A 144179-nucleotide genomic window follows, 5' to 3' on the forward strand; every position below is an offset into this window, starting at 1 on the left:
CTCTCCCCACTACTACAAAGGGAATATATCTATGGCAATAAACTCTTTTCAGAGATTTGACCTGGGGCTCCATACAACTCTACCTTGAGCCTTAACTGGAGGGAAGGTATATCACATGCTATAGACATATATAACCCCCTCAGGCAACAAGGGGTAAAAATCCGAATCTCTGCTTGTGCTCCTCTTCAGAAAAAGGCGATCGGGTGATCCATCGTGCGGCGCTCGATTTCTCCTCCCTGCCTTCCTTATAAGAGATAGCCAGTGAGGAGAAATTGAGTGCCGCACAATGGATTGTCGCTCAGTCTGTCGCCTTTTCTGAAGAGGAGCGCAAGCAGAGATTCGGTAAGTTATTTCTAAATAAAGACTTTGCGATTTTAAAAATGTTACAATTTTACAAATTTTTTTTTGATGTTACTGGTCCTTTAAGTAAGGGTTTATAATCCTGAGCATGCTTTTGTTTTCATGTTATTCTTTATTTTCTGCATTCCCTTTACAAAATGACTTTGTGAAATTGTTTTTTTGTTACTGGCCTTTAAGAAAAGCTGCAATGTATGGAAACAAACCTGTTGAAATCAAATACATTTTAAGTTACAAATATATATATATACTTAATCAAATATAAACACTGCAGTGATAGAGAACATTTAGGGGCAGATTTATCAAGGGTCGAATTTCGAAGTGGAAAATACTTCGAAATTCGACCATCGAATAGAATCCTCCGATATTTAAATTCGAAGTCGGAGGATTTTATTCATCGTTCGATCGTATTCCAATCGTACTCTGATCGTACTTCGAATCGTATGATTCGAACGATTTTATCGTACGATTTTCCTTCGAAACAAAAAAACTTAGAAAATTGCTCTGCAAGGTCCCCATAGGCTAACATAGCACTTTGGCAGGTTTAAGTTGGCGAATTTTTGAAGTCAAAGTTTTTTTAAAGAGACAGTACTTCGATTATCGAATAGTCGAACGATTTTTACTTCGAATCGAAGTCGAAGGTCGTAATAGCCTATTCGATGGTAGAAGTACCCAAAAAATTACTTCGAAATTCAAACTTTTTTAACCTTGAAAATTCACTCGAGCTTAGTAAATCTGCCCCTTTAATATGCAAGCCATTAACACCCTTCATGGTACAACAATAGGTACTTGTGGGTAATAAACTTGGCTGAAACAAGAAGTTGCAAGGACTGGCATGGAAAAGTCCTGTATTGAAAGGGATATAGATTCACAAGAAGGAGAGTCGGTTTATCTCTTTACAAAGCACTTGTAAGGCCCCATCTAAAATAGTCAGTGCACTTTTGGTCTCCAGTGTCTGAAACTGAATATTATTGAATCAGAAAGAGTTCAAAAAGGGAAAATAAGTTGAGTAAGGGTATGGGTAGCCTCAGTTATGAGGAAGCTGGTCCATTTGGAAAATATGACAATAAAATAATAATATATTAGGGGACCATAAACTCTCTGATGCTGTACTGACAAGTAGGTCTTCTAGCAGACACAAGGGCCTTCATTCATATTAGAAGAAAGGGGGTTTTGTTACATTTGAAGCTTTGAATTTGTAGAATTCCCTCCCTTCTTAGACTGTAAGCTCTATGGGACAGAGACCTCCTTCCCACTGTGTCCACATAGCACTTAAGCTCAATATCCTTATAAAAGCTCTGTGTACTGTGTATATTTATTGTATCTATTATGTGACTTGTCCTGTGTACTTTTTATATATTGTACTTTCAGATATTGCACTTTTATGCATTGTATGGCACGGTGGCTATGTTTCTAGAGTTCCCACATGTTTATACTAGATTTGATTTATAATCTTGTACATGAATTATACATAGTGCCCTGAGAAGTGCAGAACAATGGCTGTCATTAACACTGGGCATTCTGCTCTCATGTCAAGTTGGCGCTTTGTGTTTGGAGGCAATAAATAGAAGTCTTACGGATCCCGAATATTCCGATTTGTCGTTTGTGTGAAAGGGATGATCATGTGGTGCCAGGTTCCCTTCATCGCTCTCCTGCTTTTGTCTTTGGTACAGGAAGGTAAGAAAAGGTGTCGGGGACTTGAGACTTGAAGACTAAATCTTTGGATGATCTTTCAGATAGATTAAAAACCCTAACCCACTTCTCAGAATCATTTTAAAAACAAATGTAATAGAACTTTTGTTTTATGTTTTTCTCCCTAATTAATGATCAGTGCAACCCTGTTTACTCCAGATATGCCAATAGCATTAGACTTAAACGAGAATTCAACCATATAGCCAAAAAAACCCTACCCCGACTTCACCGCAGCCATCTTCGGGGTCTTTGTGTCTTCTGCAATTTCCGTCTATTTTGGAGCATGCAAAGTTGTTGCAAACTGGTAAATTGCTCCAACTGTGCATGCTCCGTTTCACCGGTCTCCCACTCAGCTTACTGAAGACCCGGAAGATGGCTGTGGTGAAGTCCGATGCCTGAATCTGCACCGAGGGGTAAGTATAAAGTTAGGGGCATTTGCCTGGGGGGGGCAGATAGCCTGGGGGAGGAGGGTGGGGGGTCTACATTGGGGTAGGGTTTGTCTGGCTAAATAGTTGAATTCTCTTTCAAAGAAAAATACTGTAGAGCCCATTATCGTGCCCTTTTTATGAAGTACTGAATTAGTTCATTGACTGACCAGTTACTGCTGGTATCTGCACTTGGGCAATTTAGCACCTGTTTTTTTATATCAGCCCTTCTATGCACAAAGCACCAAGGTAGGTGTACAACAAGGATGAAGTACTACATAGGTACACGACAATACATGTTGGGTCCTTACCTACACTATTCAACTCCACAGATAGCAGTTACACATGTGAAATTGATGAAGTGGGTCGTGAAATTCTGGTTTGGATTGATGAATTGGCAGCAGCTGTAAATGCCCTGCTTGATACTCCTGAACATAAGATCAAAGCTGAAGCACTGAGCCAAATGTTACGAAATATGGTCTGTGCTGGTAAAATCTCCCACAGCCTGTTTGACTCAATAAAAAAGATGTATGAGCAAATTATATATAATATACATGAGGGAACCTTGACCAAGGAGGACATCACTGAATTTCTAGACCATCATGACATCCAACAGATAGAGCAGTTCCTAGAGGAGCAAGAATAAACATTAAGCTACAGGTAAGAACATTGCAAATGATAAAACAGGCTCCCATTTTTGAATTTTCTTGCTTTTGCTTCTGATATATATATATTTTTTTACATCGCAAATAACAAGCTTGCCAGGTTTTAAATGCCAAGCTTTTTATTCTTTCCAAGAAAAATACACAAAAAAACTATGTGAAACAAATGCGAGGCAAAACAAAATAAGAAATAGAACTCATATTTGTTTTACCCAATCCCAACCCAATTAATCAGGAAAAGTCTCTTCTTTTGCACCATGCTTTTTAATTAGCATTTTCCCCTTTCTCCTTCTATATAATATTTTGCAATAACACCTTCATGTTTTATTTCTCACTTTTAGTTTGGAACTGTCATTCATCATCCTATAGGACCTTGATCCCCACCCAGTGGCTCTGGAGTAACATGTTACTCACCAACCCCTTGGATGTTGCTCCCAGTGGCCTCAAAGCAGGAGCTTATTTTTAAATCCCAGGCAAGTTTTGGTTGCATAAAAACCAGGTGTACTGCCAAACAGAGTCTACTGTAGTTTGCAAGCCCATATAGGGGCTAACAAATAGCCAATTAAAGCCCCCCAGGAACACATTTCATGCTTGTGTTACTCCCCAACCCTGTTTACATTTGAATGTAGCTCTTGGGTAAAAAAAGGTTGGGGACCCCTGCTATAGGGAGTGGTAGAACAGTCTGTGCCATTAAAATTGATTGAAAATTGCTACAGAGCACTTTTTGCTCCTCTTCTGGGAAGCAGCACTTGGTACTGGAAACATCCTTTCAGACAAACTTTTTTAACCAAATACAATTATTTTTGCAGCAACTTTATTGAACATGTGACTGAAAAAAATATATATATATATTCAGATTGATAAGTAGGGTCTTAAATTTGGAATAGAATTAAATGATAATTGAATTCAATAACTGCTTCTCGCTGTATTGTATCTGCTTCTTGATTTAAATACATAAATATTGGGGCCAATTAATGAAAGTTCATAGAAGTACGGCAAATAAAAGCTGTTGTAGAAGTCAGTAGAAGTTCCCTTTCTTTCCTTGCAAAGATCAGCCTTTCGTTCATGGTTTTAGAGGTGTTCGCTGATCAAAATGTACATTGTCGACCATTTAAAAAAAATTCTGGCTTTACAAATTTTTTCGACAGATATTTTTTTTTATTCGGATCTTTAAATAACTTTCATGGCATTCCTGATTTTAGAAAAATAGAAAAAAGAATGGTTGTGGGTGCACACCTGAGGCCAATTTCAAAAAGTCTAATTCCCTGTCTCAATGATTCAAGTAAAAATGCAAGTGCATATAGTTTTGAAACAGGGTTTTTTAGTTAAAAAGTTATGATCATAAAATTGATAAGCCACCATACCACGTCAAGGTAAACCCCATACGGTGGTCCCTAACTTGTGTACCTTTAATCATAGTAAAATAGGTATCTTACCTCTCTTCTTAATAGCCTTGACGTGGTATGGTGGCTTATCAATTTTATGATCATAACTTTGTAACTAAAAAACCCTGTTTCAAAACTATATGCACTAGCATTTTTACTTGAATCATTGAGACAGGGAATTAGACTTTTTGAAATTGGCCTCAGGTGTGCACCCACAACCATTCTTTTTTGTTTTAGAAAAATAGAGTTTAATTGTGGGTTCAAAAAGCTCTAATACCAATAAAAATTAGTTAATATGCCTCCCCATGTTAAGCTCAAGAGGCTGCAAGAGCAAAATGAAGACCCAAGAGTAGTGATGGGCGAATTTGTCCAGTTTCGCCGACAAATTTGTGAAATGCGAATTTTGATGCCGGCGTCAAAATATACACGCATTAAAGTCAATGGGCGTGCGTTTAATTGTTGCTGGCGTCGGAAATTGTCGCTGGCATCAGTATTGTAGCCAGTGTCAAAACGCCGGCGTCAAAACGCGGGAAGACTGTTGTTCACCAACTTGCACCTCAACCCACAATAATATCATAAGGTTAATATAATATCAACCAATCAAAGTTCCTCCATTTCTCACAATCTACAGCGTCACAATCCAAAGCGTCAAAATAGACGCGCATTAAAGTCAATGGGCGTGCGTTTAATTGTCGCTGGCGTCGGAAATTGTCGCTGGCATCAGTATTGTAGCTGGCGTAAAAAAAAACCCTTGACTTTTGATTTTCGCTGCAAATTCGCAAATTTATTAGCTGGCGGCAAAACGCGGAAAGACTGTTGTTCACCAGCTTGCACCTCAACCCACAATAATATTATACGGTTAATATAATATCAACCAATCAAAGTTTCCTCCAGTTCTCACAATCCACAGCGTCACAATCTACAGCGTCAAAATAGACGAGCATTAAAGTCAATGGGCGTGCGTTTAATTGTTGCTGGCGTCGGAAATTGTCGCTGGCATCAGTATTGTAGCCAGTGTCAAAACGCCGGCGGCAAAACGCGGGAAGACTGTTGTTCACCAACTTGCACCTCAACCCACAATAATATCATAAGGTTAATATAATATCAACCAATCAAAGTTCCTCCATTTCTCACAATCTACAGCGTCACAATCCAAAGCGTCAAAATAGACGCGCATTAAAGTCAATGGGCGTGCGTTTAATTGTCGCTGGCGTCGGAAATTGTCGCTGGCATCAGTATTGTAGCTGGCGTAAAAAAAAACCCTTGACTTTTGATTTTCGCTGCAAATTCGCAAATTTATTAGCTGGCGGCAAAACGCAGAAAGACTGTTGTTCACCAGCTTGCACCTCAACCCACAATAATATTATACGGTTAATATAATATCAACCAATCAAAGTTTCCTCCAGTTCTCACAATCCACAGCGTCACAATCTACAGCGTCAAAATAGACGCGCATTAAAGTCAATGGGCGTGCGTTTAATTGTCGCTGGCGTGGGAAATTGTCGCTGGCGGCAAAAAAAAATTTGACTTTTGATTTTCGCTGCAAATTCGCAAATTTATTCACTGGCGGCAAAACGCGGGAAGATCAAACAATCAAAGTTTCCTCCAGTTCTAACAATCCACAGCTAACAACCAGCAGGTAGCATTTCACTCTCTGCTATGTGTTTTTTTCTGTTTTATTAAGCAAATGTGTGCCTTGCATTACAGGCAATATAACAGATTTATATTTTTCTTTTTCAGCTCTGAATGGGAAAGGTACCTGGAAGATAGAAAGTAAATTCTATAAGACACAAATCAATAGCCAACAAATGACTACAGAGAAATATAAAGAGACAAAAACATAAACCAGGCAACCTCCCATGCCACCTGCAATCTGAATATGTCTGAACAGTGATGAAAATAAAAATACATTTCTGATGTTGAAAAAAGTTATTTTAATTTTTTATTAAACTTGTAACTATTTGTTGTTTCTTTGTTGGACCACAGGACCATCTAAAGTTTCTTGTTGTGTAATAGGTCTGGTATGGGACCTGTTATCCAGAATGTTTGGGACCTGGGGTTTTCCCGATAAGGCGTCTTTCTGTAATTTGGTTTCCAATTGGTTTACATACCTAACATTAATTAAACCCAGTAGGATTGTTTTGCTTTGCATAAGGATTAATTATAACTTAGTTGGGATCAAGTACAAGGTACTGTTTTATTATTACACAGAAAAAGGGAATATTTATTAAAAATAGAAATCTATGGGAGATGACCTTCTCCAGACAATGGTACCCATATCTGTACTATTTTTAAAGACTTCAAGCAGACATTTAGGGGCCGATTCACTATGGGTCGAATATCGAGGGTTAATTAACCCTCGATATTCGACTAGGAATTAAAATCCTTCGACTTCGAATATCGAAGCATTTAGGGCAGATAGTTTGGTCGAACGATCGAAGGATTTAAATCCAACGATCGAAGGAATATCCTTCGATCAAAAATAACTTAAACTTAAAAGTGAAAGTTACTGTTGTGTAATGCCTGCATGACTCTGCTAATAAAGCACTGTTATACGCTACTCATCCTCTGATACCCAAAAAACATAACAAGTTACACTCGGATTGAGCTCAAATTTAGGTCATGGAGCACCCTGCAAAGAAAGAGCCATTCAAATGAAATCATACCGTGGATAAAAGGGGGTCTTGGCTTGATAATAAAAGTGATGCCATGCTTACATATGAGAGGCAAGAATTACCATTATTCATAGGAGATCATGACAATTAGGGGCAAATTTACTTATGGTCGAATATCGAGGGTTAATTAACCCTCGATATCCGACTGTCGAAGTTAAATACTTTGAATATTGTTCGATTCGAAGGATTTCTGGGGTTTTCCCGATAAGGCGTCTTTCTGTAATTTGGTTTCCAATTGGTTTACATACCTAACATTAATTAAACCCAGTAGGATTGTTTTGCTTTGCATAAGGATTAATTATAACTTAGTTGGAATCAAGTACAAGGTACTGTTTTATTATTACACAGAAAAAGGGAATATTTATTAAAAATAGAAATCTATGGGAGATGACCTTCTCCAGATAATGGTACCCATATCTGTACTATTTTTAAAGACTTCAAGCAGACATTTAGGGGCCGATTCACTATGGGTCGAATATCGAGGGTTAATTAACCCTCGATATTCGACTAGGAATTAAAATCCTTCGACTTCGAATATCGAAGTCGAAGGATTTAGCGCAGATAGTTCGGTCGAACGATCGAAGGATAATTCCTTCGATCGAACGATAAAATCCTTCGAATCGAACGATTCGAAGGATTTAAATCCAACGATCGAAGGAATATCCTTCGATCAAAAAAAGTTAGCCAAACCTATGGGGACCTTCCCCATAGGCTAACATTGACTTCGGTAGCTTTTAGATGGCGAACTAGGGGGTCGAAGAGACAGTACTTCGACTATCGAATGGTCGAATTGTCGAACGATTTTTACTTCGAATCCTTCGATTCGAAGTCGTAGTCGAAGGTCGAAGTAGCCCATTCGATGGTCGAAGTAGCCCAAAAAAACTTCGAAATTCGAAGTTTTTTACCTTCGAATCCTTCACTCGAACTTAGTGAATCGGCCCCTAAGGGTTAAATTGAAAATGAATCTTTTTTTCATAGTCAAAACTCTCAAATTCAAAATTGTGAATAATCGATTTGAGTTTTAATTCAAATTTCGATATTTATCAAACCCTGGCCCTTTATAGATTCAGATTTTGATTATTCGCCACCTAAAACCTGCTGAGTTCATGTATAAGTCAATGAAAGAGGTCCAGGGACCAGTTTGAACATGTTACTAGCCTCCCTGCCATTCAAGGTTTTTTTCAGGGAGAAAAGACTCGATTCGAATTTAGTGAATTTAATGTGAGTTTTGGGTTGGTAATATTCGTTCGAGTTTTAGATATTTGATTAATTTATTAAATAACCCTCCAATCAAATTTCGAGTATATTGAAATTTAAAAAAAAAATTTGCATGTATTCGAAATCCGACTTTTTATAAATGTGCCTCTTATAGTCAGTTCAAGCATTCTGGTAGAAGGTCAAGAAATGTCGCAGTTTAATTTTGATACAACACAGCGCTGATTTGATTTGTTAGGGTAACAACCTACCATAATACAAGTAAACCACTCTTCTTCCAATATCCTAGGCTAAAATGCTGAGTTATGTGGTGTTTATACAAATGGCCTGTAGATGTCACTGTGCTCAAGACATACTGTGCATTCTTCTTGGACAGCTTAAAAGTGAAAGTTACTGTTGTGTAATGCCTGCATGACTCTGCTAATAAAGCACTGTTATACGCTACTCATCCTCTGCTACCCAAAAAACATAACAAGTTACACTCGGATTGAGCTCAAATTGAGGTCATGGAGCACCCTGCAAAGAAAGAGCCATTCAAATGAAATCATACCGTGGATAAAAGGGGGTCTTGGCTTGATAATAAAAGTGATGCCATGCTTACATATGAGAGGCAAGAATTACTATTATTCATAGGAGATCATGACAATTAGGGGCAAATTTACTTATGGTCGAATATCGAGGGTTAATTAACCCTCGATATCCGACTGTCGAAGTTAAATATTTTGAATATTGTTCGATTCGAAGGATTTTAATCCATCGATCAAACGATTATTCTCCAACCAAAAAAAGATAGCAAAGCCTATGGGGACCTTCCCCATAGGCTAACATTGACTTCGGTAGGTTTTAGGTGGCGATCTAGGGGGTTGAAGTTTTTTTTAAAGAGACAGTACTTCCACTATCGAATGGTCGGATAGTCGAACGATTCTTAGTTCGAATTGTTCGATTCAAAGTCGAAGTCGTAGTCGAAGGTTGAAGTAGCCCATTCGATGGTCGAAGTAGCCAAAAAAAATTCGAAATTCGAAGTTTTTTTTATTCTATTCCTTCACTCGAGCTAAGTAAATGGGCCCCTTGGTGTCATGGCAGGGATAGTGATAGTTCAACATTAGTTCTCATCTCAACTGATATTTATTTGCAACAAAAGTACGTAGAACAGAGAGCATGAATTTGCTGTTAAAGTTCCCTTGTTCATATGAGCAGCTCAAGACACAATAGGGACACTATTGATTCCTCTTGTCCCCATACAGAATTCTCTCTTTTTGGAACCACAGAGCAGGCCATAGAATAGGGCTCCTTTATAGTCTGTCCTAGCCTGAGCTCCCAAACTTATATGTCTAAATGTTAAGCAAGTTGAGGGACAGAGAAGGGGTGTGGGGGTACACCCAAGTGCCTCAATAGGAACAGTGCTGCACCCTGCTCCATAAGTGATTAAGGATCCCACTGATGCCTGATATTTGTTTAACAATAACTTTATATCCTTAGGCAAAAATCTGATGGGGTGGAGAGTAAATATATTTCTTCTATTGCGTTTGGCACTGCTATGTTCAATTATGACCTTATTTGTGACCTTTAGAATAATTCTGGATTCTCAGCCCAGTTAAATCAACAGTTTACATCTTGGTACGAGGAAGTGATAAAGATTTGTTTCCAAAATCATAAACTTTCAAAGTTCTCCCTTGCTGTTTTAAAAAGGTAAAAGACACAATGTTTTTAGTTGCATTGCTGTGGCCCCATGTTTGGTACAGGAAGGTAAGACTGCAGGGGCGTAACTACAGAGGAAGCAGACCCTGCGGCTGCAGGGGGGCCCAGGAGGTATAGGGGGCCTATGAGGCCCTAATTAATGAGAAATGTCAATATATATTGGTAAAACAGGACAACCTCTGGAAATGTTGGGGGGCCCTAAAATTAATTTGCTGTGGGGCCCAGTAGCATCTAGTTACTCCACTGTAAGACTGCTTAGTAATCTATAGAGCAACATATAATGAGTCATTCTCTTAATTATGGATCCACCAATGATCAATAATTGGATTCACCAATTGATGTTGGAGAAGGAAACGCTTCGTGCACTTGGGGGTGCCAAATGTTAGGCACCCCCAAGTGATTGTATTTACTTACCTGAAACCCTGGGCCGGTGCTCCTATCAGCAGAAAACTGCACTGGCCCGGGGATTATACCAGTGAGCACCACGGAGCAATCCTCTTGCGGCTTCTTCTTTCTTCAAATCTCCCAGGGGAGACGCATACGAAGTTGAACAAAATAGCCAACTTTTTAGTTAAAGTTCAGCTTTTCGTTCTAATGCGCAGGTGCAGCCATGCATAGAAAGAGGGTCGATCCTCGCTGGAATAACCCCAGGCCAGTGTAGTTTTCTGCTGATAGGAGCACCAGCCCGGGGTTTCAGGTAAGTAAAAACAATCAATCTGGGATGCCTAACATTTTGCACCCCAAGTGTACGAAGCGTTTCATTCTCCTTTAAATCTACTGCATGCAGTGGATAGTAATTATAATTTATTTCTTGTAGATTTATGAGATACAGAATGCATTATGCTTCCAAAAATATACAGAAGCTTTATGCTCCAGATGATGGAAGTAGCAACTGACTGCAATATGTTAGGCCCAAACAAACCATTTCTAAAAAAAAATCGTGTAAAACGATTACCCATCCGCTACAATTTGACTGTCTCTTCATTGCTATGACTGTTCCCTTTAAGCTTTTTACCTGCTATGAGGTTGAAATGACAATGGAATTAAAATAACACTCATGATTATGGGTGGTTTTTTTTAAGTACAGGTATGGGACCTGTTATCCAGATGCTCGGGACGTGGGGCTCTCCAGGTAATGGATCTTTCTATAATTTAGATCTTCATACATTAAGTCTACTAAAAAATCATGTAAATATTAAATAAATATTTGCTTCCAATAAGGATTAATTATATCTTAGTTGGGATCAAGTACAAGCTACTGTTTTATTATTACAAAGAAAAAGGAAACCAATTTTAAAAATCTGGATTATTTGTATAAAAAAGAGTCTATGGGAGATGACCTTTCCGTAATTCAAAGCTCTCTGGATAAAGGGTTTCCAGAATCAGATCCCATACCATTATAAGGCAAGTTCTAGCTAAAACAGATAGCAATAACAATATATGTGTGTAGCTTTAGGGTCTGGCCACACGAGCAGATTCGGGGGGAGATTAGTCGCTCAAGCGACAAATCTCCTCTTCTTTGGGCCGACAATCTCCTGGAACTGTCTTCCCCTGCCCTCTGCCTCACGAGGAAACTTCGGGCGACTTCGGAAAACGAATCGCCAAATGTGCCTTCCCCCATGCGATTTTCATTTTAGCTAGCAGACGCCAGGGGGAAGGCAGTTTGGGGAGATTGTCGCCCCAAAGAAGAGGAGATTTGTCACTGGGGCAACTAATCTCGCCAAATCTGCTCATGTGGCCAGACCCTAACAGAGCATTGGTCTTTAGATGGAGTCAGTGACCCCCATTTGAAAGCTGGAAAAAGTCAGAAGATTAAAGCAAATAATTCAAAAACTATAAAAAATAAATAATGAGTCATTCTATAACGTAAAGGTGAACTACTCCTTTATTTTTCAACAAAGATATTTCTTGCCATAATATGAGCAAATCCAGGAATAATATAACTGGCTGATACACAGAGGCAAAGAGAGCTAAAGGGTAATTGTATAAATTTCTTGCAGTTTGGCACAGCTGTGTATAATTATCCACTGAATGGTGCCCTTTAGAACAATTCTCTGCTCTAATTCGGATTGAATTATCTGAATATTCTACAGATCAGTGATAAATAGTTGTTCCGAAGAGCTTAGATTATCTAATTCTGTTGCAGAAGCGGAAAAAGCATGTTGCCCCGAGTTGCATTTTTCATTCTCATGGCCCTGTGTTTGGGGCAGGAAGGTAATTCAGTTACAATTTTTTAAAGGATTTTCCACTTCTCTGTCTCTGCCTTTTAAAGACCTATGGGAACTTAAAATAAACTGAAACAAAAACATTGATGGGTTTATATAATACTGAATTTTCCTGTGTGTTGAATAAAATGTTTGAGTAACTGAACCTTCATGTTGTACAGCAACTTTTCCTGGCCCCAGTCTTGGTTCCCAGGGTCAGTTGAATAAAAGGGATTTTCATTAAATACATAAAATACAAAATAAATGTAAAACTAAAAAAGTACCAATGTTCTTAAACAAGATGGTAATGATGTTCTCTCCGGTTTGTATTAGGGATGCACTGAATCTACTATTTTGGATTCAGCCGAACCCCCGAATCCTTTGTGAAAGATTCGGCCGAATGCCGTAGCGAATCAGAATTTGCATATGCAAATTAGGGGTGGGAAGGGGGAAACATTTTTTACTTCTGTAACCTATTTTTGGCCACTACCCTGGTGCCAAGGTGGTACATCACATAATTCTTACCGATGCAGGTCCTGAGTCCCCTTTGCTAAGTGAAAGGTACTGGGAAACTCCTCTCTGGCTGTGCCTCCACCTAATGGGGTCCCCGAATACACCTGAGGATAGTCCCATTAGGAAACAAATCAATCACACACTTTATTATATAAAAATATAAACTTTATACAAAGAAGTGCAATTTTAAAGGGGAAGTAAACTGTAACATTATACACATAAATGAATGACCCACTACCCTAGGAACCTGTAGCAGTCCAGTCCTGGTAATTCCCTGCCAGGACAAGTCCCACAACTCCATTTTGGCAGCCTAAGAGTCTCCATCCCTTGTCCCCAAAAAAGTACCAGTCCTAGGTAGCGCTACCTGCCAAAATACCTTACCCGATGGAAAGTATTTGCTGCCACGTGGCAGGCACACAAACAGACTGTTTCTCCAAACAGGAGATCGCTGGATCATTATCCTTTCCTACCCTTTCCCTCAGGTAACACTCACCCCAAAGAAGTCTCACACAGAGCTGACAGGCATCCACAGCGATGATCTCTTTATAGGCTCCAGACTCTCCCAGTTGTGCACATAACAAGGCTTGAATCCTTCGGGTATTTGCTCCCAACACTGTCTATAGCGTGAGCTCTCCCGACATCCATTGCTGAACTGAAGCTCTCAACACTCTCCATAGTGTGAACATGAAAATCCGGCAACCTAAACTCCAAATCCTCCTTGGTTGAGCTTTCAGGCACTGGAGGATCCTGCCCAGCCTTGGCAGGCCTATCGAACTCCCTTTTGCCTACATTTTGCCGAATAGGATTCACTATCACCACAGTAAACAAGGTTCAGCAGCAAAACTTTAAAACTGTTATCTGTAATAACTGACTGAGCACATAGCATCTCCTTTTATATTGTTGCACAGCGACACCTTATGGCTGCATTTGGAATCAGCCATGCTGCACCAATCACAAGGGCTCTGCTCCTTAGGAAACCCTGTATCTCACCACGAGGCTTCAACTAAAGGGGAAATTAACCCTTAGAGTCCGTACACTTCCTTGTTTTGTGATAAAAAGTAACGTGATTTTCCTCCTCATCCTTAATTTGCATATGCAAATTAGGATTCAGTTAGGCTGGGTAGAAGGATTCGGCTGAATCCATCCTACTGAAAAAGACAGAATCCTGGTCAAATCCCGAACCAAATCCTGGATTCGGTGCATCCCTAGTTTGTTCTCTTCCTTTGCTCACACAGAGAGCTGCTTTCTGTGCCCCAACAGTGAAAATCTACTGGATGAGCTAAAAGAGCTCCTGCCACTGACAGGTTCTCACTAAAGCAAAGGATCTTGAAAAGCTAAAAGAATTTATGGAGCATATTCAGAACCAGATTTGTAAGCAAATTCTGGATCATTCCCCTATTCAAGGTGACTTCTGAGGATCTGCTAATTCTGTCTAATACCAGGAACTGTGACAAAGGAAGACATAGTCGAGTATTTACAAGCTAATCCAGAGTTGTTGAAGTTATTGGAAACTGACGATGTTGATGACAATGATGACAATACAGAGAAAGAACAATAGGAATTCTCCTGCAAGTGAGGATGCAGCTGGCCATTAGGTTCTTCAATCAGTTGGGCATATCCTAATGCACACAGCACAGCAAGATCATGTATGTAACAGTTACACCTACAATCAGTGAGACAGGCAGTTCCTTTATTTATACACTCAATAATACATTGTTTTCTTACATTGTTCTTCAGACACTTGTGAGTTTATCACCTCTTAGGTTGGACTGGCTAGAAAATCCATGTGCATGATATGAATTGTATTTTTATATGAGCAATGTCCAATTAGCTTTAGAGCTGTCAGAGCTAAGGGGTGTGAGCAAGGCCAATAGACCAGCGGTGACAGGGAAAGTCCATGGAAAAGTTTTATTCCTTTGATTGTATATAGTTGGGCAAGTTGGTCTCAGGTCAAACGCCATCTCCAGTCTTACTGAACTACTCCTCAGTCATTTACCAGTGGGTTTATCTTGGGACTTGGGACTCAGTAACAGCTTGTGAATATCATGTTGGAGAATAAACACCAGAGCTCTGCAGAGGATATTTTGATCTATTTTCTATATTCTGGATCTTTCATTTGGATTTTACATTTCCTGCAGATGTGCAGAAAAAACATTTAGTAGCCTTCAGGCTTAAGTATTTGGCTCCTAAAACCAGGCAAGATATCCTAAACTCTTTTCTTCATTTGAGTACCTTGGCTTCCTGACAATCATTTTTTTTCGTCCGACAAAAAAATAAAAAGTTTTAGGTTTTAAACCTGCCAAGCTTTTTATGTTTATGAAAAATCCACTCAGAGGGGAAAAACATTTGTATGCCTTAATTTCTTCCCTCTCCTCCTTTTTCCACATTTAGCAATACTTTTCCTTTTCCTTCATTGGCTCATTTGTTTTCCATTTTTCTTCTTCTAACCTTTTGCTTTTCCCTTTGTTTTACCTCTTTGTTGTTGTTCACCCCATCTCTTCTTCTCTTCTTTCTGTAATTTGGAAATTGCTAAAAAATATCATTTTCACAAAAATTAAACCCAATGAGATTGTTTTGCCTCCAATAAGGATTTATGATATCTTAGCTGGGATCAAGTACAAGGTTCTCTTTTTTTAGTTTATTTAAATCGAATTGGGAGCAGAAGTAGTAAATACTATTCGTAAGCATGTTGGAGACCTCTAGTGACCAAAAAGAGGCAAAACCACAATCTCAATAATTTCTCCAAAACATGCTATTCAATAAAAAAATATTTTATTCACATCAGTAGTTAAAAAACATGTATAGTAATCCCTGTAACGCCTAGAGGGATTACTATACATGTTTTTTAACTACTGATGTGAATAAAATATTTTTTTATTGAATAGCATGTTTTGGAGAAATTATTGAGATTGTCTCTTTTTTTAGTGCAAGGAAAATGGAAATCGTTTTAAAAAATATTTGATTATAATGGAGTCTATGGGAGATGACCTTTCCATAATTTGGAGCTTTCTGAATAACAGCTTTCTGGATAACTGATTCCATACCTATATTCCCTTTTAGCCACCCCCTCATTTTGTATTATGCTTTCATGCTTCCTACCAGTTGTGTATCAACAAATAAAACGAACCCATTACAACCTGAGCCCACATTACATTACAGACTGCAGAAAGCAGAGGATGTTCAAAAACCCATGTAATTTCCAGTGATTCTCACAATTTCTGCAATAACTTGTCAAGAAATAAGATCAGTGTCTAGTAAAGTATCAGAAAAGAGTGTTTTGTTAGAAGCTCTATGGTCAATAATGTTTGCAGAATGAGTTGCCTTATGTGAATTATGTGAATTCCTTTGCAATTCTTTTTAAAGCATGGGCATAGCATGTTAGAGCACACAACTGAGGCTTCTCTTCCGTGTGAGAGAAATGTGTCTGTCGTTAGAACAGACAGTTTATCTCTATTCTGTCCCACAAATAATACTTGCTGCTCTTTTTCTGCCAAAATAAAGCTGATGCATGTGAAACATTTTGATCATTTTGTTCCTTCCCCCTCCTGAAAAGAAATGGTGATAAAATGCAGCCAATCACAGTGGGTTACAAAAAGAAATTGCACACAGGAACCTATGTTCCCTATACTTTCATCTGATGTTCTTCTGGTTGGGAACGATGTGTAAAAAGTTATCTGAGGTTTATAAACTTTTTCCTAACCAGAAGAAAATTAGACCACCCCTTTTTATTTCTCCAGACTAAGTCATGATCGGAAACTGCTTAAGAGAATAAAATCTGTGATTTGTGTTTTTACCAAATAATTGAAACTGTTGGCTGGTCCTGATGAGATATTGGTCCCCTAATTGCACCACTGCACAGTAATAAAACCCCCTCCAAAAATTACTGCAGAAATAGAAAAAAGCCCGGAGCGTGGAACCCAACCAGAATAAAATACGCCTAAGTCAAAATTGAAAATATATTTTTTAATATGCGAAGTTGGGTGGAGTATATGACCCTAGCATTTTATGAAGCAGTGACCTCAGCATTTTAGATGACTAGTTGACCCCAGCATTTTTAATGACATGTTGCCCCAGCATTTTTAATGACACGTTGAACCCAACATTTTTAATGACACGTTGACCCCAGCATTTTTAATGACACGTTGAACCCAGCATTTTTAATGACACGTTGACCCCAGCATTTTTAATGACACGTTGACCGCCCCATTTTTAACAACACGTTGACCCCAGCATTTTTAATGACACGTTGACCACAGCATTTTTAATGACACGTTGACCCCAGCATTTTTAATGACACGTTGACCCCAGCATTTTTAATGACACATTGACCACATCATTTTTAATGACACGTTGACCACTAGCATTTTATGAAGCAGTGACCTCAGCATTTTAGATGACTAGTTGACCCCAGCATTTTTAATGACATGTTGCCCCAGCATTTTTAATGACACGTTGAACCCAACATTTTTAATGACACGTTGACCCCAGCATTTTTAATGACACGTTGAACCCAGCATTTTTAATGACACGTTGACCCCAGCATTTTTAATGACACGTTGACCGCCCCATTTTTAACAACACGTTGACCCCAGCATTTTTAATGACACGTTGACCACAGCATTTTTAATGACACGTTGACCCCAGCATTTTTAATGACACGTTGACCCCAGCATTTTTAATGACACATTGACCACATCATTTTTAATGACACGTTGACCACAGCATTTTTAATGACACGTTGACCCCAGCATTTTTAATGACACATTGACCCCAGCATTTTTAATGACACGTTGAACCCAACATTTTTAATGACACGTTGACCCCAGCATTTTAATGACATATTGAACCCAGCATTTTTAATGACACGTTGACCCCAGCATTTTTAATGACACGTTGAACCCAGCATTTTTAATGACACGTTGACCCCAGCATTTTTAATGACACGTTGACCACAGCATTTTTAATGACACGTTGAACCCAGCATTTTTAATGACACGTTGACCCCAGCATTTTTAATGACACGTTGACCCCAGCATTTTAATGACACGTTGAACCCAGCATTTTTAATGACACGTTGACCCCAGCATTTTTAATGACACATTGACCCCAGCATTTTTAATGACACGTTGAACCCAACATTTTTAATGACACGTTGACCCCAGCATTTTAATGACACGTTGAACCCAGCATTTTTAATGACACGTTGACCCCAGCATTTTTAATGACACATTGACCCCAGCATTTTTAATGACACGTTGACCGCCCCATTTTTAACAACACGTTGAACCCAGCATTTTTAATGACACGTTGACCACAGCATTTTTAATGACACATTGACCCCAGCATTTTTAATGACATGTTGACCCCAGCATTTTTAATGACACATTGACCACAGCATTTTTAATGACACGTTGACCCCAGCATTTTTAATGACACGTTGACCCCAGCATTTTTAATGACACGTTGACCACAACATTTTTAATGACACGTTGACCACAGCATTTTTAATGACACGTTGACCCCAGCATTTTTAATGACACGTTGACCCCAGCATTTTTAATGACACGTTGACCACCGCATTTTTAATGACACATTGACCACAGAATTTTTAATGACATGTTGACCACAGCATTTTTAATGACACGTTGACCCCAGCATTTTTTTTTTAACACAAATGCTTTATTGTCACATCCACAGAAGCATCACATACAGCATATGCAAAATAACTGTGGAATGGCACATACAATGACCTGCACTGAAATATTGCTACGCATTGTGAACAATAAACAGAAAACAGTAAATCTCTCATAACTGTGTCTCCTCAATATGAAAGTCGTCTCCATAGGTTGTCTAGAATTGACTGGGTAGCCGCATTAAAAGAAAAAGAAAACCCCAGCATTTTTAATGACACGTTGAACCCAGCATTTTTAATGACACGTTGACCACCGCATTTTTAATGACACGTTGACCACAGCATTTTTAATGACACGTTGACCACAGCATTTTTAATGACACGTTGACCACAGCATTTTTAATGACATGTTGACCCCAGCATTTTTAATGACACATGACCCCAGCATTTTTAATGACACGTTGAATCCAGCATTTTTAATGACACATTGACCACAGCATTGTTAATGACACGTTGACCCCAGCATTTTTAATAACATGCTGACCCCAGCATTTTTAATGACACGTTGACCCCAGCATTTCATGATACAAGCTAGCTGATGCAGTTCTTCAGCCAGTCAAGTTCCATAACTCCATCTCAGCAAAACAATTCTATACAGACCTCACTTTGTGCATTTCTACTAATTTAGGTACATTTTAATAGCATGACGGTGACCATTTTAAATAAAATATCTGACAGTTGGGATGTATCAACTTTAGAACCCCAGTAATACTTTCAGCTACAGCCAACATCATCCCTGGCAAGACTGTTGTTATCTCAGATAATGAATGGTTCAAGTACACAGTTTTAAGTTACACAAGCTTTCTACAACATACAAGCTGAGTCCTTGATATTAATTCATCTAATACCAGGATTGCCAGAGAATATATCTTCATATGCAACGATTCTTTTAAATAGGGGACGTAAGAGTTCTGACAAACTATCACGGGAAAAACCAAGGTTTAATGTTAGTTGGCAACGTCCATAACAACACAATGAAACATTTCTTTTGCTTGCTTCTTCATATTTGTATTTCCCAGGATTAAGATATATGGCTGGATTGACAGTGAGATGGAAATAAAGATGCAACTTAAAGCAAACGACAGGGTTTCTTTTGAACTGACAAAAGAGATTATCATAGACACAAAAAAGGTAACATTAAACATCAGGAGAACGGTAAGTGTCTTGGCTGCTTTAAAATGAGCTTCAAGGCTGAAGTTCCCAACACCTTCATTATTGCTTTGTACAAGCTGAACATGTCGATACAAGGAGAGGAGGATCTGAGTCACCAGGATGAACGATATCAGGAAAGATGTTAAAGCCATTAGGGACTGAGTTAATGCTGACTTCATAAATAGTTTTTTTAAATATGCTTCTTCATGTTCTTCAAATATGCTGGTAAGCAAAGCTGATGAAGAGTTGTCTGGGAGATTGTCAAGAGGTTCAATAAGAAATATAAAAGCGGTCACAAAAGATATTGTTAGGAAGGAAAACAGCAGATATGGAAGGATTGTAGGAAATTTCACATTTAGCCATGTGTAAAAGGTTGACCGTCTGACCCCAATCTTGATGCTGTAGTAAACGTACAGTAAGGTTGAAAACCACAGGTTGGAGCATAGAAGCGTTACCGATAAGAGATCAACATATTCCAAGAGCACTGAATCATCAAACATATTATCATCTGAAGCCAGCTGGAGACATATTGCTATGAGGTTGCTGATGCTCACACTGAATGAGATGACTCTGTATGGGCAGAAGACAACTTTTCTTGACCACTCTAACACGCAGAGACCTAAAACTGCCATGTCCCCCAGACCTCCGACCATCAAGGCGATGCAGTCCAATGTCATTATGGCTATTTGCATTGCAGACCACATGGTTTCTTGCTCAGTACTAAGGGAGATTACATTTCAATTCCAACACATACCCTTTATAATTGTGCAGAAATCGGATATATTTGCATCTCTGGTGGATGCCATAGTAACAAAATACAAACAAAATACAAATCAGACTGCCCAACCGTGTGCATATTAAAGTGTGTTTTAGAAAAAGGTGCATGAGGCATTGGCTTTTAATTTACAGAAATTTGGAAGGTCAAGAAAAAGGTGCGATCATATGTGGAAAATGGGGTTCAGCACAGAAGATATTTGAAAAAAAAAAAAAAATGCTGGTTTCACTTTGGGATTGGGACCAATTATTTGCAATTGATGTCATGGGGCAGCAGCACATTTTTGTATATTTCAGTTAAGCATTATGGGGCAAATTTACTAACCTACGAAAATTCGCCAGCAACGGCTTCGCTCATAGCACAACATTTCGCCAGGCGTAGATTCGCCAGGACAACGCTAATTCACTAAAATCTGAAGTTGTGTCCAGGGTGCTGAATGCTGGTCAATTTGCTCTAGCGTTACTGCGCCAAGCAAATCGAAGTTGCGCTAGCGTTGCCTAATTTGCATACGGCGAGAAGTTAAAGTTCAATGGACGTAAATGTTGCAGCAAATACATTAAAGTTGTTATATTGCCCTACACATGAGCCCAGTGTATAGTTTATGTTCCATATGTTAGGAAATGTAGGGGAGAAGTGGGTTACCCTTCAAAAAAATGACGCTCTTTTGCAGCCTATCACCCTGAATTAAGGAAAAGACGCCAGCGTTTTTTGGGACTTAGAAAATTTTTTGAAAAAGTCCTATCTACTATATTGCACTTCGCCTGGTCTGAGGTGGTGAAGGCAAGTCTGGCGCAAGAGGTAACGTTCAGTAAAATCCGCATCTTAGTGAATTTGCGTAGTTACGTCCATTCGCCAGAGCACAAATTCGCCAGGCGTTAGGGAGAGAAGTACAGCTAGAGTCTATCTCCTTCGCTAGCGAATTAACGCCTGCAACGGAAATTACATCAGGCTGGCGAAATTTCGCCAGCGTTAGTCACTTCGCCCTTTTGTAAATTTGCCCCTATATGTTTATTCTGGTCTAATTTCTTAAAGGGTTGGTTCACCTTTCAGTATGTTTCAGAATGTTCAATTCTAGGAAACTTTTTAATTTGTCTTCGTTATTTTTTTTTAATTTAATTTCTTAATTATTTGCCTTCTTCTCTTTCCAGCTTTCAAATGGGGGTCACTGACCCCATCTAAAAAAACAAATGCTCTGTAAAGCTACAAAAGTATTGTTATTGATGTTTTATTTTGCTCATCTTTCTATTCAGGCCTCTCCTATTCATATTCCAATCTCTTATTCAAATCAATGTATGGTTGCTAGGATAAATTGGAGCCTAGCAATCAGATGGCTGAAACTGCAAACTGCAGAGCTGCTGAATAAAAAGTGAAATAAGGCAAAAACCACAATTAATAATAAAAATGGAAACCAATTGCAAATTGCCTCAGAATATCATTATGTACATACTACTAGAGGTAAACTTCAAGGTGAACAATCCCTTTAAGGAAAGTTCCTATAAAATATGGCATAAATGGACTTTGTACAAAGACTGGCAGATAACAGTGGGCTCACCTGTGCACTCTTCTATTATCCCTACAGGTATGGGATCCGTTATCCAGAAACACGTTATCCAGAAAGCTCCAAATTACACAAAGGCGTCTCCCATAGACTCCAAATAATCCAAATTTGGAAAAATTATTTCCTTTTTCTATGTAATAATTAAACTGTACTTGATCCCAACTAAGATATAATGAATCCTTATTGGAAGCAAAACCAGCCTATTGGGTTTATTTAATGTCTGCATGATTTTCTAGTAGATTTAAGGTATAATGATCCAAATTAAGGAAAGATCCTTTATCCGGAAAACCCCAGGTTCGGAGCCTTCTGGATAACAAGTCCCATATTTGTATTATTACCATTACCATCATTCTAAGGGTGATGGTCCACTGTGTTTTTCATGGCCCATGTAGAGCCAAAGCACCCGAAGGAGCACCCAGTGACTTGAACTGCAATGGCGTACAAGTGCTAGTCTACTTGGAAACGATTATGTGGAAAATTCACAGTGTATTAAAAAATGAAATTTTGAGCCATAACGATTGAGCAATAAATCATGTTAGTTCCTGGGCATGGGCTTTGTATATTTTTCTTATTCAAATGTTATGAAAATAGTCTTGTCAGTGATGTTAAATGATGCTCTGGTTTAAGGAGTCCTCTTAAAATAATAAAAGTAAATCTGGTGACCACCTCATCAATCACTGTATCGGGGACCATTCAGAACTTTGCTTATGGAAATGAAGCCGGAGGAAACTCATCTCTGGGTTTGCAAATTACTTTCGAAGCTAAACTGAAAAACATCAGGTAGAGATTTGCATCTTTCAAATGTGATCTAGATGAATTGGAATCCCATGGAAATGCCTAATACTGTGCTCAGAGACAAATAAAGACAATGTACTTCTGTCCAGCAAAGGCTGCAGAAAAACTTGAAGGTCAGGAAGAAGATCTTTCATTTTCAATTGAAAAAACATTCATCTTTGAAGACGTCTAAGAATGTGTTTTTGTGCATCTGAAAAATGTGCATTAAACACAGGAATGGTTGAGGAAGAATGTATTCATATCTAGATACGTTTCAATAAAAAGTTATAAGTGTAATGATGTAGTGAAATTATTGTTTCTATAAAGTATGTATTTTATACTAGACATTCTGGACATGTTATCAGTAATCGGCTGACATCTAGAATCCAACATGAGACCCGTAAGATCTGTGGCCCTCTAAGATTTTTATGACCCCTAGACTGCTCAAGAGCTCCATAGAGTTCCTTGTATGACATCACTGTTTTATTATAATCTGGCCGCAAACACAAAAGGGCTCATTTATTACGTACAGGGCAGTCCAAAAAAAAAGGCTTTATCAGCCACGTTTATTATACTTTACACCCTACACAATTGTTTTGGCAATAAAATGCTTTCAAATGTGTGCTGTGTCGATCTCACTAGGGCAATAGGGATCATTTATAATGATGGGTGAATTTATTCTCCAGGCATGGATTTGTGGAAAATTTCCACACTTTGTAGACTGCAAATGTTTTCGTGAAACTGCTGCGAAAATTCGGCATGGAAAAATTGTCTCACGTCACAATTGTCGCACGTAAAAATAATTTTTAAGACCATTGACTTCAATGCACTTGGACAAAAGAGTCTCACTTGTAAAAATTGGCGCTCGCGTCAAAATTGTTGTGCGTCGAAATTATTTCGATGCCCATTGACTTCACTGCTTCTTGCACGTTTTTCATAGTTTCGCAAATTTTTGCAGTTTCTCGGATTTATCTGCAAAGCAAAACAGGACAGATTTGCTCATCATTTATTACAGCCCTGGATGTATGAGCAGCACTAAAGAATAAAAAAAAATTAAAAAATATTTTTTGTACGAAAAAAACCACCAGGACACTTTTAACTTTAAATTCGCAAAGTCTTTATTGAGAAATAACTTACCGATTTTCCGATTGCGCTCCTCTTTATAAACAACGACAGGGCGACGATCCATCATGCGGCTCTCGATTTCTCCTCCCTGCCTTCTATAGGAGATAGCCAGGGAGGAGAAATCGATCGCCGCACGATGGATTGTCGCCCTGTCACCGTTTCTGAAGAGGAGCACAAGTGGAGAATCGGTAAGTTATTTCTCAATATAGACTTTGAGAATTTAAAGTTAAAAGTGTCCTGGTGGTTTTTTTCGTACAAAAAATATTTTTTAATTTTTTTTTTATGGTACTGGTCCTTTAACGCTATGGCCTTCCTATTTTTTTTTATCTTTTTTCCCTATTAATAACATTGGGATCAACCATCATTTTTACCGGCCAGGCGGGTAAAATACTGGCCAGATGGCAACCCTAATTTAGAGAGCACTTCAGTTCAGGGCAAAGCTGTGATCCGCACCTTGAGCCATCAGGCGCAAGGTGAAGTAAGACGGATTATGGGCAAAGTAGATACATTTAGATGTCTGTTACTTGTGCCCATTGCCATTCCCTAAGATGCCCATGTATCTCCCCAGCCCACTCCTCATAAGAAGCACTCTGCGCTACATTCTAGAGCCCACAGACTTGAGGCACATGTATGTCCACAAGTGCAATGAGCAAAATGAAATGATGAGCATAATCTCCATGTTCTTTCCCACAATGCAACAGTGCTCAGTTCCAAACAACTGAGCGCAACTATATGGCGGTGCAAGTAACGCATTTTGCCGCATAAAGTGCCTTTAATGAAATTGGTTTTACATGCAACTGACTGCTGGGAGATTGCACTTGTGGACCCACATGAGCCCTTAATTTCCAAAATAATGGGGGGAAATCACCCTGACGACTGTAAATGTCTTCAATATCTTACCCTTACAGAGAAACAGTGATATTGGATAATGGCATCTCGTATTGATCTTACACCAGTATTAAGTTTAATTAAAACAAGACAGAATTGGCATACATTGTGATTTTGGGCTCTTTGTCGTCTGGGCAGCCAATAGCTCTACACATGGGTGAAAAACTCAACAGTGATTTCAATAGCAGTTGACTGTACCTGTGGATAAGGTGATTATCACTCTGCTCACTTCTCATCCAACTTAATGGAACTCAACACTGACACCAATTTTCTGTAAACACATATAGCTGACATATTCAAACTGCTGCCAACTTCAAACATTGCTAGGTGGCAACTAGATGCTGATATAGAGAGAGATATTGGCAAATTACCATTGCATCACATTGGCTTATGACAAATATGGAAAGGATTGCTACAGGGAAGTTTCAGATTTGTAAACTGCTGATGAAGGAAAACAGTACATTAGGGTTATTTGCACTTGTTAGGTGAATTTGATGGAGCTTTATGTTTACTCTCTTACTGTGCAAATGTTTAAAATTCTGCAGCAGCCGAGGAGCAATGAGAGCTTTGGTTGATAGCCTCAACATCAACACATTCTGCAAAGAAGTCCATGAATAAGACTGAAACGATATTCATTATACAAGATTCCGTTAAGCTTTCTATTAAAACTCAGGACACTTTGTTTGGGATTCATCACAGGGAACATCAGATTAATTGGGAAGTCAACTGAGGGACAAAGACTATACTTCTAAAGTCGTGCACTCGTGGTGGAAAGGTCAGGTCAATAATGTTGTGGGAGTCGGCAGCAAAACTTGTCGCGCAAAGCATCTTCTTAGTTTTTGGATTGGCAGGAAACATGTTTATCCTGCTCACGAGTTTCACTGACTGGAGGAAGACTCATAACACGAATCCTTATGCTGCTATCACAATCAGTATTGGCTTCTCTAACATTCTACTCCAAGCTACTACATTTTTAAATGAGTTCTGTATTGTCCTCTCGACAAATGTTTTTATGCAGGAGACATCGATTAAGTCCTTCATAGCCATCCAGATATCTCTTTTTATAAATAGCCTGTTATTTTCCCTCTGCCTCTGCTTTTACTATTGTGTGAAGATCCTCCAAATTACCCAGCCATGTTTTCTGAAGATGAAGCAAGAAATTGCTAGAATAACCCCCTGGTTTCTCGCAGTATCCATGCTTGTATCTTTCAGCATTGGAATACCCTCCTATTGGGACCTTTACTGGACTCTTACCGGAGCAACAAACTCATCAGTAAACTGGATTCAAATGAAAGTAAAGTTCAATAGAAGATACCAGTGGGTCTTTATTTTACAGATGCTGACATCCTCAGTAGCTTTAATAGTCTTCTTCTGCCTGGCCATCACAATTCTCTCCTCCCTTTGCAGACACATGAGGAGAATGAAACACAACAACGCTGGCTTCAACAAATCGAGCTTGGATGTCCATGTTTCAGCTGCTAAAACATTGACTTTGATCTTGCTTCTCCATCTCTACTTCTTTGCGGCCATATGCATCCTCTTCAACTCTACACTCACCTGGGGAACCTGGTTTTTTAATCTCAGCTACATAATGGTCACCAGCTTCCCATCATTGAATTCTTTAATTCTCATCACTGGGAACTCACAGTTAAGGAATACCCTAAAAAATATCTGTCTACTTTGCAGGAGTTGCTCTATTATTTCTAAGGATAGGCATACAGCCCCTGATCTCTGCTCTAGTATCCATCCTACTTTGTAAAGGGTGATGAGAAAATGTGTTGTGTGTAGGCAGTGGTAGATAAAGATATATATAGTTAGCCAAAAAACGAGCATTAACTGATCCATATGAGAATAAGGAATGCAGAATTTTAACTAATGAAACTATTTTCTGCAGTAGTTTCCCTACCCACTTCAACTCTGAACAGTGCTATATTTAAAGGGTTTATATAAGTTTTGATTATGCAGCCCATCCCTAGGGCCTATATAACCTTTCACTATTTCTATAACTTGCGTATCTGATATAAAGCATATTTTTTATATACAGCAATAAGATGCAGCTACGTGCAAAATGTAACAGCTGAAAAGCGGAACCTAATAGCCAACACCTAGATCAACGGCTATTATGAAATAAAATTGTGGTCAGTAAAGTATATTGGGCTAAGGATCAGTTTTATGCCAATATAACAAGTTTTGCTTTAGCCTTGTTACGTAGTTTTAATGCAGATGTATTTTAACCAATAATGTTTAAGACAATGCTTTTGATATGATATGAAACACGATAAATATGTGTGTAAGGGTCAGCTTGGGCAGGGAGTTCTCTCCGAGCTACCGAATGCTTTTGTATTCTGTGCTTGAATAAACTTGCTTCTCTGATTGAAACGTTGAAAATGGCATTGGCTGCAATCATTGGGATAGACTTTCACCAAGGTCCAGACCCAACAGGGGAGAAGGGGATACATCTTGCCTGATGCAGCCGTATATAGGGTGCCCACGGTTCCTTAGTCTGCAGACATTTTTCATGGGTATCAGACTCTCTCCCTTCTGTATGGATAATAGTTGAAATTGTACGAAGGATGGTGCTTCAGCCTGTAGGGTATTTATCAGGAGCCTCTGTTGCCTGTTCACTCATCCAACGCCAGCACCCCCCCCCCCCACACATCTTGTACTTTGGGGGAGGGTAGAGGGGGAGCTGGTAGGAATGGAATCTGGGTCACTGGTTTTTATCCTTGTGTCCCATCGGCCCAGACAGACCCTGTTCTGAGCTGCTGTTGAGCTATGGGATCTGTTATCTGTTGTCCCAATATGCACAGTGGGCCAGTAATGCATTGCCCAATATATTCTGTTTAAATGAACATTCTGTTCATACTGACTGATCCACCACTTCTCTTTAGTAATAATACAATGGGGATGATTTATAACGATCAGATGATATGTGACATCCTTGCAGCAGGATCTTGAAAAACTGGCAATCTTGGCAGCTATATGGCAAATGAGAGTCATGCACCTGGGATGTAAACATATCCAAGCCACTTATACCCTTAATGGGACTCACTAGACAAATCCTTTATGGAAAGGGACCTTGGAGTCCTTGTAGATGATAAACTTGGCTGTAGCAAGCAATGCCAGTCAGCAGCATCAAGGGCAAATAAGGTCTTGAGCTGTATTAAAAGGGGCAGAGAGTCACGGGAGGACTGGGGGTCATTCTTCCACTGTATAGAGCACTGGTAAGGCCCCATCTAGAATATACCGTACAGTTTTGGTCTCCATCACTCAAACAGGACATTATTGTATTAGAGAGGGTACAGAGAAGGGCAACTAAGCTGGTAAAAGATATGGGAAATCTTAGCTATGAGGAAAGACTGGCCAAATTGGGGATGTTCACGCTGGAGAAGAGGCGCTTAAGGGGCGATATGATAACTATGTATAAATATATAAGGGGATCATAGAATAATGTCTGGTAAATTAGAAGTAAGGAGGTTCCGGCTAAATATTCTGAAGGGTTTTTTTTTTTTTTTACAGTGAGAGCTGTATTAGCTATTATACAAAAAGTAGGTACAGCGCAGAGCACAAATATTTCCCATATTTTGCTTGGGTAAAGCCTCTACCAAAGCGCAGAGAGTCAGAGTTATCAATCCAATCCCATATAAACGCTGTTTAGGAGAACAAGAGTAAATATAGTGGGTATAGAAATCATTGTGCCGACAATTTGCATTTGTGGAAATACAATTATTGGATACTTTGTTTTGCAAATGATTCAGCCGAGTCTCTGCAAATTGACAGAACTGAGCGATAAATCCATCCGGAACTCACAACAGAGTTTTTCAAACTTTCTGAACGGAGCTGTGTCATATCTTGGAACTGGATTAATTCGGTCAGAGAGTGGACCACTGGACACGTGCACCTCTTATAATAAGAGGTGGAAAGTGGGTGAGTGCTGGCTAGAAAACGGCTATTGCCTCAGTCTAGAGTCCGGCAACGGGTCGGGTACCCTCCGGGTTGCGGGTAGAAGTTCGTGATGCGGGTATAGACGCGGGTCGGCGGTTCTGCAGGTTTGCAGGTCCCGCTGCGGACCTTCTCAATAGCGATTTTTACTCTTTTTTTCTGATCACGTCTACTTCCGATGATGTCACTTCCGGTTTACAATCACTTCCTGATTCTTGATGGTCAGCAGGTCGCGGGTCCGGGTTGCGGATAAGGTACTTGCGGGTCGGGTAGCAGGTCCAAGCGGGAAAGAATGCAGGTTCGGATTGCAGGTTGCGGGTACGGGTCGGGTACGGGTTACAAAACATGGACCTGCGCAGGACTCTACCTCAGTCCATGTCAGGCTTAAAAAGGAGCTAAGATCAGATGAAAAAAAAATTGTTTGTGTTCAAATTGGGTTATTTTTGGGATAATTTTAAAATCGGTTTTGGCTACTTTTTGGCTATCTTTGGCTGGTTTTGAAATGTAAACCTGGCAACCCTGGTTTGGGTTAGGAAGGTGTGTGGGTGGAGGGAAACTCTAGGAGTTAATGCTCAGTGCTGCTGCTGAGCACTAACACCCCATAGGAAATAAATGTGTTTGCCCGCTCAAAGCAGTTCAATGCGTTCAAACAAAGGGAAACCTTTATCTGTTCAGAAACATTTCTTAATTCATGAAAAACTTGTGTAATACCCTGTTTAAGCCGGCCATAGATGTTGAGAATTTTAAAAGATCCGATCGTCATCGTGAGACCACGATTTTCTCAGAACGATCGTACGAATTGTCCATCAACTAAAAAGACCAATTTGCCAGGAAAACAAAGGGGAGCTGCCTGCTTGGCCCTGCAAACAATTTCCTGGCAGATGTCGGCGGAAAAATCGTAAGATGTTCGATCGATCGAATGAATCCCACTAACCGCACGATAATTTCAAAGGATTCGCTAAAATCGGTCGTTCGTTCGTTGCGTCTATGGGGAGCTTTAACCTGGGGACCCTAAATACTGCTGTACTACAGCTCCAGGAATAACCCCTTCATATGACTAAAGTGGAAGCCTATTGGAGTCCAGCAAAAATCTGGGAATAGAAGGATCTAACGTTCTAGGATCTCCAGCATCATCACATTCCCCATTTATACGAGGATACACAGGCTGTAGTTCCTACATGTCACCAGCAGATGGCAGTAACCAAGAAAAACAGCTTATGACGTCAGTCTCCCAGTGACAGGGTAAACTTTGCTCCCTTCCCACAATGCCAGTCGGCCGAGGCCAAAGAGAAAGGAGCGAATATGTCTAAGCGCAGGGTGCTGGAGTGTTTCTATGATGTGGTCTCCCCATACTCGTGGCTGGGGTTTGAGGTGAGAATGGGCTCAGTTTAGTCCGTGCATATTCCAATACTGTGTCCTTGTGCAGCGGTAAATCTTTCCGCTGACCTTAAACCGCTGCACATTGGTTCCCAGGCGGAAGGGCAGCGGGTTAAACGCGTCCCCTCTGTCAGAACTAAATTATCTTTTATGAAATTTGTACATTAGTGAAACACAGCCCTCCCCTCGGCCGTAATAGTTTAGTATGCTCTATGTAGGAGCTGCAGGGAGTAAGTTCTTTGCAGCTTGCAGCAGGGTGTATTTTCATCACCCCCATTTAAATAAATGGTTTAGTCCCTATAATAAACAGTGAATACCTGCGCTCATCATGTAAACTGTCCCCATAACCTACTATACCCAACTAGGATAAAAGGCATTTGAAGGAGAAACAAACCCTTAATAAAAAAAAACCCACCCCCCTACCCTACATAGACCTCCCTCCCTATGCTGGGGAGATACATGGGCATCTTAAGGAATGACAATGGGCACTCTTTACTTACCCCTCCATGCAGATTCTGTCCAGCGGAGCTCAGGGGTTGGGTTGCCACCTTTTCTGGAAAAAAATACAGACCTTCCTATATATTTATCTTTTTTCCCTATTAATAACATTGGGAACAACCATAATTTTTACAGGCCAGGCCGGTAAAATACCGGCCAGGTGGCAACCCTATTCACGGGTGGCATCTTCTACTCTTCGGTAATCATTGGAATTAAACCAGTGGAGCGGCGCATGCGCAGTTGGAGCCATTTTCTGTCGCATGACTGCACATGCGCCGAAAACTCACGAAAATCGCCAAAGCACCGGTCTCGTTCCGAAGATTACCGAAGCGCCTGAAGATGGCGCCCGAGAACTCTGCTGGACAGAATCTGCACGGAGGGGTAAGAAAAGCGTTAGGGGCTTTTGCCCGGTGTAAAACTTAGGCTGGGGGGACTATGTAGGCAGGGGTGTTTCAGCCATGAGGCAAGGTGAGCACCTTGCCTCAGGCAGCAGCTCTGCAGACGTTACCAGGGGCGGCAAAAAGCCACGCCTGGTAACTTAAAGAGACGAATTTCCAGTTTTTAAACGGAAAATTCGGCTATTCTAGTGCAGAGAGCACAATTTTGCTCTCTGCGCTATCAACGCGGACTCCACTGGAACCCCCGTCAGCGATTAAGATGAGGTTGACGGGCAGCAGGGGGCTGCATTGCGAACGTGCCTCAGACTGCATTACTGCCCGAAACGCCCCTGTATGTAGGGTAGGGGGGGGGTATTGCTTTTTTTTTTTTTATTAAAGGTTTGTTTCTCCTTTCAAGGGGTTTTTCACCTTTGAGTTAACTTTTAGTATGATGTAGAGAGAGATATTCTGAGACAGTTTGCAGTTGGTTTTCATTTTTTATTATTTGTGGTTTTTGAGTTAATTAGCTTTTTATTCAGCAGCTCTCCCATCTGCAACTGCAGCAATGTGGTTGCTAGGGTAATTTGCACCATACATTGATATATGAATAGGCCTGCATAGAAAGATGAGAAATAAAAAGTAGCAATAGCACATTTTTAGCCTTACAGAACATTTGTTTTTAGATGGGTTCAGTGACCCCCACATACCTCCCAACTGTCTATTTTTCGGAGGGACAGTTCCTCTTTTGACAGCTCAACCCGCAGTCCCTCATTTGTACTGGAAAGTCCCTCTTTTCTCTGCACTGAACAGCCAGAAAAAGATACAAAGTTTCTCACTTAATTGGCTTTTAGCAGAGAGCCCAGAACAGCTACAGGTGCAAATAAGATACTTTGTAACAATTTTGAGACACAAAAACACAGTTTAGATAAGGAGAAATATTTTCAAACTTTCATAACCTGCCAAATTTTGTAAACAAACATGGTAATTAGGGGGTGTGGCCACATAAAGGGGTGTGGTCAAAAAAATTGCTGTGATACGTGCGGAAAATTTTTTTTTGTCCCTCTTTTTACTTCCAAAATGTTGGGAGGTATGCCCCCATTTGATAGCTGAAAGGAGTCAAATAATTCAAAAACTATAAAAAAGAAATAATGAAGGTCAATTGAAAAGTCGTTTAGAATTAGTCATTCTATAACATACTATAACATACTAAAACTTAACCTAAAGCTGAACCACCCTTTTAAAGACTAACCAGCAGCATTTAGCAATGAGTTTGTGTTACATTATATTGATTTCCTTGATAAGCGTCACATAAGAATGTTTGGTTTGACATGTAAGGGCTCTCCAGCTCTCTATCAGGCTTCATGTCGCTCCCTTTTCTTCTGAGGCAGGTCGTGTGCCGATACAAAAACATCTGGAATGTAGACGTCCGTTTGCGCCCGGGGTTTCTTGGTGGAATCATGCAAGCGGCAGGTGCGTATGATGCTTCTGTGTGTATGTAATGCAGCATGGCAGCTCTTTTCTTTTTCTCTTTCCATTCATTTTAGTTACTTTTATCCATTTTCAACCCAATCCATAGCCTATAAATACATTCTGTTTTCTGCCACAAGCTGAATATGCAGGACAAGCAGAAGAGAAAACTTTTAGCTGAAATCCATAAAACGTACAATTTACTGTCTTGAATTTGAAACAACAGCAACCCCTGCTGGTCACCACTACCAGTGTGCCCCTTTAACATGAGCCAGCATGCATGTGTTTGGTGAAATACTCAGCAAGCCTTAGTAGGACAATACTCAGTGGCGTAACTAGATGTTACTGGGCCCCACAGAAAATTATTTTTCAGGCCCCCAAAATGTCTAGAAGTTGACTTGTTTTGCCAATATGTATTGAAGTTGTATATGAATTTGGGCTCATGGGGCCCCCCTGCGGACGCAGGGTCTGCTTCCTCTGTAGTTACGCCCCTGACAATACTATTAGTAGAAAAAGGTAACGTCACAGTAAGTAATGCGTTAACTCATTGTTCCCAGGTAACTCTCCCCCTGCGATGGTGCCAAAGAAAGGCATGTATATGGGAAAGGATATAGCCAGACTCGCTGAATTCTTCCAAGTTCCTCTCCAACAGCCCAGGGATTTCTTCCAGACTGTCATTAAGAAAGGTAAGTTCTGAACAGGGAAGCAGTTTGTCAACATCTCGAGGTTGGTTTTACCATGGCTCAGTATGATGGAGAGGTACCTTCCTTGCCACACACGGCTGATAAATGCTGCTGACTTGGCCCAATCATACAAAGGAAGCTGCTTATTGGGGACTGCTCAATTCTTTTATTTATTGGGGACTGCCTGTCTGACGGATATTTGGCCAAAAATCTGCATAATATCTATCAGGCAGGATATCAAAGCCTATCAGATGGGGATGCCTCTTGGTAATGCTATCCTCTGTTTATGGATATACATGACCTGCAGTATGATTCGAACTTTGGCCCAATTTGTGAAAGAACATTGGTTGGTAAAAATAATATTTAGTCATTAATAAATAATATCCATGATGGCCTTTCTAGGCTGTATTTTTGCTCATTTCAGCAAATGAATCATTTTTGCAGGAAGCCTCCAAGCAATGCGGTTTGTCACGGCCGTAGAGATGCATCACCCAGAATTTGTGGAGCCGGTGTCTCGGGAGCTGTGGATGCGGATCTGGTCAGAGGTACTACTAGAATGGTTTCTTCTCTAAAAAAGTATCCGACTCTGTAAGAAACACAGGGTTTTGCCTAATGGGTAAATATAATGTCCACAGCAATTGAACACAGCCTGATTCCCTTTCACTGGTTATCCCAGAGGGACTGCAGAGGATTCGGTGTGCACTCAACCATACAGAGCTCCTTACTGCATAATAGGGATGCACCGAATCCAGGATTTCGGTTCAGGATTTGGCCTTTTTAAGCAGGATTCGGCTTCAGCTGAAGCCTTGTGCCTGGCCGAACCAAATCTGAATCCTAATATGCAGATGTAAATTAGGGGCAGGTAGGGAAATCGCGTGACTTTTTGGCACAAAAGAAGAATTTTTCCTACTTTTTCCGTTGGGTCGGTATTCTTTCACCAAGGATTTGGGGATTTGCCCGAATCCCAAATAGTGGATTCGGTGCATCCCTACTGCATAATACCAAAACCAAAAGAAAATAGATAGATAGATACCTAACGCATTTCGGGAAAATTCCTTAATTATAGCCTATGAATAATGTTTTTTCAATGGTTCAATAAACAGTGGTTTTTATTTTATGATGTGGTGTGCCCTTCCCTTTTTTTCTTTTGGTAATAATAGGGATGCAACGAATCCAGGATTCAGTTCTGGATTCTGCCTTTTTCAGCAAATTTTGGATTCAGGCGAATCCTTCTGCCTAGCCGAACCGAATCCTAATTTGCAAATGCAAATTTGGGACGAGGAGGGAAATTGCCTGACTTTTTGTAACAAAACAAGGAAGTCAAAAATGTTTCCCCCTTCCCATCCATAATTTTCATGTGCAAATTAGCATTCGGTTCGGTATCCGGCCGAATCTTTTGCAAAGGATTCGAGGGTTCACCGAATCAAAAATAGTGGATTTGGTGCATCCCTAGTAACATAATAATAACATAGTAACTGCTTAAAAAGCAAACTGATGTCCGATCATGCTGAGGGGCCAAAAAAAGGGGAACCATAACACTGGGTGCATCTGGATATCTGTGCAAAACTAAACAGCGCAGCTATTGGAAGACCCACCACTAGGGGCAGTGTAGATTTTATGCTAGGATAGCTCATTGACTGTGGGGTCTGCTTGGTCTTAGTGTAATATAATTTCTGTTTTCGTTCTCATTCAGGACAAAGATATCACAGAGCCAGAGAGTATCCTAGAAGTAAGTGATCTTTGTTTCAAAGTGTCTGTGTGTAGGGTTTCCACCTTTCCATGGCCCACGATCTGGATAGGGGGCTGGGCGCAGATGTCAGAGGGTCGGGCCAGTGATGTTGTGGGTGGAGCAAGTAACAACATGGGGCTATGAGGCAGCGATTGGCTGAGCTCCATGTCAATCAAGGGGAATCCTGCCTGGTTTTCCTTATTTCCCCTTCTGAAATTGGGACTGTCCGGGTCAAATCCGGACAGGTGGCAATTCTAATAGTGTGGATGTGTATATATTGTTCCTCTGTGCAGTATGTGTGCGTTCAAAGGTTCCTGTGCCCCCCCATGTCTCACGGGGCCCAGATGAGGGGGAACCCCAGACGTGTGCTGATGTTTGGTTTATCTCCTGTAGGCGGCCAAGAAAGCCGGGATGTCAGCAGATCTGGCAAAGAAGCTGATTGAGTCTTCGGCCCTTCCAGAAGTGAAGAACAAGCTGAAGCAAAATACCGAAGAAGCATTAAAATATGGGGTGATTTCACCTGTTGCTAAATCCTGTTCATCATAAATACTACAGATGAATAGGGTCCTAGTCACTATTAGTAGAGTCGAGATCAGGCTGTGCGTTTCTCATCTGACCCTCCGCCATTATGCTTCTCATACACATTATGACACTTGTTCCCTGGTTTATCTCCTTACAGGCTTTTGGGATGCCTATTATTGTGGCTCACGTGGATGGAAAGCCTCACATGTACTTTGGATCTGATCGCTTTGAGCTTATAGCGCACCAACTGGGTCAGTATTTTAGCAAGCTTAAAGAATGGTAAATTCTTAGCAACTTTTCAATTGGTCTTCATTATTTATTTATTTTTTTATAGTTTTTGAATTATTTGACTCTTTCAATCTTTCAAATGGGGGTCACTGACCCCATCTAAAAACAAATGCTCTGCAAGGCTACAAGTTTATTGTTATTGCTTTTTTTTTCATTACTCATCTTTCTATTCAGAACTCTCCTATTCATATTCCAGACTCTTATTCAAATCGATGCATGGCTGTTAGGGCAATATGGATCCTAGCAACCAGATTGCTGGAATTGCAGACTGGAGAACTGCTGAATAAAAAGCTAAATAACTCAAAAACCACAAATAATAAAAACCAATTGCATCATACTAAAAGTTAGTTTAAAAGTAAACCCCTTTAAAGGAGAAGGAAAGCTACAGAGGCATTTTATTGCCAATAGATTAGCTGCAATAGTGAAAGCTAGAATGCTATATTTATTCTGTAGAATGTTTTACTATACCTGAGTAAAAAGAAACTCTCTGTTTGTTTAGAATAGGAGCTGCAGTATTAATGTGGTGTGACATCACTTCCTGCCTGAGTCTCTCCCTGCTCTGGGCTCAGATTACAGTAGAGAAGGGAGGGGTGGGGGGAGAGGAGCAAACTGAGCATGCTCTTGCCCAGGGCAATGAGGTTTAAGCTGAAGGCAGGAAGTCTGATACAGAAGCCCATGAGTACACAATAGAAGGAAAGAAATGCAGTGTTTCTTTTGACAGGGGACTCAGAGCAACATTACTTTGGGGGTTTACTGGTGTATTTAGATGGACCTTTCTTATAAGGCTTACTTAGTTTTAACCTTTCCTTCTCCTTTAATGTGACAGCGCCCTCAATGCAAGCACCTTTTATTCTATGTACTTTGGTTCCTATGGATATAAGGATTCATATTTCATACACTAGACGTCCACCGAAGTTTAATGATTTTAATAGTTTTGGTTGTCCTTAAATTTTAATCTAAGTATATTGAGAACTTGCTTGAGTCTTGCACTTGCTTCATACTATTTAAAAAAGGCAGCAGCTTTAAAAGTTTGCTCACTCCTGCACGCTATTTCGCTGCTGTACTTGAGGTACTAACCAACATAGTTACTGCTACAGTTTGCACAACCACACAGGGCCTTACAGCTAATTACAGGACTTACTATGCAATTGGTGGGGCAAATCTCCTTTGTCCTGTAGGAATGATCCACAGGATAGTAATGAACAACCATGCATTGTTTTTAAGGATTCTGGGGAGTTAGTAGCAGAAATATGAGGTTCTTTGAAGTCTTGCAACCAGCGTGTATTCTGAGAAGCAGAAGTAAGAAATATGGTGCTCTTTCACAACAATATGCTTTTTACTAACAGGTGAGAAATGGATGGGACCTGTGCCTCACAAGCCACGAATGTAATCTGTAGAGAAAAAGAAGACAAGATAAAAGTGCCTTTATTGTTGCCTTTTAGCAATTCCAGCTAATAAACATAGATCTGCAAAGTTCTCAAACACTTCACATATGTGCCCTTTCTTTTTATACAAATCCTCATGAGACCATAAAGCATTCTGGGCTTTGGACTCCTTTGGTATTAGGGTTTAAGGTAAGGGCTCCTCCAGAGCCATATTTCTTCCTGATGTAGACTATCAATCTTATTTTGATTGGGCAGACCTTCAAGCTGTTTCCTTCCTGGTGTAAAACTTTAGGGTCATGTTCTTGTGCCAAACCATTGCCCTTCTTGATCCTATTTCATTATAATTAACTTAAATCTCCCTGTTCATTTCATCAGCCATTCATGAGAGTAATGGTTCCAGGAGGAGTGTTAGCATGCTAAGGAGCTGAGTGGTGTATTAGGAACAAAGGGCAGCACCAGCCAATCCAATAACAATCCTGCTGCATCACTATGGCAGTGTCTCCATGCATTTGCTTATAAGGGGACACCACATTCTTGTGCAAGTCATTGCTCTCTATAAACACACACCAGCTGCCATAGTCCGTTGTTTTCAATCTTTGACCTGATTCACGTCCCACTTGTCCTGGAGCTGTTGTGTTGTGCCTTTAGCCTACTTACATTTTATGAGCCTGGGAATCTGGTTTATAGATAACAGGAGCTGTCTCTTCTTGTCCCTGGATTAACATTCCTCTGATTTTTCATTCCCAGACCTTGAAATCCTTACTACACCTCTGTGCCCATAACACAGCTCTCATACACCCAACACTATTTCTAGGTGTTGCAGAGATCATGGGCATTGCTCATTCCAAGGGGAATTATAGTACAAGCTAGGGGGTGTTCCCTACAAAGGAATTCAGGGACAAAATGGCAGAGGTAAGGGGCAAAGAGATACAGATTTTACCTGGGGCTGAACAGGGAGAGAGAGAGAGAACGATTAGTGGGACATTGCAGTAGTCTATGTGGGATAGGATAAACGCATGGGTTGGTGTTTTAGCTGGATTAGTGTATGGAGGAATTCAGGGATAGAAATCCACAGCTAAGTAATAGAGAGATACAGATTTTACCTGGGGATGAACAGGGAGAGAGAAATTGCAGTAGTCTATGTGGGATAGGATAAGGGCATGGGTTGATGTTTTAAATGGATTAGTATATGGAGGAATTCAGGGATAGAAATTGAGAGCCAGAGGTAAGCAATAATGAGACAGTAAGTATTTAAACCAAGGTGGCAGTGGGTGTTGATGGTGTGAAAAGATGGTGACTTAAGAGGAGTGGAGGCGAGGACCAGGGAAGTGCAGAGAGACAAGTAAAGATATATATAGTGAGAAGCTGAGGAGTGAAGGACTTCGCATGTTAGCAGACACATTTTGTGTTCTATCCTTTGCTTAACAGGCTGCTGATATAGAGATGTTATGTGTTGATGAACAGGTTCCCTCTTAGGAGAGAGCAGGAGGATTCTAGCAGCAGACTGGTTGGAAGGGAGAGAGGCTGGAGTCCGGTTAGCAGGAGGTTGCAATAGTCTAAGTGGGATAGGATGAGCGCATGGATAGTGATCCCCAACCAGTAGCTCGTGAGCAACATGTTGCTCTCCAACCTCTTGGATGTTGCTCCCAGTGACTTTGAAGCAGGTGCTTATTTTCGAATTCCAGCCTTGGAGACAAGTTTTGGTTGTATAAAAAACAGGTGTGCTGCCAATCAGAGTCTCCTTTATGCTGCCAGTCCACATAGGGGCTACCAAATAGCCAATCACAGCCCTTACTTGGCACCCCAAGAAAAATTTTCGTGCTAGTGTTGCTCCCCAACTCCTTTTAATTCTGAATGTTGCTCACAGGTTCAAAAGGTTGGGGATCCCTGGATTAGTGTTTTAGCAGTTATTTGTGAAAGGGGTATATGTAGGGTTGCCACCTTTATGTCTGGCTGAGACCGGGCGGGGGTCCGTGACATCAGTGGGCGTGTCTGTGACATCAGTGGGCGGACCCGTGCCATCAGTGGGTGGGGCTATGACGCGGCAATCGGCTATTGGCCGATCACCGTGTCAATCAAGGGAATCCCGCCCGGCAGGAAGTATAGACCAGGGCAGCCCCAAACCGGACAGGTGGCAACCCTAGGTATATGTTTACAAATACTACAAATAAAAACGATACCAGGTTTTGGCTTGGTACAGGCCTGTCACCAGGAACTAGAGGGGAACTCTGAATACATGAGCAATAGTCAAATAAAATATTAGTTGTTTTATGTGAGCGACTTGAATAAACATATAAATGACTTGCAGATCTTTCTCATAGACTGTGCCTTTAGGGCTGGAACTGGAAATAGGGGTCCGCAGAAGCACCTCACATGCAGCCTGTGCCCCTATTCCAGCAAGTGTAACCTCAGTCAAAAGTGGCTGCGCTCTCTGAAGTCAAAGTTCTTTGCGCACGCGCGATTGCGCACAATTACGCACGCGCGCCTTCGGTTGCGCACAGTTACGCACGCGCGTCCTCGGTTGCGCACAATTACGCACGCGCGCCCTCGGTTGCGCGCGGTTACGCACAGGCGTCCTCGGTACCGCGAGTTGCGCACTGCTGCGGCGAATGACTAAGTGGCCAGCCGAGTTGCTTGAGGCGCCCGGTCCGGTACTGTCTCTCCTTCTGTCTGTGACAAATCGGCCGCCGAGCTTTTAACCTGCTCCAAGTTCCCCTTGATCTGTGTCCGATACAGTAGTTCCTATAAGTCACCATCAGATGGCAGCACTTATCGTCTGTCTCCCAATGACAAGGGGTAAACTCTGCTCCCTTCCCACAATGCCTGGCGGCCCGTGCAGAGGAGTTTACACACGTGATGTCTAAGCGGAGAGTTCTGGAGTATTTCTGTGACGTATTCTCTCCTTATTCATGGCTGGCGTTTGAGGGGAGAAAGTGCTCAGGTCGGTGCGTATTCCAGTACCGTGTCCTTGTGCAGCGGCAGCAGGTTAATCATAAACTCTCTGCCTCCACTAATACCTCCATGACATGTACACATTAGTCTGCGCACAGACTCATATATATGTATATGTATAATTGTATATATAACTGCATCTCTTTATACATTGATGTCCCTGGTGCTGCCACACTGATTCCCTTGCTGCGGTAACTTGAAACCTTTCCATAGACTCCAGTGAAACAGAGCCCCCCAGTGGCCGGCTTGGGATTTACTGGGTCCGTTTTTAAATGCTCTTAAAGGGATAATGTCATGGGAAAAAAAAATGTTTTCAAAATGAATCAGTTAATAGTGCTGCTCCAGCAGAATTCTGCACTGAAATCCATTTCTCAAAAGAGCAAACAGATTTTTTTATAATCAATTTTGAAATCTGACATGGGGCTAGACATATTGTCAATTTCCCAGCTGCCCCAAGTCATGTGACTTGTGCTCTGATAAACTTCAATCACTCTGTACTGCAAGCAGTGGCGGGCCAAGTCGGCCGGGTGCCCTAGGCAACCCGGCGATTACACCGACCCCACCGTTTGCGCATGCGCAGCGGACGCGATGCGCAAGTTAGCATGCGCCTGGGACACGCAAGATACTGTATGTATAGGTGAGCAGGCAGAAGAAGAAAAAACTGCTGTCACTGCTTTTGGAACAAGGGGACGGCGTCGGAAGAGGTACGTGCCTGGCGCCCCTCTACCTTTGCGCCCTAGGCATGTGCCTCTTCTGCCTACCCCTAGTTCCGGCCCTGACTGCAAGTTGGAGTGATATCACCCCCCTTCTCTTTCCCCCCCCCCCAGCAGCCAAACAAAAGAACAACGGGAAGGTAACCAGATAGCAGCTCCCTAACACAAGATAACAGCTGCCTGGTAGATCTAAGAACAACACTCAATAGTAAAAACCCATGTCCTACTGAGACACATTCAGTTACATTGAGAATGAAAAACAGCAGCCTGCCAGAAAGCATTTCTCTCCTGAAGTGCAGGCACAAGTCACATGATCAGGGGCAGCTGGGAAATTGACAAAATGTCTAGCCCCATGTCAGATTTCAAAATTGAATATAAAAAAATCTGTTTGCTCTTTTGAGAAATGGATTTCAGTGCAGAATTCTGCTGGAGCAGCACTATTAAATGATTAATTTTGAAAAAAATTTTTTTCCTATGACAGTATCCCTTTAAGTGAAAGTTTTAAAGTAATAAAAATATAATACAGTGTTGCCCTGTACTGGTAAAGCTGCTGTGTTTGCTTCAGAAACTCTACTATGTGATGCAGCCATTCAAGCACAGGATACACAGTAGATAACAGATAAGTACTACTATAGTTTATATAAACAAGCTGCTGTGTAGCCATGGGGACAGCCATTCAAGCACAGGATACACAGTACATAACAGATAAGTACTACTATAGTTTATATAAACAAGCTGCTGTGTAGCCATGGGGACAGCCATTCAAGCACCGGATACACAGTACATAACAGATAAGTACTACTATAGTTTATATAAACAAGCTGCTGTGTAGCCATGGGGGCAGCCATTCAAGCACAGGATACACAGTAGATAACAGATAAGTACTACTATAGTTTATATAAACAAGCTGCTGTGTAGCCATGGGGGCAGCCATTCAAGCACAGGATACACAGTAGATAACAGATAAGTACTACTATAGTTTATATAAACAAGCTGCTGTGTAGCCATGGGGGCAGCCATTCAAAGGAGAAAATGCTCAGGATAACAGATAAGCTCATTTTGGTCCATGGGGCGACTTCCAGGCTCAGTTTACTGTAGTTTCCTGGTGTAGACATTTAGGGGCAGATTTACTAACTGACGAAAATTTGCCAGTGTCCACTTCGCACCCAGCACAACACTTCGCCATGTGAGAATTAGCTCAGATTACGCGAATTCACTAAAATGCAGAGTTTTATTGCAGGCGCCGATCGCTGGCGACTTTTCGCTACCATTACTTCGGCAATGCGAGCATTTGATAGTGAAGATGCGCTAGCGTTCATTTCTGCCTAGTGAAACTTCACTAGGGATCTTGCACTCAGGTTAATTTGCATAGGGCGGGAAATTTAAGTTGTATGGACGTCTTTATGTTAAATGTTGGTGCAAATACTTACAATTACACTTTCTAAAGCACATGCCCAGGGAACCTTAATAAAGACAATCGAGTTATTCTAATGCCCTACACATGAGCCCACTGTAAAGTTAATGTTCCAAATGTATGGGGAAAACCGGTTACCCAAAAAAAGTTTAAGTTAGGTCTTTTGGAGACAATCAGGCTGAAAAAATGAAAAGTCGCCAGTGTTTTTTGGAATTGCATTTTCTGCTCACAGAATATATATTAAAATTTACTTCGCCTGGTCTGAGGTGACAAAGGCAACTCTGGCGAAAGTGGTAACGTTCGGTAAAATCTGCACTTTAGTGAATTTGCAGAGTAACATCCATTCGCCAGAGCGAATTGTCGTCTGAATGACCGCTGCCGCCTGTCTCTTTCACTAGCGAATTGCCTCCTGTGCCCGTTAGTAAATTGGCGATGTCCCTGCGAATAGAAGCTAATGTTAGCCACTGCGCCCTGTAGTAAATCTACCCCTTAGGGTCTATTCTTTCCTGTGTGAAACCTCATGTCCCCATTTCCTCTTGGAACTTACCTTTAGGCTCATTTTCTTGTTATGCAACATGACTCTGTATACAATATTTTATGCTTTCAATAAAATAATCAGTATAATTTCCCATTAAGGAAACAGTATTTATTTTTCTATTGTCACAAAGACTTTTATGTTCCATCAGAAAGCAGCAGTGTGGCCTCCAGCACATTCATCTTTCCAGTACAATTGTTACCCCCTAGGGCCTTTCCCCCCACCAACCCAACATTTATGGCAAGAAACTTAGGCATAACGAACAGCAAAATATTTTTAAAAAATGTCTCTTCCCCATAAAGTACCCAAAAGTAATTTCTACCAACACAATACATAGTTTGTACAATTTTCAGTAACCTTTTGTATTACTATTTATATTGTGTACTTACACCTCTTATTAGTTTAGTTCATGGTAGCGATGCACCGAATCTGCTTCTGAGGAAGTGGCGTGAGGCCACGAAACGTGTTAAGCCTGGGGCTTGATACACTGTTGCCGATTATTGATTCGTTTTTATTATATAAATAAGTTGTTAATAAAATGTGATACTTTTAAAAGACCCTAACGCTGCCTGGTGTACACGCGTCAGCACGGACAGTCTGGTTGGCTTTCAGCGAGGTTTGGGCGAGTGCTCTCCTTTGTTTGCTTTCTAGGAAATAATTATTAGTATTATTAAGGAACACTTTCCATTTATCCTAAAGCAATTTAGGGTAGGACTACACAGATGTTTGCGGAGCGATCTGTCGCCCTGCGACAAAACGCATGCGACAAATCGCATGCAACGGAAATAAGGTAAAAGATAGAGAGATAGAAATGTTGGATGAAGTTGCAGCGTTGATCCTACGCGACACGACTGTTGAATGCAGGTGCTGCACGCTGCGTCTGCATCTGACAGTCGAGTCGGATCAACGCTGCAACTTCATCCAACATTTCTCTCTTACCTTATTTCCGTCGAATGCGATTTGTCACAGCGCCGAAAAAGTACGTATAGTCCTACCCTTAAACATTAGTGATGGGCGAATTTCTCGAAATATCGTGAATTTGGAAAGTTCACAAAAAAATCGAGCAATTCGAACGTTTTCACAAAAAAATCAAGCAATTCGAACATTTTCACCAAACTCGAGCAATTCGAACGTTTTCACTACAAAACCGGGCAATTCGAAAGTCTTCACGAATAAATCAGAAATTGACGCTGGCGAATTTATTCGTGGGCGGCAGAAATTTGCCGCAAATTCGTGCCAGGCGAATTTATTGGCCCATCACTATTAAACATGATTGACAGGCCTCTGCAGCAGCTATAAATAGAACTCGCCAAAAGCTGTTTATAGAATGTAGTATAATACATAGTGTGCTGAGGGATATGGCAGCTCTCTCTGGGATCTCTTACAAGGGACACGCCAAACGAGCAAATTAAAGATAATGTTTCTTTAATGGGGCATATGCCTGGGAGGGCACTATATCCTCCCCGCCCCCATATAAAAAGCCTTGCTGAGACCATTTTTAGCTCAGTAAGATCAGTGACAAGAAGACACCAAGAGAAATCGAGGATTGAGATCCCTCGAAATACCATCTGCATCCCACCCTCTCCCCTTCACACTGAACCATCTATTTGAAGGATTGGGAGAAATAAAGGGATTATAAAACATGAGTGAAGCAACAGCTGAAGAACCAAAGCCCAAAACACCAGGGGCTGAAGCAAGTGCTTCAAGTGAAGTAGAACGGAAAGTACTGGGTGAGTTGCGCATATTTAGTAGCCACTTGGCAATGTCAGAATTTGGGGACTTTATTGTATGGCTTGTGGTCTTGTTTGTTCCACTTAATTCTTTCACCTGTTGAGTAAATATGGGATTTTATGCCAAGTCTAAGTAACAAATACTCCATTCAGCCTTGTCCGTAGCTGTTGCACTGCAGAGCTTCATGCTGTTGGATACTGTGAATGCGGAAGGACCAGATGAGAAGACACATATAAGAAGTCACCATATCCCATGCTACTTAATAATAATAACATTGCAGATTTTCCAACATTGCATAGGACACAGAAAGAAGCTGGAAAGGGTAGAAAAGTCCACACACACGTGTTTGTTTTACCCTTAGAAGTTCCCAGCTCTGAGAGCCCCACAACAGCTGTCCTGTGCTCATTGCGTCTATTTTGGTCTATACACATGACTCAGTGGGGCTCATTTAACACTGGCCAGTAATTCGCCTGGGCAGAAATCCTTGGCAGCTTGTCGAAAGATGCTAATCACTGATTGGTTAATATGAGGTGCAAATTCAAATTGAATCAATAATTCATCTGGAAAGATATGTACAGAACCTGTCTCTTCTGCTGCCATAGTAATAGGGATGACTGAAGTGTTTCATTAAGTCAGTTGCTGAGGGTTTTGGATTGGATATGGGGTCCCATCCAGTTGTAATGCTGTATCCTTTCAAAATTGAAACATTTGGAACTGAAGTGGACCCCATCCCAAAGAACTAGTTAAAGCTTTCCCTGCACATCGACGGGTGTCTAAGGCAGTAGTTCCTAATCTCTTTATATCAATTTTATCACTATGAATATGAACAATGCATACAAGACACATCCAGTATCACCCCTTTAAAGGAGAACTAAAGCATAAATAAAGAAGTAGGTAGAAATGTTGTACATTATATTTTGGGCTTCTGTACCAGCCCAAGGCAACCACAGCCCTTTAACAGTAAAGATCTGCGTCTCCAAAGATGCCCCAGTAGCTCCCATCTTCTTTTCTGTTGATTCACTGCACATGCTCTGTGCTGCTGTCACTTACTGAGCTTTGGGACCCACTGACAATATACAGTACACATAGGGACAAATTTACTAAGCTTGAGTGAATGATTAGAAATAAAAAAACTTCGAATTTTGAAGGTTTTTTTTGGCTACTTCGACCATCGAATTGGCTACTTCGACCTTCGAATTGAACGATTCGAACTAAAATTCGTTCGACTATTCGATAGTCGAAGTACTGTCTCTTTAAAAAAAAACTTCGACCACCTAAAACCTACCGAGGTACAATTTTAGCCTATGGGGAAGGTCCCCATAGGCTTTCTAGGCAATTTCTGATCGAAGGAAAATCATTCGATCGATGGATTAAAATCCATCCATTTCCTACGATCGTTCGAATGAACGAATTGCGGTAAATACTTCGACTTCGATAGTCGAAGGATTTTACTTCGACGGCAGAATATCGAGGGTTAATTAACCCTTGTTATTCGACCAATAGTAAATGTGCCCCATAGAATAGAAATGTCACAATATAAGGCTGATTAGTAATTAATACGGATAATTACTACATGGCAGCACAGAAACCAGTGCAATTAGAATCAGAATTTAATAATCAGCCCTGTAGCATCAGCTTATATTACAGGGGAACCTCATTTTCTGCTGGATAATTAGTGACGAGCCCTAAGCTTAGCTTCTCAACAGCCAATCAGAGCCCACTGAGCATGTGAGTGTCACAGACACTTTCCAAGATGGTGACCCCCTGTGACAAGTTTGAAGTCCTGGATCATTGCTGCTATTGACAAGCTCAAACTTTAGCCTCGTGCAATAAATTCAGTATATAAAATATGGCATTTTTAACCATATTCATTTTTAGGCTTTAGTTCTCCTTTAACTATCACATCTTTTGCACCTTCCATCTATTCTGTTTCACCTATCCCAATAGACAAATGTACATAATGGCTGTCAAAGGTGTTTTCACAAAATATTAACTTATACCAGTGGTTTATAAACTGTGGAGCTGCCCCCTATTGGCTGGTGGACCCATCCGGAAGACTAGTTAAGTTGAGATTGTGGAGAATGTCTGTTTTCTCTCCTTGATTCTCCTGAAAAAAAACATTTTTTTGTATTACATTGTGGGTCAATAATTATTTGCCATAGATTTTCATGGAACTGTGGCCGAGTAATGTTTGTCACCTTGTTTGAACTAGGGGGAAACCTAAACAAACGTTTGTCCTTAAAAAGGGTCCAGCTGACCAGATTCAACAGTTGGTCTTGATCATGTTTCGTAGCTGTGTGACTGCTTGCCAAATACTAAACATATGTATGTAACATTTAAAGGGGAACTCCAAACCAAAATTTGATAAAGAGTCCCACATAACACAAAAACCCCTAATATACCCATCACAGTTACCTGTTTCTTCAAAAAGGATTAATAAATGCCATTTTCTAGGCTGCAATCCAGCTGTTTAAACCTGTTCATCTTTGAGATGGCTTTTAGTATGATGTAGAGAGTGATATTCTGAGACAATTTGCAATTAGTTTTCATTTTTTATTATTTAAGGTTTTTGAGTTATTAAGCTTTTTATTCAGCAGCTCTTCAATTTGCATTTTGAGCAATCTGGTAGCCAGGGTCCAAATTACCCTAGCAACCATGCACTGATTTCAACAAGAGACTGGAATATGAATAGGAGAGGTCTGAATAGAAAGATGAGTGATAAAAAGCAACAATAACAATTTTTAGCCTTACAGAGTATTTGCTTTTTAGAAGTGGTCAGCGACCCCCATTTGAAAGCTGCAAAGAGTCAGAAGAAAAAGGCAAATAACTATAAAACTTTAAAAAAAATTAATTATGAAAACCAATTGAAAAGTTGATTGGAACTGGCCATTCTATAACATACTAAAAGTTACCTTTAAGTTGAACCACCCTCTTTTTGCATCATTTGGAATCCTGGCAGGGAAGGAGGGACTAAACACTGATGTTACAAATTGTAACGACTTCTCCACAGCTTACAGACAGCATGCAGGAACTACATAACCCACAATGCATTGCACTATGATGTTCCATTTAGGGATGCACCGAATCCACTATTTTGGATTAGGCCGAATCCTTGGCGAAGGAACACAGAACCAAATCCTAATTTGCATATGTAAATTAGGGCTGGGAAGGGGAAACATTTTTTACGCAATTTTTCACGCAATTTGCATATGTAAATTAGGGTTCAGATTCGATTAGGCCGGGCAGAAGGATTCAGCCAAATCCTGCTGAAAAAGGCAGAATCCTGGAATCGGTGGATCCCTGGTTCCATTCCTTATTGAAATCACATGTGCAGGGAATTGTGGGGTTTGGAGGATGCAGGCTGAGGACAGATGGCTGTTAATACAAAGTAACAGTAGTCAGTCAGCTCAGCAAAGTAGTCAGACAGATCAGCAGAAGAGCAGGGGGCTAGGCTTAGAGAACTGTCAGAAACCATTAAAAATCATGAAAAGTCTGCATTTTTTTTAATTGATGTATATTGCAAAGTTGCTTGAAATTATGTTTACTTTTCAAAAAGCTTAAGTGATGTTTTTGTTTCCCTTTTGTAAAAAAAAAAAAATCAAACCACTGCATTTGAATAGCATTATTTTGGTGTGAAACTTAGGAACTATTTTTTCTTTTTGACCCTTTTTAGCTACTAAAGTCCAGGGAACTGTGAAATGGTTCAATGTGAGAAACGGCTATGGGTTCATTAACAGGTAGGTTCTATATATTGTTTTTTTTAAAAGATATGTTATTTGTTTTAGCTTGATTGGTTGGAGTGTTAGGTTTTTTTAAAGGTTAGCCAATGACTGGAAGACTGCATTAATGAAATAGGACATAGGTTTCCTAAAAGGGTACATAATGGATTAAGCGAAACTTGTGCTTGCAAATAGGAGGCTTAGGCTCTGAATCCCCACACACATCAGAAGTTAAAAAGCTTTGATCCATTAAAGGGGCGGTTCACCTTTAATTTAACTTTTGTTATAGTCTAAGCAACTTTTCAATTGGTCTTCATTATTTATTTTTTATAGTTTATGATTTATTTGCCTTCTTCTTGTGAATCTTTCCAGCTTTCAAAGGGCCCTATCTAAAAAAAACAAATGCTCTGTAAGGCTACACATGTATTGTCATTAGGGATGTACCGTATCCAGGATTCAGTTCGGGATTCGGCCTTTTTCAGTAGGATTCGGATTTGGTCGAATCCTTGTGCATGGCCAACCGAATTTGCATATGCAAATTAGGGTTGGTAGGGAAATCACATGACTTTTCATCACAAAAGAAGTTTTTTTTCCACCTTTTCCTTTCCTGTCCCTAATTTGCATGTGCAAATTAGAATTCAGTTCGATTCAGGGATTTGGCCGAATCCTAAATAGTGGATTTGGTGCATCCCTAATTGTTATGGCTACTATTTATTATTCCTCTATCTATTTAGGCCTCTCCCATTCGTATCACAGTCTCTTATTCAAATCAATGCATGGTTGATAGGGTCATTTGGCCCCTAGCAATCAGATTACTGAAAATGCAAACTGGAGAGCTGCCGAATGAAAAGCTAAATAACTCAAAAACCACAAACAATATAAAATGAAAACCAATCGTCTCAGAATATCACTCCCTACATCATACTAATAATTGAACACTAGCTTGGGGACCATACTGTACCTTTTATATATGAAAGAAAACAATGATTCACCTGAAAAAGCAGAAACAACCAGCTTGATGAAGCCTGTAGATCAAAGGTGTTACACCAAGGGGGTTATTTATCAAAGTCTGAATTTATCTCAATATTTTCTGCTACAAACTCCGATCAAATCCACCTGGGTTTTTTTTGCGCTTATTTATTATTACATTTCCCGGAAATTTGCTTTGCGGTGAAAAAAAGGATTTTCACGTTTTTTTCCAGATCTTTCATTCGATTTTCACAATGTTGTTGAACATTTCACCCAAAAACTCAGATTTTTGTCTGAAATTTCATGAAACCCAGCACACATCAAAAAATTATTGGGGCTTCTCCCATAGGCGGATTTTCAATAAGGCTTGGGGAGGCTAAGCCTCCCCAAACCTGTCTGGCACCCTAATAAAATTTAAAAAAAAACTTGCTCCCTTACTGACCTGCGCTGCGCTGCTATTTTAAAAGGAGTGGAAAGCTTACTGCAGTCCTTCCCGGTTCTGCTGCAACCAGCTGTGCTCTGATTGGATCATTCTCCTCATGACTCCTCCAATCAGAGCACAGCTCTCTTGACAGACAGTAAAATGTACCAATTAAGGCTACAGATGTAGGTGGGGCTGGAGAGATCTTATCTTATTGAAGGGACTGTAGAAACGATGTGTATGCTGTAACCTTTGCCAAAGCACCGCACTAGCTCATGTGCTGCAGATTTCATCCCACTCTCACAGTTCTAAGGTACTATACTGTTTACCTTCTGAAAGCTGCCTCACTTGCTGGATTTAACATTTTGTCACCTAGCATCAGTAATATTCCTATCACCCTTGCAGTAGTCCTAAATGAACTCTTTTCCCCTGAAAAATTTTTTTTTGCGTTTTTTTTGTCATTGTTTTGTTAATTTTTGGTTAGTTAAGGCAGAGTTCTCATGAAACTGCATGGATGGGCTATAACCCTATGTTTCAGCGTAGCGTGACAATGTGTGTGTGTGGGGGGGGGGATCTGAATGTCGGGCATCAGTACCCACTGTATATAATATGTCTGGGTGCCTACCTACTGCTTTTCACTGTATGCATCTCACTGCATATAAATGTATGGGGTGTCACTGTCCATTGCATCTCACTGCATATAATGTTCCTGGGGTATCTTCCTGTCAGTAAAAAAAAAATTCATTTAAGCTAACTTACCTAGGACACAATGCTAGGTGGTTCGCATTTCAATTAACTTTTAGTATGTTATAGAATGGCTAATTCTAAGCAACTTTTCAACTGGACTTCAAAATTTATTTTAAATAATTTTTTAATTATTTGCGTTCTTCTTCTGACTCTTTCCAGCTTTCCAACAGGGGTCACTGACCCCATCTAACAACAAATGCTCTAAGGCTACAAATGTATTGTTATTGCTACTTTTTATACCTCATCTTTCTATTCAGGCCTCTCCTATTCATATTCCAGTCTCTTATTCAAATCAATGCATGGTTGCTAGGGGAATTTGGACACTAGCAACCAGATGGCTGAAATAGCAAACTGGAGAGCTGCTGAATAAAAAGCTAAATAACTCAAAAAAAATGAAAACCATTGCAAATTATCTCAGAATATCCCTCTTTACATCATGTTAACAGTTAACTCAAAGGTGAACAACCCCTTTAATGTGCCAACAGTTTATACTTTTTTTTAGCCCTTAGGGTTAAAAAATATAGTAATTGTTGCAGTGTTTGATTTAGGCTGAGAACCCATACAAACAAACCAGATTTCAGTCTACAGCACATTTTCAATTTAAAAACGATTTAAATTTAATACTCCACAAAACGATGTCCCCTTTATTAGAATTAAGGGGACTAACTGTGAACAAAGACAGATGGATAACCCCTTTTATGTAACCTCAGTTGGAATCTCATGGAAGTGCACGCGTTAGTACTTTTACATCCTGAGCATTTTAGAAAAGCACTACCACTACCAAAAGCACTATCACCTGCACTTCTGCACAGTTTTCCTGAAAGTTAGTAGACACTGCTTGAAGTGATTTGGGGGAGGAACAATAATTTTTACGCCAACAGATCAATGTCTGAGATTAGCTTTAGGTCCCTCTTTAGCCTCCCCAAACAAAAAATTCACCCTCCGCCTATGGCTTCTCCCATTGACTTATATGCAATCTCGACCGGTCTGAGATGCCGGATTTTCGGATTCGGACATTTCCATCCTCGGGGTTTAATCAATTCTGAAAAAATAGTGATTTTTTTAAAAATCCGACTTTATAAAAAAAAATCTAAAAATTTTTCGTGATTTTTGCATTCAGAGTTTAATAAATAACCCCCCAATTATGTGCTTTTGACTGTCTTGTATTGACATTACAGGAATATAGTGGAGAGTCTATAGAAAATATATTCTACATAAACATTTAAACAGGTATCAATGACCTGAAAACAAGAGAGACATTGTCTACATTCAAGTAAAAAACTGTCCAAAATCATAAGTATAACCAGGGTCGGACTTGGCCTGCGGGACACCGGGAAAAAACCCAGTGGGCCCTGCGGCGCCTAGACCTGCTCCCTGATCAGCTAGCCCCAGGGGTGCTTCGCAAATGAGGCGAGTTGAGGCTGTCGCTCAGGCAGCAGCGCCCCACTAGGTACCAGGGGCAGCAAAAATGCTGCTCCTGGTACTTTAAGAGCGAATTTCCGGGGGAGGGGGGGCAGCAGCAATTGCTGCTGCCTCAGGCGGCGGAGGGGCCAGGATCGCCCCTGGCTGCCCCTTTAAAAAACTAAATGGGCGCAGCCGGGGCCCCGGACGTTTGGAAGCCGGTGGGCCCCCAATGGTCCAGTCCGACCCTGAGTATAACCTTTGAGTGAATGTGTCGGTAGGTAAGCAAGATCCTCTGTGCTGCATATTAACAGTCACTTCTGAGATCAGAATTGGATCCCAAAGTATGAACATCATGCCTATAAACTCAACCTAAGCTATTCAGCCTTGAGCTCTGGTTTCAGCAAAGCTGCTTGCTATAAATCTTATGAACAGAAATCAGTTCACATCAATAGAAGACAGAGGATATACAAGTGTCTGCAGACAGCAAAAGCTTTTTCTGATCGAAAGACACTGAGAACGGCTTTAAAAGTCAGAATAATAAGTGGCTGAAAGTGCAAACTGTAAAACTCATGCAATGGCTAAAACCATTTAAATGTAATTAAATATAAACTACCAGGCTCATTAAAGGAGTGGTTCACCTTTAAATTAACTTTTAGGGGGTTATTTATCAAAGTCCGAATTTATCTCAACACGTTCTGTCCGATTTTTTCGGATTTGGGCTTTTTGCAGCATCGAAGTATAATAAATATTTTTATTATACTTTTTTCTTTTTTTTCCGTCTAGAAATTCAAGTTTTTGCCCAAAAAAACCTACACCAGAAAATAAAGTTTAGTAAATAACCCTTAATCTTTTTGGGGTTGAAGTATTTATTGAAAGCGGGGGGACACTACTCAATCATTCAGGTTTAAATAAACAAGAGGACATAATACTAAACATTTATACTAAATATTGCATCTACGGGGAATGTACACTTCCACGCTCCCTTGTTTCGTCATCCTTTTAAAAAAGCTTCTCATACAGGTATGGGATCTCTTATCCAGAAACCTTATATCCAGAAACCTCCAAATTACCAGAAAGTCATCTTCTATAAATCCATATTGTTGGCAAAACAATGCTATTGTATAAGTGATTTCTAGCAGAAATAAGTTATGGTGATTACCAAACACCCCTTAAAATCTAAAGTTAAAGGATAAGTAAACATTTAAAATAAGTGAATGTAAAATTGATGATGGTGCTATTCTAAGCACTTTTGTAATTTACATTCATTATTTATTTTCTTTTTATTCCAAGATATTAAGAGATACATATACTGTTAATATGAATGAATTTTGTTACAACAGCACCACCTGTTGGTCATATTCCCACCAGTCTGACCACCAAGTAGTCAAGGAAGGTGTCAGGAGAAAGAAAGAGGCTGCTCTGATGTTCTTCTGCTTAGGAAAGATCTGAGAAAGGTTTCTAATTTTTTTCCTAAGCAGAAGAACATCAGAGCAGCCTCTTTCTTTCTCATGACAATTTCCTTGACTACTTTGTAGTCAGACTGATCTGAAACTGACCAGCAGGTGGTGCTGTTGAATCAAAATACATTCGTATTAACTATGAATGCTTTTATAAAAAAAAAAAAAGAATTTAGTTTTCATGTTTAATTTGAAAAGGACTTTTATTATACAGCGTTTTATGTCTGGGTGACCGGTCCACTTTAACCTAAAAAAAAGTTCCACAATGAAGTTCAAAACATAGGAAGCACTTGTTTGATTTTGCTCAGATCTGAACATTTACCCCAGGGTTTGGCATCCCAGCACTTCTTGTAGGATTCAGCCGAATCTTTCATTCATAGCCAAACCAAATCAGAACCATAAAACTCATGTGACTGGACAATTAGGGTATGCTTATTACAGTTCAGATTCAGGCCAATCTCTTGCCGGGAATTCAGTATTAGGCTGGATCCAAAAATGATGAGTTTAGTACATGACTTTATTTAAATTATTTTTCTGCCTTGTTACGCACAGCTTCATCACACCCCTTTCTCTTTATAGGAATGACACCAAAGAAGATGTCTTTGTCCACCAGGTTGGTGTCAAAAAACAATAACTGTCTTTGTGTATTTTGTATTTAGATTACAGTGCTGCATAGTAATACATAAATGTACCAGTGCTTGAAGACATGAATATGCAAGTGCTTGAATAGAGTCACACTGGATAACATTAAATAAAATATTATTTAGAAGAGCAGAATTTATCTGCTGGGTATTCCGTTCCCCTTTTTTTTCAGGCGTCTTAATTTTCCCAATGCATTAGTCATGATTAGCTAAAATAGTGCGACATCACCAGGCCAATCTGTCAGCCAGTAACTTAAAACGGGAGTCACTGTTGCCCCAGTTGTTAAGCAGTCAGAAGAAAGTTATGATGGGTCAGTAGGAGCAGGCAGTGAATGAGCTCACAAGGATGGGGAAAATACTTTTGCTAGATAGAAATGTTGCTGGAGAGTATTTACTTCCAAATAGGTGACGGAGGAAGGATACTGTATAGGGGGTACAAGCCACAACCCTGCACGCTACATTTTTCATAATGCAAAATAAATTGGCAACCGTGATTGGAAAAAGGGGACCGGTGTTATGTTTGCTTTATCTTATAGTTACCTGTATAGATTAGGTTTTCTCTCTAAATAAATCAGTTGCTGCTAAGACAGCAGTATCTAACTATTGCTTTATTACTATCTTGATTTAGCAGGGGTTACTCATAATATATTTAATGCAAGTTCTGGCACTGCCATACAGGCAAGGGTTCTCTTATCTGGAAATCAGTGTCGGACTGGGGCCCACTAAGGCCATTATCGTAGGACCCACCACCCTAGTCACAAAGGTCCCCACCACCTTTTAAACCTGCCCCACTGACTATCTCATCTTGCTGTTAGTGTAGGGTCCATTAAACTACTAGCCACTGGCAAGCTGACCCTGTAGACTGTAGGTAGGCAGTAAACCTTGGGAAATGGGACCATCAGGATTTCTCACAATGTCCCACCAGCCCATTTCTACCCTGCTGAAAACCCTAATAGTGATTTGTGGTTGTCAACCCTAACCAACAAAACCTTAACCCGTATCCAATCATAACCCACAAAATGTTTCCATTAGGATTTGCACCCAATTCATGACGACTTCCTCCTGCTCTGTATGCTACTTCTACATCTTTGGTCCCAACACTAGGAATCTTTGTTGACAACCCAATCTTAAGGAAAATGTTGTAGCCTTCTTGAATGGTCCTCTAAATTACTGAAAGACCCCTTTATTATAGCAAATAGCGGTATTAAGTTCTACATTAGGCAGCGAATACTGTATTTGTCAATTCTACCAAAACTCCTACTTTCCACAGCATAATACAAAGTGTATTTCTTGGCCCACAGACCGCAATAAAGAAAAACAATCCTCGCAAGTACCTACGGAGTGTAGGGGATGGAGAGGTGGTGGAATTTGATGTTGTTGCTGGAGAAAAGGTAGGTTTTAGGTTTCCAGCAGAGCTGAAATAGATAATTTATTGTAATACCTTGGGATTATATTTACTGAAGAATCATCTGTATGGGCTGCTGAGGGCCTCTGAGTCCAAACAAATATGGCATCATCTATGTTGGTGCTTCTGCCATGTTCTTTATCGAGACACATTAGGATATAATTCTGAATATATCTGTGTGCATCTAGCAATAATCAGGCCAAGGTGTACATGTTTTTGGTTCTCGCTTTAGTTTCAATAAATATAGGATGTTGATCTTGGGGTCAAACTACAACATTTATGTAGATATCAGTGACAGGTATGTATATCTATATATTCAGGCAACTTAGATCTTTAATTATTATATATCATTGTATAGTGAAACCTTCCTGATTATTACATCCCCTGATTTTTAAGTTTTCCTTAATTTTACATTGTATTTTTTATGGTTCCACCAATATATAATGCATAATGCTGGTCCCTATAAAAATGTAAAATGAGGATTCCATAGTAGAAAATACATGGAGATTTCCACTATAAATCACCTTGGTACCTATATTGAATTCGAAAACCAATGAAACATGGTTCTTGTAAATATTTGATACATTATTAGTTTATTATTAGCTGAAAAATAACAAATATATTGAAATAGATTTTTAAAAATTACTGACAATTAGGGGGTTATTAAAGCTCTAAGTTTTCTGGTTGGGATTTTAAAGGGGAAAACTCAAGTTTTTTGAGGAGAAAAGCAACTCGCACTTTTCGAGATTTATTATACCCCAAAGCTGCCAAATTACTCCATCTCAAACCTGGCAACGTCCTGTAGAAGTCAATGGCAGATGTCCATTTTCCATTTTGAAGATATCAAGGTCTGTGCTGGGAAAAATTTGTACGATTTGTTTTTTTCACAATTTTGTCGAGACTTTTCTTAATAGATAAGGTAAAATCATGGATGAGAGTATGGTTGAGTTTGTTTTATTGAAATTATGAGAAAAATGTAAGTTTTAGTAAATAACCCCCCTAAACGTTATTTTCATTAATAATTATATATATATATATATCCAAAATAAGAAACTACTATTAAACATTAAAAGCAAAACAAGGGTCTCCTATTTATTCTGACATAGCACAGAAGCCCTCACCTAACAGTAATGAGATATATTGTTATCAGATATAAAAAAAAACTTGCATTTATATTCAGCATCTTCTTGTTGCCAGGGGGCTGAGGCATCTAATGTGACTGGCCCAAAAGGATCACCAGTACAAGGCAGTCGCTATGCGGCAGATCGACGCAGATACCGCCGTGGTTACTATGGGCGGAGAAGAGGTCCCCCAAGGGAGGTCAGGAAAGGTTTAGTATATTATTGCATTGCTACACTGTTAGTCACATTTACACTAAACACAGACATATTCACAGGCTACACCTGTAAAAGCGACCTGCTAATGGCTATGTGTGCATTGACAAAATGTCTCCAAGGAGCAAAAATTGGCTACGTATTATCCTAGATTTAGATGTCAATTATCAGTCCCTGTCCCAGTGGAGCTTACAATCTAAGGGCCAAATCACTATGGTTAGTTGCCTTAGGTTCCAATTGAACTACCTCTATGTTTTTGGTTCTCATAATTTAACTTAACACATGAAAACCCTGCTGCCACCAGCACTGGACCCCCCTACAGTTCGCATACCGCCAAAATCGCTCAACAGACGATGCAATAGCCACCACCCTCCATCTGGCCCTCTCTCATCTGGACAATGCTGTTCATAGACTTCAGTTCAACATTCAACACTATCATTCTTCAGCATCTGATAGAAAAGCTGAGCCTGCTAGGATTGAACACCTCCCTCTGCAGTTGGGTTCTGGACTTCCTGACCAACAGACCTCAGTCAGTCAAGATTGGAAACATCATCTCCAGAATCACCCAACTGAGCACCAGAGCCCCTCAAGGCTGTGTGCTTAGTCCTCTACTGTTCACTCTGCTGACGCATGACTGTGCAGCCACGCACCACACAAATCACATCATAAAGTTTGCTGATGACACGACCGTGGTGGGTCTCATCTGCAATAATGACAAGTCACCATTCAGAGAGGAGGTGCAGCGGTTAACAGATTGGTGCAGAGCCAACAACCTGTCTCCTAGTGTAGACAAAACAAAGGAGATAGTTGTTGACTTTAGGAAGACTAGGAGTGACCACCTGCCACTGTACATAGACACCTCTAATGTGGTGATCATCAAAAGCACCAAATTCCTTGGTGTCCACCTGGTGGAGAACCTCAACTGGTCCTACAACACCAGCTACTTAGCCAAGAAAGCCCAACAGCGCCTCTACTTTCTTCGCAAGCTGAGGAAATCCCATCTCCTCTCATGTTTAGCATCATGGTCCTAGAGGAACGTTGTTTCACTGTGTACTGTACAAACGTATATGGATGAAATGACAATAAACTCTTGACTCCTGAAATGCTTTTGAAGCCCGATTTCCATTGACCACAAGCTGCTGTATATACAGTATATTGTGAGAACTTCCTAAGCTCAACTAAGTGACAGCAGCCCAGAGCATGTGCATTAAATCAGCAGAATAAGGATAGGTAACATCTTTGGGGGCACAGAAATGGATTCCTATGTGTGTTAACTCATAAGGCCTGATGCCTGTTCATCATGTGTAAATAAATATAATTAACAGGATAAATCACCCATACTGACATGTGGTTTACGATTTGTCTAAATCAGTTGCTATAAATAATAATGTAGCCATTCCTACTTCTGTTTATTCATTTGATTCTTTATGGAATGTAAATGGCAGGGGATTCATCCGGAGCAGCTGCCGTAGGGTAAAGTCTAAATTTGGCATCTGAATTTTTACACTATGTGTAAGCGAAACAGATGCTAGGGATTATAAAGCATATATAAGGGTGGAGTCTCTGGGAAATGTGTCCATCAAGTGGGCAGATTATGTTACAAGCATTAGGAAAGTTGGTCATTAGCTCAATGTATCTGTGTGCTTTCATGTATATGAATATGCAGGAAATATACTGTATGGCCTGGCTCATTGATCATCAACATGTCCATTATAACCCGTGCCCTTATGTATCTCACAGCCAGGAGGTACAGATAGATAGGGTTTTGCTTTTGTCAAATGCCATTTGTCTGCTGATGGAACTCCATTAACAAGCAGATTGCATCCAGCAAATGGAGACAGACACAAGTTATGATGAAAGACATGATAGTATTTTTTTTCTCCAAGTCATTTTTCCCTTTTGATACTTGGCTTGTTAGCTTGATTACACAGCCTGCAGTGTTGCTAAGAGGTTACTCTCCATAACATTAAACGTATCTATAGTAATAAGTCAAATCAACTGGACTTTGCGGTATTTTATTTTTTCCTTGAAGACGTTTTGCTATTGGTTTTTGCAATTCAGGATGTGATATGAATTGAGAAAGCCCAGGGTCAGACTGGAGCCTTGAGAGCCCACCAGAGAAAGCCAGTCTAATGACTAGTGAAATGTCTTCAAGGAAAAATGAAAATACAACAAGTCCAGTTGATTTGAATTTTTACTATAGATATACCATGACCTGGATGAATGAGAACCTTCACAGAAACATTAAAAGTAATTTAATACGTTTAATTGTCTAGATTACACAATTTAGCCACCTGCTCTTCACTTTTGTGCTTAACCTTGCATAATCTCCATCTACATCACACACTGTATTAAGAGCATGCTCTAGTCAGAAGAAGGTTCTGTCCAGGAGAAAGCTCTAGTCAGTAGTGTGTTTTAGTCAGCACTATGCTCTAGTATTAGGAGTGTGCTTTATTCAGAAGTATGCAATAATCTGGGCAGGGTTCTAGTTAGGAGTATGCACTAGTTAGTAGAAGGTTTTACATCAGGAGTTTGCTTTAGTCTGGAGAAGGCTCAAGTCAGGAATATGCTGTAGCAGAGGACTCTGGTTAGGAGTATGCTTGAATTAGAAGAATGCTCTGGTCAGGAGAAAGCTATAGTCTGAAGCAGTGATCCTCAACCAGTGGCTCACAAGCATGTTGCTCACCAAACCATTGGATATGTCTCCCAGTGGCCTTAAAGTATGTGCTTATTTTTGAATTCCAGGTGTGGAGGCATGTTTTGTTGCATAAAAAACAGGTGTACTGCCAAACAGAGCCTCCTGTAGCCTGCCAGTCCAGATAGGGGCTACCAAGTGGCTAATCATGGCCAACAATTGGCACCCCAGGAACCTTTTGCATGCTTATGTTGCTCTCCAACTTTGGCTCAAAGGTTGGGGTCCCCTGGTCTGAAGTATGTTCTAGTGAGTAGAAGGTTGTAGGCAGGAGGATGCTTATGTCAGGAGTCCATAATTGTCTGACCACCCATCAGTCTACAAGTGCCCTCTGTACCCTCAATCCTTAGCACTGATGCCTGACTATCCCCTAATTCTAGGGGATGTGCTGAATTCAGTGTATCAAGGTGGATCTAAACTGTCCTTACCACACTTCAACTGTACCCAATAGAAGAACATGGCCAAAAATGAATTGCATATGAAAAAGGCAAATGAGCCAGACTGACTCTGTAATTATTACAATACACTAATAATATGGTATTTGGCTTAATTTTAACACAGGGAGGAGATGGTGAGATAAAAGATGGTTTCCCAGAAATGAGTCAGACCCAGCAAATCAATCGTCAGCCTGCTGGCTACCGTCCAAGATATCATCGGTATGTACATTTTACATCTGTATAACAGTGATTGTTTGGGCATATTTATTGCTTGCGCTAGAAGATGTTTTGTCCCAATGTTTGGAGAAATCTTTATATGCACCATTACAGGCACAATGATGTGGGATCAACATGGAATTCCATGGCCTCCAGCATTGTGACTTTTTATGTTCATGGAACTCCTCTGTAACTTATAATATTCTTACATTTTTCAATAAGGGGTTACATTATTCTGCATATAGATAGACAGATATATAGATGACAGATAGATAGATGATAGATAAATAGATAGACGCAAAACTACAAGTTGGAGCTGCTAGTTTACCATGCATCATATTATTTTTCCAAAGACCCATAACTCAACCAAGATCTGTTCCACCAACTGGTGAAAATGAAAACAAGGAGAATCAGGCTGAGATGGCAGCCCCTGACCAGCAACAACAAAATCGCCGTGGATTCCGCAGACCGTACAACTATCGGCGTAGACCTAACCAAGGAAATGCTCCAGTGCAGGGGACTAAAGAGTCAACCAAGGTAGATACATGTAGCATATTAACCTCTGTGTTATTTGATTGGTTACATTTAAGAGAAAGGCAGCCATACACGGGTACACTCTCTAAATGATCAGGTAAGGGTCCACACATGGCATAAAGAAAATGGTGGTGTGCAGCTCTGTTCCTAACATTGAAGGAAAAAATATATATACTTAAAGAGTAGTAATAGTAATAAGGCCTCCTCAAAAAAGGCCCCCAGTCCAAGGGTAAACAAAAGTTCAAAACTTACAATATGGATTAGAAGAGACCCAATAATAATGCAGTAGCAAAAATAATTATAAAAGTAAATAAAATCTTTATTAGGACATGTTTCGTGCCAAATGGGCAATTACTCATAGGCTATGAGCCTAAGCCTATCAGTAAGTCCACACATGGAATGGCTGCTTTCTATTGCCTATTGGAAAGAGCACAAACAATCAGAACAATGTAAGTAAGTAGGGGCTGTGGCTCTTCTTAATTTCCTCATCTGTTGAAGCACTGGCCAACATTTGCAAACTTGCCCGATGCCCAAATCTTCCAATATCCAGTGTTGGACTGGCCCACGGTGATACCAGGAAAACTCCCGGTGGGCCAGTTGTCAGTGGGCCTCTTGCTTCTAAACTTTTGGCCTATTTCATGGTCATTCCCTATTTCTTTATAGGAATAAAAAGGCTTAATATTGGAAGAATGGAGTTTAGTATGTAGAGAAAAGAGACTAGGAGAATAAAGAGGTTGAGTGAGCAGAGGAGGTATAATAGTTTGGAAAGTGGGCCCTTAGTCTAAGGTTTTCTGGTGGGCCCATGGCATCCCAGTCTGACATTGCCAATATCCATAGTACATGATGATGATCCCTGTGGTTCAGCAGGCCATCACACATGTGCCAGCAATCATACAGATTTTGTGTTTTTAAAGAATGTGAAATTAGTGACTTTTTGAAAACGTGGTTTCCTCCATATTCTGGGAAATCATTCAGAGGACCTGTGTAGCCACTGACTAAATTATCCATACACAAATAAAAGCTGGAAACTTGGCCCCTCCAGGCCCATGTATAGGGCCCTCAGCAGGTCCTGGCCAATTAATATCTGTGAAAAAATCAGTTATCCATCAGACAGGTTTTTAAAACCCCTTTTAATTGGCAAGTTGATGTAGTCCTCTCCCAGCAGGTCTCTGTAGGCCCAGTTATTATCCATTTGTATGAACAGGGGCCAGATGAACCACTGTATTGTTGGTTCTAACTTATGTTATGATATAGCAGGACTAGAAAGTGTCGTACTCTACTGTAATCACTCCCTAATGAAAGGAATAATAATTGTTTACAATGTGTAATGTTTGCATCTGATTATGAGGCAGCCATAAGAGGTCAATCTTCAGCCTTATCTGTTGCTGTAATTTGGATAATTAGACCTTAGCAACCAGATGGCTGAATAAAAAGCTAAATAACCAAAAAATAATGAAAAGTAATTGTGAATTGTCACAGACTATCACTCTCTACATCATACTAATAGTTAATTTAAACGTGAACAACCCCTTTAAAGGAAAACTAAACCCTAACATTTAAAAAAGCTCTATTTTATATACTGAATTCATTGCACCAGCCTCAAGTTTCAGCTCAATAGCAGCAATGATCCAGGACTTCAAACTTGTCACAGGGGGTCACCATCTTGGAAAGTGTCTGTGACACTCACATGCTCAGTGGGCTCTGAGCAGCTGTTGAGAAGCTAAGCTTAGGGCTCGTCATTAATTATCCAGCAGAAAATGAGGTTGGTCTGTAATATAAGCGGATGCTACAGGTTTGCTGATTATTAAATTCTGATGCTAATTGCACTGGTTTCTGTGCTGCCATGTAGTAATTATCTGTATTAATTACTAATCAGCCTTATATTGTGACATTTCTATTCTATGTGTACTGTATATTGTGAGTGGGTCCCTAAGCTCAGTAAGTGACAGCAGCACAGAGCATGTGCAGTGAATCAGCAGAAAAGAAGATGGGGAGCTACTGGGGCATCTTTGGAGACACAGATCTTCACTGCTAAAGGGCTGTGGCTGCCTTGGGCTGGTACAGAAGCCCAAAACATAATGTACAACATTTCGAGCCTACTTCTTTGGTTAAGCTTTAGTTCTCCTTTAAAATCAAGGCGCTAATGACTGTAAAAACTGTTAAAACATGGCATTTAATTTGTATATTGAAAAGAGAAGTTACTAGAGAATAAGAAGGCTGACATATGCTGAAAACATTTGAGGCTCCGATGAACCAAACTTGTTATTGTAAGTAACTGTAATTCAGTATAAAGGAGTATTAGATAGTGATCCAGCTGAAATGACCTGGCTTCATTATGTTCTATAGATGAGTGAAACCCCAGCTGAGAAGCCTGTGCCAGCGAGTGAGAAAAGCAACGCTGCGTAATTGGAGAGGCCCGGCCGTCCATCATGTAAGTGAGACAGTTGGTTATGGTTACAGACTATAGTTGCGCAGTCGCTTTTGTGACACATCTTAAGAGCATTTCTGCACTAGTCGTATTGTTGGATTCCTGACATGAGAAATAACCATAGAAAAAGATCTTTAATTATACAAGAGTAACACTGGACACACCACGGATGCTTGATGTAGTTGGTTAGCTTAAACATACTGCAACATATATAGACAGTCTTTGTTTTGTTTAAAGGGAAGTAGCTTTATGCACAAAACGTCTTATAAATATATAGGTATGGGATCCGTTATCCGGAAACCCATTATCCAGAATGCTGCGAAATACGGCAAGGCTGTCTCCCATAGACTCAATTTTATTCAAATACTCCAGGGGAAAACATGTTTTTTCCAAAACGCATCAGTTAATAGTGCTGCTCCAGCAGAATTCTGCACTGAAATCCATTTCTCAAAAGAGCAAACAGATTTTTTTATATTCAATTTTGAAATCTGACATATTGTAAGTTTCCCAGCTGCCCCAGTCATGTTACTTGTGCCTGGACTTTAGGATGGAACTACTTTCTGGCAGGCTGCTATCTCTCCTACTTAATGTAACTGAATGTGTCTCAGTGGGACTTGTATTTACTATTGAGTGCTGCTCTTAGATCTACCAGGCAGCTGTTATCTTGTGTTAGGGAGCTGCTATCTGGTTACCTTCCCATTGTTCTGTTGTTAGGCTGCTGGAAGGGAAGCGAGGGGTTGATATCACTCCAACTTGCAGTACAGCAGTAAAGAGTGGTTTATCAGAGCACAAGTCACATGACTGGGGGCAGCTGGGAAACTGACAATATGTCTAGCCCCATGTCAGATTTAACTAGAAGTAAAGAGATAGGGGCTTATAGAAACCTCATGTTGGTATATTTTAATTTCTTGCAGGTGCAAAATGATCGCTGAGAAGAGACAGACAGACAAGAGGCCTCACTTCTATACGTCAATGAGCTACAATTGCCAAACATTCAGGAGGGAAACATCCTGCCTTTTCGCTATTAGGATAGCATGCTGCTGATATGCTCACAACGAATGGGATTCAGTCACTTACTAGCGAAGGGGATACTATCTATTAACAAATGACTTTGATCCTTTGATGCCAAAGAACCAATGGGGGAAGTGGAATAGGGTATCTATGATTAGCATATATTATGTTTATATTCTAATAAATAGAATACATGCTGGTTTGTATGAACGTGTGTTGACCTTCCCATCTCAGTGGATTCCCCATGCATCAAAGCCTCAAACTAAACAAAATCAACGGTTCATGTCAATGTTCCTATGGCCAACAGGCTATAAAATACAAGATATTGCTATGAACTATGTTACTCGCTTCACAGTAAGTACAGTAACATGTTGCTTTTCCCAGTCTACACCTGCATGATTCAACCAAAAACCAATCCAACCCCGCCCCTCCTAGCTGTTGCAATACATATGACATCATGACTTGACATCATGGCTTGTATAACATCCTTGGTTTACAGCAGCATGCTTTTGCTTTTTTTACATGCCAAACAGAATCCATGGATGCCTTTAAAAAATATCAGCTGGTGTAAAAGAACATAAACTGTGGCAAAAAAAAGTTTTTTTGGTGTTGTGTTTTGTTCATTGCAGTGTATCCTGTCTGTGCTGGTACAAGGGGTCTTTTACAATCAGGGTTAACTTTCTGGAAAATGATAACTGGCCTTCCTATATTTTTTATGGCTTTTACCTATTAAAGGAGAAGGAAAGCTACCAAAGCAGTTTATTGCCAATAGATTAGCCACAATAGTGCAAGCTATAACACCATATTTATTCTGTAGAATGCTTTACCATACCTGAGTAAACAGCTCTAGAAGCTCTCTCTGTTTGTTTAGGATAGCAACTGCCATATTAGCTTGTTATGACATCACTTCCTGCCTGAGTCTCTCCCTGCTCACTCATAGCTCTGGGCTCATTTTACAGCAGGCAGTGGAGAAGGGAGGGGGGGAGGAGCAAACTGAGCATGTGGACAGGTGAACTGTCATGGGGTCAGTATGTAAAATCTTTTTTTGATATGCAATATGTAAAAATAATATGAGCTACGGGAAACTTTTGTTATGCCCTAGGAATTGGGGTAATATTCCATTAATTCTGGCCCATTTTTGACTGGCAGTTATTTTCCCCTAAGAGGCAATATTCTGTTCACATATTGACACTATTCATTAAGGGGTTTATTTATCAAAGTCTGAATTTATCTCAATATTTTCTGCTACAAATTCTGATCAAATCCGCTCGGGTTTTTTACACTTGTTTATTACATTTTTCCGAAATTTGCTTTGCGGGAAAAAATTGATTTTCACGATTTTTCATTCCATTTCACAATTTTTTCACCCAAAATTCAGATTTTTGCCCGAAAACTTAGGGGTATTGCATGAAACAATCGCTGGGACTTCTCCCATTGACTTATATGCAACCTGAACAGGTCTGAGATGCCGGATTTTCAGATTCTGACATTTCCATCCTCGGGGTTTAATAAATTTCGAAAAATTCGTGAAGTCAGATTTTATTAAATAAAAATAACAAATTTTTCGTGATTTTTGCATTCGGAGTTTAGTAAATAACCCCCTAAATGTACTTGCATCCAAACACGTTCTTTGCACTTCCATATAGTTGTGCTAATGGAACATACAATTTGCCTTTAAAGGAAAACTATTCCCCTTAATAAAACCCCCATCTGTAATAAATGGCAATGTTTGCCCAGTGGCAGTAACTCATAGCAACTAATAAGATGATTACTTTTAAACAGGTGACCAGTAAATGCTACCTCGCTGATTGGTTGCTATGGGTTACTGCTCCTAGGCAAACTTAGTGCCTTTTATTACATAACCCCATTTATGTTTCTATAAATATATATCACACAGAATAGCTGATATGCAAAACCCTGCTTCATTTAAATAAACCATTTTCATAAAAATATACTGTTTTAGCAGGAGTAATCCTAAATAGAAAACTGCCATTTTAAGTACGAAGGGCTACCCCCTGGGATCATATGATTCACGGTGCACACAAACACACCAAGGGCGCACATACATGTTAGGTCACAGGAGCCAGTTAATAGATACGCTCATACTTGTCCCTGTTACAGTTAGAGCTGCAGTATTTCTGGTCAGGTGATCTCAGGCCATCAAAAAATGGTGGGTCAGGGGAAAAGATGTAAAAGTCCAATATTTATTTAAATGTATATTGCAGTTTGGTAAGATTCTTTATTAGGTACCTAATTTGCTATAACCTATCAGTGTTCATTCTGTGGGGTATAGTTTTCCTTTAACCTATATATTCACAGTGACAAAGTACATGCATTATTCAATTTTTATTATCAAAAGTTGTCATTAAAAAAGTCCTCTTTCTCTTTCTATATATTTGAGAAATATTAGGTAGTAAAATTGTGTTGTTTACTTCTGTATTTCACACTCTGCCTCTTCACCTCAGTTGGCTGCAGACAAACATCTCTGTCCCTGGAGAATGGAACCTGCAGCAAGATAAATAAAGGTAACATGATACAAGGAGGCCTGTGGCTCTGGTAATGATACACCTGACTATGTGTGCCTGCAAGTCAAGGCGCTGCTGCTTAAGGTGGACTGGTGGCACCTGACCGAGCAAAGTCAACATTTCTCTTGTAAATGGTAATAAACTTCTAAAAAAATTTAATTATGGCAGGAACACTATATATATATATATATATATATATATATATATATATATGTATGTATGTATGTATGTATGTATATATATATATATATATATATATATATATATATATATATATATATATATTAGAATCTTGATAATTGAGGAGAGAACTCAAAGAGCATATTAAATGCTGTGAATATTCTTTTATTGCTGACTACCAATACACAACATGTTTTGGGCATTATAAAGGGCACATAAGGCCCGAAACATGTCGTGTATCGGTCACTGACAATAAAAGAATATTTACAGCATTTAATATGCTCTTTGCATGCTCTCCTCAATTTTCAAGATTCTAAAATGTATATATCGGGATAGTGGTGACCCAATCGGAGAATGTTGCACTCCTACACTAGATTGGATTAGCTGTGCGTTTGGATATCCTACAAGCCTAGAACACTATATATATATGAGGAGAGAACTCAAAGAGCATATTAAATGCTGTGAATATTCTTTTATTGCTGACTACCAATACACAACATGTTTTGGGCATTATAAAGGGCACATAAGGCCCGAAACATGTCGTGTATCGGTCACTGACAATAAAAGAATATTTACAGCATTTAATATGCTCTTTGCATGCTCTCCTCAATTTTCAAGATTCTAAAATGTATATATCGGGATAGTGGTGACCCAATCGGAGAATGTTGCACTCCTACACTAGATTGGATTAGCTGTGCGTTTGGATATCCTACAAGCCTAGAACACTATATATATATATATATATATATATATATATATATATATATATATATATATATATATATATATATATATATATATATATATATATAGTAGGGATGCACCGAACCCACTACTTTGGATTCGGCTGAACCCCCGAATCCTTCACGAAAGATTCGGCCGAATACCGAACCAAATGTGCATATGCAAATTAGGGGTGGAAAGGGCAAAAAAATGTTACTTCCTTGTTTTGTAACAAAAAGTCACGCAATTTACCTCCCTGCCGCAAATTTACATATGCAAATTCAGATTCCATTCGGCTGGGCAGAAGGATTTGGCCGAATCTGAATCCTGCTGAAAAAGGCAGAATCCCGAACTGAATCCTGGATTCTGTGCACCCCTAATATTTATATAAAGAGAGAGTCGTACTGTATATAAACAAATAAGTCTTCATTGTGACTGATTTGCCTATTTTTTCTTTATTAAAATATTTAATAAGCTAACACACATCCATGTTAATGGCAAAACAATGTTATTGGTTCTTTACTGCCCACATTACACAAAGACTCTTATCCATCTCATTACATGAGAAACATGAATAACCCTTAAAAACATACATGTATATGGTGCATTAGGATGTCACCTTTTCGTCACTTTTGTTCAAGAAATGTGCCTATTATACAAACTAAAATCCCTAAGGTACTGCTACTATAAATATGAGGCTATTGGGCATCATCTAGGGCTGATCTGTATAAGCACTTGGCCTGTGGCCTGGTGACTTAATATGGTCATGGGACTCCTCAGTGTCTACTAATATTCTTTCATGTTACCTCAGTTTGGAAAATAATTATTATTATACTCTAATTAATGCCATTGGGTTGTAAGTACTCTATCCGTGGCTTGGACAACCTGCAGCTGTTGTTGTACTACATCTGCAAGTATCCCACCATCCATGAAAGGCTGCCTGCTGTATCTATTGTTCTTTGGATTAACCAGTGACGATCTACAAACAGAGACAGCGACACTGCTAATATGCTAATATATCTGGATATATATATATATATAAATATATATATATATATATACAAATATAAACATATTTATGATGAATCAATTAGCAGGAGCTTCTGCAATCAGCTCAAGTTCAGGGCTCAAGGAAGCTGCCACTATTCGGCACCCCATAAGGACCCCTCTGTTTGGCAGAGGTTTCACAATTTTGGTTCTTTAATTCTACTAGAACTATCTAAACCCATAGTCACTGAGTTCAATCTAGAGAGCTACCTTAAGTAAGATGTTGTGCCTTGATCACATTACCACTGGCTTACTGCCAGCGTGGAAAAAGGAGCGACATCAGGCAAGACATTAACAGGCAAGGACAGCAAGCAGCGGTTCGCAGAATTGTAGGAGAATTGAGGACCAGCTGATGTAATTAACCCAAACTGGGTGGGAAATGTGGGCATTCTGTATGCAGCAACCTCTGGACTTCAAAGAAGACCAAAAGTTCATCTTCTTTGTGATCTACGCTACCTGGTAATATTAGACATTCTTCTCACTGAATCAAAAAAATGAGTGAAAAAGATTCAGCAGCAAATCAGGTGGTCCCGGCTTTGGTTCACACCCTTGGGACCCTGGCTCTAGCAGCTGTCACAGCAATAGCCATTAAGTGGTTCTTTTCACGTAAAACAAAAGAGGGGGAAACTCTGGATGATGATGCCGACTGGCATTTGCACCTGGATCTAATGGCAAAAGATGAACAATGTCAAAAGGATCCAGCTCCTGCACTTCTTAAGGTCAGTAAAAGAGTTGAAGAGAATGGTTCTGCTTGTGCAGGCAACAGCTTAAGCCTGAAAGACTCAAGCACTTTGCATGACAAATGTATGACACAGGTTGATAGCCTAAGCACAGTTTGTGCAACTAATGAACACGACAAGTCTATTCATGAGGACCTTCCTCATGTGAGACCCTCAGTGTCCACCTGTCAGAGTCCACTTGTCACACTGGGTTCCAATAGCAGGTTGGCTCTACCTCAAACAAGTTATGCAGATAAAATGAAAAGCACTAAAGAACAAAAAATGCCTTTTCAGAGGGATGATAAGCCTGACAGTAGGTTGGAAACAGTTAAACAAAGAAAGAAGGAGGAGTATAACTGTGAAATGTCTGCAAAATCTCAGGGGAGCATTACCCAATATACAGATACTGGTCTAGAGACTGGCTTCTCAGAGGGGTTAATGCAATATCACAGCGCAGACAAGAGTTTATATGGAGACAAAATGATCTTGGGGTCAGGAAAACATGACAATGGAAACGCTTGTTCCACCAAAAGCATAGAAAGATACCAGAGCCCCATATCTAATCACAAATCCAAACTTCTACTGGTAGATTATAAACCCCAACATTTAGGAAATATCCAAGCCAATACCAGAAATATTCTAGTGGGAAGAAAAAACATTCCTCATAAATCTTTCCTATTTGCACCAAGAATTGAAAGGGCTATAATGAGTAATAAAGTCAGACCTGGGAATTATTTGGAGCTACCCGATATGTGTTTTCTACGACCCTCCATAAATGATGGACAGAACAGCAAAGTGAAAACAGTAGCTTACTATAATATCACAAGGGAACATCTAAAACGCTCCTTTTTGACTATAGATTCATCGCCATCATCTCCACCAAAAACCTACCCTGGTATATTCTGCAGTACAGAAAAAAGCAAACTCTATCCCAGCCTGTTACTGTCTGCACAAGCTAACCATTCATGGCTCTCAAAATATGACAAATATAAGCACACCGAATATAAACCTCCAAAGCAACTTGTACAAATAAGACACGAGAAATCAAACCATACAGAAGAAAAAGAGAATGCTCTTGCAACGACTTCCCATTTAAATTTAATTGCAGGTTCAGTGCTTGTTTCCCAAGAGACTTTGAGTGAAACAGACAACAATGATATTGTAATGGCTGAGCGGCACCAAGCATTCGGCATGTTGTGTGAAAGAGACAAAAAACTCCCAGACGTCCAAAAAAATGTTAATTATGGTCAAACTAAGACTCAGTATCTGGTCCACATTCCTTATCCTACACTCGGCATGAATGAGAACAATCAAATACATGAATGTTACTCTCATGGAAAGAAAAGTCAGCAGCACGGTGTAATTACAGAAAGCAAACCGGAAGAATACAGTATGTTTAATGCAACACGGGTTTTTAATCGACTTGAAAATAACCCAGAAAACGATGAAAACGGACAATATATAATGGACACCTTGCCAATACCAGAGAAAGATTATCACACTCTTATCACTCATGCAAAGATAATTCCCTCTCAAAGCCTTTCTCTTCTAGAACTTAACAATTCACTTTCATATGAGGAAAGTATTGCATTTAATCCTATCAATGAAACCAATTTAAGTCAGGATAATGAGAAATCCAATATCTCTAAAGGTAATAATACAACTGAACCTGATTACATTGTTCCTGGTACTAGAATGGGAAGTACAATTCCATGTTTTGCTACATATTCAGAATTAACTATAAGTTCCACAGATATCAGTTCCTTAAATGCTAATAAAAATAGCACAGAATGTTGCCGATTTCAGCAGGATACAAATGACAATGCAGATAATACATCAAATGGATACTTACATGGCAGTCAAGAACAGTCTACTAATGTTAATAATCAATGGCAACAATATCAGGGGCAAGACAATGGTTCGTCAGCTCTTCAAAGCACTGAATTTACACTTGGAACACAAACAAAGGACGTTTATGAAGAAATACATGAAAATAAATTTACTATAGATCAGAGCTCAACCATCATAACCGATCAACAAGTCCTCCTCATAGAGAATTCCAAAGAGGCTGAAGCTAAAACTGTGGGAGACTGCACCATGGTAGGAAATATGTCTGAATTCAAATCCCTGTGTTCTTTGATGGTCCCAAGTGAGCTCTCAAATAGTCATTCAGCGACGGATTTTGCCATTTCTGAAGAACAATTTGAACCAATGCAAGGTGCACATGAAACAGAAATATATCCAACCTATGACTTACCTCATGAGCTGGAGCACGAGACCCAAGATGCTTCACAACATCAACAAAAAACAACGCCTTCAAGTGACCCACTTCTTTCCAGCAAAAGTATTCTGTCTAATATTGCAGAAAATAATAATTCATTAAGCCCAGAACCACAAAAAGCAAATATCTTTGATGTGGACATGCCATTGGTTGCAAAGAGCTGTGAAAACATCTATTCTCAGCTCTTAAGACAAAGATTGACCCTGAAAAGCAAGGCCCAAAGTATGATGTGTTTACTGGCAGAATATTATTCCTCAACAGGAGGCTCTCAGACTGGACCTGTCGAGGAAGTATCAAGAGGAAGCTTCATTAGGATTCCTGCTGGACTTCAGGATGTAGGCAAAGCAATGAGGGTTCAGTTAACTCTGGGCAATTGTTTGGAATTGTTAAAGCTAGCGAGAAAGAACAGTGTACCTGAACTCATTAAAGCTGTTTACACTGTGATCAGCGACAATTATCTTCATGTCCTAAAGAACCCTGCCATTTATGGGCGCCTGACGGCTTCTGAGAGGGACCAAATTCTTCAGCTGAGAATGAAGGGGAAAGCATCGCTCTGCATCATTGAAATGAAAAGCATCTTTGAGTGGAACAAAAAGAAACAGGATTCAGCAAAAGTGCATCAGTTTCAGTCTAGGGGTCAATTATATGCCCTAGATATGGAAAAGAACCAATGGAAAATGGTGACGAGTATCCCGGAAGAAGCTTGCCTTAAAGGATCTAGTATATGTTCGATGCACAATTACCTGTTCATTGCAGGGGGCATCCAGGTGGTAGGAGGAAACTCAACATGTTCCAGCAAATTATTCTTTTACAATCCACTAACTGATATCTGGGGCCAGCTGATGCCAATGAACCAAGCACGATCCCAGCTAAAGCTAATTCCACTTGATGGGTATCTTTATGCTATAGGGGGCGAGTGCCTGCATACTGTGGAAAAATATGACCCTCGGTTAAATAAATGGACATTTACAGCCCCTCTGCCCAAAGGCTCCTTTGCTGTGGCACATGAAGCTGTTGCCTGTGGAGGAGACATTTTTATCTCAGGAGGGCATCTATTTTATCGACTGTTAAAATACAGCCCTGTCAATGACCAATGGGAGGAATGCCCTTTCGGTGCAAGCAAGGGAAGATCTTGTGACATGATAGCCGTGGGGAATATTCTCTACAGATTTGACATTCAGAGAGATTCTACAGTTGGCATCTTCAAATATAATACCATATCCAAGAGCTGGTCAGAATACACAGCCATCTTTCCTGGTAGCAAGATGCCCTTCAGATGTGCCGTGATAGATGGTGCCATCTACTGCTTAAACAGGGAGACGACCACGCGTTTCGCAGTGGAAGATGAAGCAGTTATGTTTGAGTCAGCAGTTTTCTCCAGTTTCCCAACAAAGGGTTTAGGTTCTGCTTGCCCCGTTGTGTTGAATTTGACAGGGTCAGTTCCTCAGACCTCTGTCTGAGTGAACGTGTCCATGTAACTATGGGGCAAATTCACTAAGCGCCGAAGCGCCTAACGCTAGCGTCAATTCGCTAGCGTTGGTCATTTTCATTACTTCGCAAATTCACTAACAAAATTCGCTAGTGTTACTTCGCACCTTTACGCCTGGCGAATTTTCGCAATGGACGTAACTACGCAAATTCACTAATGCGCGCATTGTACTGAATGCTACCTTTTACGCTAGACTTCCTTCGCCACCTCAGACCAGGCGAAGCGCAATAGAGTAGATAGGGATTGCTTCAAAAAAAGTTCAAATTTTTTCTAAGTCCCAAAAAACGCTGGCGTTTTTTCTATATTATGGGTGATAGGCTGAAAAAGATCGAAAACATTTTTGGGGCTCCCCTCCTTCCCCCCTACATTTCCTAACTCATGGCAACTTAACTATACAGTGGGCACATGTGTAGGGCAAAATAAAAATTTTATTTGATGTTTTGAAGGTTTCCCAGGCATTTGTAGTGATTCTACGTATTCCTCCATTGAAATTTGAATTTGGTGCCGTATGCAAATTAACCATCGCTAGCGTAACTTCGCTTCGCGAATCAACGCTGGCGCAACTTCGCAACCTTACGCTACCCCTGAGCGCAACTTCAGATTTTAGTGAATTTGCGGAGCGCCGGCGCAACTACGAATCTTAGTGAATTTGCCCCTATGAGTTTTGACATGTTTTTGTTTAATATAAACATTCCTTTTGTTTCAAATTATCTCGAGACAATAGTTCAGAATGGCAATTATTTTTATTTTCCTTGGCAGTTAGGACTTATTTACTAAATTGCACCAGAGGTGTTACCCGACCAACCAATCAATCAAATTTTTGCTTTCAGTTTCTAACTTGTAGCAAACTGTTTAAAAGTAATTGCTGACTGGTTGGTATTGGCAGCTGAAATTGTTTAGCAGATCTGGCTGGGGCACTGTAGGTTATACTTTCCACTTCTGATTGGCTTCAAGCACAAAGCCATATACACCCCTGTTCAACACGATCCTTATAAATGGGTCTTTCAAATGTAGCTTTAATTTGTAAAATGATCAATAATTTATTATTTGTGACACTGAAAGCACTTTCACTTGATCAAGCTCTCCTAGAATAGTTATAGGAGAAATTAAGGACAATGGCACATGGGGCTACATTCAATCACCTGAAGATGTCTTTTTAGCAGCCTGAAAAGATGTGGTGCTATATTATACAAAGCTGTCCCTTTTTGTAAATTTCCTGACAAAAGCTCATGGCACTGCTTATTAGGCAATAGTAGACTTGAAACATGTTTCTTCTAATGTGATTTACATTCATGTCTTTGGGTGATCCTTCAAGTGAACCACATTTTTGCTAAAAACACATTGCTTAAAGATTCCAAAAGTGCCTTGTGTGCCATTGCCCAGAATGAAATAAATTATTTAACGTGTTTACTTTTCCTATTATGTGCTGGCTTTTTGTTTTGTATTATTTTTAGTTTAAGTTATTTTTTAAATTGCAATTGAAAACAGAATCTGCCTGTCCTTTGCTTCAGCCGGGACTCCAGTTAACTTGCAGACTTCTGTTATTCTTCTTCGTTGGAAGGGGCCTTTGACAAATGCCACAGTGAGGGCTGAAGCGTTGATGTGAAACTATACACATTTTTGAGTACCTTTACTACAAATTCATGTACTGCAGATAGATGTTGTTGCTTTTATTAAAGGCAACCTGCACCTCTATCAATAGAATCCTTGCTTGCAACAGAATTGTGACAAAATCCTGGAGCGTGTATGGATCATACATACAGAGCTTGATTAGTATGAGGTTGTACTGCCATCTGCTGAATACTGTTACTAACTACCTTGTTCTGATGTTTTCTGTAGTAGTGCTGGATTAACAGTGTGCATCAATCTTGTAAACTAGTAATGCTTTTGAGAAATAAATAAATGGTGACTAATAATTAAGAAGCTGTGTTCTATCCATTAGTTGAGCAGGGTAACATTGTATGAAGGGTACCCCCTCTCAACCTTTCCACCCAAGAGAGCCTTCCTGCCCTTTACAGTTATTTTAGACCCCTATGGGATACAAGTTCTCTGATGGTTCTCTCCATTGCATCCATACATGTATACACGTGCAGGTATATTATATTATTACTTTTATTTTCTTGTATTTAACCTGCAGTTGCATGATAGTGTCAGGTTTCTTTGTGCAGGTTTTTTTTTTCTTTTTTTGTTGTGAATGAACCAGCGCTAAATAAACTCAGGGACAAAGACAATATAGAGTATATAGTGTAGTATTTCTTGTATTACATTAAACCCTTTCCGTGAGGTTAAACTTATTGGGGGAAGTGTTTAGTTCCCTTCACCTCAGGGTTAACTTGTCTTTTAACCAATCCTTTAAAAACGGTACCACCTTCTACGGGGTAAGAGTGAATACTCACAAACGTTCAAATGAGTCGCTAGCATTGATACATAGTTGCTCCACAGTTGCAGGATCGATAGGCTCTAAATATCGTGTATTTAATATATATTTCGTAATAGTGACATGCAGGTTCGGATTTCCCTGACCCGCACCCGACCTCCAACCACCCGTGCCTCGCTTCTGGGTTCCTTTTACAGACCCGCATCGCCCCGCCGATGTCGTCACAAAAGGGGCGGGCCAAGCAGGCACAGTGTCTATAAAAGAACCTGAAAGTCGTAAGCCGGCATTTGACGGTGGTGGGCCGGGAGAGCAGAAGAAGAGCTCAACCCGCACCCGACCCGCAGAGAAGAGTGCGAGGTTGGTGCGCACATAACTATTGTGTAAGTAAAAATTGCACTCACATATTTACACTTTAGCAATGTCGGACTGGCCCACCGGGATACCAGGAAAAGTCCCGGTGGGCCCAGGTGTCAGTGGGCTCCCATGCTGCTAAAAATCTGGCCTATTTTATGGCCATTCCCTATTTGTATGAGAACAAAGAGGCTAAATAGTTGGAAAACTAGAGTATAATATGCAAAAAAAAGAGACTAGGAGAATAGAAGTTGAGTGAGAAGAGGTAGAAAAATAATATTAAGAGTGGGCCCCTGGTCTAAGATTAATTGGTGGGCCCCTGGTCAAAGGTTTTTGGGTGGGCCCCTGGTGTCCCAGTCCGACACTGCACTTTAGATTACCATATAAACAGTCAGTCTGTAAGTTTCTCAGCTCCAAGTTTCGCTCTGCCAAGTTGGATGGTAATAGCCGGTGTTGTAAGTGTGGCACGCAATGCTGGGCTCACCCGGATGACGTCACAGCCGACGCGTTTCGTCTGACAAGACTTCCTCAAGGCTTTGTGCAGGTTGCATGGGGTTTAATATCATGACTGGAGTAGCCATGTACCAGCAGGACTTTTTGTTCATTGGGGCCCCTTCTACTTGGCAGGACATTCTGACCTGGGGTCCAGGTGACAAATGTGTTTATAATTGGGGCCCCTTTGGGGGGAGGGCCCTGCTATTGTAGTAGTACGGAGCCCCATGATTCCTGATGGAAGCCCTTAGTGTGTAGGTACAGTTTTAGTCATCAAACATCCCGCATGATGTTTGAGATTTAATTTCCCAGTAATTCATATCTAAAAATATCTTGTCTGATATTGTTCTAGTACAAAGCTAATTGAATAAAGTAAAAAGTCCATTCTGCAATAACTGTAATTTATTAACAGAATATTTTCTAAGCTAAATGTAAAAACCTAGAATAGTTATTAGCCCGATTCCTCAGATATTTTGAATATTTTATATGAGAAATGCATACTTTTGTAAATCTTAGATAAACACAAAACAACGGTATCATTGCTTTTTAAACTACACACTTTTGTAAAGTATTTTTTCTCAGATACAGCCAAGCAAGGCAAAGTAGGGCAGAAACTCAGTCTGTGTTTCCTTCTGGTTCTGGTTTTGGCTTGGTTTCTACCACCATTTCTTGCCAGTTTTTCTCTATCTCTTCTCTGCATTTGAAGAATGCATCTTCCAGTCTTTTCATTGACTGTGCAAGTGCAGGATTGGTGCGTAGCACAACCATGTCATAAGCCATCTGTGTTGTTCGAACTGGAACCAAATGTGAAACATAATTGGGACATAATGGTTAATTTCAAGTAAAACGGCAATACGGGTATGGGATCTGTTATCCGGAAACCCATTATCCAGAATGCTCTGAACTACACAAAGGCTGTCTTCCATAGACTCCATTTTATTCAAATACTCCAAATTTTTAAACATGATTTCCTTTTTCTGTGTAATAATAAAACAGTAGCTTGTACTTGATTCCAACTAAGATATAATTAATCCTTATTGAAAGCCTATTGGGTTTATTTAATGTTTACATGATTTTCTAGTAGATTTAAGGTCTGAAAATCCAAATTACGGAAAGATCTGTTATCCGAAAAGCTTCAGGTCCCGAGCATTCTGGATAACAGGCCCCATACCTGTATAACATTATGCTACAATTAAGTGATGTTTAGGCCTCAAAACAAACCCTCCAACAAATAAATAGTTTGTAAATCCTCAAAAAATTTAAAGGACATGTCAACCCCCACAGTAATAATTTAATCAGTAAAAAGCCTCACTACATTCTTCACACACCAATTACTCCAGTCCTTGAAAAGCAATCCGCTATGCAGCTTGGTTGATTTCAGCTTCCTGCTTCTTTCCGCCACAATCTGCCTCTCTCCCCCCTCCCTTCAAAAAGAGCGCTGGCTCTTGGCGATTTGCACATGCGCACTTTCTAGCAAATAATCTTGCATGCGCAGTAAAGGGAAATTGGCTTCGGCTAAAACTTTCAGCTTTCATCAGTGACCTCTCAAAACACGCCTATCCATTTGATCCGCCAATCAACAAATAGCATTGTCCGTTGCTATACAGACTTGCTCCTCCCCCCGGCTCCTAGCACATACAGTATTTCTTCTGCTGACTGCAGTTGCCTTTTCCATAATATCCATAATAACATAGTAACCATAATGTAAAGATCAGGCAGGAAGGACTATTGGCGCATGTGCAATACAACCAGGAAGCTCGCAACCCGGAAAAAATGGCCGCCGGTTAAATGCTTGAAACTACCGAGAAATAAAGCAGTGGTGCAGGGAGCAGGAGGGGAATTTCTGTGCGAAATTAATGCGGTTCAGGTTGGGTTAAGGTAATGTATACAGGCATGCCAAAACTGGAAAAATGGTTGACATGTCCTTTACTGGCTACAGTCGCATAATAAATTTTAGAAAAGAAAAATCTTGACGTTAGTGCTTAGAATTGACTGAAGAACCATCAGTTGACTCTTCTTTGCTCAGTAAAAATGCAACATAACAAAATGTTTCTTTTATCAGGAAAAATTTTTTTCAGCTGATTAAAAATATATAAAATATTAGCAGTGTAATCCAAAACCTGAACATGCATTATAATGAATTATTGGTTGACTATATGGAAACAGTATGACAGCACTGACCCCCTCACAAGGAATAGTATACACCATAAGGTAATCCATGTGCAAACTATTATTCTAATAAAATAAGCAATAAGAGCTGGTGTCTTTATAGAAACTATGAGAATGGGGAACAATTATAAAATACAAGAAAACACAGAAATATTTTCCCATCTGCTCAGTTCTTCTATTTTTCGTTTTTTAGAATGTGTAGAACTCAGAGGTAGGTACTATTCTGCACTGCTCTATAAGGACTCTGTCCAAATATCCTCTAAGTTCAAAAAATAATGGACATCATCTATTCTGAAACTGCCCACCAAGCACTGTATATTGGTAGAACCCATCTTATCATCATTATAGAATCCTCCTTTTCATCTTTGTAGAACTGTTCTCTTCAACATTGTGGAACCCTGCTCTTAATTATTGTAGAGGCCCTCTCTTCATCATTGCACAGCCCCTCTCTTCATCATTGCACAGCCCCTCTCTTCATCATTGTAGAACCCTGCTCTTAATTATTGTAGAATCCTTCTCTTCATCATTGTAGAACTCTTCTCTAAATCATTGTAGAACCCTTCTCTTCATCTTTGTAGAACCCCCTCTCTTCATCATTGTATAATCTTTCTCTTCATCATTGTATAACCATTCTCTAAATCATTTCAGAACCCTTCTTATCATCTTTGTAGAACCCATTTCTTCATCATTGTATAATCTTTCTCTTCATCATTGTATAACCATTCTCTAAATCATTTCAGAACCCTTCTTATCATATTTGTAGAACCCATCTCTTCATCATTGTATAACCTTTCTCTTCATCATTGTAGAAACATTCTCTTCATCATTGTAGAACCATTCTCTCTTAATTAATTGTAACACCCTTATCTTCATTACTGTAGCATCCTTCTCTTCATCATTGTAGAATCATTCTCTTTATCATTGCAAATCCCTTCTGTCAGGCAACTACAATACTACTCAAAACAAATGTCAAGGTGGAGCAGTTTCCACCCAGTATGTCACAGGAGTTTTACATTTAGCTATACTTACAAAATGAAGTACCCATGTGTTGGTAATGGTTACTCGATAATGTTCTGCCATCTACCTGTTCTACCTTGTCCTGCTTTGTAAGGGCAACGTAAGTGCAATGAACAATCCATTTTATTACCTATTGAAGATGTATCACAGTCAAAGGTTTCATGTTCTCAACAGATAAGCAGTCTCGAAGTTAATCCTAATTCTGCCCATTCTTCCCAGACAACATTGCCTGGTTGTGTATGCCTTTTAATGACCCAAGTCAAAAATGTTGGCAAACTAATATTTATCCAGTCAAGTTGGATGCCTGTATGCTACTTTGATACATTTACAGATATAATGGAGAATAAATAATAAAAAAAAAGAAAGACAGGTGCATTTACTACCTGATAACTTCTCCATCTTCTCCAACATGTTCTCAAGATCGTTGTCCAAGTCTCTCAGCATTCTGGACACATCCTCAGAACTTTGAACTGAAGTGTCTGGTTCTGCCATCTAATGGAAGCATGTAAAATCACCAATTAAAAAGCTCCAGCATTTTATTACATTTTAGGATCAGCACTCAATTCTGCGGTAGATAACTTCTAAACTGGATCTAGGTGTATCAGCCGGAACTACGTTGGGCAACCTAGTCACCACCACAGCCTAATTGACTTTGCATCACCAAGCCACCTGAAAACCCAAGTCAGAATTTGCAAAATAAACTTGCTGGCCATTTCATGATAAAATTTTTGGATTTTACAAAAACCTGTAGTGTTGGAACCAAACCAGTCACAGCAGTATCTAAAGGATACTGTATACTTAAAGTAGATACATAGACCTGGCCGTATCTAACTGAACCAGTCTTTCATTGTCAGTCAGAAGATAAGATCAGAAAGATCAAGTTACTATATTATGGTTTATTTGGAATAAGACATTTGAAATAGAATCTCTTGTATGAACAACATTGTATGGTTAAACACATAGCTAACAGGTGTGGCACCAGGATAAGACGTGACTAGTAAGAATAAAGTTCATCTTCTATCTGACATATTAAAAAATGCACTATGCGGTGGTTATGCTTTATATTTTACCCTGTTACTAGTGTACCAGATTTAAACAGAGCAACTAAACCTGCTGCACAGCAACTAAATCTGCTGGTTAATACGGTTTTGGGCTCTGAATTCTTCTGTGCCCCCTGATGTGTGTCACCGTCACCGCCAGAGTTCAGAAGTAGGGGGCAGCTGATTGGCTGTTTCAAGTGTCTGTATTTTACTCTAAGAAAAGGAATGGATAGTTGTCAATTGTCTATAATTTATATGGACTCTCTCTGGTGTAATTTATCTGTAATAGAACCAGGCACAGTGATTATTTTTTGTTTCCTTCTTATCGAGTCATCCTCAATAACAGGCCTGTCTCCCACACCCAAACTATCTTTAGTAGAAGGTAGGGGCTTTTCTTATTGTGGCTTTAGTTCTACTTTAAACTATCTTCTCCTACTGAGGCCTACTGCCTCCTCAGGCTCTTCTGTCTCCAACCACTCCTTTAGCAATTGGGACTTAACACATGGTGGCATCCCCTTTAAAGGAACAGTTCAGTATAAAAATAAAAACTGGGTAAATAGATAGTATGTGCAGAACACTACTTCCTGCTTTTCAGCTCTCTAATTCTGAGTTAGTCGGTGACTTGAAGGGGGTCCACATTGGACATAACTGTTCAGTGAGTTTGCAATTGATCCTCAGCATTCAGCTCAGATTCAAACAGTTATGGCCCATGTGCCTCCCCTCAAGGTACTGATTGGTTACTGCCTGGTAACCAATCAGTGGAAACCAAGAGAGCCGCAAAGCAGGAAGTAGTGTTCTGGCTATTATGTTACACATCCAGTCACTCCAGCCTTTATACATTACATTTTAACTAACTATATTAGAAACATTTTTTATTTTGCACAGCCTGTCTATTTACCCAGTTTTTATTTTTACACTGAACAATTCCTTTAAAAACTAGGGAACCAAACACCCTTGGATAGGGAAGCAACTTACAAACTGCAAAACAGAACCAGCCTTGAGCTGGCTTAACCCTCATGGTGACTGCGTGAAGCAAAGGTGAACAAAACTATGTGTGTATGTATGTGTATATATATATATTGTACATACTGTATAAATGTATACCTGTTCAGAACAAATCTTCTAATCTGAGCATCTCCAGGCCCGGATTTGTGGAAAGGCCACCTAGGCCCGGGCAGCAGGATTTATGGGGGGCAGCATGCTGCCAACCACACCCACATTGGTTCAAAAACACTGGGGATGCACTGGAGATACAATAATTTTTTTAAATTTCCCATGCGCCAATCCCAATTGATGATGAAAATTTGCAAGGATAAAGGGGAGGGGACAGGGGCGACGAACGGCAGTGGGCCTAGGGGTGCCCACTATGTAAATCCGGTCCTGAGCATCTCCTGCCATCTACTTATTTTGTTTTGCTATTAGGCTTACTACACGATGCGTCTTCATCAGATCCGACACGCTGAGAGGAAACGGATGTGACGAGATGGATGCGACAAAAATAAGGTAAGTAATAGAAATTTCGGACCTTGTCGCTGCATGCATCTGACATGACTGACGGATGAAGACGCAACTTGCAGCGTGTCAGATGCATGCAGTGACAAGGTCCCCAAGGTCCTCCAACTGCGCATGCGATCTCCCACTCAGCTTGCCGAAGACCCGGAAGATGGCTGCGTGGAACGTCGATGCCAGAGTGGTTAGTATAAAGTATGGGGCATTTCCCCGTGGGGGGGCAGTTAGGCTGGGGGTCTCCGTGGGGTGGGGGTAAGGGTTTTTTTCTTAAAGGGTTGACGTCTCCTTTAAAAAGAAAAACATGCCTCCCAACATTTTGGAAATAAAAAGAGGGACAAAAAAGTTGCCATGCACAGTGCAGAAATTTTTGACCACGCCCATATTTGTGACCACACCCCCTAATTACCATGTTCATTTTACAAAATTTGGCAGGTTATGAAAGTTTGAACATATTTATGTGTTTTTTTTCTTAGTTATTACAGTTTTGCTAAAGAAAGTGAATTGCCCTTTAAGCTGTGGTGGCCATAGATGCAAAAATCCGCTCGTTTGGCGATGTTGCCAAACGAGCAGATCTTTCCCCGATATGACATTAACAGGCATGGCTATATAGGGGGTAATCTGATTGTTCGGCCATATGGCCGAACGATCAGATTACGACGTGCCATGAGCTCCAGCGGGATTGGTCGGGTCAAAATCAAACCTGACTGATCGACCAAACGACCGATCTCCGCCGGATGAAAGATGTCGGCACACGCCACACACGGTCCGAAAATTGTACGAATCCTCGTTTACGTACGATCGGATCTGTGTGTCTATAGCCACCTTAACTTCTCCCAAGGGACCTGTTATCTTATATTGTTACAATTACTTATTTGCTTAGCTCAAAATTGTTACAAAAGTACCTTATCTGCAGCTGTGGCTGTTCTGGGCTCTCTGCCAAAAGCCAATTAAGTAAGAAACATTGTTTCTTTTTCTGCCTGTTCAGTGCAGAGAAAATCAGGACTTTCCAGTACAAACGAGGGACTGTGGGTTGAGCTGTCAAAAGAGGGACTGTCCCTCTGAAAAACAGGACAGTTGGGAGGTATGGAAAAAATGGTAATTGAAAACCCTAATTTTGTACAAAGGATAATGACAGGTTGGTCAAAACAAATTAGCGTGAGACTGACACTCCTATAGATTCTACCAACAATATAAACTTGCTGGCATGCAAAACAATTCTGGTTTCTTATTTCTACTGCATGACAGCTGAATGTGCCACAGTCACACAGATCAATATGTTCAGCAAAAACCTATTCAGCACAATAATGACGTGTACGTTTATAAGTAACGCATAGTAGCCTCCCATCTGCAGTTACCTCCGATGAGTTTAAAGGAACAGTGACACCAAAAAATGAAAGTGTTTTAAAGTAATGAAAATATCATGTAGTGTTGCCCTGATCTGGTAAAACGGATGTGTTTGCTTCAGAAACACTACTATAGTTCATATAAACAAGCTGCTGAGTAGCAATGGTGGAAATTGAAAAAAAGTCTATATGGCACAGGTTAAATAGTAGATAACGGATAACACCATTATGTTCTACAGAGCTTATCTGCTGTGTAACCTGAGCCTTTTCTCCTTTGAATGGCTGCCCCCATTGATACACATCAGCTTATTTATATAAACTATAGTAGTGTTTCTGAAGCAAACACAACAGTTTTACCAGTGCAGGGCAACACTGCATTATATTTTTATTACTTTAAAACAATTTTAATTTTTGATGTTACTGTTCCTTTAACACCTGTTTTTCGGCACTCCACTTACTTCACCTGGGTGCATTCAACTCCTCAAGCCGCTTCAAAGCCAGCCAATGTGCTCAAGTTCCAAACAGGGAGGAAGCACACCAATACATACGGCAATGCCAGCAGAAAGTGTGGCACAAGCTGGTTGATCCCAGAAAGCTTGTTTTACTCTTTCTGCTGGATTAATGCTGTATGGCATTGCCATACATATTTGTGTGCTTCCTCCCTGTTTGGTACTTGAACACCCTAAGGGGAGGAAGTATATAGCGTAAAACAATGAGAAAATACAGGTATTATGCAGAATACTCGGGACCTGGGGGTTACTGGATAACAAATCTTTCCGTAATTTGGATCTATATACCTCAAAGGAGTGGTTTGCCTTTATGTTACTTTTAGTATGCTATAGAATGGCTAATTCTAAGTAACTTTTCAATTGTTCTTCATTTTTTTATTTTTTACAGTTTTTTTAATTATTTGCCTTCACTGATCCCATCTAAAATCAATTGCTCTGTAAGACTGCACATTTATTGTTATTGCTACTTTTTATTACTCATGTTTCTATTCAGGCCTCTCCAATACATGTAACAGTCTCTTATGCAAATCAATGCATGGTTGCTAGGGTCATTTGGACCCTAGTAACCAGAATGCTGAATATGCAAACTGGAGAGCTGTTGAATAAAAAGCTAAATAACTCAAAAACCACAAATAATAAAAAATGAGAAGCATTTGCAAATTGTTTAAGAATATCCCTCTCTACATCATACTAAAAGTTAACTCACTATGAGGTGAACAATCCCTTTAAGTCTACTAGAAAATCATTTAAACATTAGATGCTGGTTTTAATTCCAATAAGGATTAATTATATCTTAATTAGGATCAAGTGCAAGCTACTGTTTTATTATTACAGAGAAAAAAATTATTCTTTTAAATTTTTTCTGATAATATTAAGTCTATGGGAGACAGCCTTTCTGAGCTTTGTGGATAACGGGTTTCCAGATAATGGATCCTATACCTGTACTGAATTTGGGGAATATTGAGGGAAGGGATGGAACCAGAGTGAAATATTGAGATCTAGGAAAGTAAGGGGGAAGGCAAGTTTGTGTGTGGTGTTGCGTTAAGGAATCTTAGTGACTCTGTGCCGTTTTGCTTCACCAAAAATTTGCAAAACAGCAAAAATACACAAAACACATTAAGGTCATTTCCCTGGTGACCATGCAACTTTTTTTCACGTGACTTTTCCAACACACAATACATTGGAGTCTATAGGCTTTTTTGCGGCTCACCCTGGTGAAAAACGTTGCTCATCATTATTAAAGGGGACCCGTCATCCAAAAAAAATATTCAAAATCCTATTTTATCACATTAGTCAAGCAAAATGAACTTTAATTACACTGTACAAATTATTTGAATCTTACTTTCTTTAGTCTGGGATTTCAAAATTATAGCAAGCAGACAGGAGCCATTTTGTGGACTTGTATCATCTTTGTATCATCTTGTATCAGCCTTGTATCATCTCAGAATCTTGTTTGTGCACCAGAATGGGGGACCCGATGTCCATCCCCATGCCCTGGCTACACAATTGAATGGTGAAGAGAACGGGGGAATGTGGGGAGAGCAGTGACATCTAGGAAGTGCTGAATGGAAAGTGAAAGTAATTGTCTGCCCCGCCGATATGCCCAGGGCATAGAGGAGGGGCAGCAATATTTGATTGACATCTGAGATTTGTAAATGAGCTTACAACAACTATGAATTTCCACTGCATATTAGTGATGTTAAAATTTCTCAATATGAGCATATACATATATATATATATATATATATATATATATATATATATATATATATATATATATATATATATATATATATATATATGAGCATATTTGCTCTGACCCAAAGTCAGAAACAGAACAGAATATACAGGTAGCTAGTAAACTGAATGTACACAGCTACCTGTATAAAGAGAGACAGAGAGATGTTCTCATGTGGCACTAGAGGGCAGGGGAATGCACTGAGAGACAGAACAGTACATACCAGGATCTGAGAGACAGAGCAGTGCACTCTTAGAGCTGAGCCGGATGATGGCTATAACAGCTGTGCATGTTCTAAGGCACAGGTTGGTGCCCCTTATTGCTGACTAATTCTTGCACCCCTCAACAATACAACACTGACTAATGCACTAACATTGCAGGTGGTACTGGTTGTGTACAAACAATGTTATTAAAAACAAAAGAATATTCTTAAAATCTCAATGTCAGACTGGCCCACCAGGATACCAGGAAAACTCCCGGTGGACCCAGGTGTCAGTGGTAGGGTTGCCACCTTTTCTTACCTTGGACCCAGGGCTGATCCTATCAAATGTGGGGCCCAATTGGGACCATGTTGGCGGGGCCCCTAGAGTAAGTGTTGCTGGCTACTGACACACCAAGTATTTAGGAAAATAAGGGCATACAGGCACAAAATAGAAAGGAAAGGGGCAGACAAGGTAAGAGAGAGAGAGGGATGAAATAGGGGCACATAATAGGGGCAAACAGGGTAAGAGAGAGAGGGAGGAAATAGGAGAGTGGACTGGGCCAATTAGTTTGGGGCAGGCTGGGCCGATTCAGCTTGGGAGCAGGCTTGGTTGGATTGGGGGCAGGCAGGGCCTATCAAGGTTGGAGGAAAGCTGGGCCTATGAGAGTTGGGGGATAGGCTGGCTTATCAGAGTTGGGGGTGGGCTGGACCTATGGATTTGGGGATGGGCTGGACTCTCAAAGTTGGGGGCAGGCCAGGCAGCATCATGTGCTGAGGGAAATATTATCTGTGCTGCCCTGTGGTGCGGGGCCCCCAGAGTTGCGGGGCCCTATTGGGCCCAATTAGTCCAATAGGCCTAAGGCCGGCCCTGCTTGGACCTCGGACCAGTAGCGTCAGAGGGGGGCAGATGGCGCGAAGAATCGGGGCTGATGGCGCAAAGAGGTGGGGCTGATGATACAAAGAGGCGGGGCTGATGACGCAATGAGACGGGGCTGATGATGCAAAGAGGCGGGCTGAACAGCATGACGTATGTATGAAGTTAAATAGCTTAATCATACCCAACTTGCACTGTGAAAAGTGAATCTTGTTTGTTTTGGAAAACCCAATAAAAATGTTGGAAATGTTGTGGGTCCATGAAGTGGCGGCCTGTGATTGGTCAAATCTCTCAGGAAGCAAGAGACAGGTCAGGAACCAGACAGTGGGTCTAAAAAACCTGACAGTCCGGTTCAACACTGGACAGGTGGCAACCCTAGTCAGTGGGCCCTCATTCTGCTAAACATTTGGCCTATTTCATGGTCATTCCCCATTTCTATGTGAACAAAGAGGCTACATAGATTAAATACTTACAGTATTATTATTATAGTATTTATATATTATAGTATGTAAAGAGACTAGGAGAATAGAGGTTGCGTGAGGAGAGGTAGAATAATAATACTGAGAATAGGCCCCTGGTCTAAGGTATTTTGGTGGGCCCCTGGTCTATGGTTTTTGGGTGGGCCCCTGTTGTCCCAGTCCAACACTGAGATCTCATTGTCCTTGCTGTTTGAAAGAGCCCACAGAACCACTACATTACCAGATATTATTAACAAAATGCTCGAATACAACATAGTTGTCTGAGGTTCTCATAGGCTTGATCTTTGAAGATCTGTATAGAATAAATTTAAAGCCAGATAAAAACTATATAATACCTCTTTTAGGAACATCCAAGAGCACATAAGCACTTTATAGATCTTTACAATATCTGGGAGAAGAAGCACAACCATTTGTAGTTTAAATGTACACGAATACTATATATGATTGGAATGGAGCAGTGACATAGGTGACACAGTATGGACCACTCTACTAACATACTATGAGTCTTATTATATTCCGGACCCTGTATTAGTATAGAAGAGATTTACAGCAGCTGATAGTAGAACAAACTTTACTTTGGCCGAACTGCCAACAAGTTGAGAGGAAGGAACAGATAGACAGACAATTACCAACAATACAGGATGACACAGTTTTACATGTAACAGCGCCATCTAATGGTCGTACAGTAACAGCCAATACTGTTACAAGGCCCTTCTAATAATAATATTAAGTCAAGAAAGCCCAACAAAACCAATTAAGAGCTTTGCATTTAGCATCATGTTAATTAAACATAAGCTTGCTTAATAATGAAAGGATTTTCAAAGGCTTAAAATGATCTAATACCTGAAGAGTATTTTAGGGTCAGGCTGGGCCCAGCCCAGACCTGCTACCTGAGATTCTGCGAGTTACAGAAAAGGTATGAGCTATTGGGGGTAATGGAGGACAGAGGGTGACTGTGGCTGGATTTCGGGGGGTGCTGGCCTGGGGGGGAAGGAGAATTGTGCAGGCCCTGATGGGCCCCAGTCAGTTTACTGTGTACTACTAATTCGAATATCTTGAGAAATTATTGGGCACTTATATGTAGGGATGCACCGAATCTAGGATTCGGTTCGGGATTCGGCCAGGATTTGGCCTTTTTCAGCAGGATTCGGATTCGGCCGAATCCTTCTGCCCGGCCGATCCAAATCCTAATTTAATGGTGGGGAGGGAAATCGCGTGACTGTTTGTCACAAAACAAGGAAGTAAACAATATTTTCCCCTTTCAACCCCTAATTTGCATATGCAAATTAGGGTTCGGATTTGGTTCGGTATTCGGCCATATCTTTCACGAAGGATTCGGGGCTTCGGCCGAATCCAAAATAGTGGATTCGGTGCATGCCTACTTATATGTATTTCCCATATAAAACATAATCCCAGTACACATAGGATCCAGTTACCCTACTAGAGTTAACCTGATCTATACCAGTAAAAGCCAGAACAACTCCAAATAGATGGCACAAAGCAGAGATTGTGTTGGCTGAGACAACAGGATCTTCTGAAAGATAATCACACTACAATTAGAAGGACTTAGCACAAGCACAGAATTTAACTAGTGATGAGTGTGGGGCCGCAGGTGGAATTAACAGGGACTGTTTTCTATAAACTGTTTGAAGCTTTTTTATCAATTAAGTGCAATTGTATGAGTCTGTAGTCCCTTTTCACTTCTGTTTTTTTGTAGAATCTGTTTCTTTTATTTAAATGCTGAAAAGTTAGGAATATTTCAGGTGGGATTTTAGGAGCAGAATTTCTGGATTTAGATTCTATTGCCGGTGACCCAGGATAAAATGACAATAAGAAATCTTGTGACTCACCTAGTAAAGTAGGAGTGGGGAAAAGAGGACTAGTAGAAGGAGCAAAGTAAACATCTTATGAAAAAACATATTTCAAACTTTTTGTAGTTTGTGTAATTAAGGACCCTGATAAGATAACCAGCGTTCCCAGGTATGATCACAAAAATGTGTGGCGCTTGTTTGCTCTAAAGTCAACTGAACAATCTGTGAGTCATTTGGCTGACATTATTGACTAGGCCCAGAGTATTAATAAACCTAATGTTATTTCCTCACGTGAGTATGTGTAACCTGCTTGTTAGGAACACGGATACAGTGTTGTATGTACTCAGCAGCCAACGTAACTACAGCCTGTGCTCCCTGAAGAGGAAGTGAGTCTAAAAATCAGCCCATTGTCTTTTTGATAACAACACAGTGGCTACCACAGCTGCTTGTTCTTGTTTTATGTCTTTCTTTTGTTCGCGTTTTGTATTAACAAAAATTACAATAACATGGAAGAACTACACACCAGCCTCTCATTTGATATATTATTTGCCTTGTTGATTTGGTGACTGCAAGGGAGATGAAGAGGGAGTAATAGCCGGGTGGTTATACCACTAGCCTGTTGACACGCCAGCATAATGTGTTTAATGTAACTTGCTTCTCACTAATAGCTTCAGTCACCCAATTTGTATTGGCCCCAAAAGCTGGCAACACAACTACTAGATTGGCTGGTGGGCTCAGCTTTTGCATTATACCCTTGCTAAATTGTTCTGAAGGATTGCCAGGCTACCATCAAGCCTGGTCATCTCAAACTGACAGCTCAGAATGAAGAATCCCTTTGTTTGATGCCACCCATGTGTATGTGAAGGAGGCATTGGGCAATGAAGAAAATGGAACTCGTTGACTAAATCTTGGTGTTGGAAGAAAAATGTACAGGTATGGGACCTATTATACAGAATTCTCTGGACCTGGGGTTTTCAGATTATTGTGATTTGGATCTTTGTACCTTAAATCTCCTAGACAATCATGTAAATATTAAATAAACCCAATAGGCTTCCAATAAGGATTCATTATATCTTAGTTGGGATCAAGTGCAAGCTACTGTTTTATTATTACAGAGAAAAGGGAAATCATTTTTAAACATTTGGATTGTTTGGATAAAATGGAGTCTATGGGAGAGCCTCTCTGTAATTTGGAGAGTTCTGGATAACGGATCCCTGTATACCTGTATTCTGTGCTCTCATCCTTACCAATGGTTTACACGTGACATTAAAGGGAAGAACAAATGAAAATAATTTTTTTGTTCACGAATGATGTAGTTTGAGTACAGTAGTAGCATTTTCCAAGATGGTTCCCCGTATGTTCCATATGCTTAGTGAGTTCCATCAACGATAATGAGAATCCCTGAAGACAAATTGCAGCTAGCGCCATTATAAATACCCTTGCCCATGGCCCTTACAGCAAAACCTTACTAGTCCTTTTGGTCACTGAGATCCTCTTTAGTAAAATGACGACCATAAATGACTAATATCGGACTGCCATGAGTTTTCCTGTAACTCTTAAAAAGTAGTACTTATGGGACCTGTTATCCAGAATGCTTGGGGCCTGGGGTTTTCCTGATACGCAGCTTTTCCATTTGAATCTTCATGCCTTAAGTCTACTAGAAAATCACGTAAACGTTAAATAAACCCAATATGCTGGTATTGCTTCCAATAAATATTAAGTATTAGGGATGCACCGAATCCACTATTTCGGATTTGGCCAAATCCCAGAATCCTTCGCGAAAAATTGGGCCGAATACCAAACTGAATCTGAATCCTATTTTGCATATGCAAATTAGGGTTGGGAAGGTGAAAACATTTTTTACTTCCTTGTTTTGTGACAAAAAGTCAGATGATTTTCCTTCCAGCACCTCGGATTCGGATTTGGTTCGGCCGGGCTGAATGATTCAGCCGAATCCAAATCCTGCTGAAAAAGGCCAAATACTGGCCGAATCTCGAACCGAATCCTGGATTCGGTGCATCCCTATTAATTATATCTTAGTTGGGATCCAGTACAAGGTTATGTTTTATTATTACAGAGAAAAAGGAAATTATTTTTGAAAAATTGGATTATTTAATTATAATGTAGTCTATGGGAGACAGCCTTTCTGTAATTTGGAGCTTTCTGGATAATGGGTTTCTGGATAATGGATCCCATACCTGTAGTTTTTGGATGACAGCTCACCTAACACCCAAAAACTCGAACTACTGCATTTTTAAGAATTACAGAAAAACGCATGGCAGTCTAGCATTAGTCATTGATGGTCGTGATTTTACTAAAGAGGATCTCAGTGACCAAAAGGCCTAGTAAAGGCAACGGGCAAGGGTATTTATAATGTTGCTAGCTGCAATTTTTCTTCAGGAATTGTCTCGCTCTACATGCGCTCACTATAAGAATTGTGTCTGTTATCCGGAATCCCATTATCCAGAAGCTCAAATTATAGGAAGAACTTCTCCCAAGTTCAAATAAGATAATTCAAAATTTTACAAATGATTTCCTTTTTTTCTGTAATAATAAAATTGTACCCTGTATTTTATCCCATCTACAATCTAATTAATCCTTTCCGGAGGCAAAACAATCCTATAGGGTTTATTTAATATTTAAATTATTTTATAGAAGACTTAAAGCATGGAGATCCGGATTATGAAAAGATCCCTTATCTATAAGAATGGTGTCTGTTATCCGGAAACCCATTATCCAGAAGCTCAAATTATAGGAAGAACTTCTCCCAAGTTCAAATAAGATAATTCAAATTTTTAAAAATGATTTCCTTTTTTTCTGTAATAATAAAATTGTACCCTGTATTTTATCCCATCTACAATCTAATTCATCCTTTCCGGAGGCAAAACAATCCTATAGGGTTTATTTAATATTTAAATTATTTTATAGTAGACTTAAAGCATGGAGATCCAGATTATGAAAAGATCCCTTATCTATAAGAATGGTGTCTGTTATCCGGAAACCCATTATCCAGAAGCTCAAATTATAGGAAGAACTTCTCCCAAATTCAAATGAAATAATTCAAATTTTTAAAAATGATTTCCTTTTTTTCGGTAATAATAAAATTGTACCCTGTATTTTATCCCATCTACAATCTAATTAATCCTTTCCGGAGGCAAAACAATCCTATAGGGTTTATTTAATATTTAAATTATTTTATAGTAGACTTAAAGCATGGAGATCCAGATTATGAAAAGATCCCTTATCTATAAAAATGGTGTCTGTTATCCGGAAACCCATTATCCAGAAGCTCAGATTATAGGAAGAACTTCTCCCAAATTCAAATTTTTAAAAATTATTTCCTTTTTTTCTGTAATAATAAAATTGTACCCTGCATTTTATCCCATCTACAATCTAATTAATCCTTTCTAAAGGCAAAACAATCCTATAGGGTTTATTTAAATTATTTTATAGTAGACTTATCCCTTATCGGGGAAACCCCCACGTTTCCAGCATTCTGGATAACAGATCCCATACCTGTATTACGTGGTAAATTAGCTTAATCTTGAATAGCTGTCAGTTTCCTCTTCTTTGTCTGATACATTGGAACTTATTTCCCCCCAGAAGGGACTTGTTTCACTACCTGAATTATTGTTCCCTAGAGGGCTGGAGAACTTAGTTGCCCTGCAGCTGCACCTGTTTGCCAAAATAAAGATACCTGCCCAGCACACAGAGCAGGGGTGGGGACTGACACACATCAGAGCAAGAAAGACCCGTCAGACAGGTGTGAAGTCAGTGGAAATCTGATCACAGACGTGTAACCTGGGACCTTCCTTGTCGAACTGGAAACCCGTTCGGGAGCAGCAGAGAACATGCCACCGCTAACAGAGTGATACCTGTTATTTGGGCCAAATCGAGGGAAAACAGAATAATGAGAACCTATGAAAAGCTGTCACTGCATGGAGGTAAGGAGGAGTGATAGGGACAAGGGACTCTTAGTGCTGGAGTAAGCCGAGATGACAGTCAAACACACACACACAGAGTAAAGGTGAGCTGGAAACCCTATGATTGGGGTTTGCAAAGCTGGGACTCTGGTAAAGGTAAACAGTGAGGAGAGGTAAAAAGCAGAGGCAGACCATAATAAAAGGCATAGTTAGTGGCCCGAAAACAGGCTCAAATAGTAAGAGACAGGAGTACAAATCCGGCTTCCCCGTGTTACTCTTCCCTGGCAAGATACTGGGCTTCCTTTGGGATATAATCCCTAATTAAGATATAATTAAAATAAAATTTGAACCTCATTTAAACACCATACCCACGTAGCAATTCTGGCACATCTACACCAGCCCAATACCACTGGAACACACACAAGGGCTGAGTGTCCACAAACACGTCTCGCTCACATGGAACCCCTTTCCTTTAAGCAACATGTCACACTGATTTTCTTGAGTAATGAGCTACTGTAAGGGTTTAGTCACTGTATATGTTTATAGTAGGGTTGTGCTAAATTAGCATTGTAATGTAATTGGTCCCCCGGTTGTGTAATAAAAGTGAATTAGGAAACACTGCTATGGATCCCGTGATACCAAGGGACCGTCACTGCTGCCTATTGATTGTCATGTGACTGCTGGTGTCTGATCAAGACAAACAGGGGGTCACACTAGTTATAAACGCTGAAGTCCCACAAAAACCTTTTTAAACTGCTGTGTGGCTGCACATAAGGTACATGCAGTAGCTGGTTTTACCACAGAGTTTACTTTAGAGTCTGTTGAGAGGAATTGTTGTTTCCTGTTATACAACTTCTTTAATAGGCCAGGGTTTATTTAATGTGTTTATTAATCATCTAGCAGTGAGTACTGAATGCAAGGTGTCTGGGTATCCGCATGTTCAGGCCCGGATTTGTGGGCAAGCCACAAAGACCCGGGCCTAGGGTGGCTCGCAGGTAGGGTTGCCACCTGGCCGGTATTTTACCGGCCTGGCCAGTAAAAATGATGGTTGATCCCAATGTTATTAATAAGGAAAAAAGATATATATATATATATATATAGGAAGGCCAGTATTTTTTTTCAGAAAAGGTGGCAACGCTACACGCAGGCTGCACCTTAAGGAGAATTCAACCCTTAAAGGAAAACTACACCCCCCAAACAATGTAGGTCTCTATTAAAAGATACTGAGTAAAACAGCTCATGTGTAAAACCCTGCTTCATGTAAATGAACCATTATCATAATAATATACTTTTTTAATAGTATGTGCCATTGGGTAATCATAAATAGAAAATTGCCATTTTAAAAAATAAGGGCCGCCTCCTGGGATCGTAAGATTCACTGTGCACACATACAAACCACATGTAAGGTCACATGAGCCAATTAACAGACAGAGTTCTGCCTTTTGCTTCCTCACTTCTTCCTGTTACAGTTAGTGTTGTAGTATTTCTGGTCAGGTGATCTCTGAGGCAGCACAGATAGAGTCACAAAATGGTGGTTCAAGGCAAGAGATGTAAAAGGGCAATATTTATGTAAATATATATTCCAGTTTGGTAAGATTCTTTAATATTTCATTCAATTTGATATAAACTATCTGTTGCTTAAGTATTCATTTTGGGGGTATAGTTTTCCTTTAACTAAAAAAAACCCTACCCTACGTAGACCCCCTCCCTCCTCCCCCCAGCCTAGATTCTCTCCCGGGGGAAATGCCCCTAACTTTTTACTTACCCCTCGCTGTAGATTCAGGGATCGCAGTTCACAGCAGCCATCTTCCAGGTCTTCGTGTCTTCTTCCGGCACTTTGGCAATTCCCGTCTATTTCGGCGCATGCGCACTTGTCGCAAACTGGGTAATTGCTCCAACTGCGCATGCGCCACTCCGACGGTCTCAGATTACTGAAGACCCGGAAGGTGGCTGCCGTGAACTGCGATCCCTGCAGGCTTGCCAGGTCTAGTTTTAAAAACTAGCCAAAGTCAGCTACAAAACCAGCCCAAAACTAGCCAAGAGGCACTTCAAACATTGCCCATAAATAGTACAATATGTGCAGTGAAAAAAAAAGTCTAATGTGAAAATATGCCTATCGAATTTTCACTGTTTTGCAAATATTTCCATGAAGCAGAATGGGACAGATTCGCCTGTCACCAGGGGCATATCCACAGAGGGGGGGACCAGGAGGTATAGGGGCCCCATAAGGCCTTAATACATATACAATTTCAATAAATATTGGTAAAACAGGTCACTCTCTAGAGATTTTGGTGGCCAGCAGATGTTTGTCCCAAAATTGTCTGAAATTGAGGAAAGTCACTGGAAAATGCGAGAATGCTTAAGAGTGACGGGAGACTGGGGTACAGAGCCCCAAATCTGGTAACTCCCGACTTCTACACAAGTCAGTCCCTTTGCATGCTGGGTATTGTAGTCTTGCATTAAACTTGGCAGTTGGCAAATTGTTAAACAGAAACTACATTACCCAACATGCATTGGGAGATGCAGGCTTGGCACATTAGGGCAAGAAAAAATAGCCCAAATCCGTACCTTGGCTAGTTTGTACTTTCAAAACCCGCCTGAGCTTTAAATTAGTAGCCCAATTTGGCTGGAAAACTGCCAACCTGGCAACCCTGGATCTACACCGAGGGGTAAGTAAAAAGTTAGGGGCATTTCCCCGGGTTAGCATCTAGGCTGGGGGGGTGGAGGTGGGTCTACGTAGGTTAGGGGGGTAGGGTTTTTTTAGTTAAGGGTTGAATTCCTACCTCAACTGGGGACTGGGTGGGAGATTTTGACAGTTGTTTAAGTCTATCGACAATGCGTAGAAGGCGTTAGGTAAGTGCAAGTGCGATCGTAGGGGGTGATAGTTGATTTTGGGCGGGTCCATTGAGAAGGGGTGTGCCGAGCGGGTGGGGGCACTTGTGGACTTGTGTAATGTAATGTATTTGCTGCAACATATACGTCCATTAAACTTTATAATTTGCCGCCGTATGCAAATTAACCTGAGCGAAGACCTCTAACGAAGTTGCTCTAGGCATAATTGAATGCTAGCGCATCTTCCCTTTGATTGCCGACATAACGCTAGCGAAAATTCGCCAGCGTTCGGCACCCTGGACACAACTTTGCATTTTAGTAAACCAGCATTGTCTGAGAGAATTTTCGTCTAGCGAAGTGTTGCGACGTGTGCAAAGCCGTCGCTGGCGAATTTTCGCAGGTTAGGGAATTTGCTCCCAAGGGCCAAAGCTGATCAGCCATCCTATATAGACCTATAGATGCAATGCTATTACTGTGGCCATAAACCAACACTAGGCTCCTCACAGAGTGCAAGACAAGTGCTATCCAGTCTTGGGTTAACAGCAATGCTTATTATAAAGCTATAAGCTCACCAGGTTAACCTAACAAAATGTCACATCCGTCTGTCTACAGCCGTTGAGATAGTCTCGCTGTGCAAATACATTGAAAGAGGTGGAATCAGAGCTTGGGAAAATAAGGCATTAAACATTGTTCCTGAATTGAGACGTTACATGAAGACTTTTACTGTTGCTCCTAGGCAAACACGGATCTGGTTGCACTTTCTTAATCTTTATGTAAAAGTGTTACTGCCTTTGGGAAACGCACGCAATTTGATATCTGTTTACAATGGCTGGAAGAGAATATTTCTCTGTTGCATTTACATCTTTATGATTTCTCATTTCACACAGTGTTGTGCAATGTTGTTGCAGGTGACTAGGAGTGTCTGTGTGACGTATTTTAGTCAATGGCCCTAGGGGCTAGGGTGTGTCTGTGTCTTATCAGATGAAGGACTGAGGTTCAATGGCCAAAGGCCGATAAAAGTTGCAGACAGACGAGTCTGCAGCTTATTGGCCCGTGTGTGGTGGGTGGGCGTCCCTAATCGATATCTGGCCGAAAGTCGGGCTGATGCCGATCGGGCAGAATGGCCTCCATTCTGACAGGTCCGGAATTGTGGCAAGGCCACAAAGGCCCAGGCCTAGAGCGGCACAAATTCAGGAGTGGCATGCCATCCAGTCGCTTTGAAGTCAGTTGCACATGCGCAATCTCGCATATTCAAGATATGCATATATATGCGCACGCACAAGGGGGACGCGGACGGGGAGAGACGCAGATGTGGAGGGGAAGCAGAAGGGGAGGCGGAGGGAAAGGGAAGAGAGACACTGAGGGGGAAGCAGAAGAGGAGGCGGATGGGGAGGGAGAGAGACGCTGAGGGGAAAGGGGAGGGAAGGGGAGGGAGACGCGGACGGGAAGGGGAGAGAGACGCTGAGGGGGAAGGGGAGGGAGACGCGGACGGGAGGGAAGAGAGACGCTGAGGGGGAAGGGGAGGGAGACGCGGACGGGAAGGGGAGAAAGACGCTGAGGGGAAAGGGGAGGGACGTGCAGACGGGAAGGGAAGAGAGACGCGAAGGGGGAAGCAGAAGGGGAGGAGGACAGGGAGGGGGAGGGGAGAGAGACACGGAGGGGGAAGCAGAAGGGGAGCAGAGGGGAAGGGGAGAGAGAAGCAGAAGGGGAGGGGGATGTGGACAGCGAGGGGGAGATGAGCAGAGACGGCCTAGGGGCAATCCGTTTGTAAATCCCTAGGGCCCACGATCGGATCATCCCTATATCGCCCACTTCAATGTGGGCATATCATGGAGAGATCCGCTCATTTGGCGATATCACCAAATGAGCAGATCTCCCTGTGAATGGCCACCTTTAGCTTCGCTAACAAGGTGCAATTCATATAACAAAGTACTAAAGCTTTGGCACAAGCCACATTTTGATTAAAGCTGCTGGTATGGCTAATGTCACACATTTTCTCCAGCTACAAATAACCAAATGTGTAGAAATCCCCCTAATCCCCTTCTATTACTTCCAGTGACTTCAAAGCAAAACACACACAAGAGCAGGTGTGAGTGCTTTTCTACTCTAATACACTCCAAGAAATGCTAAAAACCAGCTTGTTTCTTACTAACTTACTAAACACCAACCAGCTTGTTTCTACCAAGCACTAAATATGCAAAGACAACCAGCATGCAAAGATTACAGCAGTATGGGTCAACGAGGAGACTTCTTTGTGTCTATAAGGGTAGGACTACACGGACGATTTCCGTGCAATACGACACGCTGTGCAATAACGCAGGGTCACGTTGGATGCGACAGAAATCGGGTAAGTAATGGCATTGTCGGATGGTATCGCAGCGTTGATCTGGCGCGAAACGACTGTCGGATGCTGACGCAGCGTGCAGTGAAAATTTTCACATTAGACTTTTTGTTCAGTGCAGATATTGTGCTATTTTTGCCTACTTTTGAGGTGCCTCTTGGCTAGTTTTGGCCTGGTTTGTATCTGACTTGGCTGGTTTTGAAAATTAGACATGGTAACCCTGCCTACATGGGCTTTACTCAATCAGGGACTCAGGCAGGTGCACAAACACAATCATACACACACATATACACACATGCATATACACACACTCACATACACACACTCATGCACACACACAAATACACACACTCATACACACACACATATACACACTCACACACACTCACACACACATATACACACTCATACACACACACACACATATACACACTCATACACACACATATACACACTCATACACACACACATATACACTCATACATACACACACATACACACTCATACACACACTCATACACACACTCATACACACTCTCACACACACACATATACACACTCATACACACACACATACACACACTCATACACACACACATACACACACTCACATATACACATTAGGGATGCACCGAATCCACTATTTTGGATTCGGCCGAACCCCCGAATCCTTTATATGCAAATATATATATATGAATATGCATATTAGGATTCGAATTCGGTTCGGCCGGGCAGAAGGATTCGGCCGAATCCAAATCCTGCTGAAGAAAGCCGAATCCTGGCCGAATCCCGAACCGAATCCTGGATTCAATGCATCCCTAATACACAGACATAAATACACTCATATACACACTCATACTCACACACTAATATGCACACTCATACACACACACACATATATAGGCTTCTCACAAGTAGAGAAATTGTGACAATACTTAGCAAACCTACACAATAATACACAATTCATTAGGCAGCAGCACAAAAAGATCTTGGTCAGGTCCAAACACACAAATGCAGAATGAGATATACTAAGTAAAACACACACATGTACATGGCAGACACAGACATACACAAGTCATTAGAAGATTAGGACAAATTTGGAGCTTTCACTGACAATAAACATTAGCGCTATTACCTTATTCCAAGTCTACTGCTGCTACACAAACTGCTTATCTTCCCCTCAGTCTAAGTCCCGGTACAGATGCACAGGGATTGGCTAGGATGCAGCATGAATTCTTCCAGTCTATCCAATCGTGTGCAGAAGTACAATGATTGGCTATACTGCTGGGTCAATCCCTCTAGCCTACCCAATCGGTGTTCAGTTGTACCGGGACTAAGACACTGAGATTATATCTACAGGCAGTGGCTTGAAACAGCTTCAGTTCAGGTCAGAGACTCCAAGTAAAAACACTTGCAGAGTATCCACCATGTGTAATAAAAGCTTATTGGTTGTGAGAGAGAATACAATTCCCGAGTGATGGATGGATTCTGTTCTCAAGCTAGTCTTGATCACTAGTACCTGGCCTTGAGGCAGAGCCAGCTGCTTGGCTGGAAGGGCAGTTCTATGTTTTTTCTGTGACGTGGAACAATATCTCTATGCTCTCCCACCAGTACCTGTTATCCAGAATGCACGGGACCTGGGGTTTTCCGGATAATGGATCTTTCCCTATTGTGGATCTTCATACCTTAAGTCTACTAGAAAATCATGTAAACATTACATAAACCCAACAGGCTTGTTTTGCTTCCAGTAAGGATTAATTATATCTTAGTTGGGATCAGTACACTGTTTTATTATTACTGAAAAAAAGATAATAATTCTTAAAAACTTGGATTATTTGGATTAAATAGAGTCTAAGGGGCAAATTCACTAAGCGCCTAACGCTAGCGTCAATTCGCTAGCGTTGGGCATTTTTGTTACTTCGCAAATTCACTAACGAACGCTGGCATAAATTCGCTAGTGTTACTTCGCACCCTTACGCCAGGCGAATTTCCGCTACGGACGTAACTACGCAAATTCACTAACGCGCGCAGTGTACTGAATGCTACCTTTACACTAAACTTCCTTCGCCACCTCAGACCAGGCGAAGCGCAATAGAGTAGATAGGGATTGCTTCAAAAAAAGTTAAAATTTTTTCTAAGTCCCAAAAAACTCTGGCGTTTTTTCTATATTATGGGTGATAGGCTGAAAAAGATCGAAATTTTTTTTGGGGCTCCCCTCCTCCCCCCCTACATTTCCTAACTCATGGCAACTTAACTATACAGTGGGCACATGTGTAGTGCAAAAAAAAAATGTATTTGATGTTTTGAAGGTTTCCCAGGCATTTGTAGTGATTCTACGTATTCCTCCATTGAAATTTGAATTTGGCGCCGTATGCAAATTAACCATCGCTAGCTTAACTTCTCTTCGCTTAGCGAATCAACCCTGGCGCAACTTCGCAACCTTACGCTACCCCTGTGCGCAACTTTGGATTTTAGTGAATTTGCGGAGCGCTGGCGAAACTACGCCTGGCGCAACTACGAATCTTAGTGAATTTGCCCCAAAGGGTGATGAAATTTCTATAATTGATTTGATTGCTGAATATACAATTTAACTGTGGAGATGGGAACTTAAGAACTAGTTTGCTTGATTAGCAGTTATTTTGCTGAACTCTAAGATCCAGTTTGAGCTATGGGGTAGTTGTTCCCAAATTGTGGAAATAGCCCACCCTGGTAAGGCTTTTAGGGGCATGTTTACTAACATTAAAGGTTAATATCAGGCCCATGCCCATGGCAACCAATCAGCAATTGGATTTAAACAGTCACCTACAAGTTAGAAAACAAAAGCAAAGATCTGATTGGTTGCTATGAGCAACATCTCCGGGGAACTCTGGAGATATTTATTTTGAATGTTTGTATAATCCTTGGCAGAGGCAGGGCAGAATTTCTAACAGGTGTGCCCCTAGGCCACTCACCCCCTGTCCCCGACTCGCTCACACTTCCCCCTCTTCGCAAAGCCCCACTGCTTACCTCTAGGGTTGCCACCTGTTCAGTTTTGACTCAGACAACCAAGTGTTTTGAAGGGCTGTCCGCAGGGGTGCTCCGCCAATGAAGCAAGTTGAAAAACTCACCTCAGGTGGCAGCACCAGATGGGTTGCCAGGGGTGGCAAAAATCCGCTCCTTGTACCTTTAAAGGAAAACGATACCCCCCAAATGAATACTTAAGCAACAGATAGTTTATATCAAATAAAGTGGCATATAAAATAATCTTATCAAACTGGAATATATATTTAAGTAAATATTGCCCTTTTACATCTCTTTCCGACTGGAAATTCGGCTTTACTAGTGTGAGAGGACGCAATTGCGGTCTCCGCACTAGTGTTGCGGCCTCCCCCCGGACAGGTAAGGGAGGCAGCATTGCAGGAGCCGCCTCAAGATTCCCTTTGACTGATGCAGTGATCGGCCGATCGCCACGCCATAGCTTTGCCCCTGATGTTAAGACCCTATCCAGTCACAGAGCTACCCCGCCCCTTTGTGTCATGGCCCCATCCCCTGCCCTGAGTTAAACGGGCCAAAAGGTGGCAACCCTAATTACCTCCCTCACAATTCCCCCTATTGCTGGCAATAGGGACTGGGCAGGTTTAGATGCAGCGATGAGCAGACGAGTTTAGATGCATCGGGTGGGCCTGTTACGGCCAGCATGATGCCATCAGCTCTTTGCCACCCTAGGCCCGGGCCTTTGTGGCCTGCCCACAAATCTGGGCTTGAGCAGAGGTGGGGTTCGCCTGCAAGCTAGTTAGTATAAGCTTTTTGTTGTCCGACTCCTAGATACACCTGAAAGCACCTTGAAGGGCAGTCAATGTGAGATGTGGCATGAGTTGGTGTCCTAGATAGTCTTGGGACACTTGAATAATTGCCACATAATTGGTTTCCTGTTTCTGAAAAAGTTCAACAACCACTGCCATAGGGTATTGCATGAAGATAGATATTTTACTAGCATAACAGGGTTTTCTGCCCAGGATTCCCTTTGCGTCGCATACAAATGAGAAGAGGACCCCCTTACTTAAAATGCTTTTCATGTGGATTCATTTACCTGGCTCTACATATGCTGATCAGAAAACCAACACTGAATTTGAATCTGATCAGCTAACTACATGGTCAATAAATTTGGTCAAACAATGTAGGCCCATCAAAGGTTGTGCACATTGTATTTATATTGTTGGGAAAGCCACGGCTTACTGTACCCTACATTCTCCCTGGCTTTTGCTCGCAACTCTCCTTCTGCTCCTGCCTCATTTATTTTGGGTTAATGTTATGGTATCAGTCCTGGCAGCATTCAGCTATTAAATCTAGAAAGAGTGTTTAAATAACAATAATCCTCGCTCTTTTAAAAACCTCAAGCAAATGCCATATGTCTCATACTTTATTGACTTTATCCTTGTCCAATAATTTTTTACCTGTCTATTTGTTAAGTGAATATTGAATGCAGCTATGTTTGAATTCTTTTTATTCTGTAAATGTTCTGTTCCTCCCTAATGTAAACAGACAAAACCCTCACCATGGAAAAAACATCAGTCACACCATATCCTTATTAAAGGGAACAGATACTTTATAGGAGGAGAATTGGCTCCACTTATGTTCCTTTATGGTGACAGTTAGGGATGCACCGAATCCAGGATTCGGTTCGGGATTCAGCCAGGATTCTGCCTTTTTCAGCAAGATTCGGATTCGGGCAAATCCTTCTGCCCAGCGAACCGAATACGAATCCTAATTTACATATGCAAATTAGGGCCGGGGAGGGAAATCACATGACAAAACAAGGAAGTAAAAAATGCTCTCCCCTTCCCACCCCTAATTTGCATATGCAAATTAGGATTCGGATTTGGGTCGGTATTCGGTCGAATCCAAAACAGTGGATTCGTTGCATCCAGAATGACAGTACTGTAGCGCACTTTATTCAAAAAATACTGTCTGTGCATAACTCTATTTATATGGACAAATAGAAGCAGGATTTTAAGGTAGAAGGGGTTGTTTACCCCATTATCAGTAACATAATAAAAGTCATGTTTGCACCTGGTCTAGTAAACAATAGCAACCTAGACATCTATTATTTCTGTATTTTATGTATTAGTAATCATTTCTGTATTTTTCCCTTTACATGGGGTGCCAACCACATTGCATTGCAAGGGGTCTCTTCTCTTCTTTAACTCCAGCTCTGAAAGACAGCTGCCGTTAAGATTATTTTTGGCAGGGATATTCCATATACATTTATTTGGAGGGGTTGAACTTCATGGACTTTGTCTTTTTTCAACCCGATTTAACTATGTAACCAGGAGAGGGGCCAGAGTCAAGGCAAGCAATCCTGAGCCAAATGTGTGTTTGTGTGTGCCCTTTATTTCCTGTACTATGTATAGAAGCATAATTAAACTGAGGAATGCATATAAATAATAATTATAGTTATATAATTTTATATTATTATTATTATTTTATAGCTGAGGAGTTATAACAACAAGGGCAAAATATTTCAGCCGAGTAATTTTCTATTTTACTACCTGTATTCAGTGGTGTAAACAGGGCAACTATGGGGGAGTACAAGTACTATATCAGTGGGGGGTACCCTCATTGCCAGGGCTTTGAAAACCAATATGTAGTATTGCTCATGGTGTTAAATTAGATCCCAACAGGAGCCCAGAGCAGGTTTCTGATGGAGGACTGGGAAATAACTAAATGACATGCACTGGACGCAGGTGCTACCAGTCTGTGGGTTCTGATTCATACACAGGTTTCAGACTGTTGGGCACAGGCCCAGAATGGAGCACAAGAACTGTTTTTCTTTCTGGATGAGTTTATATTTGGAAATGCTGTACATGCTTGAAGGCTATTCACAAAGGTGCCTATTTATGTAAACCCAATGTACATCAGGGTGCAGGTGTGCACAAGTCAAACGTAAAGGAGTAGGACTGGTCCACTGGGAAAAACTTGGTGGACCCTGGTCTTGTTGGGCCCTATGGTGGTAATCAGCGCCGATGTTGTCAGCGATAATAGTGGTAGGGCGGTGTGCCAGAATGGTGGGCCCTTATCTGGGGGGACAGGGTGGTGGGTCCTAAGCTGGGGGGATGGGGTGGTGGGCAGGCCTGGACTGGCAAACTGTGAGTTCTGGCAAATTCCAGAGGGGCTCCTATAAGGTCCCATAGAAAGTCATTATTTAGTGAGTTGGTGGGGGTTGTTTGGGGCTATGTGTGGGCTGATTGGGCCTGTGTAACTGAAATGCCAGGGCCAATTTTAATTCTCAGTCCGGACCTGGTGGTGGGCCCATAGCTCAGGCCCTGCCACTGATCCTTAGAAGTAACAGCTCCCTTAAGGAAGGGGGTACTTCTAGGGTTACCTTAGCCTGATAACCCAATGTCAATACACCTAGGGAATTAAATGCTTACACCATAATTGGCACATGTGAAAACATGTGTCTCATATAACTTCAGTTCCCACTGGTACAAGTTTTGGTGCACACTTCTTTCGGGATGGCTGTTATTATGATGGAATTCTGTGAAAAATGGTAACATTGTGGGGAAAACAGGTGTCTGTGCATTTTGCACAATGTGGTACATTAATGAGCTTTAACATTATTGATTACATGCATTCATATGAATTCAGATATCACAGCTGTACTATATGCTGGGTTTCAGTCTCTCTCTCAGCTAAGGGATAGTGTTTACAATTGCTGCTGGAATTTCTAAAGATACATGTGTCTGAATCATTGACATCCACGTCATTTTTCTTTCTAGTTAAGCATAAAACCATGCTTTGTTGTAACCGTATCTGACATCCATCCGCTAACACACAATAATGGGCTCCACTCTTTGTTCTACTGATGGAAGGACTCGTGTTGCTCCTAGACACACCCAAACACACACACACTTGAGGAGACAAGTACACATTGCCCTGAGGGGTAGTCATTTAGGGCTGGGCAATCCTTTCTTTTTTCCCCATTTCTGCTAATGTTTTCTGTCTATCACCCAAAAAGTGGGGAGTGTTCTAGGCTTGTGGAATGTACCATGAGTTTAGCAAATGGCTTTCTCACCTGATAGAATGTTACTTCAATTAGGCTCAAAGTACAATTGCTGTCATCAACGTGAGCTGGATTTTCAGCAGTTTAGGGGAGGGGAAGACTAAATATAACATACAACCCTCCCAGATTAAAACTTTTAGAGGAAATGAAGAAAGAAATATAAAACTGTCCATTCGCAGACTTTAGAAGAATCGGCAGCTTATTGGGTCTTGTAGGGGCTCTTCAGATGACCTATCTGACCAATACATGTGGAACAAAGAAGTTTAGCTTTTTTTGCTTTAAGCTAGTGATGAACCAAATTCATCATTTTTGGATTTAACTGAATGACAAAAATTAAAAAAAATAATGCACTAAATCCCTAATTTGAACCTTACTTTGTGTATTTAAATTTGAGAACAGTTAAAGGGCTGAGTACAGGCCCGGACTGGCAATCTGTGGGTTCTGGCAAATGCCAGAGGTGCTGCTGTAAGTTGCTATAGACAGTCGATATTTATTGGGCTGGTGGGGGGTTTGCTTGGGCCTCTGTGTATTGGAATGCCAGGGCCTATTGTGAATGCCAGTCCGGACCTGGCTGAGTATGATGTAGATATTAATATTCTGAGACAATTGTTTTTCATGTTTCATTATTTGTGGTATTTGATTTATTTAGCATTTTATTCAGCAGCTCTCCAGTTTAGCTACAGTCCAAATGACCCTAGCAACCATGCATTGATTTGAATAAGAGACTGGAATATGAATTGGAGAGGGACTGAATAGAAAGATAAGTAATAAAAAGTAGCAATAACAGTAAAGTTGTAGCCCTAGGGCAGAGACACATGCTAAGATTCTGGGAGATTCAGGCCCGGACTAGCAAACTGTGGGTTCTGGCAAATGACAGAGGGGCTGCTGTATAGTTCAATAGAAAGATACCATATAGTGGGCTGGTAGAGGGCTGTTTGGGCTTGTGGGGGGCTGTTTGGGCCTCTGTGTACTTGGAATGGCAGGGCCTATTTTGACTCCCAGTCCAGGCCTGGGGAGGTTAGTAGCCCAGCGACAAATCTCCTCTTCTTTGTAGTGACTAATCTCCCCAAACTGCCTTCCCCTGCCTTCCGCCGGCTAGAATGTAAATCACCGGCGGGATGGCACTCGGAGTGCTCTGTTTTCCGAAATCGGCCAAAGTTGCCTCACAAGGAAATGCTAACAGAGCATTTGTGTTTTAGATGAGGTCAGTGACCTCCGTTTGAAAGCTGGAAAGAGTCAGGAGAAAAAGGCAAATAATCAAAAGCTATAAAAAATAAATAATGAAGACTAATTTGAAAAATTACTTATAGTTGGTCATTCTGTAACATACTGAAAGATAACTTAAAAGGTGAAGCACCCCTTTAACAAATGTCATCAGTTATGAACAAACCATTGTCATTTTCATTTGTCCTGTGCTCTAAAGTCACATGACTTTCAGGCTTTAGATCAACTGGCTGAACACATAAGGGCTCATCTTTAGCCACAGTCATTGTGTGAATTAGTACAAACCTCTCTTGAGAATTGGGGAGAATCTCAGAGCGACTAAGGTTGGTTCTGGGCTCCTGTAGCCTCCTGCATCAATAGACATAGCTAACTTGCGCCTAAAAAAATCAGATGCAGATGTTATTTTTATGTCAAGAATTGGAAATGGTGACTTTCCAACATTGAAGATTTTTAGTGCAAAAGCGTCCAGGGTAGTTCACCTTTAAATTAACTTTTAGTATGTTATAGAATGGATAATTCTAAGCAACTTTTCTATTAGTCTTAATTTTTTAATTTGTATAGTTTTTTTTCTAGTTTAGTTTCTTCTTTTGACTTTTTCCAGCTTTCAAATGGGGGTCACCGACCCCATCTAAAAAACAAATTCTCTATAAGGCTACACATTTATTGTTATTGCTACTTTTTATTACTCATCTTTCTATTCAGGCCTCTCCTATTCATATTCTAGTCTCTTATTTATATCAATGCATGATTGTTAGGGTAATTTAGACCCTAACAACCAGATTGCTGATATCACAAACTGAAGAGCTGCTGAATAAAAAGCTAAATAACTCAAAAACCACGACTAATAAAAAATGAAAACCAATTGCAAATTTACTCAGAATATCACTCTTTATATCATACTAAAAGTTAATTTAAAGGTGAACAACCAATTTAACATATTGGCTGGAATTATATTAGGTTAATCGCCACCTGGCCTCCAATATTACTTTGGAACTTGCTGCATTGTGCGTAAAAACATGGTGATACTGTATGTTCCGCAATTTATATTTTGCACACTGCACTTTCTCCTCTAAATAAGCCCTTAAGTATGTGCCTATTTTAGAATCCTGAAAAAGTGCTGGGAATCAAACAAATTCTGGATTCGGTGCATAAAACAATTTGTATATATGTTTTTTTGGCATAATATTTCATTCACTGCTTTACTAATATTCCCATACATCCCTATTTCTTAACCTTGGGTCCCCAGATGATTCATTAACACATAATTTGGGGATTAAGCATGTTGGGGGTTATTGTCCCACAACATCTGGAAACCCAAGGTGAAGAAACAGGGCCATATAGACATTAATTACAGTGCGTCGGTGTCAAAAGAGAGACAATAACACTGAGCTCTGTGTCACATGAGCCCATCCTGGATACTAACTGGAGTTTTGTAGGTCAGATCTGCCAGTGCACAGTGGAAACTAATCTGCAGTCTGAAGGCTCAGTGACTCCTGTCGGCTTGTGAATAAAACATAAAAGCAGAGAAATAAATTGTCTGTTCTTTTCTTCCCGCGGCCGCAAGACACCTTGACTGATCCAGCAGGGGACACATGAGCTGTTTATCTTGTAACAAGAACCTGCCTCCTAAATTTTGTATGCCAATCCCTCCACCCACGCCTATAGAATTTTATTTATTTATGGATTTTGCTTCCAAATCTCTGCACAGTAACTCTGGGTATGCATAACCTGGTGGCATTTTTGTAAAATATTTCTACTTGTCATAATGGAGAGAACAATGTAAACAGCAGATTGGGCAGATCCATGTACCTTCCCTGCAGCTCCATGTCAGTCTCTATCATATTTTCCAGTGTTGGGCCAAACCTGGGCCACATCACAAAGAAAACTATAAATAGAAAGTTTGTATTTTACTTCTTCTTAAAGGAGTAGGCCTCCTAAATAAATCTGTAGGAATATCTGCAGGCAGTAGCATTATCACCTGACTTGGCATTTCTCCTTCATTATCTTTAAAGGGATACTGTCATGGGAAAAAAAAATTTTTTCAAAATGAATCAGTTAATAGTGCTGCTCCAGCAGAATTCTGCAGTGAAATCCATTTCTCAAAAGAGCAAACAGATTTTTTTATATTCAATTTTGAAATCTGACATGGGGCTAGACATTTTGTCAATTTCCCAGCTGCCCCTGGTCATGTGACTTGTGCCTGCACTTTAGAAGAGAAATGCTTTCTGGCAGGCTGCTGTTTTTCCTTCTCAATGTAACTGAATGTGTCTCAGTGGGACATGGGTTTTTACTATTGAGTGCTGTACTTAGATCTTAGGCAGCCATTATCTTGTGTTAGGGAGCTGCTATCTGGTTACCTTCCCATTGTTCTTTTGTTTGGCTAATGTGGGGGGGAAAGGGAGGGGGTGATATCACTCCAACTTGCAGTACAGCAGTAAAGAGTGATTGAAGTTTATCAGAGCACAAGTCACATGACTTGGGGCAGGTGGGAAATTGACAAAATGTCTAGCCCCATGTCAAATTTCAAAATTGAACATAGAAAAAAATGTTTGCTCTTTTGAGAAATGGATTTCAGTGCAGAATTCTGCTGGAGCAGCACTATTAACTGATTCATTTTGGAAATTTTTTTTTTCCCATGACAGTATCCCTTTAACTCATTTTTAAAAAAAATATTTAATGTCTGAACAGTGTTTCACTTTTCCAGGGATCCAGGGCAACCATTAGGAATCAAAGGGCCCCATGCTAAACTAGCAAGGCTGTTACCCCCAAGTGGGGTTCCAATTATTAACCTATTGGTCACCTTGGACGCTGGGCAGAGGACCATGGAAACCAAGCAGAATGAGGTCCTATTGGGGAAAAATGTTATGTAGATGCATCGCTATGCCCCTTATCCACTCTAGTCATACCCATTATACTAAATAGTGATTAGTATATTAGTAACTTGTAATATGGGAACATTGAAAGTATAAAAAAGTTAAATTGCCACTGTCACTCTTCAGTATGCTAAACTGATGCTTGAGGGCATCCCTTCTTTTGTCATACAGGTATGGAACTCGTTATTCTGAAAGGCCCGAATTATGGAGAGGCCGTCTGCCATAGACTCCATTTTATCCAAATAATCCAATTTTAACAAATTATTTCCTTTTTCTCTGTAATAATAAAACAGTACCTTGTACTTGATCCCAACTAAGACATAATAAATCATTACTGGAAGCAAACCAGCCTATTGGGCTTATTTAATATTTACATGATATTCTAGTAGAGTAAAGGTATGATGATCCAAATTATGGAAAGATCTGTTATCCAGAAAAAACCCCAGGTCCCGAGCATTCTGGGTAACAGGTCCCATACCTGTACTATGAAATAACATATTGCATAGTGTGTAGATCCCTGATCAGACATATCTAGAGTAATAATATGTAACATGTACTTACCACTGGCATTTTCTAACGCTTCCTCGCCCTCCGTTGAGGGCATTTTTCTTGGGCCCCATTTCTGAAATGAGACCCTGGTCGAAAAAATGTCATTGGTAAGTGCAAGTAATGTATTATTGCACAAGATATTTTTAAGAGCCTAAATCAGGAATCTCCAACCTGCAGGGCTGAGCACCATATTTTTGAGAAGGCACAGAGCAGCAATACCCAGGGGCAAGTGAGCAGTAAGGGTTATGCTCTTGTATTTGTTCCCCCTGTGGATGATAAAATGACCCCCTATTAGCTCTGGCTCTAGAATGGGAAATATCTCTCCTTGAAAAAGGAGCATTAGAGCAGCCTAAAGACATTGAAAAAACTATGTATATGTCTTATAAGCAAGATAATTAGTGGTGCTTGCGAAGCAAAGCATCACTACTGTTATCTTGCAAACTTATTTTTTTAGTGGTGCTTGCGAAGCAAAGCATCACTACTGTTATCTTGCAAACTTATTTTTTTAGTGGTGCTTGCGAAGCAAAGCATCACTACTGTTATCTTGCAAACTTATTTTTTTTTAGTGGTGCTTGCGAAGCAAAGCATCACTACTGTTATCTTGCAAACTTATTTTTTTTTAGTGGTGCTTGCGAAGCAAAGCATCACTACTGTTATCTTGCAAACTTATTTTTATTCTTCTTCCGTATGAAAGTTTGGTGCGTAACTAGTCCCGCACCGTTTGTCCTAGACCCATGAATGAGGTGTCAAATCGTGTGGCTTAATCGGGAATGGGGTGGTATGACTTTTCTAAGGGGTGGGTGGTTAATTGCCCCTTGCGGGGGCAATTAACCACCCCGAAAAGTCCCATAGATTAACATTGAGGCCAACTTTTGACGGATTCTAGCGCAGAGAGGGAATCTTGTAGAAACGTTAAATTTACCACATTTGAAGAGGTTTGCGACCTGTGTCAGATGATACCCCACACGAGGGTATAAGTTTTACCCCCGGGGCAGGAGAGGTCCCCAAATTTGCCCCATTGACTTATAATGGGGAATTTATCGAATAATTAGTTTGTCGCAGACCCATGAATGAGGTGTCAAACCGTTCAGCTTATTCGGGAATGGGGTGTTGTGACTTTTCTGTCCTATTTTGGGGACCCAAAAAAGTGAGCGGAGCCGCAAACAACCAATCAGATTTTCCCTATTGACTTCAATGAGAAAATGTAAACAGCTGTAATTCTCACAGTAATAAAGCCAGAGCTCCCAAACTTGGCACCGTGGGTCACTGGGTGACTGCAGCCAAAATTTACAAAAAGTGGGCGGAGTCTACAACAGCCAATCAAATTTCAGCCATTCAATTAAATAGGAAAATTTTAAACTGCTGCCGCTCTTAGACGGTTAATGGCAGCCTCCTCAAACTTGGCACAGTTGGTCACTGGGGGACTGGGATTAAAATTAAGAAAAGTGGGTGGAGCCAAAACCAACCAATCAGATTTCTTTGATTGGTTTTAATGGGAAAAATTAAGAAGGCTGCCATTCTCTCAGTATTGATGTCAGGGACCTTGAATATCACAAATGTGGTCGCTGGGGGTTTCCACTTCAAGTTTAGAAAAAGTGGGCGGAGCCACCAACAACCAATCAAATTTCATTCATTGATTTTCAATAGAAAAAAATAGAAATGCTGCCATTTTTACACATTAAATGACAGCATTCCCAAACTTTGGTATGTTAGTCACTGAGTGACTGTGGTTCACAATTAGGAAAAAAAGGGGCGGGGCAACAACAGCCAATCAGATTTGGGCCTGAGTTTTGCCACGGCAAGCACCACTCACATTTTCTTCAGGAAATGTACCTCTCTAGTTAATATATGTTGTTCCCAGATGTTTGGGAAAAGAAGATATGAATTTGGTTAGGACCTTAGTGTTATTTAGTGTCGAAATGCAAGATACTGAATACATTTCAGTACAAGGCTGTGTAGGAGGAGCAAGAATTAAGAGGCAAATTATTTGGGGGAAGCAAGATAGTGGACACCTTTATTGTTAGGTTGGATATGAAGGAAAGACAATGTACCGAAACACCATTCATAGCATTGTTTTTTTACAGGTTTCAGTTGATGCCTTAAGGGGTCAGCAATGGATGACCAACGAGTCCGACTCCCTGCACGGACCCTCCTGGATTGTGCCAGCACTGATCAACTGTGCAGTAAGTAAAGTAGACATTATTGTGCTTTATTTTACTCCATATCATTCTTCATCCCATAGGGAAGTCTTGCTCCGTGACTTGGGTTTTTAATAAATGGCGTTAACCTTTATACCTGTGCCAGTTGTTTACTTGTTCATACAAACACCCAGAATTGTCATCCTCTTTTCTTTTCCCTAGTAACAGCAACTTTATTTCTCTTTACAGTTGTTCGAACTTACCAATATGAGGTTATAGTGGTTCCAGTATTTTTTGTTGGCATCTCCGTGATCCTCCTTGCCATTATTCTGTGGCTTCGGTATAGACAAAAGAAACCAGATGAAGATGACCAGAGACAAGGTATCCTTTGTCCTGCGCACCTCTGTACAGGTGCAACTTATGAAATGCAATGGATATGCAATATTAAAAAGACAAACTTTAAAGGGGACCGTCACCCAAAAAAATTATTCAAAATCCTATTTTATCACATTAGTCAAGCAAAATTAACTTTAATTAGACTCTATAAATTATTTGAATCTTGTTTCCTTCAGTCTGGGAATTCATAATTATAGCAAGCAGGCAGCAGCCATTTTGTGCACACAGTTATTAAGACAAGTCTTGAATCATCTCAGAATCTTGTTTGTGCACCAAAATGGGGGGCCCGAAGTCCATCCCCATGCCCTTGCTACACAATTAAATAGTAAAGAGAATGGGGGAATATGTGGAGAGCAGTGACATCTAGGAAGTGCTGAATGGAAAGTGAAAGTAATTGCCTGCCCCGCCTCTGCCCATGGCATAGAGGAGTGGCAGACAATATTTGATTGACAGCTGAGATGTTTAAATCAGCTTACAACAGCTATGAATGCTTTAATAAAAAATAGAAATTGGATTTCATGTTCAATTTGAAAAGGACTTTTATTATACAGATTTTTGTGTCTGGGTGACAGGTCCACTTTAATAGCAGAGTAACCAGATCTCTCAATGTATCAGCAAGACTCTGTGGTTTTCAACATAGGGGGGTAATGTAACAACATGGAATTTACATGAACAGCTAGAATGTACAAGTGTTCAGTTATGGTTGCTATGAGTTACTTGACCAAGAGGAAACTTTGCATCTGTTATTACATTACAAAGGGATCTTTTATTATTATTACAGTAAATACAGGTATTGGATCCATTATCCATGGACTCCATTTTAGTCAAATAATTAATAATAATTTTCTTTTCTCTGCAATAATAAAACAGCACCTTGTACTTGATTCTGATGATTGTTTTGCCTGACGAGGCAAAACAATCTTATTAGGTTTATTCAATGTTTAAATGATTTTTTAGTAGACTTAAAGTATGAAGATCCAAATTACGCTAAGATCCCAGATCTGGAAAAGCCCAGGTCCCAAGCATTCTGGATTATAGATCCCATACCTGTACTCATAGTTAAATCATACAAATATTGATATTTAAATACAACTATGGTGCCATGCATGGTTTTCAACTTAGTGGTCAATGGCATCAGAAATATTATTGCAGTACAGAGATGGGATCTGTTTTCCAGAAACCAGTTATCCATAAAATTCTGAATTACAGAAAGACCGTTTCCCATAGACTCCATTCTATCCAAATAATCCAATTTTAAAAAAACTATTTCCTTTTTCTGTGTAATAATAAAACAGTAGCTTGTACTTGATCCCAACTAAGATATAATTAATCCTTATTGGAAGCAAAACCAGCCTATTGGGTTTATTTAATGTTTACATAGTTTTCTAGTAGACTTATGGTATGAAGATCCCAATGACGGAAATATCCATTATACAGAAAACCCTAGGTCCAGGGCATTCTGGATAACAGGTCCCATACGTGTATGTCTTCTATTCTATAGGGCTTATTTGCCATGGGTACACATGCAAGATGAAGGCAGTAGGCTGGATCAATAAGAAATTCTATTACTATTGCCCATATTTAGGCTGTTTTTCAAGTCCAATTTCTAGGCTTTAGGGGTGCTTGGGCCAGTAGTTTAACAATAGATAGGGCTATAGTTTTGACAGGTCTATGCAATGCAGACAATAGATCCCCGTAAGGCCTGTTTTACCACTCACTGAAAGTTACTTTCCCTTAAGAAACAGCACATGCAATTTTATGTAGAGTATAATTACAAACAACTACTTTTCATATAGGAGCCTTGTCCAGTTACTTATAATGTCCCAACTCTACCTACAGAAGTGCAGAGAAAGCCGAGCGTCGGTTACATTAATCATGCAATCTCTCTGGAAGAGCTGTCCATGGATCAGGTGCTAAGAACGAGAGATCCCTCACTGCAAGATTTCGAGATATCCAGGAGCAGAATACGGCAACCTCTGCAGCTGGCCGGCGAAGGGCGGTTTGGGCCCATCCACAGGACAAAGCTAAATGACCCCATGGGTGGGAAAGAGAGAGATGTTGTCATTAAACGGCTTAGAAGTAAGTAAACTGTTAAGGGCTACCTGACTCTGTATTTTCCTTGGATGTGTAAAAATGTAATGTATCTGTGTCTTAGAGCTTACAATCTAATTAACTTTCAATTATTCTATTTCCTTCTTTTTTCTATCTGTGCAACTATACATTTTTTCTAAGCCTTGTGCCATTTGTCTTTGGTTCCCCTCAGGTTCAGGTGGAGCACAAGAGGTCCGTGATTTCCTGCAGAGGGTGGCTTTTCAAGGATGGTTAGGCCAGCACCCAAACATTGTGGAGCTGCTGGGGTGCTGCCCTAACGAGAAGCCTTTCTGCATGTTACTAGAGTACATTGAACCGGGGTCTCTATTGCAGTTTCTCTGGGACTGCCGCCGGGTAAGGCACAAGCAAAGAATGGGGGATATGCGCTTAGGGAGAGCTAAATGATGAGGAAAAATACTACATGGCGCATTTACTGAAAGGGATACTGTCATGGAAAAACATGTTTTTTCCAAAACACATCAGTTAATAGTGTTGCTCCATCAGAATAATGCACTGAAATCCATTTCTCAAAAGAGCAAACAGATTTTTTTTATATTCAATTTTCAAATCTGACATGGGGCTAGACATTTTGTCAGTTTCCCAGCTGCCCCAGCCATGTGCCTGCACTTTAGGATGGAATTACTTTCTGGCAGGCTGTTATTTCTCCTACTTAATGTAACTGAATCAGTCTCAGTGGTACTTGGCTTTTACTATTAAGTGCTGTTCTTAGATCTTCCAGGGAGCTGTTATCTTGTGTTAGGGAGCTGCTATCTCGTTACCTTCCCATTGTTCTGTTGTTAGACTGCTGGGGGGGGGGGAAAGGGAGGGGGTGATATCACTCCAACTTGCAGTACAGCAGTAAAGAGTGATTGAAGTTTATCAGAGCACAAGTCACATGACTGGAAGCAGCTGGGAAATTGACAATATGTCTAGCACCATGTCAGATTTCAAAATTGAATATAACAAAATCTGTTTGCTCTTTTGAAAAATGGATTTCAGTGCAGAATTCTGCTCGAGCAGCACTATTAACTGATGTGTTTTGAAAAAAACATGTTTTCCCATGACAGTATCCCTTTTTTTACCAACAATGTAAAAGCAAATATAGCTGCTTTTCTCATTGGAAAAGTCAATATTTTGTACTAAGAAATCCACCTTTTAGCATTCAGGAGGGGTTGCAAGCATCAGCTGGTAGTCCCATGTGTGACACCTTTAGCCTCCCCAAACAAAAATATTACCCTCTGCCTATGAATACAGTGTTTTTTTCCTAGAAGTCCAGTTTCAAATTGGGTTTTATGCTTCTCTGGTACAAGGTACAAAGTACAGGGTGCAGGAATAAATAGTCATAGCAGGAACTCTGCCTACTTATGAGAGAGAGAGAGAGAGAGAGAGAGAGAGAGAGAGAGAGAGAGAGAGAGAGAGAGAGAGAGAGGCTGAAACAAGGAACAACACTTTAATTAACACATTTGCTCATTTCTGCTCTCACAGGACGTCATGTCTATGGATGGAATTCTCTATGATCTCACCGAGTGTCAAGTTTACATCATAGCTCTTCAGGTCCTTTCAGCTTTAGTAAGTGTATATATGGGCTCCCAGTCCTACTCCTCTCCTCATCCTGTAGACTGTATGGAAACAACTGACGCTAGGCCCATGTTTCCTTTGTGGTATGGTATTTTTTTTTGTAGTGTAGAGACTTTGTCATCCTTCTCTTTTTAGTCTTTTCTTATTGGGGATGTTTATCTTAATGTATTCTGCATCTCCAGCCTGCCACCTACCCTTTGGCCAAAGTTGAAGTACAAAAGGTGCCCATATTGTTGAGCCATGAGTTGCACCAGCCAAAGAAATACGTATGTGGCAGCTGGTCCTATAAGGAAGACAATATTCTGTAGAGCAGTATTTGGTACCACCATTATTGAGCTTATGGGTTATTTTGGCAGAGAATATAAAACCTTAATGTGACAAAGAGATCTCAAAGTCCATGTATACATATTAAAACCTTATCTCCTCCATGGTTTTCAGGAGTTCCTGCACCAGCGCAAACTGGTCCATGGGGATATAGCAGCACGGAACATCCTCATTCATCGTGACTTAACAGCTAAATTGATTGGACTGGGTGGAGCTTGTGAGATGAGAAAGACTGGGACCTTCCAGTCTAGACGTCCTGCTCCCCAGAAGTGGATGGCTCCTGAGAGGCTCCTTCACTTGCCCATCTCTGCCAAATCAGATGTGTAAGTTTGATCTTGCAGAAATTATTCAGGGTCCTTGTTAGCGATTCTGAGGGCCAATACCCTGTGTGGGGCATCATTAATTATAACCCCACCTGCAGCTCTCCAGCTGTTCATGGGCTATGGCTACCAGCATGCTATTGGTTACAGTTAAAATAAGTCACTGACCCTGGTAACCATAACAACATATCAGCTGCGAGGGTTCAATATTATTATTATTCATTTTTTTCTATTTTAATTGTTTATCTTATTATTATAAGATATTATAAGATTACAAAATCTCATGTTCATCTGCCATCATGACTTCCAAATTTCTACCTGGTTGCTAGGATACCTGGTAGCCCTAGAACTTAGAAAACAGTTGCGATTCCAAGTCTCACAATAAAATGTAAATATTTCAATATCCACACTTCCTGAATACTACTTATATGGAGGAAAGTCACAAGACAATGAGCAGATGTCAAAATTAATTAATAGAATACCAGACAGGACATGATTAAGTTCTGTAGGATGTAATATCATAAGGAATCACCACATTCCTACAAACCTACAGTAATTGCTCTGTATTAATCTACATGTCTGGCAGACACAACAGTAACCACATTGCTGAAATTGCAAACTGGAAAGCTAAATGAATAAAAAGCTAAATAACTTAAAAAAAACAGAAATAATAAAAAATGAAAACCAATTGCAAATATTCTCAGAATATCACTCTCTCTATATCATACTAACAGATAATTTAAAGGTGAAGAACCACTTTAATGCCCATTCCCTAAATGTTTTTTTATTTTGTGTGATGTTCTCTTTGTCATTTGTCCATAGGATAAAGGATAAATATACCCTTGAATATGTAACGATGAACAAGAAAGTGAGTGCTAACCTTTTCTTCTATTGATTTCAGGTGGTCATTTGGAATTCTTCTTTATGAAATGATAACATTGGGTAAGGCCATATTTATGTTTGTGTTAAGCATGAAATAAGAACTGACCCAGACTTTCCTTAACAAAATAGTTTTTTTTTGGAGTCAAATGTTCAAGTCAATATTAGGGCTTGTGTATGCACGCAAGTACAAGTGCAAAATCTAATGATGAATGCAAAATTTAGTGCACATTGATGCTATTCACTTGCACTCATAAATGCTCCAATAGTAGAAATCTAACATCTAGGGTAGTTAAAGATGTACGTAACCCAAATTTTTATTCTAATGTTCAGCCTATCTCTGTGGCTATCAGCCATTGCTCATATGGTCATGGACAGTTGCAAGTAACTGATAGAAAAAGTACCCAGGGCTGGTGTATTTTTGAGAGACGAAGAGCATCAGTCCAAGGTCTACATGTAGTAGTGGCTGTACTCACTGGGGCTTGCTTAACAAATTGGTCTATACATAAGAGAATCCAGTCACTTCAATAATAGCACCCCACTACTTAAATGATGGGCAAGTCCAATTACCAGGTATGTTCCACACGATAATAGTGCTCAACCCCTGTGTTCCGTCTCGTCAGACCAGGTGCTTAGTGGTCAATTACCCTCTCTGCCATGGGTTGAAATCATATATTCAGTCCAAACGCAACGCAACGCAACAGAAACCTGTTTGTCAGTGTGCTATGGTCATATGGACTGAATATACAATTAACAGGTATGTTGATCTCTACAACCATTGCTCCCTTCAGCTCTGAACTTCTCTTTTTTATTTCAGGGGCTCCTCCTTATCCTGAAATTCCCCCAATTGACATCCTGCAGCACTTACAGAGAGGAAACATTATGAAGAGGCCTTCCACCTGCAAACCAGCTTTGTAAGGATCAAGTTGCAATCTTAAATTTGCTTAGCCCAAAGCCTCAAAAAGGATTCTGATCTGCTGATGTTAGAGGAGAGTGAGATACTGTAGCTGTCATGTTTTCACCTATTTATTTGCCACCTTCAAAATTTCATAAGCTGTAATGATTGGGTTCTCTTTGCCTTCTTTATTTGGTGGGGTCAAGGCTCCATTCCCTTCCATGAGTCATCCTGTTAAAGACCCAAAATCCTTCCCTGTATAAACACATATTTACCCCCCACCCTTAAACCCACGACTAGGTAGGAACATAAAAGTTCAAATAACCTTTATAGCACTTTGATTCTCACAAACTCTACCCTCTAAGAGGGTTCAGAGTTAATTAGGAAAAAGATCATTAATGATACATCATTGCAGGGTTTTCTAATATTATCTTCTCATAGGTACAACATCATGAAGACATGTTGGATTTGGAAGGCACCCGAAAGGCCATCACTGCCAGAGTTGCGCAAGCGCCTGGAAGCTGGGAAGAAGGCTTCCAATGACAAGTCGGTCCTCCAAGTCCCAGAGCAGGTGGTGGCAGAACTCTACGCTGGTGTCGCTGGGACAGAGTTTATGAGAATTGAGAATGATTACACTGTGCTGTAATGGAAGCGCTTACACTGAGTCTGATTGTCCTACAGGGGCAGTAGATGAAGAGGAACCATTTACTGTAGTCTTAAAGTTAAATATTGTGGACTTAAACATAAGGCTCATGTGCAAATTGGATGACTTATACATGAAGGATGTTTATGGTGGCAGTTACAGAGAGCCTGTTGGAATAATGTACTGGGGTAATATTTTTATATTACCCCACAGGAAGCCTTTAAAAACCATCCGTTCAATGTGTTGATTAGGAACACTGGATTACCATACAAACTCAAGGGAGAATTACAGAAAGGGGCCTTCAGACTATGAATGAGGACATTTTGTATGCGTCATGCCGAGTGGCCCTTGTATCATGGACTGTTGTCCATCTGTTTATGTTGATGTTCTTTATGTCTTTACATTTGTGAGAGTTCAGTTTACAGTTCAATAAGTTTAAGATGTCTTCCATCCACCCTGTTTGACTGCAGAAGAAAATGGTCTCAGCCAATACACATTATCTGGGACTCCCCAATTCATTACTAAATGGTAATATGAAAGAGCTGGTGTACTTATGCCCAAAGCTTAAGTACAACATCAAGTTCCTTAGTGCTTATTTACCCAGCACTTTTGTCCATGGCACAGTTACACTCTGCACTTCCCAACTGATTCAATATTTGGTGCAAGGTGGATCTCACAACATCGTCCAACCATAGGCAGTAAGTACAGGGCTCCAGATCACTTTGCAGCCTTTAGCGTCCAAACAAAGCTCTAATTATAAAGCAAATAGGGGCTGAGCATGGGGATGCCTAGTTGTCAATGGCAGGCATTCATTGTGGAGGTAAAGGTCTATGTGTCCAAGATGTTAAAGGCAAAAGTGCAAAAATGTTGGTTTGTCCCATTTTTTGCACTTTGCATCCTGCCATCCTGACCATAACGTCTCAGAAATGCCTGGAGTAAATCATTATCACATAATTACATGGGGCTGATTGACATCTCCGCTAGAGGGATTTAGGTAGGACATAAAGTTGCCACCTTCCCCCCATTTAAGCATGTTGAGGGTTGTATTTGTTTCAAATCCCATCACAAATGCTTCTATTATGCAGGGAAAAAATATTTTTTTACTTTTAACTGACTATTTTCTGGAATTGCGGATTGCAGCTCCTATAGCTAAGCAAATATTTTGCAATATTTATTATGTTCAAGAATGGGACCTGTTATCCAGAATGCATGGGACCTGAGGTGTTCCGGATTACGTAACTTTACATAATTTGGGTCTTCATATCTTAGGTCGACTAGAAAATCATGTAAACATTAAATAAACCCAGAGGTGGTTATGCTTCCAATAATGATTAATTATATTTTACTTTGGATCAAGTACAAGGTACTGTTTTATTATTGCTGAGAAAAATATTTTTTTTTTAAAAAATGTTGATTATTTGGATAAAATGGGAGATGGCCTTTCTGTAATTCTGAGCTTTCTGGATATCAGGTTACCAGATAACAGACTAGCGATATAATAATTTGCTGCGACAAAAAAGTCGCTTGTGTAAAAATTGTCGCGTGTCAAAATAATTTTGACGCCCATTGACCACGTCATTTCGTAAATTTTTCAGCGAGGCCAAACGGGACAGATTTTGCGATCACTAAACGGAACCCATTCTTATACCATTTTGTCGATCGCTTCACAACACCAACTCTTTGAAAGTGGCCCTGCACTTTGGCACTGATGGCACTTAACCACTTTAAAAGCCTCCCAGGTACAGGTATGGGACCTGTTATCCTGAATGCTTGGGATCTGGAGTTTTCTGTGATTTGGATCTCCATACTTTGTCTCCTAAAAAAGTGATTAAAGCATTAAATAAGCCCAATAGGATTGTTTTGCCTCAAATGTAGATTAATTATATCTTAGTTTAGATCAAGGACAAAGTACAACTTAATAATTACAGAGAATTTTGAATTATTTGATTAAAATGGAGTCTATTGGAGATGGCTTTCCATAATTCAGAAATTTCTGGATAATGAGCATCTGAATAATGGATCGTACACCTGTATCTTAATTTCCAGTGCTCTTTCGGTGTAAGAGGCTTAAATCAATATGACCAAGCATCAGAATCTTGAGTAAAAATATCTGTGTCCCTTCTAGAATTTCAAGTCTAAACAATATTATAGGATAAATTTGCTGGTTTTTAGCACCCAACAAGCAGTATGCATTTAGGGGTAAATTTATCAAAGAGTGAAGTTCCGCCACTAGAGTGAAATTCCGCAGCTCACAATTCATTTCTATGGGATTTTGAAAGGCATATTTATCAATGGGTGAAAGTTCACCCTTTGATAAATACGCCTTTAAAAATCCCATAGAAATGATTGGAAAGTGGCGGAATTTCAGTCTAGTGGCGGAACTTCACTATTAGGGGTAAATTCATCAAAGTGGGAAGTTCCGCCACTAGAGTGAAATTCCGCAGCTCTCAATTCATTTCTATTGGATTTTGAAAGGCGTATTTATCAATGGGTGAAGTGAAAGTTCACCCTTTGATAAATACGCCTATAAAAATCCCATAGAAATGAATGGAGAGTGGCAGAATTTCACTCTAGTGGCGGAACTTCACTATTAACTTCACTCTTGGATAAATATACCCCATAACTTCACTCTTTGATATATACCCCTTAGAGTTGTTAGCCTGCACCTCCTGAACAGTGGACTAATCTTTTGCAGACCTCAGGTTTAGAGATGGTGTTTATTTCAGCATCATCCCTCATCAATGCCTTTGTCGAAACGGGTTGACAAGCGAAATGCACCTTATCAATATTATATATTTAATAAATATTTTATGTTTTAATTTGATGTTCTCTTGCTTACTTTATGCAATGTATACTGGGTTTTTAATTTACTTCTAATTTTGTTCACTCTGTATATTGCTTTCACTCACTTATATCACCACTATGTCCTCTAGAATATATGGAAGCGACAAAGGAAATACTGGTGGTATATAGTCTTGGTTTCTCATTATGCAGAATGCTCTGAGGTTCTTTAAAGTTTAACTTCATAGCACAAGCTTCAAAGAAACTCAATCCCTGAAAACAAATGAATTTAAAATTTCTCATTGTGCTCTTCTATGCATTTTACATTCATTATTTTTCTACTTTTCAAAATATTAGCAGTTTTTAAGCAACAGTGCCACCAGCTGTTCATTTGGCCAAGAAATGGAACATCCTAATAAGGGAACCAACCCCCCAAAGGGCCCATTTATTAAACATATTTTTTCTGGTCAAGTTTTTAAAAAGGGAAAAAAACAAGAATCTTTAGAGATTTATTATTACCCAAAGTAACAAAAAAATCAGAATCTGTAAAAACTCCATCTCAAACACGTCGAGGTCACGTAGAAGTTAATAGCAGATGTCTCTGAAGTGCTTTCTTGACGTAATTCGCGCTGGTTTTTGCCTGATAAATCCGAGTTTTCACAGCGGCAATCGTATGATTCTAATTCACTCTCGATTTTGTCGAGATGGTTTTTCGCCCCAACTTTTTCAAGAACAATTATTGATTCAGTTCGTGGATGGGAGTTAGGTGGACTTTGTTTTAATAAAAAACTGTGATAAACTCGAATTTTAGTAAATAACCCCCTAGGAGTTCAAAAAACTTTTTGCTAGGAATATATCCATATAAGGTATTTAATTACCTGCAATCCACATTATACTTAATAAGATCATAGCACTTAGCAATATTAGACCAGGATCTAGAAAGAAACCTTGGCCATTTTAAGGCTGGCCTTGTTGACTGTGGCTTCAGTGGGCAGGGTGCAGACTAATGAAGAGAATATGAATTGGAAAATAGAAGAGCAATGTATGAGAAAGGAATGAGCACATAAACCAGGGTAGGAGAAGTAAACATGGTAAAGAGAAGAGTTATTAGAAGGAGAGAAGAAAACAGGAGAGAGAAAAAGAAGAGTTCTATATACGATACAGAAGACACAAAATGAAAAGAGAGAATAGAATGAGCATATTACTAGCACCACCCCAATCTGAAACTAAGGGGCAGATTCATTAAGGGTCGAATTTCGAAGTTAAAAATACTTCGAAATTCGACCCTCGAATTGAAATCCTTCGACTTCGAATATCGAAGTCGAAGGATTTAGCGCTAATCCTGCGATCGATCGATCGAAGGATTTTTCGTTCGATCAAACGATTAAATCCTTCAAATCGAACGATTCGAAGGATTTTAATCCAACGATCGAAGGAAAATCCTTCGATCAAAAAAAGGTTAGCAAACCTATGGGGACCTTCCCCATAGGCTAACATTGACTTCGGTAGGTTTTATCTGCCGAAGTAGGGGGTCGAAGTTTTTTTTAAAGGGAAAGTACTTCGACTATCGAATGGTCGAATAGTCGAACGATTTTTCGTTCGATTCCGTTCGAATTCGAACGAATTTAACCAATTCGATGGTCGAAGTACCCAAAAAATACTTCGAAATTCGAATTTTTTTCATTCGAATCCTTCACTCGAGCTTAGTGAATCGGCCCTTAAGTCTATATTTTTTTTTTTACTTTAAATTAGAGGTGAAGCAAATTAACTATTTTAAGATTCGGCCGAATCCTTTGTGAAAGATTCAGGCAAATACCGACCCGAATCTGAACTCTAATCTGCATATGTAAAGTAGGGAAACGAGGGGGAAAGAGAAAAAAAAGTCAACATTTTTTTGACTTCCTTGTTTGTGTGATGACAAGTCATGTGATTTTTAGGATTTGGTTCAGCCAGGGACTTGGATTCGGCCGAATCCTGCTGAAAAAGGCTGAATCTTTTTTTTTCTCCAAACCTGGATTTGGTGCATTTCTACTTCTACTTATTTCCACCAACCCTTCTTTGGTTACCCAACGTCTCTCTTTCTTATTTACTCTTTCATTTCTGTGTCCATCTGCCCTGTCCTCACTAATTGCCATCATTCTTCCCACCTCTATACTTTAAACTAGTGATTCCCAAACTTTGAGTCTAGCAGGGCCTAGAGCAGGGTTGAATTAAACACTTCCACATATCCATAAAACTTATAGATGGGCCTGAACAAAAGTTAGGCTTCCAAGAAGGGCTTGAAGAAAACGCTGACAACCACTGCTTTATACTCCCTGTCTCTTCATATATGTTTAGCGAAGCTCTGTATTTGTTATTCTGACAGGTGTGAGTTACAGGTTTTTTCTAGTCGTTAATTAACTCGTTAAAGTGGCAAAGCTCAGGGCTCATTAGCCTTCAGGAATCCATAAACAAAGATTTATATGACAACCCCCAGTAGGTCAGATTAACCCACCTTTTCCTAGGCAGGACATAGTCATGCATTTGTTTCAATGGGAGAAAGATATAGTTGCAAACCTGGAATTATGGTTTCCTTTCCTTAATTAAACTACTGCAGTTGACAAGACTAGGATCAAACAACTTTGTGCCCTAATGGTGTCATAGCCAACTTTTGCAGGTACAATGGTGATATGTTTATGCTTTATGTATGTATGTAGAATTAATAATGGATTACCAAAGCCAAGAGCATCTTCATTTGGAGATCTTCCTTATGGACGAAAATCAGTTCAGGTCAGGTTCACTAATCATAGGGATAATATTCAGTTGCCCCATTTTGGTCCATTACACTACATAACAAAGTAGCTTTATAGTATCCAACAATTCTGGCCACTACTTTTCCAGGAAAAAAAAATAACGGGTATTAAATTCCAAGAATTGCCAAGCGACTGCTATGGAAAATGTTGCTAGTATCCCCCAGGTCTCTTGTGCTTGGTTTGTGCCTTGAATAAAAATAAGCTATCAAGGGAGGGACGTGGGAAAGGGAGGGATTGAACTCATGTTAATGGGACAACACTATAGCCAACAACACCTCAGTCTTCCTGGTGGATTTTCCATCACACATTTATCCACAGTCCTTTATCTGCCTTATTTAATTCCACTCAATTTTAAGCTTAATTTTCACCTCTATCTGCAATTTAATTTGATTTTCTTTCATCCAATATTCATCAGTTCTATTTCAGGCTCTTGTTTTGTTCTTATTCCTGGTGTTCTTCTGATTCTTCCTCATATCACTGTGATGGCTCACATGGCCTCAGAGATAATTGCATTTATCCTGGCAGTCTCAGGATGGGTGCTGGTCAGCTCAACCCTGCCCACTGATTATTGGAAGGTCTCCAGTATCGACGGCACTGTTATTACCACAGCTACATTCTGGTCCAATCTCTGGAAGACTTGTGTAACTGACTCCACTGGAGTGTCCAACTGCAAAGACTTCCCATCCATGTTGGCATTAGAAGGTAAGCAAAGTATATTAGGGAACAAAACGTTGGGGTTTTAAGAGAAAAACGTATTTTTTCATATGGAGGCTCTGTATCAATCAAATGTATGTACCAACTAAAACAATTTAAACCTCCATATCTACACAAGCTTCCCCTCCCCTTATTTTTATGACTTAGACAACACTTTTACGGAGAGTTTTCTCAAATTAACATTGATCCCTGTCTCACAGGAGCTTACAATCTCATTCACATTGCACACACACACTATGGTCAGTTTAGGATCAAAAGCTAATACACCTACATGTATTTTAAGACTGTAGAAAGAGACCAACATAATATCAATATGGGAAAACCCTTGCAAACATGGGGACAACTTGCAGTGCCATTATACAATTTTAATGCCATTCCTGCTTCCTACGAACTTCATGTCCATGAAGGTTTTAGAGCTTGCACACAAACATTATAAAGTGATTAAGATACAATAGGAACAGCATGTGTCCAAGTAAGAGGTATTAATAAAGTAATCCAACTCTAGACCAGTTTCATGGTTGTCATCTTCAGGGAAACATATTTATGCTGATTTCAATTATATGGTATTGGGGAAAGTCAAGCAGGTGGTGTATGGGTGAGATCTGTCCATCAACAGTTTGTTTATAATCCCCAGTAGTGATGTGCAGGTTGACCTGAAACCCACAGTGACCTGCAGGTTGACCACCAGTTGAGTGGGATATGGTTGAATTTTGACCAACCAATTGTGGGTTAGGGTTGGGTGAGATTGGGGAAGAACACTTCTCTACTGCTCCTGCAGATTCCCTGTCTTGGAACCAGAGGCACTCATAAAAGTAAAATAAAGAGAAAGATGACACGGGTACGGGTCAGGTGCAGGCCCTATATTGTAAACATTACAAAACGGTGCGTGTTGTACATTTAGATAGTTGAAGCAACATCTATGTGGCAAACAACTGATACAGTATGTCTAAATGTCTAAAAATGTGTGTGCTAGTTATTAGTGATAACCTTCACCTAGTCAGCACAAGAACACTGGATATATATCCATATATATATATGTAGTATGAAGAGTTCTTTGGTACTTGGTGAAATCTTTGTTATTTTGGCTAAGGACTGCAGGAGAGACAAGACAGATATGACATTGTAGATACATCTTCAAGTCTGAGTTTAAATTTGGAGAATAAGAACAGTATGTTCAAATGCCATCTGAAGTCTCTTACCAAAACCCTGGTTATTCTGCATTACAACTAAGGATGCATCAAATCCACTTTTTGTGATTCGGCCAAATCCCTGAATCTTTCATGAAAGATTAGTGCATATACCGAACCGAATCTGAATCCTAATATTCATGAAAGGAAAAAGTGGGAAAAAATATTTCCTTGTTTTGTGACAAAAAGTCAGTGGGGGTCATTTATCAATACTGGGCAAATTTGCCCATGGGCAATAACCCATGGCGACCAATCAAATTGCTGCATTCATTGTTCTACTTGCAGCTGGCTCTAATCTAATCCCTGATTGGTTGCTATAGGTAACTGCCCTTGGGCAAATTTGCCCAGTGTTGATAAATGAGCCCCAGTGATGGGCGAATCTGTCCAAAAAATTTTAACGCACTGCAATTTCGACATGAGCCTCAATTTTTACACGCGTGACTATTTTGTCCAAATGCAGTAAAGTCATTAGGTGTCCAAATAATTTTTGACGTGTGACAATTTTTATGTGAGGGATAATTTTGACATGCCCCAAATTTTTTTGTGGCAGGGGATTTTTCGCTGGTGAATTTTTGCTGCAGTTTCACAAATGTATTTGCAGTAGGCGAAATGCGGAAATTCGCTGCAAATCCATGCCTGGATTTATTCGCCCATCACTAGTGATTTCCCTTCCCGCCCCTAATTTGCATATGCATATCGGTTCGGCCAGGTACAAGGATTTGGCCGAATCTGAATCCTGCTGAAAAAGGCAGAATCCTATCCGAATCCCGAACTGAATCCTGGATTAGGTGCATCCATAATTTCTACATATGGTATATATTCTCTACTGTGCTCTAAATTTACATGTCTAGCTGAAGCCACCCATCATTTTGAAATGATTCTTTGATAAAATATGGTCAACAAGTTTGATATGTTGAATAAATGTCCCTCTGCATGGACAATGCTCCAAATGGGAGAGAAATAGCACAATCTAAAGGAGCATCCAAGACAAGTCATGCTAGGGACCATTATTGTGGAAGGTTGTTGCCCAAGAATTTATTGGGTTTGGTCAAAAGGTGAATTACGTTTTTATCTTCCAGTAAAGCTGGCCAAATACATTAGGATATAATGAGCTAATTTGTTCATGTTTCACCAAACTGACAAAGGTGAAAGCTAATGGATAGTGGTCAGATTGGGAGGAATTATTTGTCTTCTACTGGCAGCATAAACTCTTTTATAAGGTATTCGTCTTTTCTTATTTCCTAGAGCCTTGTATGAACTGTTGCTCCAAGAGCTGAACAATCACATATGTACAATTTGGCTCAACGGGTGTGTGGCTGGCAATCAGGGCTGACCATTAAATCTAACCAAGTAGACTAAGGGAAGGGACTTCTTTTTTTTTATTTATTTATTTATTAATATTTTATTGATTTGTTGACCGAAATGTTCAAAGATTGTCCAAAAAGACATGGACATGGAAATGTCTCACTATCTTCTGTGAGATCCCACACCAGGCTTCATTGGCAGGTACACAGGCCACCGTTCTGATTAAAGAACAATTAAAACTCAACATTAATCATGCCTCTTGCATTGAGCTGTTCTATGTGCATGCCTTAACTTGTTAGTATGATATTTTCATAGTATTTTCCCTTTATGAATAATTACAGGATGTTGTTCTCCAAGTCAATGTTTCCCATAAATCTTTCTCTGTGCTAAGTCTGAAGAGTTAATGAGCCATTTAATGAGCCAGTTAATAACTAACATCTACATACATTCCTTTTCATTACCTGACTACTGTGTTAACCTCGTGATGCCTGTAGGCAGGACCCGTACCTACATAATTGAAAGGTCCGTGGAGACAGTTATCAGCGTTTCACAGAATCACAGTGGTTCTCTCTCAGAGGAATATTATGGGCAAAGTGCACCATGTGCCAAAGGGTGCTGTTTAGTTGATAGAACTTGAACTAATGGTAAATCTAGCTATGCTCATAGGAATATTCTAACCACCCCACCCAATTGTTCCTAAGCTTCAAGTTAAATTACAAGGTTCACTTTTCCAGTGTTTTTTAGCCTTTTAGTGTGTGATTTAGATGCTAAACTGCATACATTTGCACTGGTGCAATTGAACAGATGAAACACTTCTGTTAGCAAACCACTCCAATCCAGTACATGGCACTTACTACACATACACAAAATACAATACACAATTGGGACTGATTCTGTCTTCTGCATGAAGTGTTTAGGTTCTACCCATTTTTGCATGGCTTTCCTCCAGGTACTCTGCTATTTACCTTTTATTTTACAGACCAGGCAATCCAGTTCTTTCACCCCCCCCCCCGGAGCAGCATTTTGTTTTATTAACGTTAGTAACTCACATAACCGGTTATACAAAAATTTACAAGAGGATTGACTTATTGCACTGGAGCTACTATTGCAGTTATCAGGAGTATGTATTGTATTGTTCGTGTATGGCAGCAGTAAATGTGAATGTGCGACACGAAACATTTGCAGGTCCTTTCAAGGCAGAAGCCAGAGCACATATTATAGCCGATCATATTTGGGTAGCTAGTTTATTGTGGCATTTTGATGTTTCAGGGAGGTGTCTGCCCAGCAGTGCAGAGCCTCATTTTCAGTAAGCTGGGCAGGGTGCAAAGTGAAAAAATGGGGGCAAACCATCATAGTTTTCGTACTGTATCCCCTGCCTTGCAGGTTACACCGTTAGGGCTGTTTCCACTGCAGAATGAAGCACAAAGATCTGCACCTTTCCATGAATACAGCACTGTCTGTGTTTCCCAGCACTGTATCTTAAAGGAGAAGGATTAGCATTTTATAATTGGGCTGCCAAAAGTTAGGCACCCCCAAGTGACTATTTTTACTTACCTGACACCTAGAGTTGCCACCTGGCCAGTATTATACCGGCCTGGCCGATAAAAATGTTGCTTGATGCCAATGTTATTTATAGGGAAAAACCACAAAAATATAGGAAGGCCAGTATTTTTTTCCAGAAAAGGTGGCAACCCTCCTGACACCCTGGGGTTTTTCTAGCGAGCACCAAAGAGAGATACTCTTCCTACTTCATCAGTTTTCAAATTTCCCGGGGCAGACGCATGCACAGTAGAGAGAAATAGCCGGCTTTTCGTTAAAGTCCAGCTTTCCGCTCTACTGTGCATGCACAACTGCAAGAAGACCCAAAGAAGCAGGCAGAGGATCCCTCCATGGTGGTCGCTAGAAGAACCTCCGGGCATGTACGGTTTTCTGCTGATAGGAGCGCCAGCCCTATCGGCACAAGGAAAGTAAAAGAAGTCACTTGGTGGGGGTGCCTAACTTTTGGCATGTTCACATCTTGAACCTGATTCACAAAGTCCATAATGGACAAGTCCTAGGGATTGCTCCTTAGGGCTCCAGGGATTTGTGAATGAGGTCTCATATGAAAGCTTTGCCTTTGGTAAGATGAAATGTGTCAATTGGTAAAAGAGGTTTGTGGGAGTGGGAGATAAGTTGGTTTAGGTGTGGGACATGAGCATTCTTTCGTCTAATTTATTTTAGTCTGTGTGTGTGCACTTACAAATCTGTGCAGAAGTCCAAACAAGTACTACATGATGCGTTTGCTAAGGTTTACACTCATCTTTACATACAGTTGCCTGTGTCTATTCTATTATTGGCGATAGTGAGGAACCCCACTCTGTACCCATTTCTTCCTACAGTGTTTGAGACCCATTGGGAGGGGTACAGCTATGGGATCCGTTATCCGGAAACCCAAAGCTCCAACGTACAGAAAGGCCGTCACCTACAGACTCCAAATCAAATAATTCACTTTTTAAAAATTGATTTCCTGTTTTCTCTGTAATAATAAAACAGTACCTTGTACTTGATCCCAACTAAGATATAATTAATCTTTATTGGAAGCAAAACAGCTTTTTGGGTTTATTTAATGTTTAGATGATTTTCTAGTAGACTTAAGCTGGCCATAGATGCAAAGATCCGATCGTTCAAATCCTCGAACGATCAGACTTATCGGACTTTCCCATCTCCGGACCTGGCTCTAACCTTTCAGATCAAATAAAGTAGAAAAGAACAGATCAGCCAATGTTCTGCCCCTGACAGCAATCGTACAAAAGTTATGTCAGACCAAAGCTAGTGACAGTCTCCCTCTGAGTCAGATCGGCAATACATGCAGAGATATTATCGGCAGCCGACAGAGATTTTCTAACCTGTCCTATCGAACGACCGATCGGCATGGCACGACCGATGTCGGGACACTCCGCCCACGATCCGAAAATGGCACGAATCGAGGATCCGTACGATCGGATCTTTGCGTCTATGGCCAGCTTTAAGGTATGAGGATCCAAATTACAGACGGATCCGTTATCCAGAAAACCCCCAGGTTCAGAGCATTCTGGATAACAGGTCCCATACCTGGCCTATGAGCTGTAAGTAAAGTATAGTTAAGATCCAAGGAGAATTGCAATGTAATGAAATAAAAAATAAATAATTTCAAAGTAACCCACCCAAATTCTATATTCACAATGATAAAGATTGTTCAAATGGGTTCATTGCTTATTAATATACTGTATTTTAACTGTGTATCTTTCCTTGGTTTCCAGGGCACATACAGGTCTGTCGAGGATTATTGATAGCTGCTGTCAGTTTTGGATTCTTTGGTTCCATTTTTGCCCTTGTTGGGATGAAATGCACCAAGATTGGAGGATCCGATAACACAAAAGCAAAAATCACCTGCTTCTCAGGTCTTCTCTACATCATGAGTGGTGAGTGCTCATAAGCCGAAGTGCAATACAGCAGGTTCTTAACAGTGGTCAGTGGTATCCTTGGCTGCCCATGAGATGAAGAAGACATTGGTCAACGCCTTTTTAATATTCACAGGTAGACTTTGTTACTGGGCCTGTGTAATATTTGAGGATTGAATTGAAACAGTTTGAGTTTGTACAGCTAGAACTGGTGTCATAAACGATGTTTGTCTTTGGCCAGAGGCAACCGATGGGCCCTTCAGTACCTGGAATTGACAGTAAATACAATTATCTGGAAAAGAAACACAGAGGCAAAGACTAAGGAACTGGTTGCCTAAGACCAATGGACATATTTTTATGTTTCTTTTGAATCAACGTTTTCCCATTTTTCTCTTCTTTAATTCCCTCGCCATTTTCCTTCACTGACAGTTTATGTAGCACTCGGGGCATGCACATATTAAAGGGATACTTAATAAAAAGAGCAAAAAAATTTTTTATATTCAATTTTGAAATCTGACATGGGGCTAGACATTTTGTTAATTTCCCAGCTGCCCTGGTCATGTGACTTTTGCCTGCACTTAAAGGACAAGGAAAGTCTAAAGTAGAATAAGGCTAGAAATGCTGTATTTTGTATACTAAACATAAGCATGAACTGACTGCACCACAAGCCTAATCAAACAAATGATTTATGCTTTCAAAGTTGGCCACAGGGGGCTGTCATCTTGCAACTTTGTTTAACATCTTGGCCTGACCCTGACCCTGCACATGCTCAGTGTGGTCTGGGCTGCTTAGGGATCGTCATAAACAAAGCTGCTCGAGTTCTGCATGGCTGGGAAGTTAGACGAGGGCTCCCCCTGCTGTTCATAAGTATAATTGTTTCCCATAGCAGGTAGGGACCATCTGACAAGTCCTATCCACAGCAGTAAATGAAGTGAGAATTTCACTTCATAAAGTCAGGTTTCTTATAAAAACGGTACACATTTTTTAATTAAAGTATATTGGAGAAAGGTTTCTTTTTCATTAAAGAAAGTAAAAATGGGATTTTATTTTTTTGCCTTTCCTTGTCCTTTAAGGAGAGAAATGCGTTCTGGCAGGCTGCTGTTTTTCCTTCTCAATGTAACTGAATGTGTCTCAGTGGGACATGGGTTTTTACTATTGAGTGTTGTTCTTAGATCTACCAGGCAGCTGTTATCTTGTGTTAGGGAGCTGTTATCTGGTTACCTTCCCATTGTTCTTTTGTTTGGCTGCTGGGGGGAAAAGGGAGGGGGGTTGATATCACTCCAACTTGCAGTACAGCAGTAAAGAGTGATTGAAGTTTATCAGAGTACAAGTCACATGACTTGGGGCAGCTGGGAAATTGACAATATGTCTAGCCCCATGTCAGATTTCAAAATTGAATATAAAAAAATATGTTTGCTTTTTTGAGAAATGGATTTCAGTGCAGAATTCTGCTGGAGCAGCACTATTAACAGATTCATTTTGAAAAAAATTTTTTTTCCCATGACAGTATCCCTTTAAGAACTGACCTTGGTATTAACCATAGAAGAGTTGAAAGTTGAAGTTTGTTCCAGGCCTTAGTGATATGAGTAGGGTTATATTACTTTGTGTTCTTGTTTTTCAGGTATCTGTGCTATGTCTGGGGTGTCCCTTTACGCTCACAAGATCACATCAGAATTCTTTGATCCAACCTTCCTGGAGCAGAAGTAAGTGGGCAGAAAGTAGTAGAACCAGTTACTATAATAACTGGCCAGTAGAGACTTTGCACTGAATAATATAAACATTTCCTTATTCTCTGTAGATATGAACTGGGGGCTGCGCTCTTCATCGGATGGGGTGGATCTGCTCTCTGTGTTATTGGAGGAGCTGTCCTCTGCTTCTCTTTGAATGACACCATCAAAGCCCCAAGGTAGAAGAAATGAATATAGTTATGCCCAGAGCTGCATTATGTACAAAGCTCCCTTGGCTCCAGCCTAGGGCCCCATTAGGTCTATAGGAATTCAAGTCACAGCAGCAACGAACAAGACCACATTTAGAGGTGGTAGAGCCCTCTGCATAACAGATTCTAAAATTGTAGCTTTTTTTAAGGTATAACTTCCAGGCCTCCCTCGATAGCCATCTGTGTCTGTAAGTGCTGGAACTTCAACAACAGTTAAATGGCCACAGGTTATGCAACACTGATATAATGTGTTACTGTCTCCATATTGTTTTACTTGCCGTTTTGACCTTCTGTACCACTTCTTCCTAATTGTTTAAAATCACTGCCCTGCAGGGTACCATAATGTGCAGCAGTGGGCAGTCATTCCTCTTTGGCCCCCACTGAATAGAGCTCTGAATGTGGCACAAATTTCACTATGGACCTGCTTTGTATTATTGTATCTGTCTGAATGTGTCATTAGGACTATAAAGTCCTGGTTGAGCTCTTCTTCTGTTCTCCTTGCCCACGACCAAGAACTGCTGACTTCCAGCCCCTAAATTTATAGACTTGCGCCCGTCCCCATGCTCGTGTTACTTCCCAACTGTTTTTACAATTGAATGTGACAAAAGTTTGGGGACCTGGTTCAAGGGGTTGTTCACCTTTGAGTTAACTTTTAGTTTAATGTAGAGTGTGATATTCTAAGGAATTTTGCAATTGTTTTCATTTTCATTTATTATTTTTTGTGTTTTTTGATGTATTTATCTTTTTTATTCAGCAGCTCTATAGTTTGCAGTTTCAGCAATCTGGTTTCTAGGGTCCAAATTACCCTAGCAACCATGCACTGATTTGAATAAGAGACTGGAATATAGGAAGGGGCCTGAATAGAAAGATGAGCAATAAAAAGTAGCAATAACTCCAAATGTGTAGCCTTACAGAGCATTTGTCAGAAGAATCAGAAGAAGAAGAAGAAGAAGAAGAAGAAGAAGAAGAAGAAGAAGAAGGCAAGTAATTAAAAAAACTATAAAAAATAAATAATGAAGACCAATTGAAAAGTTACTTAGAATTAGCCATTCTGTAACATTCTAAAAGTTAACTTGAAGGTAAACCACCCCTTAAGAAGAATAATGGTCTGGCTCTGTTTGGTTTGGGCTAGGGCCTCTGGTTCTGCTGAAAGAAATACTTAAATGGGTGGTTCACCTTTACGTTAACTCATTGTAAGCAACTTTTCAATTGGTCTTCATTATTTATTTTTTATAGTTTTTGAATTATTTGCCTTCTCCTTTTTACTTTTTCCAGCTTTCAAATGGGGGTCACTTACCCCATCTAAAATTCAAATGCTCTGTAAGGCTGCAAATATATTGTTATTGCTACTTTTTATTACTCATCTTTCTATTCAGGCCTCTCCTATTCATATTCCAGTCTCATATTTAATTGGTGCATGGTTGCTAGGGTAATTTGGACCGTCTCAATTACAAACTGGAGAGCTGCTGAATAAAAAGCTAAATAACTCAAAGAAAACCACAAATAAGAAAAAATAAAAACCAATTGTAAATTCATCATGCATCATGCTGAAAGTTAACTCAAAGGTAGCCCCTTTAAAGCTATAGAATACAATGATCTAGACAATTTCAATTTAAGGTAGACCGTTTATAATGCAATTCCTTTATTTTTCTTGTAGAATAACATATTCTTACAAAGGAGTCACGTCTGTTCGGTCAGCACGGACAAACAATCAAAATGGTAGCAATGGCCACAAAGCGCAAAAAGCAATTCCCAGGAACTTTGACAAGAATGCTTATGTTTGATGGGGAAACACAGTCACGTGAGCTGGGACAGAAACGAATAACCATGAATGGCAAGGAAATCATTTATACCATCATTCTGCTGTTTATATGCAGGGCATCCATTTATTTTTACCTCCCCCGTATGTGTTTTTGTACCCACTATAAATATATTTAAAATTCTGTATAAAATTATCATCCATGGGGAACATTCCCAAGAGACAAGACTTCTGAATTCTGGCCCATATACCCTGTGTTAAGGCAACTTTGATAGATAGTCTTAGAAATGGCCCATCACATGGAGCTGAAATAAAGAAGATGGTAGACTTTATTATGGGACTGTAATATAAAGCTAATTTTCATAAAAAGTACAATCCACCATGTCTGTTTATGTTTTGTTTTACACCAAAGCAAGTAATACCAATCACCAATACATTCTGGGGATATTAGTTATAAATGCTTAGGCAGGTGGGGAGAACCAGGTTAGTGCAAAGTACACCCATTGGTCTCCTAAGAAGCTGATCTTTCACTTTATATCTAACTTACCAAAGCAGTTTATTTCTAATAGATTAGCAACAATAGTGCAACTATAGCACTATATTTTATTCTGCAGAATGCTTTACAATACATGAGTAAACAGCTCTAGAATAGGGATGTCGCGGACTGTTCGCCCGCGAACTAATTCGCGCGAACATCGACTATTCGCGTTCGGCGAATGTTCGCGAACGTCGCGCGACGTTCGCCAATTTGGGTTCGCCTTAGCTGGCGCTTATTTTTGCCCTCTCACCCCAGACCAGCAGATACATGGCAGCCAATCAGGAAGCTCTCCCTCCTGGACCACCCCCACACCCCCTGGATCACTCCCCTTCCATATATAAACTGAAGCCCTGCAGCGTTTTTTCATTCTGCCTGTGTGTGCTTGGAAGAGCTAGTGTAGGGAGAGAGCTGTTAGTGATTTGAGGGACAGTTGATAGTAACTTTGCTGGCTAGTAATCTACTTGATACTGCTCTGTATTGTAGGGACAGAACTCTGCAGGGATTTGAGGGACATTTTAGGTTAGGTAGCTTTGCTGGCTAGTAATCTACCTTCTACTGCAGTGCTCTGTATGTAGCTGCTGTGGGCAGCTGTCCTGCTGCTGATCTCTCATCTGCATCTGTTCTTCAAACAACTGCCACCTAGCTGTGTGATCATTTTCACATTCTGTCTAAATATCAATAATAATACCGTCTCCAGAAACACCACCTGAGTGACGTTTTCCAAGCAGCAATAATATATTCCGTATCCACTGCTGTAGTGTATACGTTGCCCTTGCAGGCATTGTTTGCCCAGTCTTTAACCAAGTGCCACCTAGCTGTGTGAGCTTTTTCACATTCCGTGTCCAGAAACATCACCTGAGTGACGTAGTGTGATTTCTGCCCTTTACAGCACAAAACGCAGCGCTGTGTCAACAATGGATTTTTCAGATACATTTTTGCCCTTGATCCCCCTCTGGCATGCCACTGTCCAGGTCGTTGCACCCTTTAAACAACTTTAAAATCATTTTTCTGGCCAGAAATGTCTTTTCTAGCTTTTAAAATTCGCCTTCCCATTGAAGTCTATGGGGTTCGCGACGTTCGCGAACTATTCGCATGTTTTGTCGCAAGTTCGCGAATATGTCCGCGAACATTTTTTCCGCCGTTCGCTACATCCCTACTCTAGAAGCTCTCTGTTTGTTTAGGATAGAAGCTGCCATATTAGCTTGGTGTGACATCACTTCCTGCCTGAGTCTCTCCCTGCTCACTCAGCTCAGATTACAGCAGGGAGGGGAGGAGGGAGGGGGAAAACGGAGAGGGAAAGAGGAGCAAACTGAGCATGCTCAAGCCCTAGCCCTGGAGGATTAAGCTGAAAACAGGAAGTCTGATACAGAAGCCCATGAGTACACAATAGAAGGAAAGAAATACAGTGTTTCTTTTGACAGAGGATTCAGAGCAGCATTACTTTGAGGGTTTACTGGTGTATTTATATAGACCTTTCTGATAAAGCTTATGTAATTTTAGCCTTTCCCTCTCCTTTAACAGTGGCTCAAAAAATATCGGTAACAATGAAGCATCAAACCTGATGGCAATTAAACTCACTCAAGGTCTCCACTCACTGAATATCTCTCTTGTGCTCTTTATATTATATAAAAAAGGGCTTATTTAGTATAAATAATACATTGTGGAATCATCAGTTCTAATTGGTGCCTTTCCTGATTTTTTTTATTTACATCTGTGTAGAGTCTGTCTTAACAAACAAACAGAAAAATAGAATCATATGCACAGGTTTTAGGAAAACTTTCTGAAGAACCTCAATGATTTGTGACCTGTATGTAAGCACTCAGCCTGGTGACTTTATGTGGTCATGAAATTCCTCAGTGAGTTCTGAAATCCTTATATTTGATAATGGGAGCTACAGTATTCCCTATATGCACTAAGTGACTGAAAGTATCCAGACACCTGCCTGTCCAACATCTCAGAGACAAACCAAGGGGAGGATTAAAATGAAGTTGCTACTCCGTTGCTGTTGTATCAGCTTCTATTCTTATGGGAAGGTTTTCTGTGGTTGCCTTGGGCTGGTACAGAAGCACAAAACATCATGTACAACATTTGTAGCTACTTCTTTAGTTAAAGGAAAACTATAACCACAAAATGAACACTTAAGCAACAGACAGTTTACATCATATTAAATGGCATATTGAAGAATCTCACCAAACTGGAATATATATTTAAGTAAATATTGCCCTTTTACATTTCTTGCCTTGAGCCACCATTTCGTTATGATCTGTGTGCGGCCTCAGAGATCACCTGACCAGAAATACTACAACTCTAAGGGGCACATTTACTAAGGGTCGAATTTCGAAGTGAAAAAAAACATCGAAATTCGACCATCGAATTGCAATAGTTCGATAGACGAAGTCAAAGTTTTTTTTGATCGAATATAGCCATATTCGATTGAAGTTAAATCGTTCAATCTATCGATTAAATCCTTCGATTCAAACGATTCGAAAAATGTAATCGATCGATTGAACGATTTAAAAAAAACGTAGAAATCCATAAACTTAGCCAAATGTTGGCTATAGGTTCTAGGAGGTCCCCTTAGGCTAACATAGCAATTTGGCAGGTTTAAGGTGGCGAAGTGTCGAAGTCGAAGTTTTTTAAAGAGACAGTACTTCGATTTTCAAATGGTCGAATATTCAAACTTTTTCCAATTCGAATCGAAGTCGAATTTGGCCTATTCGATGGTCAAAGTACCCAAAAAATTACTTCGAAATTAGAAGTTTTTGAATTCGAAAATTCAAAAAGTGTTGAAGCAAAAGACACAACTCTGTCTGTTAATTGGCTCATGTGACCTAACATGTATGGTTTGTTTGGTGTGTTTGTGTGCACCGTGAATCGTAGGATCCCAGGGGGCGGCCCTTATTTTTTAAAATGGCAATTTTCTATTTATGATTACCCAATGGCACTTACTACTAGAAAAGTATATTATTATGAAAATGGTTTATTTACATGAAGCAGGGTTTTACATATGAGCTGTTTTATGTAATATCTTTTTATAGAGACCTACATTGTTTGGGGGCAATAGTTTTCCTTTAAGCGTTAGTTCTCCTTTAAATAAATGTGTACATTTATTGTTCAGCCCCTGGCCTGCCCACTCAATCCCCTGATCCACTCAAAAATACCTTTTCCCTTCCCCATTCATACCTGAGCCATCCATGATCTCATTGCCTCTCTCACGTTCATCATCTACTAGTCTAAAAAGATGGCAAGCCTATTGTCAAATAAATGGATCTCTGTTTTATTTGACAAAGGGCACATGTACAGACAGCTCTACACGGGTACATATGACCCACTATGGTCAGCACTGTACTACAGCTAACTGCTGGTTGGTTGCTATGGTTACTGTTCCAATTAAATTGTATTACATTAAAGGGGTTGTTCACCTTTGAGTTAACTTTTAGTATGATGTAGAGATAATTTGCAATTGGTTTTCATTTTTTATTTGTGTTTTTTTTAGTTATTTTGCTTTTTATTCAGCAGCTTTCCAGTTTGCAAATTCAGGTATCTGGTTACTAGGGTCGACATTCCCCTAGCAACCATGCATTGATTTGAATAAGAGACTGGAATATGAATAGGAGAGGCCTGAATAGAAAGGGCAATAATGAAAAGAAGCAATAACAATACATTTGTAGCCTTACAGAGCTTTTGTTTTTTTTTTAGATGGGGTCAGTGAACCCCATTTGAAAGCTGGAAAGAGTCAGAAGAAGAAGGCAAATAATTCAAAACTATAAAAAAAAAACAATGAATACCAATTGAAAAGTTGCTTATAATTAGCCATAACATACTAAGTGGCATGATTCAAAGTTTTTCACCCCAAAAAAATCCACCAATTGACCCCAAATAGGTTCTAGGAGGTCCCTCATAGCCTAAAACAGCAATTTGGTGGGTTTTAGATGACGAATGGTCGATGTCGAATTTTTAAAAAGACAGTACATGATAAATTTCAAAATTCGAATTTCTCATTTTTTTCAAATTCGAAATCTAATTTGGACTATTCCCTAGTCCCTAGGAAAGGCTGGTGTAAGCCTGAAATGTTGCTGAACTGTATTCTTGTCTAAGATGAAGCCCTTCAAATAAAGGCTTTTTAAGAAAAATTACTTTGGATGGTGCTGTCTATATACAAAAGTTGCAAAATTTCGGCTGGAAGTGGCTGCCTGAGACGTGCACCTGATTGACACACTAATTCGTTGGTGGGTGCTGACTTTTTATCTACTGTGTTGGACTATTCCCTAGTCAAATTACACAAAAATTAGCTCGAAATTCGATTATTTTTTATTAAATTCGAATTTTCACTTCGACCTTTGATAAATCTGCCCCTTAAAGTTAACTTAAGGGTGAACCACCCTTTTAAGGTTGCCCCTGTATAACACAGCTTAAGTATCTGGAATTCTGAAGCCAAGTAAAGGAGGAAAGACAATACGGTTGCATGGAAAACAGATTTATTTAACAAAGACAATAGCAGCGCTGCAGAGTTATCTAAAAGGAATGGTTGCAGATGAGCGCACTCGGAGAACAGGGACGATTTGCATCTCCTTTGATTCTGATGTTTTATCTTTATATGCTGTTACTACTGATAAAGACTTTAGCCACTCCATCTATTAAGCAAAACTAACATTTATTATAACATTAAACAGTCTCATACTTCATACGTTACACGCTGGTCACCGCCAGTAACTTGCAGCCCTTGAGATGCTCTGAGCTACAACTCCCAGGATCCTACAAATGGATGGGATGCTGGGAGTTGTGCGCCACAAGGTCTCTAGTGATGTGAGTCTGACAACCTGGTATTACACTGCAACAAAATAAATCAATGTACAGCCCAGCAATTATACAGTACTGGGATTTGCAGAGTCGGCATTTGCTCATTAAAGGAACAGTAACACCAAAACATGAAAGTGCTTTAAAGGAATGACAATATAATGTAGTGTTACTCTGCACTGGTAAAACTGATGTGATCACTTCAGAAAAACTACTATAGTCTATATAAACAAGCTGCTGTGTAGCCATGAGGGCAGCCATTCAAGCACAGGATACACTGTAGATAACAGATCATTTCTGAAGAATCCCATTGTATACTACAGAGCTTATCTGTTTGCTGTGTATTCTGTGCCCTTTCTTCTTTTTCTGCTTTGAATGGCTGCCCCCATGGCTACACAGCAACTTATTTATATAAACTATAGTAGTACTTATCTGTTATCTACTGTGTATCCTGTACTTGAATGGCTGCCCCCAGGGCTACACAGCAGCTTGTTTATATAAACTATACTAGTATTTATCTGTTATCTACTGTGTATCCTGTACTTGAATGGCTGCCCCCATGGCTACACAGCAACTTGTTTATATAAACTATAGTAGTACTTATCTGTTATCTACTGTGCATCCTGTGCTTGAATGGCTGCCCCCATGGCTATACACCAGCTTGTTTATATAAACTATAGTAGTACTTATCTGTTATCTACTGTGTATCCTGTGCTTGAATGGCGGCCCCCATGGCTACACAGTAGTTTGTTTAAACTATAGTTGTGTTTCTGAAGCAAACACAAGTATTTCCAATACAGTACAACAGTACATTATATTTTCAGTACTTTAGGATGCTTTCAGTAGTGTTGTAACTAGATATTACTGGGCACCATAGCAAATAATTTTTTAGGCCCCCAAAATATCTAGACGTTGACCTGTTTTATCAATATTTAATGAAATTCTATACAAATTAGGGCCTCATGGCGCCCATATACCTCCTGAGCCCCCTTACAGCCGCAGGGTCTGCTTCCTCTGTAGTTACGCTCTTTTTTGGAGTTACTGGTCCTTTAAAACAACAGAAATCACCTATCACACTGCACTGACACCCGGTGGACATAAGCAGTATCACACCCAAAATTCTGCATACTGTTCATAGGAACTGATACACAGAAAGGACATTTATCCCCTTTCTTGTTTAATAAAATATTATATCAGAGCATTAAATTCATTCCAGTAATGTGAACTTTCAAAACATATAACAAAACTAAAGGGGAAGTTCAACTTGAAGTTTGCATTTTAGAATGAGTTCTCTTTCTCCTGGCTGAAATTGCAGCTGCTAACTGGTTTCTAAGGTATGTTCTTTTCTTATATATTTTCCAGCCTTTTGCTCAAACCTGTGCCTGGTTTCTGGGATCAGTGACCATAGCAACAGTAGGTCAGTTTAAAGGCTGAATACCACATCTTCCTGGAATTTTACTTGACTTTTTCATTACTGAACTTCCCCTTTACCATGTTAAATCCAGTTGTATTTCCCTAACAAGACAGACCTAGTGCAATATTTATAGAACTAACACACAGTAATTAATTTCAGGACACAAAGCAAGGGCATGCTACAGTACTGTACTATATCTTTATCCTAAGGAGAGAACACATTCCCAATTTTCACCAGTTTCAGGCTTTTATGTTGTATAAAATTGCGTGTGTGCAGTAATATCATTGTTGGTGTTTCAGAATGAATTGCTGGGTTGTGTGTATTGTGTGTCTATAGATACATGTGCGCCTTCTCTTAATTTGATATATCATCTACTGATGGGAAACCCGCAGCCTTTCTGATGTTGATAACTACATTGCTCTGCACTGGCTGATGGGAGTGGTAGTTCAAAAACATCTGATGAACTATAGGTTGGACACCTGTGTATTAGATTGCTGCCAAATGTACTGACCTAGACAGGAGGCTCAGCCGCCCCCCCCCCTATGTAACAACCATGAGGCCATGCACACGCTTTCATGCAGAAATGTCATTGTTTTGGTTCCAAAATATAGTAATTTGGTTTATAATTTAATTTGTGTGCAAAAGGGGGGCATCTAAAAACCTGTGCAAAGTTTGCTCCTAGTCTAGTAACCCATAGCAACCAATCAGATGTTTGGTTGTAACCAGGGATAACAACGGATCCACTATTTTGGATTTGGCTGAACCCCCGAATCCTTCGCTAAAGATTCGGGCGAATACCGAAACAGAATCCGAATTTGCATATTCAATTAGGGGTGGGAAGGGGGAAACATTTTTACTTCCTTGTTTTATGACAAAAAGTCAAGCGGTTTCCATTGCTGCCTATAATTTGCATATGCAAATTCCGATTCGGTTTGGCCGGGCAGAAAGATTTGTCAGAATCCGAATCCTGCTGAAAAAGGCCGAACCGAATCCTGGTTTCGGTGCATCTATAGTTATAACAACAACTGCCTGCTGATTGGTTGCAGTGGGTTAGTGGAGCTGAAGCAAACTTGGCACCTGTTATTACATTGCCCATTTATATGGAATGGAAGATGAAATTAGGATTCAGATCGTCTATTAAACTGATATTATTATGGAGAAGAAATATGTCTGTAGCTGTAGGGATGCTTAATCCATAGCCCTGTCCAATAGCCACAGGTCAGACTACCTAAGCCAAGCCTAAGAATTAAAAGAGGAATACATTTAAAAAGACTGTGAATTGTAATTGTTATTCACCAATCACATCTCTGGCACAGGTCAGGCATTCATTGGCAGCCTAGCAAAAGGCCTTCAGCTCTCTGTATTATATACAAATATATGGACCGTTGCTTTCACCAAATTGCGGAGGGAACCTGGTGAGAAAAGACTTAATTTGGACCAATAGGAAAGGTGGTAGGGTGCGCACTAACGGGAATGTGTTGCACTAATCAACAAGTAATAAAGGAATGACTCCACCCAAGCCTAAAGGTGGTCAGCTCAGCACCGTGGAACCACATAGCCCTATGGGTTTTCATGTTGTGCCAAACCAGAGCATGGTGAATGGAGGCTCAAATCTAAGTATGCTCAAATCAAGGCCACCAGTCATTCAGGCATGTTTGCTGAGGGCATGTCTTCTTATCTTGAGCTATCCATCCGCTGAGGTTGGCAAGTCTATTCCCACCCACTCCCCTTACACCTTCCACAGACATCAAGATCCAGAGCTGGTAGGTTCCATGTGCTGTGCAGTCCTAGAGGTCGGGATTCGGTGAAATGGTTGGTCATGGGAGGTGATGCTGTTGGGTTTGGTGGGTTGTGCCATCACTTTCCATACACGCTCTCATCACTGTAGGCCACATACAGAAAGTAGTCCTCCTCGTGGTTATCCTGCAAGGCAACAAAACACATTGTGAGCCATCTGCCCATTGCAAAATTAGACCAAACTCCAAAATACAGCATGAAATGTCTAACACACTGACTGCCTATGACATGGCCATTTGACATCACATTGGCAATGATATAACATCATATGGGCATTGATATGACATCATATGGGCAATGATATATCATAGGCAATATTAAGACATTGTAAGAGCTGATTTTTGTCTCTTATAATACACAAGAGCCATGAATATCCTTTAAATGATATCCTTAAAAATGGTACTTAGTGATGTCATTGGTTATAATCGGAGCTTAGTGATGTCGTTTCATGACTCACGTGAACTTGTGTATTATAATAAGAAAAAGTACCCACTGTTGCAAAATATGAGGATGTTAAAAGTCTGGTATTAGAAGCCTGTATAAAAACACTAGTCCTTAGGCCTCGTGGTTTTTATATGGTCATGGAACTCCTCGGTAACTTATAATATCCTTATATTTTACAAGAGGGGGTACTTTGATTTACTATATATATATGTGTGGCTATAAAAAGGCATGGAACTGGTAGAAATGTATTATTTTTTTGTTTAGCTAATGGTCCTCACCTCATAGAGCTGCCCCATGGTTGCGCTTGTGGGAGGAATGGTATTGTTGACGAAGAAGAAGAGGGCATCCTCGGGCCGAAGGTGAATCCTCTTCCTGATGAGGAAGTAAAATTGCCCAACTGCAAAGCCAAAAGGTAGAGGAAAAAACAATATAACTGGCAGTTAGGCAGATTAAAAAAAAAGGTATAGGAAGAAAAACAGTACAGGAAAAAACAATATAACTGGCAGTTAGGTAGATTAAAAAAAAAGGTATAGGAAAAAAAACGGTATAGGAAAA

At 40.2% G+C, this 144179-nt stretch overlaps 9 protein-coding genes across 10 annotated transcripts in view; 6 read left to right on the forward strand and 3 right to left on the reverse strand.

Annotated features, from left to right (window-relative positions):
* Positions 1-18488: 18488 nt before the first annotated feature.
* On the reverse strand, positions 18489-20374 carry LOC108696966 (taste receptor type 2 member 10). The gene has a single exon (XM_018226667.2). The coding sequence runs from the start codon at positions 20372-20374 to the stop codon at positions 19466-19468; it is 909 nt and encodes a 302-aa protein (XP_018082156.1). The 3' UTR covers positions 18489-19465.
* A 5022-nt stretch (positions 20375-25396) lies between these two features.
* LOC108695743 (taste receptor type 2 member 40-like) lies at positions 25397-27091 on the forward strand. The gene has a single exon (XM_041570248.1). It carries the CDS (start codon positions 25578-25580, stop codon positions 26547-26549), a length of 972 nt encoding a protein of 323 aa, XP_041426182.1. The 5' UTR covers positions 25397-25577; the 3' UTR covers positions 26550-27091.
* A 2866-nt stretch (positions 27092-29957) lies between these two features.
* Positions 29958-37162, forward strand: gstk1.L (glutathione S-transferase kappa 1 L homeolog). Of its 2 annotated transcripts, XM_018224299.2 has the most exons (8): positions 29958-30103; positions 32373-32454; positions 33009-33137; positions 33579-33679; positions 34828-34863; positions 35257-35373; positions 35543-35636; positions 37020-37162. In XM_018224299.2, the coding sequence occupies exons 1-8, from the start codon at positions 30035-30037 to the stop codon at positions 37061-37063; spliced, it is 672 nt and encodes a 223-aa protein (XP_018079788.1). In that variant the 5' UTR covers positions 29958-30034; the 3' UTR covers positions 37064-37162.
* A 7000-nt stretch (positions 37163-44162) lies between these two features.
* ybx3.L (Y-box binding protein 3 L homeolog) lies at positions 44163-64298 on the forward strand. Its single transcript, XM_018225118.2, has 9 exons — positions 44163-44402; positions 48077-48140; positions 53700-53733; positions 55063-55152; positions 56364-56486; positions 59754-59848; positions 60199-60382; positions 62726-62810; positions 63722-64298. The coding sequence occupies exons 1-8, from the start codon at positions 44315-44317 to the stop codon at positions 62783-62785; spliced, it is 738 nt and encodes a 245-aa protein (XP_018080607.1). The 5' UTR covers positions 44163-44314; the 3' UTR covers positions 62786-62810; positions 63722-64298.
* A 4489-nt stretch (positions 64299-68787) lies between these two features.
* LOC108696090 lies at positions 68788-72826 on the forward strand. The gene has a single exon (XM_018225120.2). It carries the CDS (start codon positions 68788-68790, stop codon positions 72751-72753), a length of 3966 nt encoding a protein of 1321 aa, XP_018080609.1. The 3' UTR covers positions 72754-72826.
* A 3595-nt stretch (positions 72827-76421) lies between these two features.
* On the reverse strand, positions 76422-99008 carry LOC108696092 (synaptonemal complex central element protein 3). The gene is made up of 3 exons (XM_018225122.2): positions 98925-99008; positions 79572-79680; positions 76422-76796 (listed from the first exon to the last, which is right to left on the reverse strand). Exons 2-3 carry the CDS (start codon positions 79678-79680, stop codon positions 76618-76620), a joined length of 288 nt encoding a protein of 95 aa, XP_018080611.1. The 5' UTR covers positions 98925-99008; the 3' UTR covers positions 76422-76617.
* On the forward strand, positions 92270-120079 carry styk1.L (serine/threonine/tyrosine kinase 1 L homeolog). Its single transcript, XM_018225121.2, has 10 exons — positions 92270-92637; positions 111562-111660; positions 111865-111996; positions 113851-114090; positions 114275-114456; positions 115588-115671; positions 116119-116327; positions 117226-117266; positions 118021-118117; positions 118540-120079. The coding sequence occupies exons 2-10, from the start codon at positions 111591-111593 to the stop codon at positions 118742-118744; spliced, it is 1260 nt and encodes a 419-aa protein (XP_018080610.1). The 5' UTR covers positions 92270-92637; positions 111562-111590; the 3' UTR covers positions 118745-120079.
* Positions 120080-124556: 4477 nt separating this feature from the next.
* LOC108696093 (claudin-10) lies at positions 124557-134659 on the forward strand. The gene is made up of 5 exons (XM_018225123.2): positions 124557-125016; positions 130799-130960; positions 132561-132642; positions 132738-132845; positions 134533-134659. The coding sequence occupies exons 1-5, from the start codon at positions 124557-124559 to the stop codon at positions 134657-134659; spliced, it is 939 nt and encodes a 312-aa protein (XP_018080612.2).
* Positions 134660-141257: 6598 nt separating this feature from the next.
* gabarapl1.L (GABA(A) receptor-associated protein like 1 L homeolog) overlaps positions 141258-144179 on the reverse strand; it is a 10938-nt gene continuing 8016 nt past the window's right edge. The window contains exons 3-4 of the mRNA XM_041570249.1: positions 143903-144021; positions 141258-143306 (exon numbers count right to left, since the gene is read on the reverse strand). Coding sequence (XP_041426183.1) covers positions 143241-143306; positions 143903-144021 — 185 coding nt within the window. The 3' untranslated portion in view covers positions 141258-143240. The remainder of the gene's footprint in view (positions 143307-143902; positions 144022-144179) is intronic.

Source organism: Xenopus laevis, chromosome 7L (assembly GCF_017654675.1).
Source record: "Xenopus laevis strain J_2021 chromosome 7L, Xenopus_laevis_v10.1, whole genome shotgun sequence".
Classification (NCBI taxonomy): domain Eukaryota; kingdom Metazoa; phylum Chordata; class Amphibia; order Anura; family Pipidae; genus Xenopus; species Xenopus laevis.

What these genes read in the sequence shown, in the direction of transcription:
- LOC108696966 (XM_018226667.2), bottom strand. Translation starts at nt 20,374, where the DNA reads ATGTGGTCTGCAATGCAAATAGCCATAATGACATTGGACTGCATCGCC.
- LOC108695743 (XM_041570248.1), top strand. Translation starts at nt 25,578, where the DNA reads ATGTTGTGGGAGTCGGCAGCAAAACTTGTCGCGCAAAGCATCTTCTTA.
- gstk1.L (XM_018224299.2), top strand. Translation starts at nt 30,035, where the DNA reads ATGTCTAAGCGCAGGGTGCTGGAGTGTTTCTATGATGTGGTCTCCCCA. An exon ending in AGCCAGAGAGTATCCTAGAA is followed by an intron (nt 34,864 to 35,256) that starts GTAAGTGATCTT and finishes TATCTCCTGTAG; the next exon opens with GCGGCCAAGAAAGCCGGGAT. An exon ending in GCTTATAGCGCACCAACTGG is followed by an intron (nt 35,637 to 37,019) that starts GTCAGTATTTTA and finishes TTTTACTAACAG; the next exon opens with GTGAGAAATGGATGGGACCT.
- ybx3.L (XM_018225118.2), top strand. Translation starts at nt 44,315, where the DNA reads ATGAGTGAAGCAACAGCTGAAGAACCAAAGCCCAAAACACCAGGGGCT. An exon ending in GGCTATGGGTTCATTAACAG is followed by an intron (nt 48,141 to 53,699) that starts GTAGGTTCTATA and finishes TTCTCTTTATAG; the next exon opens with GAATGACACCAAAGAAGATG. An exon ending in GGACTAAAGAGTCAACCAAG is followed by an intron (nt 60,383 to 62,725) that starts GTAGATACATGT and finishes TATGTTCTATAG; the next exon opens with ATGAGTGAAACCCCAGCTGA.
- LOC108696090 (XM_018225120.2), top strand. Translation starts at nt 68,788, where the DNA reads ATGAGTGAAAAAGATTCAGCAGCAAATCAGGTGGTCCCGGCTTTGGTT.
- LOC108696092 (XM_018225122.2), bottom strand. Translation starts at nt 79,680, where the DNA reads ATGGCAGAACCAGACACTTCAGTTCAAAGTTCTGAGGATGTGTCCAGA. An exon ending in GAAGATGGAGAAGTTATCAG is followed by an intron (nt 76,797 to 79,571) that starts GTAGTAAATGCA and finishes ATTTGGTTCCAG; the next exon opens with TTCGAACAACACAGATGGCT.
- styk1.L (XM_018225121.2), top strand. Translation starts at nt 111,591, where the DNA reads ATGGATGACCAACGAGTCCGACTCCCTGCACGGACCCTCCTGGATTGT. An exon ending in TGTCATTAAACGGCTTAGAA is followed by an intron (nt 114,091 to 114,274) that starts GTAAGTAAACTG and finishes GGTTCCCCTCAG; the next exon opens with GTTCAGGTGGAGCACAAGAG. An exon ending in ATCTCTGCCAAATCAGATGT is followed by an intron (nt 116,328 to 117,225) that starts GTAAGTTTGATC and finishes TATTGATTTCAG; the next exon opens with GTGGTCATTTGGAATTCTTC.
- LOC108696093 (XM_018225123.2), top strand. Translation starts at nt 124,557, where the DNA reads ATGTTAATGGGACAACACTATAGCCAACAACACCTCAGTCTTCCTGGT. An exon ending in TCTTCTCTACATCATGAGTG is followed by an intron (nt 130,961 to 132,560) that starts GTGAGTGCTCAT and finishes CTTGTTTTTCAG; the next exon opens with GTATCTGTGCTATGTCTGGG. An exon ending in CCAACCTTCCTGGAGCAGAA is followed by an intron (nt 132,643 to 132,737) that starts GTAAGTGGGCAG and finishes TATTCTCTGTAG; the next exon opens with ATATGAACTGGGGGCTGCGC.